The sequence below is a fragment of the Chiloscyllium punctatum genome, chromosome 45, assembly GCF_047496795.1.
Source record: "Chiloscyllium punctatum isolate Juve2018m chromosome 45, sChiPun1.3, whole genome shotgun sequence".
NCBI lineage: Eukaryota > Metazoa > Chordata > Chondrichthyes > Orectolobiformes > Hemiscylliidae > Chiloscyllium > Chiloscyllium punctatum.
The window spans coordinates 53,100,815-53,230,690 of NC_092783.1; the positions used below are offsets into that span (position 1 = coordinate 53,100,815).

The 129,876-nt window shown below is 42.9% G+C and overlaps 2 protein-coding genes across 2 annotated transcripts; both read left to right on the forward strand.

The window, feature by feature from the left end:
* The first annotated feature begins 13,271 nt into the window (after positions 1–13,271).
* On the forward strand, positions 13,272–62,875 carry LOC140467122 (polymeric immunoglobulin receptor-like). Its single transcript, XM_072563189.1, has 10 exons — positions 13,272–13,314; positions 15,226–15,540; positions 15,675–15,998; positions 33,037–33,102; positions 35,264–35,581; positions 35,716–36,039; positions 54,875–54,943; positions 57,109–57,429; positions 57,561–57,881; positions 62,691–62,875. Exons 1-10 carry the CDS (start codon positions 13,278–13,280, stop codon positions 62,873–62,875), a joined length of 2,280 nt encoding a protein of 759 aa, XP_072419290.1. The 5' UTR covers positions 13,272–13,277.
* A 10,181-nt stretch (positions 62,876–73,056) lies between these two features.
* LOC140467123 (polymeric immunoglobulin receptor-like) lies at positions 73,057–122,007 on the forward strand. The gene is given in 12 exon segments (XM_072563190.1): positions 73,057–73,096; positions 75,261–75,578; positions 75,713–76,036; positions 93,321–93,386; positions 95,547–95,729; positions 95,732–95,863; positions 95,998–96,241; positions 96,243–96,307; positions 114,023–114,088; positions 116,250–116,567; positions 116,702–117,025; positions 121,823–122,007. Coding segments are annotated over 12 exon segments (2,259 nt in total). The 5' UTR covers positions 73,057–73,062.
* The last annotated feature ends 7,869 nt before the right edge of the window (positions 122,008–129,876 follow it).

Below are 129,876 nucleotides of genomic sequence, written 5' to 3' on the forward strand. Positions count from 1 at the left end.
CCTTACACAGACGAGTGCATCCTTGACACCAATATTTTGTGTTTGATTGGTACCACCGTGCTTCGTAGTGACAAGATGTTGTGATCGCTCTTCCCAAAATTCCTGTTACGTGTTTCTCTGCCCATAAAGCATCTGAAACGGAGGAGACAATATTTCAGAAATTTAACTGGAAAAAACTCCTTAATACATTTTAATCAGCTACATTGCATCTAGCTCATGGTGAAGTTAATCCCTTATCAAAGCATCAGGCTGTTCCAAATTCCCAGGGAATGATTGAAACGGTCAGAATATATTCTTTCCCCACTGGTCGAGCTTTGGGACAATCTTGAAATTGGGTTTGTGCTGCCCGCTGTGGGCTCTAACTCCACCGTGTGTGACATCATCGAAATGTCCCCCTGGAGAGCAGCCTGAGTGACAGGCCTGGATTGGAGTCGGCTGAGGATCGGTGAAAGGAGGGCACAGGTGCTGAATGGTCCTTACTGTGAATGGAGGAGAAGGGGCTGTGTGTAGACATATGGTGGGCTCAGGGGCTACATTTCCAAAGCTCATGGGGCAGATACAACAGGTGACCCAGGATGATGATGGGAGACCTCAAATGGGAGAAGAATAGAATTGAAATTCAGCAAGGGATGGTTCACAATGGGAGAGAGACATCAATGTGCAGGATCTTGAGGGCAGTAAAGGCAGGATTGTTTGTAATCACACATTGTTGTCAGTGTGAGGAGAGAAAAATAACAGCATTATTTACTGACTTTTCCTGAGTGATGCTTAATGAGAAAATGTTTAAATTGCTGCCACATTGTGTCCCGGTGTGGAAGAGGAGCAGCCTGTTGATAACGGGGTATATTTACTTCAATAAATAACAGAATAACAGGCTTGTTGGGAGAACCGCCTTTGTGTGGGAAGAATTCTCAAGCAAAATGACAAAAATGGTTTTCAACCTCAGTGAAGAGTTGGAGAAGTGAGAAGAAAGGGAGGAAGATACATGAATGATGAAAGGTGATGAAAGCCAGGAAACAGAGACCTTATTGGATAAAGGAAGCTTTGAAAGAAAGAGAATTGTGAAACCAGAGCGATGCACACTTCAGGTTTCTATCTATGAAGTATTCCGCATGAAGTTGGTGGGTCAGAGCCACAACATGTTTCAGGAAGGTTTCATGGAACAGAATTCATTGCGTTGGAGCCGAGAGTCATGCAACATGGGAATTTTAATCTTGAGTGTTTCAAAATCATTAGTGGAGAGATTGCAATGAAGAACAATACTTTTATTGCAGTGTTACATTGTAACATGTAAACCAATGGGATTGAAAGATAGTAAACAGTCTGATTCAAGTTAGACAGAAAGGAAAAAAAAGCTTTGTAATGCAAAGAGAAGTGTAAAGCGTACATCTGCTTTTGTGACTGAGCCTCACAGATGAATACTTAATGAACTGCATTTCTAAACTAAAATAACAGAAATAAAAGCAAACTGTTTTGTTTGAGGGCTTATTTCCACCCCAGTTTTAGTGGCTACTGAACATTGAAAAATTTGGGCAAATTAAGATAATTATGATGCTTTATTTTTGAGTTGAAATCAAAATTATTTGTCCTTTTTATTTAATTGATAATTAATGCTGCTCTGAAGTATTTGGGAACTCTGCCACTTGGGATGATGGTACGTTCAGGATAGGCAGTACATTTTGTAATGTTGTACAGGTATGCATGGGGCAGGCAAAGCACATGCTGTGTCTGTTTTCTGCAGCTTATCACTTGCCTGAGTTGTTGCAATGTGAAGGGTGGCAACCTGCATTGAAGAACCATGACTTGCAATCTCAGCCAGTCCTGCTCCCTGCCCTGGGCACGTTGGAATGATTTGCAGGTTGATAATAAACCTGTTTGGCTTTGTGAGAATACACATTCCTTTGCAAAATGTGTTGAATGAGAATCAAACTCTCAGCATTTAACATGGCAATAACAATGTTACCCATTGTGTCATAAACTCTGCCTTTATCCCTTTATACATCTTCAGCAATTTAAACATTTCCACTGCAATATCCTCACACTGGACTTCAAGAAACATTGGATTAGTGGTGCTGGAAGAGCACAGCAGTTCAGGCAGCATCCAACGAGCAGCAAAATCGACGTTTCGGACAAAAGCCCTTCTCGTCGATTTCGCTGCTCGTTGGATGCTGCCTGAACTGCTGTGCTCTTCCAGCACCACTAATCCAGTATTGGGTTTTCAGCATCTGCAGTCATTGTTTTTACCTTAAAGAAACATTGGTTATCTGAATATACAACTCAGATGATAATCACCGGGAATGGAACAGATGAGGAGAATCAAAGTCCACATGATTTATTCACAAAGTTCATGAAGTCAGTCTCACAGCTCTGTTTCTCACTTTGAAATAAGTGTGGACTGCAATGTCTACATGAAGTTAAATGAGTAAGAGGATATCGGAAACCAGCTTCTGAGACCACAGTGAGCCAGAGGGTGGAATTTAACCCTAAAGACATTTTTCTTCGATCAGTTATATTCAATAGAAGAACTAACTTCATATTCATTGAAACAATGAAAATTCTGAAATCAAGACAGTTAATGCATTAGGTGCAAGGTAATGTTGACCCAAGCTTAGTATTTATAGTAAAATCTCAGGTGAATGATAACTAGCTTATTCTCTCATGTTCTCAAATTTCAACAATAATTTTTGGCAAATATAGATTTCTTTTCCAAAAATTAATCATGCAGCTAAAAAAAAAACTGTTTTGAACATTTTGTCTGTTTGCAGAATCTGCCTCCCTTTAGTGTTGCACAATTATTGTGTCAGGATCTGAACTCCGAGATATGCAGGAGAAGGACACCCTCTGTTCGATTTCCACTAGATCCAAGTAAACAAGATATGCGGCCGACTTCAGGCAGAGAAAGGAACTCAACAAGAGAGAAAAAATTCAGGGGGAAGTGAGCTGTGATTGAGTAACTGGGAGTGAGCTTCAATTCCAAGGTGAGGATCCCTCTGGTGAACCGATTAACATGGGGCTTTGTATTCAACAGGACATGGTTGATGCTGAGTGAGTCTGGTGAACCATGCTGGGTTTCACCTTTGAGAAGATCAAAGGGACTGACACCCTTCACCAACCGTGCTCATCCCCAGCCACAATGCTGAAGGCAGTGCCCCCACCTTAACCCTTAATATGGAAGGCGAATCACTGGAGTCATTACCCAGAGATTGAACCAACGAGGACCATCGCAATGCTCTGTCTGGGAAACAGAAACAATACGTTGGGTAAACTCCTGGAGAACACTTGGAAACATTTGGGGGTTAATACCCCAATGGGGATGAAACCCCTCTGCTGTCTGGTCACCAGTGTCTGAGTGTCAGAAACAGAGAGCAGAGATCCCCCAGCCCCTGAATGACATGGACACTGTAGAATCAGTTGGGAAAATAGGAGCAGATTGAAAAATTAGATTCTGTGATGAAACAGTGAAGGCAGCAGTTATTAACAAAGTGAAGAATATCTGATCTAATTGTCTGGGATCCTGTAAAGTGACTTGCTCAGTGTCAAAGCCATATCCTGGTAGACAGACACTCAGCAGTTTTTAAAAGACCGTTCTTCTGAGACAAACAATTGCAGGACCTGGAGCTGCCACAAATCCCCTCCCCCATTCGGATGGATGTCCCATTTGCTCTGGAATGGTGCAGTGACCTACCCACAACATGGACATGAGCCTGTCCCAGGATGTTTCCTTCCCAGAGATTGTGATCAAAGGGCTGGGTCTGAAAACTCTCAGTACAGCCTTGAATGACCCAGAGTGAGCCACCCACAATATCCTGTTTATTAACACTTATTCTCATTATACATCCATGGGTATCTATCACACTTTCCCCTTGATAATATTCGGATTTTTCTTATAGTGCCAAATGACAATGAACATCAAACAATGCAACAAGTGTGGAAACTTATTTTTTACACCTCAACTTCTCAAAATGGACAGCACAGTGTCTCAGTGGTTAACACTGCTGTCTCACAGCCCCAGTTCCCTGGGTTCGTTTCAAACCTTGGGTGACTGTCTGTGTATATTTTGCACATTTTTCATCTGTCTGTGTGGGTTTCCTCAAGTTGCTAAAGTTCTTTTCCCACTGTCTACCCATATGCAGGTTAGGTGGAATGGTCATGCTGAATTGCCCATTGTGTCTAGGGATGTGCAGTGTCAGTGGGTTAGCCATGGGAAATGTGTGGCTGTGGGAACAGAGTGGGGTTCTGGGTCTAGTGGGAAGTTCTTCAGATGGCTGGTGCAGACCAGATGGGCCAAATGGCCTCTTTCTGCATTGTAGGGAATCTAGAATTCTCAGTTACATTCCTCATTGACCAGGAACCTGTTTGAGGGTTTAATGGAATGAGCCCAAACTGAATGTGTGTTCATTTACAATGAGCCATTCACGTGCACCATGCTGCTGATAGAACCATTTTGAGAAATAAAGTAATTTTGGGGGAAAAATTATTTTACCAGATTTAAATTTTAATTTGATAAAATTTTCAAATTATTCAATTCCTTTGAAGTTAACTTGAATTGTAGGGTGTGGGATAGCAGTTCAAATTATTCCAGAATGATAGGTGGATTTGCAGCTTTCTAAATACAGTGAGCTGAGAAGCACATTCATTTCTTTCCAAACCTTGTCATTAGTGTGTTATTGAATATGGCAAGTTGGATTCATACAGCATCTTCAAAAATGTGAAACTGGAGGAGAGATATAGATGAGTGTAAGTTGGAAGATTCAAGGCCAGCTGGAATGATGTTGGAATGATTGAGCGTGAAGCTAACAACATCATGGATGAGTTGATGTGCTTATGGTTGTGAGGGAGACAGTGTGTACATATATAGAACACAGAATATAGAACGTTACAGCACACTAAGTGCTCTTCAGCCCTCGATTTTGTGCTGACCTGCGAAACTAATCTGATTCCCATCTAATCTACACTGTTCCATTATTATCAGTGTGCATGTCCAATGCCCGTTTAACTGCCCTCAATATGGACGAGTCTACTACTGTTATAGGCAGGCCGTTCCACATCCCTACTACTCTCTGACTGAAGAAACTACCCCTATATTTGTCGCGAATCTATCACCCCTCAATTTAAAGCTATGTCCCCTCGTGTTAGCCATCACCATCCAGGAAAAACGCTCTCACTGTCCACCCTATTTAAAGCTCTGATTATCGTATATGAGCACTAGTCGGGGTGTAGAATTCTGGCGGTGAGTCACTGTGATAGACATCTCCCTCCCAATGACAAAGTTCATGAACTTTTTGAAGGCTTTTGGAAGAGTTTGTTAATGTCCCCCGTTATAACACTTGATGATATATTCCTTGACTCATGAGTAATTTGTCACACAGTTCCAGGATTATCTGGAATGTTCCGTGCTGCAGGAACGTTAGCTCCAGTTTACAGCAGTTTAAATGATAACTCTTTTTTCTGGTCCTTTGCAATGTGCCCTGTAGATTAATTGACAAAGCATCTCTCAGTTTTTCAGTAAAAACAATGACTGCAGATGCTGGAAATTCTGGATTAGTGGTGCTGGAAGAGCACAGCAGTTCAGGCAGCATCCAAGTAGCTTTGAAATCGACGTTTCGGGCACAAAATGGCTTGTGCCCGAAACGTCGATTTCGAAGCTACTTGGATGATGCCTGAACTGCTGTGCTCTTCCAGCACCACTAATCCATTGTCTCAGTTTTTGCCTGTCCTAGGGAGAGGTATATACCACAGGGTAAGAGTTATAGCAGGGGGCAAGTCAATTACAATATGATTAGACAAGATTGAATATACATAGGATGGGGAAGGAAACTTCAAGGGATGGGCACAATTGAAATGCGGAGCTTATTCAAGGAACAACTACTGTGGATCCTTGATAAGTATGTACCTGTCAGGCAGGGAGGTAGTTGTTGAGCGCAGGAGCTGTGGTTTACTAAGAAAGTTGAATATCTTGTCAAAACGAAGATGAAGGCATATTTTTTGATGAGATGTGATGGCTCAGTTCGGGCGCTTGAGAGTGTCAGGGTAGTCAGGAAAGACCTAAAATCAGAGATAAGAAGAGCCAGGTGGAGACATGAGAGGTTGTTGGAGTATAGGATCAAGGAAAACCCTTAGGCTATCTACAGCTCTATCAGGAATAAAAGAACAACTGGAGCGAGATGAGGGTGAATCAAGGCTAGTGGGGGAATTGGTGCATGGAGTCAGTTGAGATAGGAAAAGCACTAAATGATTAATTTTCATCAGTATTCACAGTAGATAAAGACAATGTTGTTGAGGAGAATACTGAGATACAGACTGCTAGACTGGATGGGATTGAGGTTCACAAGGGTGGGGTGTTAGCAATTCTGGAAAGTGTAAGAATAGATGCGTCCTGGGCCAGATGGAATTTCTCTGTGGATTCTCTGGGAAGCTGGGGAGGAGATTGCTGACCCTTTGGCTTTGATCTTTATCTCATCGTTATCTCCAGGAACAGTACCTGAAGACTGGAGGATAGTAAATGCTGTTCCATTGTACACAAAGGGAGTAGAGACCACCCTGGTAATTATAGACCAGTGAGCCTTACTTCAGTTGTCAGTACAGTGTTGGAAAGGGTTAGAAGAGATAGGATCCATAATCATCTAGAAGTGAATAAGGTGATTAGGGACACTCAACAGCAACACAGTTTGTGAAGGGTAGGTCATGCCTCACAAACCTGATTGAGTTCTTTCAAGAGGTAACAAAACAGGTGGATGAGGGTAAAACCGTTGATGTGGTGTATATTGATTTCAGTAAGGCATTTGAGAAGGCTCCTCACGGTAAGACTTTGCACAAAATATAGAGGCATGGGATTGAGGGGGATTTAATGGTTTGGGTCAGAGATTGGCAAGCTGAAAGAAGACTGAGGATGGTGCTTGTTGGGAAATATCCATCCTGGAGTTCAGTTACCAGTGGTATACCACAAGGATCTGTTTTGTGTCCATTGGTGTTTGTCATCTTTATAAATGACTTGGATGAGGGCATAGAAGGATGGGTTAGTAAATTTGCAGATGACACTGAGTTTGGTGGCATTGTGGATAGTGACGAAGGATATTGTATGCTACAGAGGACATAGATAAGCTACAGAGCTGGGCTGAGAGGTGGCAAATGAAGTTTAATGTGGATAAGTGTGAGGTGATTCACTTTGGAAGGCGTAATAGGAATGCAGAGTACTGGACTAATGGATAGATTCTCATTAGTGTAGATGAGCAGAGAGATCTCAGTGTCCATGTACATAGCTCCTTGAAAGTTGTCACATTGGTCGATAGGATTGTTAAGAAGTCAGACGGTGTGTTAACTTTTATTGGTAGAGGGATTGAGTTTCAGAACCATGAGATCATGCTGCAGCTGTACAAAACTCTGGTGCAGCAGCACTTGGACTATTGCGCATAATTCTGGTCACCACGTTATAGGAAGGATGTGGAAGATTTCAGAGGAGATTTACCAGGATGTAGACTGGTATAGAGGGAGGATGTTATGAGGAAATGCTGAGGGACTTGACTTTGTTTTCATTCGAGAGAAGAAGGTTGAGAGGTGAGTTGATTGACACATATAAGATATTCAGAGGGTGAGATAGAGTGGACAGTGAGTGCCTTTTTCCTCAGTTAGTGGTTGCCAGCATGAGGGGACATAGCTTTAAATTGAGGGGTGATAGATATAGGACAGAGGTCAGTGGTAGTTTCTTTACTCAGAGTAGTAGGGACGTGGAATACATTGACTGCAACAGTAGATTCACCAACTTGAAGTGCATTCAAATAGTCATTGGATAGGCATATGGAAGAGAGTGAAATAGTGTAGGTTAGATGGGTATCAGATTGGTTTTACAGGTCAGCACAACATTGAGGGCTGAAGGGCCTGTACTGCGCTGTAATGTTCTATGTTCTATGTTCCTCTTTGAAATTTGTAAACAACATCACATTCAGACAGGACCCCTATAAATCTGTCCACTCTTTGTTCCATCCACATCAAACAATGTCCTTCAAATGGACCAGGACCCACAACATTAGCCTTCAGTAAGTCCTGTCCCAGGGCAGCTCTCTCTCCAATTTACAGACAAAAGTAACTAACACTGAATCACATTGGACATCCGTGGGTATCTATCACACATCCTCAAAAATATTATCACTTTTTTCTTTTAGTGTCAAAAGACAATGAACATCAAACCACGTAACAAGTATGAAAACGTGTTTTTTACACCTGACCTTCTCAAAAATGGAGAGCACAGTGTCTCAGTGGTTCGCACTGCTGCCTCACAGTCCCTGTGACCTGGGTTCAGTTCAAACCCCGGGTGACTGTCTGTGTGCAGTTTGTACGTTCTCTCTGAGTCAGTGTGGGTATTCTCCAGGTGCGACAGTTTTCTCCCAATGTCTAACAATGTTTAGGTTAGGCCATGCTACATTGCCCATAATGCCCAGTGATGTACAGGCTAGGTAGATTAGCCATGGGAAATGTGTTGCTATGGGAACAGAGTGGAGGCCTGAGACTGGGTCTGGTGGGATGTTCGTCAGATGGCTAGTGCAGACCAGATGGGCCAAATTGCCTCTTGATGCACTGTAGTGATTCTATAATTCTTAGTTACATTTCTCGTTGATCATGAACCTGTTTGATACACTGCCCCAATATATCTTAAGGCTTTATCAGTAAATGAAGAAATGACATCTCAGCTCAGACAATGTATTACAGGGATGAAGTTAGAGCATGTGTCCCAACCTGGAATCAGACTGGTTTTATTGTGTGGGTTGGAATTTAGGAAATGTCACATTGACTGACTACCTATAGATTGTGTGCTTTTTGAACAAAATAGAAAGTATCTGCAAATACAAATTTGATAATGGAGTTCACCCCATAGACGTCTATGTGTGTGTGTTTGTGTGTCGTAAGGGAGGTTGGGGGAGAGGGGGACAGAGACGATGTGTGTATCTGTGTGTGAGGGAGAGAGAGAGTGTGTGAATATTCAGGGGAAATGTTGTCCATGTCATAAGCCCATTCGGATGTCCGAAGTGTGCCATCTTCATCCAAATGTCATCGGCACAACCAAGCACCCTGCACATTGCAGTGTATCCCCTCACAGACTGACAATTCAGTGTATGACCATTGTAACTGAGAATTGCTGTCTTCCACTGATGGCATGCACTGCATTACAGAAATACCAAACCCAAGTGCAACTTCAAAATTATCTTGTCTGATTAAATTCGCCTCATTAACAAGACCCTGAGGGTGAACAATGTTGTTGGCAATAATTGCTTGAGGCCTGTAATGTTTATTTTTGGACAATGAGTGACCTGTTGTTGAAGTGTACTTTGATGCCAGTGATAGGACTGAATCAGTGGATGCATGGTGGATGCAATTACCCCGAATAGGTTTCAAACTCATAGAATTTTACTGCAGCTCCCCTTCCCCTCCCAATATATAAATTACTGACTCCACCCGCACACTGTAATTGTTTGTCTGTCATTTTACACAGTTATTGTGCAGTGACTGGGTCAGAATTGGTGAAGTGTCAACTGAGTGTCTTTGTGACAAAAACAGAAATTGCTGGAGAAACACAGCAGGTCTGGCAATGACTGTGTAGAGAAAGCAGATTTACTGTTTTGGGTCCATTGATTATTCTTCAGAACTATTAGTAGTTTCGATAAGGTGCTCCATATCCAGAAGACACCGGGAGTGGGGTGTTTCTGTGAATTAACAACAGACTCTACCTGTGGTGCAGAATGATCCTTCTTCCTCTCTTTATTGTTGCTGTCCCCGTGGATCCAATGACCTTTTGTCATCTCACCGTTTCTGTTCACTCTCTCTCTATAGCCATTATGTCCCTAATTTCCCATCAGAGCCATGTCTTTGAGAATTACAAAGCCCTTATTGGCCCTAACCCTCCCCATGTGAAGGACAAAGTGATAGTGACTTGGGATAACCCCACCTCCTGTTGTTCTCTGACGCCTCCGATGTTCTATGAGAGCCCCAGAAAGGGGGATTCAATGCTGTGTTTCCTCTTTCGATCAGACAAGACTCAGGTTTCTGTGTTTAAATGTTTATTAATGTCTGCATGGGAGCTGGACATACCAATAAATGCTGAACAGATCAATTCATTCGAGCAGCAACAAACGTATCTTAATATTTGAACAGATAACAAGGTTCAGTCCAAACAAACATTTACACACTAACTCACTTGTCTCTCTACCCAACAACATTTACATTGTCTTTGTTCCAGATTAGAACACATGACTATATTATCCAATGAGATTTAAACGAGGGCATGGACAGGGTGAACAGCCAAGGTCTTTTTCATCTCTAGGAGTGTCCAGACCTAGAGGGCAGAGGTTGAAGGTGAGAGGGAAATTATTTCAACATGACCTGAGGAGTAACGTTTTCATGCAGAGGGAGGTGCGTGTATGAAATGATCTGCCAGAGGAAGTGGTGGATGCTGGTACAGCATTTAACAGCATGAAGTCATCATGGAGAGATGAGGCAGAACCAGTGTAGGCCATTCAGCCCCTCAAGGCTCCCTCAGTATTCACCTGGATCAGAGCAGATCTTCTGCCTGAATACCATTTTTCTTGCACTAACCCCACGTCCCTGCCTACCTTTATTACCCAGAACATTATTGATCTCTGTTTTGAATATGCTCAAGGCTGGACCCTCCAGAGCTCTCTGGGGCAGAGAATTCCAACAAACCATCACCCTCTGAGTGAAGAAATTCCTGCTCATCTCAGTCACATATTCTGTGTTCTATATATGTACACACTGTCTCCCTCACACCCATAAGCACATCAACTCATCCATGATGTTGTTAGCTTCACGCTCAATCATTCCAACATCATTCCAGCTGGCCTTGAATCTTCCCAACTTACACTCATCTATATCTCTCCTCCAGTTTCACATTTTTGAAGATGCTGTATGAATCCAACTTGCCATATTTAATAACACACTAATGACAAGGTTTTGAAAGAAATGAATGTGCTTCTCAGCTCACTGTATTTAGAAAGCTGCAAATGCACCTATCATTCTGGAATAATTTGAACTTCTATCCCACACCTTACAATTCAAGTTAACTTCAAAGGAATTGAATAATTTTAAAATGTTATCAAATTAAAATTTAAATCTGGTAAAATAATTTTTCCCCCAAAATTACTTTATTTCTCAAAATGGTTCTATCAGCAGCATGGTGCACGTGAATGGCTCATTGTAAATGAACACACATTCAGTTTGGGCTCATTCCATTAAACCCTCAAACAGGTTCCTGGTCAATGAGGAATGTAACTGAGAATTCTAGAATCCCTACAGTGCAGAAAGAGGCCATTTGGCCCATCCGGTCTGCACCAGCCATCTGAAGAACTTCCCACTAGACCCAGAACCCCACTCTGTTCCCACAGCCACACATTTCCCATGGCTAACCCACTGACACTGCACATCCCTAGACACAATGGGCAATTCAGCATGACCATTACACCGAACCTGCATATGGGTAGACAGTGGGAAAAAAACTTTAGCAACTTGAGGAAACCCACACAGACAGATGGAAAATTTGCAAAATATACACAGACAGTCACCCAAGGTTTGAAATGAACCCAGGGAACTGGGGCTGTGAGACAGCAGTGTTAACCACTGAGACACTGTGCTGTCCATTTTGAGAAGTTGAGGTGTAAAAAAAAAGTTTCCACACTTGTTGCATAGTTTGATGTTCATTGTCGTTTGGCACTATAAGAAAAATGCGAATATTATCAAGGGGAATGTGTGATAGATACCCATGGATGTATAATGAGAATAAGTGTTAATAAACAGGAGATTGTGGGTGGCTCACTCTGGGTCATTCAAGGCTGTACTGAGAGTTTTCAGACCCAGCCCTTTGATCACAATCTCTGGGAAGGAAACATCCTGGGACAGGCTCATGTCCATGTTGTGGGTGGGTCACTGCACCATTCCAGAGCAATATGGGCATCTATCCAAATGGGGGAGGGGATTTGTGGCAGCTCCAGTTCCTGCAATTGTTTGTCTCAGAAGAACGGTCTTTTAAAAACTGCTGAGTGCCTGTCTACCAGGATACGGCTTTGACACTGAGCAAGTCACTTTACAGGATCCCAGACAATTAGATCAGATATTCTTCACTTTGTTAATAACTGCTGCCTTCACTGTTTCATCACAGAATCTAATTTTTCAATCTGATCCTATTTTTCCAACTGATTCTACAGTGTCCATGTCATTCTGGGTCTGGGGGATCTCTGCTCTCTGTTTCTGACACTCAGACACTGGTGACTTGACAGCAGAGGGGTTTCATTTTCATTGGGGTATGAACCCCCAAATGATTCCAAGTGTTCTCCAGGAGTTTACCCAACGTATTGTTTCTGTTTCCCAGACAGAGCATTGCGATGGTCCTCGTTGGTTCAGTCTCTGGGTAATGACTCCAGTGACTCTCCTTCCATATTAAGGGTTAAGGTGGGGGCACTGCCTTCAGCATTGGGGCTGGGGATGAGCACGGTTGGTGAAGAGTGTCAGTCCCTTTAATCTTCTCAAAGGTGAAACCCAGCATGGTTCACCAGACTCACTCATCATCAACCATGTCCTGGTGAATACAAAGCCCCATGTCAATCGGTTCACCAGAGGGATCCTCACCTTGGAATTGAAGCTCACTCCCAGTTACTCAATCACAGCTCACTTCCCCCTGAATTGTTTCTGTCTTGTTGAGTTCGTTTCTCTGCCTGAAGTCGGCCGCATGTCTTGTTTACTTGGATCTCGTGGAAATCGAACAGAGGGTGTCCTTCTCCTGCATATCTAGGAGTTCAGATCCTGACACAATAATTATTCAACACTAACAGGAGGCAGATTCTGCAAACAGACAAAATGTTCAAAACAGTTCTTTTTTAGCTGCATGATTAATTTTTGGAAAAGAAATCTATGTTTGCCAAAAATTATTGTTGAAATTTGAGAACATGAGAGAATAAGCTAGTTATCATTCACCTGAGATTTCACTATAAATACTAAGCTTGGGTCAACATTACCTTGCACCTAATGCATTAACTGTCTTGATTTCAGAAGTTTCTATTGTTTCAATGAATATGAAGTTAGTTCTTCTCTTGAATATAACTGATCGAAGAAAAATGTCTTTAGGGTTAAATTGCACCCTCTGGCTCACTGTGGTCTCAGAAGCTGGTTTCCGATATCCTCTTACTCATTTAACTTCTTGTAGACATTGCAGTCCACACTTATTTCAAAGTGAGAAACAGAGCTGAGAGACTGACATCATGAACTTTGTGAATACATCAATGTGGACTTTGATTCTCCTCATCTGTTCCATTCCCGGTGAGTGATCATCTGAGTTGTGATGTTTCTTGAAGTCCAGTGTGTGGATATTGCAGTGGAAATGTTTAAATTGCTGAAGATGTATAAAGGGATAAAGGCAGAGGTTGTGACACAATGGGTAATATTGTTATTGCCATGTCAAATGCTGAGAGTTTGATTCTCATTCAGCACATTTTGCAATGGAATGTGTATTCTCACTTAGCCAAACAGGTTTATTATCAACCTGCAAATCTTTCCAACATGCCCAGGGCAGGGAGCAGGACTGGGTGAGATTCCAAAACATGGTTCTTCAATGCAGGTTGCCACCCTTCACATTGCAACAACTCTGGCAAGTGATAAGCCCCATGCATACCTGTACAACATTACAAAATGTGCTTCCTCTACGGAACATATCATCATCCCAAGTGGCAGAGTTCCCAAATACTTCAGAGCAGCATTAATTATTAATTAAATAAAAAGGACAAATAATTTTGATTTTAACTCAAAAATAAAGCATCATAATTATCTTAATTTGCCCAAATTTTCAATGTTCAGTAACCACTAAAACTGGGGTGGAAATAAGCCCTCAAACAAAACAGTTTGCTTTTATTTCTGTTATTTTAGTTTAGAAATGCAGTTCATTAAGTATTCATCTGTGAGGCTCAGTCATAAAAGCAGATGGATGTTTTACACTTCTCTTTGCATTACAAAGCTTTTTTTCCTTTCTGTCTAACTTGAATCAGACTGTTTACGATCTTTCAATCCCATTGGTTTACATGTTACAATGTAACACTGCAATAAAAGTATTGTTCTTCATTGCAATCTCTCCACTAATGATTTTGAAACACTCAAGATTAAAATTCCCATGTTGCGTGACTCTAGGCTACAACACAATGAATTCTGTTCCATGAAACTTCCTGAAACATGTTGTGGCTCTGACCCACCAACTTCATGCAGAATACTTCACAGATAGAAACCTGAAGTGTGCATCCCTCTGGTTTCACAATTCTCTTTCTTTCAAAGCTTCCTTTATCCAATAAGGTCTCTGTTTCCTGGCTTTCATCACCTTTCATCATTCATGTATCTTCCTCCCTTTCTTCTCTCTTCTCCATCTCTTCACTGAGGTTGAAAACCCTTTTTGTCATTTTGCTTGAGAATTCTTCCCACACAAAGGACGGTTCTCCCAACAAGCCTGTTAGTCTGCTATTTATTGAAGTAAATTTACCCCGTCATCAACAGGCTGCTCCTCTTCCACACCGGGACACAATGTGGCAGCAATTTAAATATTTTCTCATTAAGCATCACTCAGGAAAAGTCTGTAAATAATTTTGTTATTTTTCTCTCCTCACACTGACAACAATGTGTGATTACAAACCATCCTGCCTTTACTGCCCTCAAGATCCTGCACATTGATGTCTCTCTCCCATTGTGAACCATCTCTTGCTGAATTTCAATTCTCTTCTTCTCCCACTTGAGGTCTCCCATCATCATCCTGGGTCACCTGTTGTATCTACCTCATGAGCTTTGGAAATGTAGCCCCTGAGTCCACCATAAGTCTACACACAGCCCCTTCTCCTCCAGTCACAGTAAGGACCCTTCAGCACCTGTGCCCTCCTTTCACCGATCCTCAGCCGACTCCAATCCAGGCCTGTCACTCAGGCTGCTCTCCAGGGGGACAACATTTCGATGATGTCACACACGGTGGAGTTAGAGCCCACAGCAGGCAGCACAAACCCAGTTTCAAGATTGTCCCAAAGCTCAACCAGAGGGGAAGGAAAATATTCTGACTGTTTCAATCATTCCCTGGGAATTTGGAACAGCCTGACGCTGTGATAAGGGATTAACTTCACCATGAGCTAGATGCAATGTAGCTGATTAAAATGTATTAAGGAATTTTTTACCAGTCAAATTTCTGAAATATTGTCTCCTCAGTTTCAGATGCTTTATGGACAGTGAAAAACGTAACGGGAATTTTGGGAAGAGCGATCACAATATCTTGTCACTACGAAGCACGGTGGTACCAAACAAACACAAAATATTGGTGTCAAGGATGTACTCGTCAGTGTAAGGTTATAGCAACGACAAATTGGCCAAATGGGAGAATATCAATCACTGATAACAAAACACAAGGAATATTTCTTGTCACAATCAAGAATCTTCAATGGGGAGATGCAGGATGGTACAGCTGTGGGATTGAGGCTCCTGGCCTTGATCCAATGTTTAATGTAGAGCTGCACATCTCTGACGGTAAATGTTTCAGTGATTTTTTAAAATTACTCTCAGCTGATATGTCTGATCAGTGTTTTCTCCAGGAAGAAAACTAGCCAAGTATTGAAGGATATTTGATCTTTGATCTCTCAATAATTGTTTCTTCCCCACAGAAGCTGTCTCTGTTCCTGGACTTCGATATTTATCCCCACTTACTGTCTCATGGTCTGGGGGCTCAGTGACAGTCTCCTGTGAGTCTGCCCGGGGATCCCTCCCCATTCACTACACATGGTCTGAGAAGACCCCATCTCAAGATTCAAAGATCTCTGACACCAATAAACTGGATCTACATTGTCAATCCTTCACACGGCAACATCATCAACATTACTGCACAGCCTCAAATACTCAGGGAACAAAACCCAGTGAAATTGTTCATGTGTCAGTCCACATTGTAACAGAGAAGAACTGCAGTTATAAAATAAAAGCCAATGGCATCGGTAAGTGTGATGTACATTTTTATTATCTCGTAGATAACCTTTGTCACTGTCAACAATAGCACCAATTTTGGTGCCATCCATGATCTTACTAACCATGTGATGGGGGGTGGGGTCATGGTCGAGGGGGCAGTAGGAAGAGGTGACCTCGAGTTGGCTTTTGGCTTCAGCGGTGTACGGGTCAGTGCGCCAGACTACCACTGCACCCCCTTTATCCGCTGGCTTGATGGTGTGGTTGGGATTGGAGCAGAGGGATTGGAGGGCTGCGCGTTGTGAGGGTGAGAGCTTGGAGTGGGGGAGGGGGGTAGACAGGTTGTGACGGTTAATGTCCCGGCGGCAGTTGGAAATGAAGAGGTCGAGGGCAGATAATAGACCAGTGCAGGGTGTCCAGGTGGATGCAGTGTGTTGGAGGTGGGCGAAGGGGTCCTTGGAAGATGGGCGGGAATCCTGATTGTGAAAGTAAGGTTGGAGGCGGAGGCGACGGAAGATGGGAGGCGGCCCCCCTACAACCCCCTCCCATCCTGGCTCTTTCCCCTGCCACCGCAGGAACTGTAAAACCTGTGCCCACACCTCCTCCCTCACCTCTGTCCAAGGCACGAAAGGAGCCTTCCACATCCATCAAAGTTTTACTTGCACATCCACTAATATCATTTATTGTATCCGTTGCTCCCGATGCAAATACACATACAAGTCTGTGGAGTGAATTTACATTGTATTTTGTTCAAACAGCATAAATCTGAAGGTTGTCAGTTAAGGTGACAGTTTATAAATTCCTACTTTCAAAAAAGACAGTCTGACTCCAGTTTGGGACACAGACTCTAACCTCATCCCTGTAATGTATTGTCTGAGCTGAGATGTCACTTTTTTATCTTTAACTGAAAAAACCTTAAGATATATTGGGACTGTGACTTAAGAGAAATTCTGGAATTTACATATTAATCAATGGAAACCTGCATTCCCATTCTACGTGATGACAGACTTATCAGCAATCTCGGTTTCTCTAATACATTGCATCCGCCATGTGATACTTTGATCTTTTACTTTTAAATCCTGTGCCCTACGTATCCTGCCTCACTGGCTTCCTGACAAAGGAGCAGTGCTCTGAAAGCTTGTATTTTCAAATAAACCTCTTGGACTATAACCTGGTGTTGTGTAGTTTCCAACTTTGTCCACCCCAGCCCAACAGCAGTCCCTCCACATCCTGAATTTTCTTGCCAGTGGCTCATATCCAGCAGACAGTGAGTGCTGAGCCTGAGTCTGAATGATAGTCGTTCACCTCTCCAAGGAGACAGCTAGACATACGGTTCGGGATTGATAGTGATGGTTGATGTCTCCATCCCCATTGAACCAGTTTAACGACTGATCAATTGAGTCAATGAGCTGAGGAGTGCCAGATGGAGTTAATTTTGTTCAATGTGAGGTATATCCTTTTAGTACAACACAACAGGATGGGACTTATACAATTAAAAGTAGGACCCTTTTAATTGAGTAGTGCTGTTGAACAGACAGACACTGGGATCTTTGAAATTTGCATCACAAGTAGAGAGGGTGGTTAAGAAGGTATTTAGAATGCTTACCATCATTGCTCAGACCATTGAGTGTAGGAGTTGGAACATCACGTTGAGCTTGTACAGAATGATGATGAGGCCACTTTTGGTTTTGTGTGTACAGTTCGAGACACCCTGCTTCAGGAAGGTTATTATTAAATTGAAGAGGTTTCAGAAAAGCTCTACTGAGATGTTGCTGTGACTTGAGGGGTTGAGTGAAAAGGATAGGCTGGGACTTTTTCCCCTGGAGCAGAGGAGGTTGGGAGGTGACTTTATCAAGGTTTATAATAACATGAGGGGTCTGGATAAGGTGTTTAGCAAAGGTTTCTTTTTCTAGGCTGGGAGAGTTCAAAGTGAGGGGTCATGTTTTCAAGGTGAGAGGAGGAAACTGTGAAAGGAACCTGAGGGGCAACGTGTTCACACAGAGAGTGGTCAGTTGCAACATTAAAAAGATTTGGATCAGGACATGAATAAGAAAGATATGGAGGGATATGAGCCAAATGCAGGCAAGTGGGACTGGTTTATTTTGAGAAACTTGTTCTGCAAGACATATTAAACCGAAGGGTCTATTTCTGTGGCATATGAGGCAATGACACTGAATTGGGATAGGGAAGGGCAAAGTCTTGGGGTTTTTGGCTTTTCAATTACAGTCCGTTTTCCAATAAATGTTTGTTTCCCAAAGACGCCGTCTCTGTTCCTGGACTTCAATTTTAGTCACAGCCAAATGTCTCATATTCTGGGTCTTCAGTGAGAGTTTGCTGTGAGTCTGCCTGGGGATCCCGTCCCATTCACTACACATGGTTTGAGAAGACCCCATTTCCCGATTCAATGATCTCTGACACCAACAAACTGGATCTAGATTGTCAATCCTTCACACAACAACATCATCTATATTACTGCACAGCCTCAAATACTCAGGGAACAAAACCCAGTGAAGTTGTTCATGTCTCAGTTCCCAGTGTAGCAGAGAGGGGCTGGAGTTACATGATATAAATCAGCAGCATCAGTAAGTTTTATACAAACATTGAGGCTGACACACCGATTCAATGTTTATTCAAACTGCTCATTGGTTAATGTTCTTCCATATTTACAAATAATTGCACTTCATCACATTACGACTCTTTGATATTTGAACAATTTTGGGCAAGGTGTTAATTTATTTTTGATAATGGGCAAAAGTGTAATAAAGCTCCAGAAAATGCAGAAATGCTGTGCTCCAACTTTGTGTTACATCTCACAGCTTTTGGAGATGCCGGTATTGGACTGGGGTGTACAGTTAAAAACCACACAACACCAGGTTCTCGTCCAACAGGTTTAATTGGAAGCACTAGCTTTCGGAGCACCGCTCCTTCATCAGGTGGTTAAGGAGGACACAATTGGAAAGCACAGAATTTATGGCAAAAGTTTACAGTGTAATGTAACTGAAATTATACATTGAAAAATACCTTGATTGTCTGTTGAGTCTTTCATCTGTTGAATACCATGATAGTTTCACTTCTTTCATGTGTAAATCACAAAACATTTTTTTAAAAGTTATATTCTCAGGTTAACTGTAACAATTGGTGTTAGTCAGATAATATGTTGAAGGTGTTAGACTGCTGTGATCCCTGTCTATGCCATAATGTTTAGACTGATTCTCATCTAAAATGTGAGTTTACAGAGTCTTACATGAATTCATGCAGTTTTTGAGCAAAGTACAATGTTACTCTTGTAAGTACAAATTCACCCCACAAAGGTAATGTATGTGTGTGTGTGTGTGTCTGGGGTGGAGGGGGGGGGCGAGTTGTGAATGTGAGAGAGAGTATATGTGTCTGTGTATGTGAGTGTAGCGTGTCTAAGTCTGTGAGGGGGTGCATGTGTAAGTGTGGGAGTGTGTTTGTCTGTAGGGGTGTGTGTGTGTCTGGGGTGAGGGGTTCTGAGTGTCTATCGGAGAGAGTGTATATGTGTGTATGTGAGTGTAAAGTGGTCTGTCTGTGAGAGGATGCATGTGGAAGTGTGTGTGTCTGTCGGGGTACGTGTGAGTGTCTGTGTATATGTGTGTCCGTGTGTTTGGAGTGCCTGTGTATGTGTATGTCTGTGTGTTTGGAGTGCCTGTGTATGTGTGTGTGTGTGTGTGTGTGTGTGTGTGTGTGTGTGTGTGTCTGTGTGCATCGGAGTATCTGTGTGTGTGTATAGCGCAATGGTGGTCACCTGTAATGTGACATGAATCCAAGGTCCCGGTTGAGGCCCTCACTTTGGGTATGGAACGTCGCTATCAGCTTCTGCTTGGCCAATTTTCACTGCTGCCTGTCCTAAAGTTCGTCTTGGAAGATGGTCACGCGAAGGTCCGAGGCCGAATGTCCTGGACCACTGAAGTGTTCTCCAACTGGGATTGTTGTGCGATGCCCATTCATCTGTTGCCATACCTTCTCAGCTCACAGCTTGTGTGTATCATGGCATGTGACCTGAGGGGATAATGGTATCAGACACCATCTTAGTCAGGGTCACATCAGGCATGACATGGTGATGGAAATGTGTCAGGGTTTGTAACTGATTACCTCAGTTTCAGCCCCGACCCTGACGTGTCTGTGGCTGTGAGATATGTTTAGGCCAGATGCTGTTATCAATGTCTTTTGATTTGTCAGTATTACAACATCCACACTTTGTTCTCATGTGACAGGAGCTGATGTAAAGACTACATCATTGGGTCTAATTACCATAGTGGAGGCAAAACTCCCAGTGGAAGCTCACCCAGCAATCACAGGATATTACAGGACAGAGCAGGGGCTGCTGGATCCCCCAGGAATACATTGTCCAGTGGGGGCAGTGACCAGCTCAGTGGCTGGAACTTTCTTTTATGTTTGACAATGAGGAGAAAGGAGATCTTAGTAATATAGTCCCATCCTACCTCAGGCTTTCAAATGCTTTAATACGATTGCAGGATCAAGAATGTCCAGGCAAGGAACAAAAACAAATTGTATGCAAACTAGATCATTACCATGTCTCTCCAGACAGGGAGAGTTATAGCAAAATGAATTCCACAAAATCCATTATTCACAACATGTCCTGAGGTCCCATTGATGAAGAGTGCTCTCTTGGTTGTCTGTAACTGAGACTCAGATGAAGCTGAATATCACCTTATGTCTCAATAGGAAGGGAATATACTTGTGACAAATCCTCAACAATATTACCAACAGCAACAGGAACATCGTCAGGACCCAAGTCTGTCGGGAAAAGGTAGAACAATTTCATTGTCGATATTTCCATCAGCATTGATTCCAAGTGAGAATAAGTGATTTCACTTAACGGCTTACAATAAGTTTCAATTTTTGACGATAATTTATCAGAATGTAAATGGGACCAGCATTCTGGCAGGCAGGTTTGCGACTGCAACACAGCTGCGTTTAAACTAAATCGCGGGGGAGGGGGAGGGGACAAACTGAAAGTTTAAGAAGGAAATTGAAGGGAAAGTTAGGACAAGGGAAGTCAAGAAAGAGAACTGTATCAATGAAGCAGAAAACTTAAAACGAATCATAAGGTTGAGTGAACTGGGGGTTAATAGGAAGGGTGAGGGCAGTAACAAATTAAAAATACTATACATGAATGCACGAGGCTTGAGGCTCTTTTGGAAATTGGCTACGATATTGTGGGGATAACTGAGACGTGGCTTCAAGTAGACAGGGCCTGGGAAATGAATATTCAAGGCTATACGTACTATCATAAGGACAGACTGATGGGCAGAGGGGGGTGGGGTGGCCATGTTGGTAAGGGATGATATTCAGACCCTTGCGCGGGGGGACCTAGAATCAGGGGATGTAGAGTCAGTGTGGATAGAGCTGAGAAATTCTAAGGGTAGAAGGACCCTCTTGGGAGTTATCTACAGGCACCCAAACAGTAATACGGATGTAGGGTGTAAGTTGAATCAGGAGCTGAAATTGGCCTGTCGCAAAGATGTTACTCCAGTTGTTATGGGGGATTTCAATATGCAGGTAGACTGGGAGAATCAGGATGGTATTGGACCTCAAGAAAGAGACTTTGTGGAGTGCCTCTGAGATGGATTCTTAGAACAGCTGGTGCTGGAGCCGACCAGGGAGAAGGCAATTCTGGATCTGGCATTGTGCGACGAACCAGAATTGATCAGGGACCTAGAAGTGAAGAAGCCATTAGGAGGTAGTGACCATAATACAATAAGCTTTGATCTGCAATTTGAAATGGAGAGGGTACAATCGGTAGTGACAATATTTCAGTTGAATAAAGGGAACTGTGGAAATATGAGGGAGGAGCTGGCCAATGTTCAATGGTGCAATACCTTAGCAGGGATGACAGTGGAGGAACAATGGCAGATATTTCTGGGTATAATGCAGAAGATGCAGGATGAGTTCATTCCAAAAAGGAAGAAAGATCCTATGAGGAGGCAGGGGTGGCCATGCCTGATGGGGGAAGTCAAGAAATATATAAAGTTAAAAGAGAAAAATATAACATAGTAAAGATAAGTGGGAAAATGGAGGACTGGGAAGCCTTTAAAGAACAACAGAGGATTGCGAAGAAGGAAATATGCAGAGAAAAAATGAGGTACGAAGGTAAACTGGCCAAAAATATTAAGGAGGATAGTAAAAGCTTTTTTAGGTATGTGAAAGGGAAAAAAATGGTTAAGACTAAAATTGGGCCCTTGATGACAGAAATAGGGGAATATGTTACAGGGAATAAAGAAATGGCAGAAGAGTTGAATTGGTACTTCAGATCTGTGTTCACTGGGGAAGACACAAGCAATCTTCCTGAGGTAACAGTGGTTGAAGGACCTGAACTGAAGGGAATTTATATTTGCCAGAAATTGTGATTGGAGAGACTGTCAGGTCTGAAGGTTGATAAGTCCCCGGGGCCTGATAGTCTACATCCCAGGATACTGAAGGAGGTGGCTCGAGAAATGATGGATGCGTTGGTGATTATTTTCCAGAGTTCGATAGATTCAGGATCAGTTCCTGCGAATTGGAGGGTGGCTAATGTTGTACCACTTTTTAAGAAAGGAGCGAGAGAGGAAGCAGGAAATTATAGACCAGTTAGTCTGACCTCAGTGGTGGGAAAGATGCTGGAGTCTATTATAAAGGATGAAATTACGACACGTCTGGAGAGCAGTAACAGGATAGGTCAGAGTCAGCATGGATTTATGAAGGGGAAATCATGCTTGACTAATCTTCTGGAAGTTTTTGAGAACGTAACTCTGAAGGTGGACAAGGGAGATCCAGTGGATGTAGTGTAACTGGACTCAGAAAGCCTTTGATAAAGTCCCACATAGGAGGTTAGCGAGCAAAATTAGGGCGCATGGTATTGGGGGCAAAATACTGACTTGGATTGAAAATTGGTTGGCTGATAGGAAACAAAGAGTCGTGATAAACGGCTCCCTATCAGAATGGCAGGCAGTGACCAGTGGGCTACCGTAGGGATCAGTGCTGGGACCGCAGCTTTTTACAATATATGTTAATGATATAGAAGATGGTATTAATAGTAACATGAGCAAACTTGCTGATGATACAAAGCTGGGTGGCAGGGTGAAATGTGAGGAGGATGTTAGGAGATTATGGGGTGACCTGGACAGGTTCGGTGAGTGGACAGATGCATGGCAGATGCAGTTTAATGTGGATAACTGTATGGTTATCTACTTTGATGGCAAGAATAAGAAGGCAGATTATTAGCTAAATTGGAGTCAAGTTAGGTAAAGGGGCAATACAAGGAGATCAGAGTGTTCTTGTACATCAGTCAATGAAGGTAAGCATGCAGGTACAGCAGGTAGTGAAGAAAGCTAATAGCATGCTGGCCTTCGTAACAAGAGGGATTGAGTATAGAAGCAAAGAGGTTCTTCTGCAGCTTTACAGGGCCCTGGTGAGACCGCACCTGGAATATTGTATGCAGTTCTGGTCTCCAAATTTGAGGAAAGACATTCTGGCTATTGAAGGAGTGCAGCGTAGGTTCACGAGGTCAATTCCTGAAATAGCGGGACTATCTTTTGTTGAAAGATTGGAGCGATTGGGCTTGTATACCTTTGAGTTAAGAAGACTGAGAGGGGATCTGATTGAGACATATAAGATTATTAAAGGATTGGACACTCTGGAGGCAGGAAACATGTTTCCACTGATGGATAAGTCCTGAACCAGAGGACACAACTTAAAAATAAGAGGTAGGCCATTTAGGACAGAGATGAGGAGAAAATTCTTCTCCCAGAGAGTGGTGGCTGTGTGGAATGCTCTGCCCCAGTAAGCAGTGGAGGCCCAGTCTCTCGATTTGTTTAAGAAAGAGTTGGATAGAGCTCTCGAGGATTGTGGAATCAAGGGTTATGGAGATAAGACAGGAAGAGGATACTGATTGAGGCGGATCAGCCGTGATCATAATGAATGGTGGTGCAGGCTCGAAGGGCAGAATGGCCTTCTCCTGCACCTATTGTCTGTTATCTATTGTCTATTGTCTCTGTTTTCTCATTTTAAACCATTATTCCCAAACTGAGAGGGTGGGAGGCTGTCTGGTTCCAGCTGGTTAAGCCTTGCCTGTTAGAAGGTGCAAGGAGCAGTGTGGGATGATGATATTCTGAGTTCCTCACTCACTGAAGAGACATCTCATCCACTGGAATATTACACCAGACTGCAGTGCTCCTGCAAATATCCATCCACATTGAATAATCCTCGTTTATAACAAGATGCTGTGCATTGCAGGACGTGCTACTGAAATATGTTTCATTTGGCCTTTATATATTGTTCAAGTCAATCATAAATTAAACTGTTATTTAGTTTTCCTATGTAACTCCCTGAGCTGCGCTGCATTACTTTGCAACAATTCACTGCAGTGTAAACATGGGATAAATGTTCAAAACATCAACCAGTCTTGTTTCCTTCAAATGATTTTATATTTCTTCTGTTTTACACAGTTACATTGTCTGGGATGTGATACGCTGGGTACTCTTCACTCTCCTGGTGATTTGTTCTGTTTCAGTCACAATGTTTACACGAAAACATTAGGTGAGCATCATGGCCTTTACACGAATGATTTTGAGCACTCTAAGTTCCCCATCAATGAGGTGGCCCTGGGTGGAGGGGTTTCGAAGCAGGAGACACAGTTTGAGAAGAATGGGTTGACCATTTGGGACCGAAATTAGCAAGACTTTTTCACTCAGAGGGTGACGGTTTGTTGGAATTCTCTGCCCCAGAGAGCTCTGGAGGGTCCAGCCTTGAGTATATTCAAAACAGAGATCAATAATGTTCTGGGTAATAAAGGTAGGGAGGGACGTGGGGTTAGTGCAAGAAAAATGGTATTCAGGCAGAAGATCTGCTCTGATCCAGGTGAATACTGAGGGAGACTTGAGGGGCTGAATGGCCTACACTGGTTCTGCCTCATCTCTCCATGTTGACCTCATGCTGTTAAATGTTGTACCAGCATCCACCACTTCCTCTGGCAGATCATTTCATACACGCACCTCCCTCTGCATGAAAACGTTACTCCTCAGGTCATGTTGAAATAATTTCCCTCTCACCTTCTACCTCTGCCCTCTAGGTCTGGACACTCCTAGAGATGAAAAAGACCTTGGCTGTTCACCCTGTACATGCCATCGTTTAAATCTCATTGGATAATATAGTCATGTGTTCTAATCTGGAACAAAGACAATGTAAATGTTGTTGGGTAGAGAGTCAAGTGAGTTAGTGTGGAAATGTTTGTTTGGACTAAACCTTGTTATCTGTTCAAATATTAAGATACGTTTATTTCTGCTCGAATGAATTGATTTGTTCAGCATTTATTGGTATGTCCAGCTCCCATGCAGACATTAATAAACATTTAAACACAGAAACCTGTGTCTTGTCTGATCTAAAGAGGAAACACAGCATTGAATCCCCCTTTCTGGGGCTCTCATAGAACATAGGAGGCGTCAGAGAACAACAGGAGGTGGGGTTATCCCAAGTCACTGTCACTTTGTCCTTCACATGGGGAGGGTTAGGGCCAAAAAGGGCTTTGTAATTCTCAAAGACATGGCTCTGATGGGAAATTAGGGACATAATGGCTCAAGAGAGAGAGTGAACTGAAACGGTGAGATTACAAAAGGTCATTGGATCCACGGGGACAGCAACAATAAAGAGAGGAAGAAGGATCATTCTGCACCACAGGTAGAGTCTGTTGTTAATTCACAGAAACACCCCACTCCCAGTGTCTTCTGGATATGGAGCACCTTATCAAAACTACTAATAGTTCTGAAGAATAATCAATGGACCCAAAACAGTAACTCTGCTTTCTCTCCACAGACATTGCCAGACCTGCTGTGTTTCTCCAGCAATTTCTGTTTTTGTCACAAAGACACTCAGTTGACACTTCACCAATCCTGTCCCAGTCACTGCACAATAACTGTGTAAAATGACAGACAAACAATTACAGTTAGCGTGTGGGGTCAGTAATTTATATATTGGGAGGGGAAGGGGAGCTGCAGTAAAATTCTATGAGTTTGAAACCTATTCGGGGCAATTGCATCCAACATGCATCCACTGATTCAGTCCTATCACTGGCATCAAACTACACTTCAACAACAGGTCACTCATTGTCCAAAAATAAACAGTTCAGGTGATGGCCGCAAGCAATTATTGCCAACAACATTGTTCACCCTCAGGGTCTTGTTAATGAGGCGAATTTAATCAGACAAGATAATTTTGAAGTTGCACTTGGGTTTGGTATTTCTGTAATGCAGTGCATGGCAAACAGTGGAAGACAGCAATTCTCAGTTACAATGGTCATACACTGAATTGTCAGTCTGTGAGGGGATACACTGCAATGTGCAGGGTGCTTGGTTGTGCCGATGACATTTGGATGAAGATGGCACACTTCGGACATCCGAATGGGCTTATGACATGGACAACATTTCCCCTGAATTTTCACACACTCTCTCTCTCTCCCTCACACACAGGTACACACATCTTCTCTGTCCTCCTCTCCCCCAAACTCCCTTACGACACACAAACACACACACATAGAAGTCTATGGGGTGAACTGTATTTGCAAATTTGTATTTGCAGATACTTTCTATTTTGTTCAAAAAGCACACAATCTATAGGTAGTCAGTCAATGTGACATTTCCTAAATTCCTACCCGCACAATAAAACCAGTCTGACTCCAGGTTGGGACACATGCTCTAACTTCATCCCTGTAATACATTGTCTGAGCTGAGATGTCATTTCTTCATTTACTGATAAAGCCTTAAGATATATTGGGGCAGTGTATCAAACAGGTTCATGATCAACGAGAAATGTAACTAAGAATTATAGAATCACTACAGTGCATCAAGAGGCAATTTGGCCCATTTGGTCTGCACTAGCCATCTGACGAACATCCCACCAGACCCAGTCTCAGGCCTCCACTCTGTTCCCATAGCAACACATTTCCCCTGGCTAATCCACCTAGCCTGTACATCACTGGGCATTATGGGCAATGTAGCATGGCCTAACCTAAACATTGTTAGACATTGGGAGAAAACTGTAGCACCTGGAGTAAACCCACACTGACTCAGAGAGAACGAACAAACTGCATACAGACAATCACCCGCGGTTTGTACTGAACCCAGGTCACAGGGACTGTGAGGCAGCAGTGCTAACCACTGAGACACTGTGCTGTCCATTTTTGAGAAGTAAACGTGTTAAAAACACGTTTTCATACTTGTTACGTGGTTTGATGTTCATTGTCTTTTGACACTAAAAGAAAAAAAGTGTTAATATTATCGAGGATGTGTGATAGATACCCACGGATGTCCAATGAGATTCAGTGTTAGTTACTTTTGTCTGTAAATTAGAGAGAGAGCTGCCCTGGGACAGGACTTACTGAAGGCTAATGTTGTGGGTCCTGGTCCATTTGAAGGACATTGTTTGATGTGGATGGAACAAAGAGTGGACAGATTTATAGGGGTCCTGTCTGAATGTGATGTAGTTTACAAATTTCAAAGAGGAACATAGAACATAGAACATTACAGCGCAGTACAGGCCCTTCAGTACTCGATGTTGTGCTGACCTGTGAAACCAATCTGATACCCATCTAACATACACTATTTCATTCTCTTCCATATGCCTATCCAATGACCATTTCAATGCACTTCAAGTTGGTGAATCTACTGTTGCAGTCAATGCATTCCACGTCCCTACTACTCTGAGTAAAGAAACTACCACTGACCTCTGTCCTATATCTATCACCCCTCAATTTAAAGCTATGTCCTCTCATGCTGGCAACCACTAACTGAGGAAAAAGGCACTCACTGTCCACTCTATCTCACCCTCTGAATATCTCATATGTCTCAATCAACTCACCTCTCAACCTTCTTCTCTCAAACAAAAACAAAGTCAAGTCCCTCAGCATTTCCTCATAACATCTTCCCTCTATACCAGTCAACATCCTAGTAAATCTCCTCTGAAATCTTCCACATCCTTCCTATAATGTGGTGACCAGAATTATGCGCAATAGTCCAAGTGCTGCCGCACCAGAGTTTTGTACAGCTGCAGCATGATCTCATGGTTCTGAAACTCAATCCCTCTACCAATAAAAGTTAACACGCCGTATGACTTCTTAACAATCCTATCGACCAATGTGGCAACTTTCAAGGAGCTATGTACGTGGACACTGAGATCTCTCTGCTCATCTACACTAATGAGAATCTATCCATTAGCCCAGTACTCTGCATTCCTATTACGCCTTCCAAAGTGAATCACCTCACACTTATCCACATTAAACTTCATTTGCCACCTCTCAGCCCAGCTCTGTAGCTTATCTATGTTCCTCTGTAGCATACAATATCCTTTGTCACTATCCACAACGCCACCAAATTCAGTGTCATCCGCAAATTTACTAACCCATCCTTCTATGCCCTCATCCAATCATTTATAAAGATGACAAACACCAGTGGACACAAAACAGATCCTTGTGGTACACCACTGGTAACTGAACTCCAGGATGGATATTTCCCAACAAGCACCATCCTCAGTCTTCTGTCAGCTTGCCAATTTCTTACCCAAACCATTAAATCCCCCTCAGTCCCATGCCTCTATATTTTGTGCAAAGGCTTACCGTGAGGAGCCTTCTCAAATGCCTTACTGAAATCCATATACACAACATCATCTGTGTTACCCTCATCCACCTGTTTTGTTACCTCTTGAAATAACTCAATCAGGTTTGTGAGGCATGACCTACCCTTCACAAACTGTGTTAGTGTTGACTATCCCTAATCACCTTATTCCCTTCTGGATGATTATGGATCCTATCTCTTATAACCCTTTCCAACACTGTACTGACAACTGAAGTAAGGCTCACTGGTCTATAATTACCAGGGTGGTCTCTCCTCTCTTTTTGTACAATGGAACAGCATTTACTATCCTCCAGTCTTCAGGTACTATTCCTGGAGATAATGATGACATAAAGATCAAAGCCAAAGGGTCAGCAATCTCCTCCCCAGCTTCCCAGAGAATCCACAGAGAAATTCCATCTGGCCCAGGACGCATCTATTCTTACACTTTCCAGAATTGCTAACACCCCACCCTTGCCAAACTCAATCCCATCCAGTCTAGCAGTCTGTATCTCAGTATTCTCCTCAACAACATTGTCTTTATCCATTGTGAATACTGATGAAAATTAATCATTTAGTGGTTTTCCTATCTCAAATGACTCCATGCACCAATTCCCCCACTAGCCTTGATTCACCCTCATCTCGCTCCAGTTGTTCTTTTATTCCTGATAGAGCTGTAGATAGCCTAAGGGTTTTCCTTGATCCTATACGCCAACAACTTCTCATGTCTCCACCTGGCTCTTCTTATCTCTGACTTTAGGTCTTCCCTGACTACCCTGACACTCTCAAGCGCCCTAACTGAGCCATCACATCTCATCCGAACATATGCCTTCATCTTCGTCTTGCTAAGATATTCAAATTTCTTAGTAAACCTCAGCTCCTGCACTCAACAACTTCCTCCCTGCCTGACAAGTACATACTTATCAAGGATCCACAGTAGTTGTTCCTTGAATAAGCTCCGCATTTCAATTGTGCCCATCCCTTGAAGTTTCCTTCCCCATCCTATGTATCTTCAATCTTGTCTAATCATATTTTAATTGACTTGCCCCCTGCTATAACTCTTACCCTGTGGTATATACCTCTCCCTAGGACAGGCAAAAACTGAGACAATGGATTAGTGGTGCTGGAAGAGCACAGCAGTTCAGGCAGCATCCAAGTAGCTTTGAAATCGATGTTTCGGGCACAGGCCTTTTTGTGCCCGAAACGTCGATTTCAAAGCTACTTGGATGCTGCCTGAACTGCTGTGCTCTTCCAGCACCACTAACCCGAATCTGGTTTCCAGCATCTGCAGTCATTGCTTTTACCGAAAAATTGAGAGAAGCTTTGTCAATTAATCTACAGGGCACATTGCAAAGGACCAGAAAAAAGAGTTATCATTTAAACTGCTGTAAACTGGAGCTAACGTACCTACAGCACGGAACATTCCAGATAGTCCTGGAACTGTGTGACAAATAACTCAAGAGTCAAGGAATATATCATCAAGTGTTATAACGGGGGACATTAACAAACTCTTCCAAAAGCCTTCAAAAAGTTCATGAACTTTGTCATTGGGAGGGAGATGTCTATCACAGTGACTCACCGCCAGAATTCTGCACCCCGACTAGTGCTCATATACGATAATCAGAGCTTTAAATAAGGTGGACATTGAGAGCCTTTTTCCTGGATGGTGATGGCTAACACGAGGGGACATAGTTTTAAATTGAGGGGTGATAGATTCGCGACAAATATAGGGGTAGTTTCTTCAGTCAGAGAGTAGTCGGGATGTGGAACGGCCTGCCTATAACAGTAGTGGACTCGTCCATATTGAGGGCAGTTAAACGGGCATTGGACATACACACTGATAATAATGGAACGGTGGAGATTAGATGGGAATCAGATTAGTTTCGCAGGTCAGCACAAAATCGAGGGCTGAAGAGCACTTAGTGTGCTGTAACGTTCTATATTCTGTGTTCTATATATGTACACACTCTCTCCCTCACACCCATAAGCACATCAACTCATCCGTGATGTTGTTAGCTTCACGCTCAATCATTCCAACATCATTCCAGCTGGCCTTGAATCTTCCAACTTACACTCATCTACACCTCTCCTCCAGTTTTACATTTTTGAAGATGCTGTATGAATCCAACTTGCCATATTCAATAACACACTAATGACAAGGTTTGGAAAGAAATGAATGTGCTTCTCAGCTCACTCTATTTAGAAAACTGCAAATCCACCTATCATTCTGGAATAATTTGAACTTCTATCCCACACCTTACAATTCAAGTTAACTTCAAAGGAATTGAATAATTTTAAAATGTTATCAAATTAAAATTTAAATCTGGTAAAATAATTTTTCCCCCAAAATTACTTTATTTCTAAAAATGGTTCTATCAGCAGCATGGTGCACGTGAATGGCTCATTGTAAATGAACACACATTCAGTTTGGGCTCATTCCATTAAACCCTCAAACAGGTTCCTGGTCAATGAGGAATGTAACTGAGAATTCTAGAATCCCTACAGTGCAGAAAGAGGCCATTTGGCCCATCTGGTCTGCACCAGCCATCTGAAGAACTTCCCACTAGACCCAGAACCCCACTCTGTTCCCATAGCCACACATTTCCCATGGCTAACCCACTGACACTGCACATCCCTAGACACAACGGGCAATTCAGCATGACCATTCCACCTAACCTGCATATGGGTAGACGGTGGGAAAAAAACTTTAGCAACTTGAGGAAACCCACACAGACAGATGGAAAATGTGCAAAATATACACAGACAGTCACCCAAGGTTTGAAACGAACCCAGGGAACTGGGGCTGTGAGACAGCAATGTTAACCACTGAGACACTGTGCTGTCCATTTCTGAGAAGTTGAGGTGTAAAAAAAAAGTTTCCACACTTGTTGCATAGTTTGATGTTCATTGTCGTTTGGCACTATGAGAAAAATGCGAATATTATCAAGGGGAATGTGTGATAGATACCCATGGATGTATAATGAGAATAAGTGTTAATAAACAGGAGATTGTGGGTGGCTCACTCTGGGTCATTCAAGGCTGTACTGAGAGTTTTCAGACCCAGCCCTTTGATCACAATCTCTGGGAAGGAAACATCCTGGGACAGGCTCATGTCCATGTTGTGGGTGGGTCACTGCACCATTCCAGAGCAAATGGGACATCCATCCGAATGGGGGAGGGGATTTGTGGCAGCTCCAGGTCCTGCAATTGTTTGTCTCAGAAGAACGGTCTTTTAAAAACTGCTGAGTGCCTGTCTACCAGGATATGGCTTTGACACTGAGCAAGTCACTTTACAGGATCCCAGACAATTAGATCAGATATTCTTCACTTTGTTAATAACTGCTGCCTTCACTGTTTCATCACAGAATCTAATTTTTCAATCTGGTCCTATTTTCCCAACTGATTCTACAGTGTCCATGTCATTCAGGGGCTGGGGGATCTCTGCTCTCTGTTTCTGACACTCAAACACTGGTGACCAGATAGCAGAGGGGTTTCATTTGCATTGGGGTATTAACCCCCAAATGATTCCAAGTGTTCTCCAGGAGTTTACCCAACGTATTGCTTCTGTTTCCCAGACAGAGCATTGCGATGGTCCTCGTTGGTTCAGTCTCTGGGTAATGACTCCAGTGATTCACCTTCCATATTAAGGGTTAAGGTGGGGGCACTGCCTTCAGCATTGTGGCTGGGGATGAGCACGGTTGGTGAAGGGTGTCAGTCCCTTTGATCTTCTCAAAGGTGAAACCCAGCATGGTTCACCAGACTCACTCATCATCAACCATGTCCTGGTGAATACAAAGCCCCATGTCAGTCGGTTCACCAGAGGGATCCTCACCTTGGAATTGAAGCTCACTCCCAGTTACTCAATCACAGCTCACTTCCCCCTGAATTGTTGCTCTCTTGTTGAGTTCCTTTCTCTGCCTGAAGTCGGCCGCATGTCTTGTTTACTTGGATCTAGTGGAAATCGAACAGAGGATGTCCTTCTCCGGCATATCTAGGAGTTCAGGTCCTGACACAATAATTATTCAACACTAACAGGAGGCAGATTCTGCAAACAGACAAAATGTTCAAAACAGTTCTTTTTTAGCTGCATGATTAGTTTTTGGAAAAGAAATCTATATTTGCCAAAAATTATTGTTGAAATTTGAGAACATAAGAGAATAAGCTAGTTATCATTCACCTGAGATTTCACGATAAATACTAAGCTTGGGTCAACATTACCTTGCACCTAATGCATTAACTGTCTTGATTTCAGAATTTTCTATTGTTTCAATGAATATGAAGTTAGTTCTTCTATTGAATATAACTGATCGAAGAAAAATGTCTTTAGGGTTAAATAACACCCTCTGGCTCACTGTGGTCTCAGAAGCTGGTTTCCGATATCCTCTTACTCATTTAACTTCATGTAGACATTGCAGTCCACACTTATTTCAAAGTGAGAAACAGAGCTGAGAGACTGACATCATGAACTTTGTGAATAAATCAATGTGGACATTGATTCTCCTCATCTGTTCCATTCCCGGTGAGTGATCATCTGAGTTGTATAATCAGATAACCAATGTTTCTTGAAGGTAAAAAGAATGACTGCAGATGCTGAAAACCAAATACTGGATTAGTGGTGCTGGAAGAGCACAGCAGTTCAGGGAGCATCCTACGAGCAGTGAAATCGACGTGAAGGGCTTTTGTCCAAAACGTCGATTTCGCTGCTCGGATTCTGCCTGAACTGCTGTGCTCTTCCAGCACCACTAATCCAATGTTTCTTGAAGTCCAGTGTGTGGATATTGCAGTGGAAATGTTTAAATTGCTGAAGATGTATGAAGGGATAAAGGCAGAGGTTGTGACACAATGGGTAACATTGTTATTGCCATGTCAAATGCTGAGAGTTTGATTCTCATTCAGCACGTTTTGCAAAGGCATGTGTATTCTCACAAAGCCAAACAGGTTTATTATCAACCTGCAAATCTTTCCAACATGCCCAGGGCAGGGAGCAGGACTGGCTGAGATTCCAAGTCATGGTTCTTCAATGCAGGTTGCCACCCTTCACATTGCAACAACTCAGGCAAGTGATAAGCTGCAGAAAACAGACACAGCATGTGCTTTGTCTGCCCCATGCATACCTGTACAACATTACAAAATGTACTGCCTCTCCTGAACATATCATCATCCCAAGTGGCAGAGTCCCCAAATACTTCAGAGCAGCATTAATTATCAATTAAATAAAAAGGACAAATAATGTTGATATCAAATCAAAAATAAAGCATCATAATTATCTTAATTTGCCCAAAATTTTCAATGTTCAGTAACCACTAAAACTGGGGTGGAAATAAGCCCTCAAACAAAACATCTTGAGTTGGCTTTTATTTCTGTTATTTTAGTTTAGAAATGCAGTTCATTAAGTTTTCATCTGTGAGCCTCAGTCACAAAAGCAGATGGACGTTTTACACTTCTCTTTGCATAACAAAGCTTTTTTTCCTTTCTGTCTAAGTTGAATCAGGCTGTTTACTATCTTTCAATCCCATTGGTTTCCATGTTACAATGTAACACTGCAATCAAAGTATTGTTCTTCACTGCAATCTCTCCACTAATGATTTTGAAACACTCAAGATTAAAATTCCCATGTTGCATGACTCTCGGCTACAACACAATGAATTCTGTTCCATGAAACCTTCCTGAAACATGTTGTGGCTCTGACCCACCAACTTCATGCAGAATACTTCACAGATAGAAACCTGAAGTGTGCATCCCTCTGGTTTCACAATTCTCTTTCTTTCAAAGCTTCCTTTATCCAATAAGGTCTCTGTTTCCTGGCTTTCATCACCTTTCATCATTCATGTATCTTCCTCCCTTTCTTCTCTCTTCTCCATCTCTTCACTGAGGTTGAAAACCCCTTTTGTCATTTTGTTTGAGAATTCTTCCCACACAAAGGACGGTTCTCCCAACAAGCCCGTTAGTCTACTATTTATTGAAGTAAATTTACCACGTCATCAACAGGCTGCTCCTCTTCCACACCGGGACACAATGTGTCAGCAATTTAAACATTTTCTCATTAAGCATCACTCAGGAAAAGTCAGTAAATAATTCTGTTATTTTTCTCTCCTCACACTGACAACAATGTGTGATTACAAACCATCCTGCCTTTACTGCCCTCAAGATCCTGCACATTGATGTCTCTCTCCCATTGTGAACCATCTCTTGCTGAACTTCAATTCTCTTCTTCTCCCATTTGAGGTCTCCCATCATCATCCTGGGTCACCTGTTGTATCTGCCCCATGAGCTTTGGAAATATAGCCCCTGAGCCCACCATAAGTCTACACACAGCCCCTTCTCCTCCAGTCACAGTAAGGACCATTCAGCACCTGTGCCCTCCTTTCACCGATCCTCAGCTGACTCCAATCCAGGCCTGTCACTCAGGCTGCTCTCCAGGGGGACAACATTTCGATGATGTCACACACGGTGGAGTTAGAGCCCACAGCAGGCAGCACAAACCCAATTTCAAGATTGTCCCAAAGCTCGACCAGTGGGGAAAGAAAATATTCTGACTGTTTCAATCATTCCGTGGGAATTTGGAACAGCCTGACGCTTTGATAAGGGATTAACTTCACCATGAGCTAGATGCAATGGAGCTGATTAAAATGTATTAAGGAGTTTTTACCAGTCAAATTTCTGAAATATTGTCTCCTCCGTTTCAGATGCTTTATGGGCAGAGAAACACGTAACGGGAATTTTGGGAAGAGCGATCACAATATCTTGTCACTACGAAGCACGGTGGTACCAATCAAACACAAAATATTGGTGTCAAGGATGGACTCGTCAGTGTAAGTTTATAGCAACGTCAAATTGGCCAAATGGGAGAATATCAATCACTGATAACAAAACACAAGGAATATTTCTTGTCACAATCAAGAATCTTCAATGGGGAGATGCAGGATGGTACAGCTGTGGGATTGAGGCTCCTGGCCTTGATCCAATGTTTAATGTAGAGCTGCACATCTCTGACGGTAAATGTTTCAGTGATTTTTTAAAATTACTCTCAGCTGATATGTCTGATCAGTGTTTTCTCCAGGAAGAAAACTAGCCAAGTATTGAAGGATATTTGATCTTTGATCTCTCAATAATTGTTTCTTCCCCACAGAAGCTGTCTCTGTTCCTGGACTTCGATATTTATCCCCATTTACTGTCTCATGTTCTGGGGGCTCAGTGACAGTCTCCTGTGATTCTGCCCGGGGATCTCTCCCCATTCACTACACATGGTCTGAGAAGACCCCATCTCAAGATTCAAAGATCTCTGATACCAATAAACTGGAGCTACATTGTCAATCCTTCTCACAGCAACATCATCAATATTACTGCACAGCCTCAAATACTCAGGGAACAAAACCAAGTGAAATTGTTCATGTGTCAATCAACAATGTAACAGAGAAGAACTGCAGTTATAAAATAAAAACCAATGGCATCGGTAAGTGTGATGCACATGTTTAATATCTCACTCTGCCAAACTGTAAGTTATAAAATGCACTCCACTTGTTTCATTGTCTGTTCTGATTTAAACCAATACTCTGTCCTGAAGTTGGAAAATAAACAGGTGCATAAAATACTATCCACAGCATGTTGATGCCAGCATGTTGGGGGTTCCAGTTCCCCTTCGGGGTTAAAATTCAGCTGGATCCCACTGCCTAGTAGGGAGAAGTAATGCTGTGCTGTGGCAGGTGAGACAGTGTCGATGAGGTGACAAACTGAGAACCTGTTCCCCCTTTAGGAATGGCATCATTTGTAAACTATTTACAGAATAGAGGTTCTCCTGGTGTCTGAGCAAGCATTCATTCCTCAATCAATGTTATTAAACACAACCAGATTTTTGAGAGAATTATTTCAATGTTTTTGCTTGCATGCAAATTAATTTCTAGATATTGCTGCATTCCAAGAACAGAGACAGCTTGTGTGGGAAAGAAACAATTATTGACAGATTAAAGATCAAATATCCTTCAACACTTGGTCAATTTTCTTCCTGTATAAGTCACTGATCAGATATACTTGTTTTACTTGCACATCCACAAATATCATTTATTGTATCCGTTTCTCCCGATGCGGTCTCCTCTACATTGGGGAGACTGGGCGCCTCCTAGCAGAGCGCTTTAGGGAACATCTCCGGGAGACCCGCACCAATCAACCACACCGCCCCTTGGCCCAATATTTCAACTCCCCCTCCCACTCTGCTGAGGACATGGAGGTCCTGGGCCTCCTTCACTGCCGATCCCTCACCACTGGACGCCTGGAGGAAGAACGCCTCATCTTCCGCCTCGGAACACTTCAACCCCAGGGCATCAATGTGGACTTCAACAGTTTCCTCATTTCTCCTCCCCCACCTCACCTTAGTTCCAAGCTTCCAGCTCAGCACTGTCCCCATGACTTGTCCGGACTCGTCCTACCTGCCTATCTTCTTTTCCACCTATCCACTCTACCCTCTCCTCCCTGACCTATCACCTTCATCCCCTCCCCCACTCACCCATTGTACTCTATGCTACTTTCTCCCCACCCTCACACTCCTCCAGCTGTTCTCTCCACGCTTCAGGCTCACTGCCTTTATTTCAGACGTTATAATGGAGTTATGACAGGGCCAACATTTCCCCTGAGTTTTCACACACTCTGTCTTGCGCCTCTCTCTCTCTTTCTCACTCACACACACACTGTCACACCTATGCACTCTGTCTCTCTTTCCCTCAAATACAGACACTCACAGCCTCCCTCTCCCTCTCTCCCTCATCCTCCCACACTACACACACACACACATGTGCACACATTCAAATACACATTCAAGTCTGTGGAGTGAATTTACATTCTATTTTGTTCAAACAGCATAAATCTGAAGGCAGTCAATTAAGGTGATAGTTTATAAATTCCTACTTTCCAAAAAGACAGTCTGACTCCAGTTTGGGACACAGACTCTAACCTCATCCCTGTAATGTATTGTCTGAGCTGAGATGTCACTTTTTTTTATTTACTGATAAAACCTTAAGATATATCGGGACTGTGACTTAAGAGAAATTCTGGGATTTACATATTAATCAATGGAAACCTGCCTTCCCATTCTAGGTGATTACAGACTTATCAGCAATCTCAGTTTCTCTAATACATTGCATCCGTCATGTGACACTTTGATCTTTTACTTTTAAATCCTGTGCCCTACGTATCCTGCCCCACTGGCTTCCTGACAAAGGAGCAGTGCTCTGTAAGCTTGTATTTTCAAATAAACCTCTTGGACTATAACCTGGTGTTGTGTGGTTTCCAATTTTGTCCACCCCAGCCCAACAGCAGTCCCTCCACATCCTGAATCTTCTTGCCAGTGGCTCATATCCAGCAGACACTGAGTGCTGAGCCTGAGTCTGAATGATAGTTGTTCCCCTCTCCAAGGAGACAGCTAGACATACGGCTCGGGATTGATAGTGATGGTTGATGTCTCCATCCCCATTGAACCAGTTTAACGACTGATCAATTGGATCAATGGGCTGAGGAGTGCCAGATGGAGTTCATTTTGTTCAATGTGAGGTATATCCTTTTAGTTCAACAAAACAGGATGGGACTTATACAATTAAAAGTAGGACCCTTTTAATTGAGTAGTGCTGTTGAACAGACAGACACTGGGATCTTTGACATTTGCATCACAAGTAGAGAGGGTGGTTAAGAAGGTATTTAGAATGCTGACCATCATTGCTCAGACCATTGAGTGTAGGAGTTGGAACATCACGTTGAGCTTGTACAGAATGATGGTGAGGCCACTTTTGGTTTTGTGTGTACAGTTCGAGTCACCCTGCTTCAGGAAGGTTTTATTAAATTGAAGAGGTTTCAGAAAAGATCTACTGAGATGTTGCTGTGACTTGAGGGGTTGAGTGAAAAGGATAGGCTGGGACTTTTTCCCCTGGAGCAGAGGAGGTTGGGAGGTGACTTTAGCGAGGTTTATAATATCATGAGGGGTATGGATAAGGTGTTTAGCAAAGATTTCTTTCTCTAGGCTGGGAGAGCTCAAAGTGAGGGGTCATGTTTTCAAGGTGAGAGGAGGAAACTGTGAAAGGAACCTGAGGGGCAACGTGTTCACACAGAGGGTGGTCAGTTGCAACATTAAAAAGATTTGGATCAGTACATGAATAAGAGAGATTTGGAGGGATATGAGCCAAATGCAGGCAAGTGGGACTGGTTTATTTTGAGAAACTTGTTCTGCACAGACATATTAAACCGAAGGGTCTATTTCTGTGGCATATGAAGGTATGACACTGAATTGGGACAGGGAAGGGCAAAGTCTTGGGGTTTTTGGCTTTTCAATTACAGTCCGTTTTCCAATAAATGTTTGTTTCCCAAAGACTGTTCCTGGACTTCAATTTTAGTCACAGCCAAATGTCTCATATTCTGGGGCTTCAGTGAGAGTTTGCTGTGAGTCTGCCTGGGGATCCCGTCCCATTCACCACACATGGTTTGAGAAGACCCCATTTCCCGATTCAATGATCTCTGACACCAACAAACTGGATCTACATTGTCAATCCTTCACACAACAACATCATCTATATTACTGCACAGCCTCAAATACTCAGGGAACAAAACCCAGTGAAATTGTTCATGTCTCAGTTCCCAGTGTAGCAGAGAGGGGCTGGAGTTACATGATATAAATCAGCAGCATCAGTAGGTTTTATACAAACATTGAGGCTGACACACCTATTCAATGTTTATTCAAACTGCTCATTGGTTAATGTTCTTCCATATTTACAAATAATTGCACTTCATCACATTACGACTCTTTGATATTTGAACAATTTTGGGCAAGGTGTTAATTTATTTTTGAAAATGGGCAAAATTGTAATAAAGCTCCAGAAAATGCAGAAATGCTGTGCTCCAACTTTGTGTTACATCTCACAGCTTTTGGAGATGCCGGTATTGGACTGGGGTGTACAGTTAAAAACCACACAACACCAGGTTCTCGTCCAACAGGTTTAATTGGAAGCACTAGCTTTCGGAGCACCGCTCCTTCATCAGGTGGTTAAGGAGGACACAATTGGAAGGCACAGAATTGATGGCAAAAGTTTACAGTGTAATGTAACTGAAATTATACATTGAAAAATACCTTGATTGTCTGTTGAGTCTTTTATCTGTTTGAATATCATGATAGTTTCACTTCTTTCATGTGTAAATCAAAAAACATTTTTTTAAAAGTTGTATTCTCAGGTTAACTGTAACAATTGGTGTTATCCAGGCAATATGTTGAAGGTGTTAGACTGCTTTGATCCCTGTCTATGCCATAATGTTTAGACTGATTCTAATCTAAAAAGTGAGTTTATAGAGTCTTACATGAATTCATGCAGTTTTTGAGCAATGTAACTCTGTCAGTACAAATTCACCCACATATATGTGCGTGTGTGTGTGTGTGTCTGGGGTGGAGGTGGGGGGGTGATGTGAGTGTGAGAGAGTGTATATGTGTCTGTGTATGTGAGTGTAGAGTGTCTAAGTCTGTGAGGGGGTGCATGTGTAAGTGTGGGAGTGTGTGTGTCAGTTGGAGTGTGTGTGTGTGTCTGGGGTGAGGGGTTCTGAGCGTCTATGAGAGAGAGTGTATATGTGTGTATGTGACTGTAAAGTGGTATAAGCCTGTGAGAGGATGCATGTGAAAGTGTGTGTGTCTGTAGGGGTACGTGTGAGTGTCTGTGTATATGTGTGTCCGTGTGTTTGGAGTGCCTGTGTGTGTGTGTGTCTGTGTGTGTGTGTGCATAGGAGTATCTGTGTGTGTGTATAGTGCAATGGTGGTCACCTGTAATGTGACATGAATCTAAGGTCCCGATTGAGGCCCTCCCTTTGGGTATGGAACTTAGCTATCAGCTTCTGCTTGGCCAATTCTCACTGCTGCCTGTCCGAAAGTCCGCCTTGGAAGATGGTCACCTGAACGTCGGAGGCTGAATGTCCTGGAGCACTGAAGTGTTCTCCAACTGGGATTGTTGTGCGCTGCCCATTCATCTTTTGCCATACCTTCTCAGCTCACAGCTTGTGTGTATCATGGCATGTGACCTGAGGGGATAATGGTATCAGACTCCATCTTAGTCAGGGTCACATCAGGCATGACATGGTGATGGAAATGTGTTAGGGTTTGTAACTGATTACCTCAGTTTCAGCCCAGACCCTGAAGTGTCTGTGGCTGTGAGATATGTTTAGGCCAGATGCTGTTATCAATGTCTTTTGATTTGTCAGTATGACAACATCCACATTTTGTTCTCATGTGACAGGAGCTGATGTAAAGACTACATCATTGGGTCTAAATACCATAGTGGAGGCAAAACTCCCAGTGGAAGCTCACCCAGCAATCACAGGATATTACAGGACAGAGCAGGGGCTGCTGGATCCCCCAGGAATACATTGTCCAGCGGGGGCAGTGACCAGCTCAGTGGCTGGAACTTTCTTTTACGTTTGACAATGAGGAGAAAGGAGATCTTAGTAATATAGTCCCATCCAACCTCAGGCTATCAAATGCTTGAATACGATTGCAGGAGCAAGAATGTCCAGGCAAGGAACAAATACAAATTGTATGCAAACTAGATCATTACCATGTCTCTCCAGACAGGGAGAGTTATAGCAAAATGAATTCAACAAAATCCATTATTCACAACACGTCCTGAGGTTACATTGATGAAGAGTGCTCTCTTGGTTGTCTGTAACTGAGACTCAGATGAAGCTGAATATTACCTTATGTCTCAACAGGAAGGGAATATACTTGTGACAAATCCTCAACAAAATCACCAACAACATCCACAACAAAATCACCAACAGCAACAGGAACATCGTCAGGACCCAAGTCTGTCAGGAAAAGGTAGAACAATTTCATTGTCAATGTTTCTATCAGCATTGATTCCAGTGAGAATAAGTGATTTCATTTAACGGCTTACAATAAGTTTCAATTTTTGACGATAATTTATCAGAATGTCAATGGTCACTCATTTCATACAATGTTATTATGTTCTCTTCCTTACTGGTGAGCTTTTCTGGGTGTTTTAATCTTAGTTTTAATGAGCAAAGGGGTTCAATTTCCATGCCATAACATTTACAATGTTTCTATTTATGTTATTGTATATTCGTAGCATGAAATACCAATTATCTGTCTGCCAAGTCCCAGGTGAAATGCTTCTTTATTCATCTAACCTTATGGTAATGTATGTTTCAAAGAAGTGACACATTTTGTTGAGCCAGGGTATCTGGTGTATCACTGCCAGTGACACTCCATTCTCTGTCACCTTCTCCTTCTTCTCCAAACCAGAAGAGAGCAGAAGAGAGCAGATGATTAGAAAGGCAGAGAGGAGACAGATGCAAGAGACCGCGGGGGAAGTACCTGTCAGGAACAAGTTGAATCTTTTGGAAACAGTAGAGACAGATGACACTGCCAGTCCACGAGGCGGCCAGGGCTGTCAATCAAAAGTTAGCATGGAGGCAGAGCCGAGGAATAACACATCGCACAGAGCCGCGGTGATCGGGGATTCCATAGTGAGAGGAACTGAACGGGGTTTCTGAGGCAACAGGCGGGATTTAAGGATGGTCTGTTGCCTTCCTGGTGCCAGGATTAAGGACATCGCAGACAGAGTGCAGGAAATCCACAAGGGGGAAGGTGAAGAACCAGAGATGGTGGTATATGTCGGCACAAGTGATGTGGGGAAGAAGAGGAGGAACATACTACAGCGGGACTTCAGAGAACTAGGAAGAAGGCTGAAAAGCAGGATATCCAGGGTGGTTATCTCTGGTTTGCTTCCAGTTCCTCGGGCTGGTGAGGCCAGAAACAGGGAGATAATGGACTTGAACATGTGGCTGGGGAACTGGTGCCGGAAGCAAGGATTTAAATTCTTGGATCACTGGGGTATATTTGTGGTAAGCATACATTATACAAAAGAGACAGTTTGCACCTTAACACGTTGGGGACCAGCATTCTGGCAGGCAGGTTTGCTACTGCAACACAGCTACGTTTAAACTAAATAGTGGGGGAGGGAGAGGGGACAAACTGGAAGTTTAAGAAGGAAATTGAAGGGAAAGTTAGGACAAGGGAAGTCAAGAAAGACAACGGTATCAATGAAGCAGAAAACTCAAAAAGGAATCATGCCGTAAGGTTGTGTGAAATGGGGGTTAATCGGAAGGGTGAGGACAGTAACAAATTAAAAATACTATACATGAATGCACGAAGCATTAGAAGTAAGATGGATGAGCTTGAGGCTCTTTTGGAAATTGGCTACGATATTGTGGGGATAACTGAGACGTGGCTTCAAGTAGACAGGGCCTGGGAAATGAATATTCAATGCTATACGTGCTATCATAAGGACAGACTGATGGGCAGAGGGGGGTGGGGTGGCAATGTTGGTAAGGGATGATATTCAGTCCCTTGCGCGGGGGGACCTAGAATCAGGGGATGTAGAGTCAGTGTGGATAGAGCTGAGAAATTCTAAGGGCAGAAGTATCCTGTTGGGCGTTATCTACAGGCACCCAAACAGTAGTACAGATGTAGGGTGTAAGTTGAATAAGGAGCTGAAATTGGCCTGTGGCAAAGAAGTTCCTACAATTGTTAGGGGGGATTTCAACATGCAGGTAGACTGGGAGAATCAGGATGGTATCGGACCTCAAGAAAGACACTTTGTGGAGTGCCTCCGAGATGGATTCTTAGAACAGCTGGTGCTGGAGCCAACCAGGGAGAAGACAATTCTGGATCTGGTATTCTGCAACGAACCAGAATTGACCAGGGACCTAGAAGTGAAGGAGCCATTAGGAGGTAGTGACCATAATACAATAAGCTTCAATCTGCAATTTGAAAGGGTGAGGGTACAATCGATAGTTACAATACTTCAGTTGAATAAAGGGAACTGTGGAAATATGAGGGAGGAGCTGGCCAACGTTCAATGGTGTAACACCTTAGCAGGGATGACAGTGGAGGAACAATGGCAGATATTTCTGGGTATAATGCAGAAGATGGAGGATCAGTTCATTCCAAAAAGGAAGAAAGACCCTCTGAGGAGGCAGGGGTGGCCATGGCTGATGAGGGAAGTTAAGAAATATATAAAGTTAAAAGAGAAAAAGTATAACATAGCAAAGATAAGTGGGAAAATGGAGGACTGGGAAGCTTTTAAAGAACAACAGAGGATTGCGAAGAAGGAAATATGCAGAGAAAAAATGAGGTACGAAGGTAAACAGGCCAAAAATATTAAGGAGGATAGTAAAAGCTTTTTTAGGTATGTGAAAGGGAAAAAAATGGTTAAGACTAAAATTGGGCTCTTGATGACAGAAATAGGGGAATATGTTACGGGGAATAAAGAAATGGCAGAAGAGTTGAATTGGTACTTCAGATCTGTGTTCACTGGGGAAGACACAAGCAATCTTCCTGAGGTAACAGTGGCTGAAGGACCTGAACTGAAGGGAATTTATATTTGCCAGGAATTGGTATTGGAGAGACTGTTAGGTTTGAAGGTTGATAAGTCCCCGGGGCCTGATGGTCGACATCCCAGGGTACTGAAGGAGGTGGCTCTAGAAATCATGGATGCGTTGGTGATTATTTTCCAGAGTTCGATAGATTCAGGATCAGTTCCTGCGGATTGGAGGGTGGCTAATGTTGTACCACTTTTTAAGAAAGGAGCGAGAGAGAAAGCAGGAAATTATAGACCAGTTAGTCTGACCTCAGTGGTGGGAAAGATGCTGGAGTCTATTATAAAGGATGAAATTACGACACATCTGGAGAGCAGTAACAGGATAGGTCAGAGTCAGCATGGATTTATGAAGGGGAAATCATGCTTGACTAATCTTCTGGAATTTTTTGAGAATGTAACTCTGAACATGGACAAGGGAGATCCAGTGGATTACTGTAACTGGACTTTCAGAAAGCCTTTGATACAGTCCCACATAGGAGGTTAGTGAGCAAAATTAGGGCACATGGTATTGGGGACAAAACACTGACATGGATTGAAAATTAGTTGGCTGACAGGAAACAGAGTCGTGATAAATGGCTCCCTATCGGAATGGCAGGCGGTGACCAGTGGGGTAACCACAGGGATCAGTGCTGGGACCGCAGCTTTTTACAATATATGTTAATGATATAGAAGATGGCATTAATAGTAACATGAGCAAACTTGCTGATGATACAAAGCTGGGTGGCAGGGTGAAATGTGAGGAGGATGTTAGGAGATTACGGGGTGACCTGGACAGGTTCGGTGAGTGGACAGATGCACGGCAGATGCAGTTTAATGTGGATAAATGTATGGTTATCTACTTTGGTGGCAAGAATAAGAAGGCAGATTATTACCTAAATTGGAGTCAAGTTAGGTAAAGGGGCAATACAAAGAGATCTGGGTATTCTTGTACATCAGTCAATGAAGGTAAGCATGCAGGTACAGCAGGTAGTGAAGAAAGCTAATTGCATGCCAGCCTTCATAACAAGAGGGATTGAGTATAGAAGCAAAGAGGTTCTTCTGCAGCTTTACAGGGCCCTGGTGAGAGCGCACCTGGAATATTGTATGCAGTTCTGGTCTCCAAATTTGAGGAAAGACATTCTGGCTATTGAAGGAGTGCAGTGTAGGTTCACGAGGTCAATTCCTGGAATAGCGGGACTATCTTGTGTTGAAAGATTGGAGCGATTGGGCTTGTATACCCTTGCGTTTAGAAGACGGAGAGGGGATCTAATTGAGACATATAAGATTATTAAAGGATTGGACACTCTGGAGGCAGGAAACATGTTTCCACTGATGGATGAGTCCCGAACCAGCGGACACAGCTTAAAAATAAGAGGTAGTCCATTTAGGACAGAGATGAGGAGAAACTTCTTCTCCCAGTGAGTGGTGGCTGTGTGGAATGCTCTGCCCCAGTAAGCAGTGGAGGCCCAGTCTCTGGATTCGTTTAAGAAAGAGTTGGATAGAGCTCTCAAGGATTGTGGAATCAAGGGTTATGGAGATAAGACAGGAACAGGATACTGATTGAGGATGATCAGCCGTGATCATATTGAATGGTGGTGCAGGCTCGAAGGGCAGAATGGCCTACTCCTGCACCTATTGTCTGTTATCTATTGTCTATTGTCTCTGTTTTCTCATTTTAAACCATTATTCCCAAACTGAGAGGGTGGGAGGCTGTCTGGTTCCAGCTGGTTAAGCCTTGCCTGTTAGAAGGTACAAGGAGCAGTGTGGGATGATGATATTCTGAGTTCCTCACTCACTGAAGAGACTGCTCATCCACTGGAATATTGCACCAGACTGCAGTGCTCCTGCAAATATCCATCCACATCTAATAATCCTCATTTATAACAAGATGCTGTGCATTGCAGGACGTGCGACTGAAATATGTTTCATTTGGCCTTTATATATTGTTCAAGTCAATCATAAATTAAACTATTATTTAGTTTTCCTACGTAACTCCCTGAGCTGTGCTGCGTTACTTTGCAACAATACCCTGCAGTGTAAACAGCGGATAAATGTTCAAAACATCAAGCAGTCTTGTTTCCTTCAAATGATTTTGTATTTCTTCTGTTTTACACAGTTACGTTGTCTGGGATGTGATACGCTGGGTACTCTTCACTCTCCTGGTGATTTGTTCTCTTTCAGTCACAATGTTTACACGAAAACATTAGGTGAGCATCATGGCCTTTACATGAATGATTTTGAGCACTCTAAGTTCCCCATCAATGAAGTGGCCCTGGGTGGAGGGGTTTCGAAGCAGGAGACACAGTTTGAGAAGAATGGGTTGACCATTTGGGACTGAGATGAGCAGGAATTTCTTCACTCAGAGGGTGATAGTTTGTTGGAATTCTCTGCCCCAGAGAGCTCTGGAGTATCCAGCCTTGAGTATATTCAAAACAGAGATCAATAATGTTCTGGCAAATAAAGGTAGGAAGGGACGTGGGGTTAGTGCAAGAAAAATGGTATTCAGGCAGAAGATCTGCTCTGATCCACGTGAATACTGAGGGAGCCTTAAGGGGCCGAATGGCCTACTCTGGTTCTGCCTCATCTCTCCATGATGACCTCATGCTGTTAAATACTGTCATTGTACCAGCATCCACCACTTCCTCTGGCAGAACCTTTCATACACACACCACCCTCTGCATGAAAACGTTACTCCTCAGGTCATGTTGAAATAATTTCCTTCTCATCTTCAACCTCTGCCCTCTCGGTCTGGACACTCCTAGAGATGAAAAAGACCTTGGCTGTTCACCCTGTCCATGCCCTCGTTTAAATCTCATTGGATAATATAGTCATGTGTTCTAATCTGGAACAAAAGACAATGTAAATGCTGTTGGGTAGAGAGACAAGTGAGTTAGTGTGTAAATGTTTGTTTGGACAAAACCTTGTTATCTGTTCAAATATTAAGAAATGTTTGTTGCTGCTCGAATGAATTGATCTGTTCATCATTTATTGGTATGTCCAGCTCCCATGCAGAAATTAATAAACATTTAAACACAGAAACCTGTGTCTTGTCTGATCTAAAGAGGAAACACAGCATTGAATCCCCCTTTCTGGGGCTCTCATAGAACAGAGGAGGCGTCAGAGAACAACAGGAGGTGGGGTTATCCCAAGTCACTGTCACTTTGTCCTTCACATGGGGAGGGTTAGGGCCAATAAGGGCTTTGTAATTCTCAAAGACATGGCTCTGATGGGAAATTAGGGACATAATGGCTATAGAGGGAGAGTGAACAGAAACGGTGAGATGACAAAAGGTCATTGGATCCACGGGGACAGCAACAATAAAGAGAGGAAGAAGGATCATTCTGCACCACAGGTAGAGTCTGTTGTTAATTCACAGAAACACCCCACTCCCGGTGTCTTCTGGATATGGAGCACCTTATCAAAACTACTAATAGTTCTGAAGAATAATCAATGGACCCAAAACAGTAACTCTGCTTTCTCTCCACAGACATTGCCAGACCTGTTGTGATTCCCCAGCAGTTTCTGTTTTTGTCACAAAGACACTCAGTCAACACTTCACCAATCCTGACCCAGTCACTGCACAATAACTGTGTAAAATGACAGACAAACAATTACAGTGTGCGTGTGGAGTCAGTAATTTATATATAGGAAGGGGGAGGGGAGCTGCAGTAAAATTCTATGAGTTTGAAACCTATTCGGGGCAATTGCATCCACCATGCATCCACTGATTCAGTCCTATCACTGGCATCAAACTACACTTCAACAACAGGTCACTCATTGTCCAAAAATAAACTTTACAGGTGATGGCCTCAAGCAATTATTGCCAACAACATTGTTCACCCTCAGGGTCTTGTTAACGAGGCGAATTTAATCAGACAAGATAATTTTGAAGTGGCACTTGGGTTTGGTATTTCTGTAATGCAGTGCATGGCAAACAGTGGAAGACAGCAATTCTCAGTTACAATGGTCATCCACTGAATTGTCAGTCTGTGAGGGGATACACTGCAATGTGCAGGGTGCTTGGTTGTGCCGATGATATTTGGATGAAGATGGCACACTTTGGACATCCGAATGGGCTTATTACATGGACAACATTTCCCCTGAATTTTCACACACTCTCTCTCTCTCCCTCACACACAGATACACACATCTTCTCTGTCGCCCACTCCCCCAACCTCCCTTACGACACACAAACACACATACATAGAAGTCTATGGAGTGAACTCCATTTGCAAATTTGTATTTGCAGATACTTTCTATTTTGTTCAAAAAGCACACAATCGAGAGGTAGTCAGTCAATGTGACATTTCCTAAATTCCTACCCACACAATAAAACCAGTCTGACTCCAGGTTGGGAAACATGCTCGAACTTCATCCCTGTAATACATTGTCTGAGCTGAGATGTCATTTCTTCATTTACTGATAAATTCTTAAGATATATTGGGGCAGTGTATCAAACAGGTTCATGATCAACGAGAAATGTAACTGAGAATTATAGAATCCCTACAGTGCATCAAGAGGCAATTTGGCCCATCTGGTCTGCACTAGCCATCTGACGAACATCCCACCAGACCCAGTCTCAGGCCTCCACTCTGTTCCCATAGCAACACATTTCCCATGGCTAATCCACCTAGCCTGTACATCACTGGGCATTATGGACAACGTAGCATGGCCTAACCTAAACATTGTTAGACATTGGGAGAAAACTGTAGCACCTGGAGAATACCCACAATGACTCAGAGAGAACGTACAAACTGCACACAGACAGTCACCCGGGGTTTGAACTGAACCCAGGTCACAGGGACTGTGAGGCAGCAGTGCTAACCACTGAGACACTGTGCTCTCCATTTTTGAGAAGGTCAGGTGTAAAAAACACGTTTTCATACTTGTTACGTGGTTTGATTTTCATTGTCTTTTGACACTAAAAGAAAAAAGTGTTAATATTATCGAGGATGTGTGATAGATACCCACGGATGTCCAATGAGATTCAGTGTTAGTTTCTTTTGTCTGTAAATTGGAGAGAGAGCTGCCCTGGGACAGGACTTACTGAAGGCTAATGTTGTGGGTCCTGGTCCATTTGAAGGACATTGTTTGATGTGGATGGAACAAAGAGTGGACAGATTTATAGGGGTCCTGTCTGAATGTGATGTAGTTTACAAATTTCAAAGAGGAACATAGAACATAGAACATTACAGCACAGTACAGGCCCTTCAGCCCTCAATGTTGTGCTGACCTGTGAAACCAATCTGATACCCATCTAACCTACACTATTTCATTCTCTTCCATATGCCTATCCAATGACTATTTGAATGCACTTCAAGTTGGTGAATCTACTGTTACAGTCAATGCATTCCACGTCCCTACCACTCTGAGTAAAGAAACTACCACTGACCTCTGTCCTATATCTATCACCCCTCAATTTAAAGCTATGTCCCCTCATGCTGGCAACCACGAACTGAGGAAAAAGGCACTCACTGTCCACTCTATCTCACCCTCTGAATATCTTATATGTCTCAATCAACTCACCTCTCAATCTTCTTCTCTCGAACGAAAACAAAGTCAAGTCCCTCAGCATTTCCTCCTAACATCCTCCCTCTATACCAGTCAACTTCCTGGTAAATCTCCTCTGAAATCTTCCACATCCTTCCTATAATGTGGTGACCAGAATTATGTGCAATAGTCCAAGTGCTGCCGCACCAGAGTTTTGTACAGCTGCAGCATGATCTCATGGTTCTGAAACTCAATCCCTCTACCAATAAAAGTTAACACACCGTATGACTTCTTCACAATCCTATCGACCAATGTGGCAACTTTCAAGGAGCTATGTACATGGACACTGAGATCTCTCTGCTCATCGACACTAATGAGAATCTATCCATTAGCCCAGTACTCTGCATTCCTATTACGCCTTCCAAAGTGAATCACCTCACACTTATCCACATTAAACTTCATTTGCCACCTCTCAGCCCAGCTCTGTAGCTTATCTATGTCCCTCTGTAGCATACAATATCCTTCGTCACTATCCACAACGCCAGCAAACTCAGTGTCATCCGCAAATTTACTAACCCATCCTTCTATGCCCTCATCCAAGTCATTTGTAAAGATGACAAACACCAGTGGACACAAAACAGATCCTTGTGGTATACCACTGGTAACTGAACTCCAGGATGGATATTTCCCAACAAGCACCATCCTCAGTCTTCTTTCAGCTTGCCAATTTCTGACCCAAACCATTAAATCCCCCTCAATCCCATGCCTCTATATTTTGTGCAAAGGCTTACCGTGAGGAGCCTTCTCAAATGCCTTACTGAAATCCATATACACCACATCAACTGTTTTACCCTCATCCACCTGTTTTGTTACCTCTTGAAAGAACTCAATCAGGTTTGTGAGGCATGACCTACCCTTCACAAACTGTGTTGGTGTTGAGTGTCCCTAATCACCTCATTCACTTCTAGATGATTATGGATCCTATCTCTTATAACCTTTTCCAACACTGTACTGACAACTGAAGTAAGACTCACTGGTCTATAATTACCAGGGTGGTCTCTACTCCCTTTGTGTACAATGGAACAGCATTTACTATCCTCCAGTCTTCAGGTACTATTCCTGGAGATAATGATGACATAAAGATCAAAGCCAAAGGGTCAGCAATCTCCTCCCCAGCTTCCCAGAGAATCCACAGAGAAATTCCATCTGGCCCAGGACGCATCTATTCTTACACTTTCCAGAATTGCTAATGCCCCACCCTTGTGAACCTCAATCCCATTCAGTCTAGCAGTCTGTATCTCAGTATTCTCCTCAACAACATTGTCTTTATCTACTGTGAATACTGATGAAAAGTAATCATTTAGTGCTTTTCCTATCTCAACTGACTCCATGCACCAATTCCCCCACGAGCCTTGATTCACCCTCATCTCGCTCCAGTTGTTCTTTTATTCCTGATAGAGCTGTAGATAGCCTAAGGGTTTTCCTTGATCCTATACGCCAACAACTTCTCATGTCTCCACCTGGCTCTTCTTATCTCTGACTTTAGGTCTTTCCTGACTACCCTGACACTCTCAAGCGCCCTAACTGAGCCATCACATCTCATCCTAACATATGCCTTCATCTTCGTCTTGACAGGATATTCAACTTTCTTAGTAAACCTCAGCTCCTGCGCTCAACAACTTCCTCCCTGCCTGACAAGTACAGACTTATCAGGGATCCACAGTAGTTGTTCCTTGAATAAGCTCCACATTTCAATTGTGCCCATCCCTTGAAGTTTCCTTCCCCATCCTATGTAACTTCAATCTTGTCTAATCATATTGTAATTGACTTGCCCCCTGCTATAACTCTTACCCTGTGGTATATACCTCTCCCGAGGACAGGCAAAAACTGAGACAATGGATTAGTGGTGCTGGAAGAGCACAGCAATTCAGGCAGCATCCAAGTAGCTTCGAAATCGACGTTTCGGGCACAAGCCATTTTGTGCCCGAAACGTCGATTTCAAAGCTACTTGGATGCTGCCTGAACTGCTGTGCTCTTCCAGCACCACTAATCCAGAATCTGGTTTCCATCATTTGCAGTCATTGTTTTTACCGAAAAAGTAAGAGAAGCTTTGTCAATTAATCTACAGGGCACATTGCAAAGGACCAGAAGAAAGAGTTATCATTTAAACTGCTGTAAAATGGAGCTAACGTTCCTATAGCATGGAACATTCCAGATAGTCCTGGAACTGTGTGACAAATAACTCAAGAATCAAGGAATATATCATCAAGTGTTATAACGGGGGTAATAACAATCTCTTCCAAAAGCCTTCAAAAAGTTCATGAACTTTGTCATTGGGAGGGAGATGTCTATCACAGTGACTCAATGCCAGAATTCTACACCCCGACTAGTGCTCATATATGATAATCAGAGCTTTAAATAGGGTGGACAGTGAGAGCCTTTTTCCTGGATGCAGATGGCTAACACGAGGGGACATAGCTTTAAATTGAGGGGTGATAGATTCGCGACAAATATAGGGGTAGTTTCTTCAGTCAGAGAGTAGTAGGGATGTGGAACGGCCTGCCTATAACAGTAGTAGACTCGTCCATATTGAGGGCAGTTAAACGGGCATTGGACATACACACTGATAATAATGGAACGGTGGAGATTAGATGGGAATCAGATTAGTTTCGCAGGTCAGCACAAAATCGAGGGCTGAAGAGCACTTAGTGTGCTGTAACGTTCTATATTCTGTGTTCTATATATGTACACACTCTCTCCCTCACACCCATAAGCACATCAACTCATCCATGATGTTGTTAGCTTCACGCTCAATCATTCCAACATCATTCCAGCTGGCCTTGAATCTTCCAACTTACACTCATCTATATCTCTCCTCCAGTTTCACATTTTTGAAGATGCTGTATGAATCCAACTTGCCATATTCACTAACACACTAATGACAAGGTTTTGAAAGAAATGAATGTGCTTCTCAGCTCACTGTATTTAGAAAGCTGCAAATCCACCTATCATTCTGGAATAATTTGAACTTCTATCCCACACCTTACAATTCAAGTTAACTTCAAAGGAATTGAATAATTTTAAAATGTTATCAAATTAAAATTTAAATCTGGTAAAATAATTTTTCCCCATAATTACTTTATTTCTAAAAATGGTTCTGTCAGCAGCATGGTGCACGTGAATGGCTCATTGTAAATGAACACACATTCAGTTTGGGCTCTTTCCATTATACTCAAACAGGTTCTTGGTTAATGAGGAATGTAACTGAGAATTCTAGAATCCCTACAGTGCAGAAAGAGGCCATTTGGCCCATCTGGTCTGCACCAGCCATCTGAAGAACTTCCCACTAGACCCAAAACCCCACTCTGTTCCCATAGCCACACATTTCCCATGGCTAACCCACTGACACTGCACATCCCTGGACACAATGGGCAATTCAGCATGACCATTCCACCTAACCTGCATATGGGTAGACAGTGGGAAAAGAACTTTAGCAACTTGAGGAAACCCACACAGACAGATGAAAAATGTGCAAAATATACACAGACAGTCACCCAAGGTTTGAATCGAACCCAGGGAACTGGGGCTGTGAGACAGCAGTGTTAACCACTGAGACACTGTGCTGTCCATTTTGAGAAGTTGAGGTGTAAAAAATAAGTTTCCACACTTGTTGCATAGTTTGATGTTCATTGTCGTCCGAGATTGATAGATTCTTGTTGTCTCGAGGAATTAAGGGCTACGGGGAGAACGCTGGTAAGTGGAGCTGAAATGCGCATCAGCCATGATTGAATGGTGGAATGGACTCGATGGGCCGAATGGCCTTACTTCCACTCCTATGTCTAATGGTCTTATGGTCTTATGGTCGTTCGGCAGTATAAGAAAAATGCGAATATTATGAAGGGGAATGTGTGATAGATCCCCATGGATGTATAATGAGAATAAGTGTTAATAAACAGGAGATTGTGGGTGGCTCACTCTGGGTCATTCAAGGCTGTCCTGAGAGTTTTCAGACCCAGCCCTTTGATCACAATCTCTGGGAAGGAAACATCCTGGGACAGGCTCATGTCCATGTTGTGGGTAGGTCACTGCACCATTCCAGAGCAAATGGAACATCCATCCGAATTGGGGGAGGGGCTTTGTGGCAGCTCCAGGTCCTGCAATTGTTTGTCTCAGAAGAACGGTCTTTTAAAAACTGCTGAGTGCCTGTCTACAAGGATACGGCTTTGACACTGAGCAAGTCACTTTACAGGATCCCAGACAATTAGATCAGATATTCTTCACTTTGTTAATAACTGCTGCCTTCACTGTTTCATCACAGAATCTAATTTTTCAATCTGGTCCTATTTTCCCAACTGATTCTACAGTGTCCATGTCATTCAGGAGCTGGGGGATCTCTGCTCTCTGTTTCTGACACTCAGACAATGGTGACCTGACAGCAGAGGGGTTTCATCCCCATTGGGGTATTAACCCCCAAATGATTCCAAGTGTTCTCTAGGAGTTTACCCAATATATTGTTTCTGTTTCCCAGACAGAGCATTGCGATGGTCCTCGTTGGTTCAGTCTCTGGGTAATGACTCCAGTGATTCTCCTTTCATATTAAGCGTTAAGATGGGGGCACTGCCTTCAGCATTGTGGCTGGGGATGAGCACGGTTGGTGAAGGGTGACAGTTTCTTTGATCTTCTCAAAGGTGAAACCCAGCATGGTTCACCAGACTCACTCATCATCAACCATGTCCTGGTGAATACAAAGCCCCATGTTAATCGGTTCACCAGAGGGATCCTCACCTTGGAATTGAAGCTCACTCCCAGTTACTCAATCACAGCTCACTTCCCCCTGAATTTCTTCTCTCTTGTTGAGTTCCTTTCTCTGCCTGAAGTCGGCCGCATGTCTTGTTTACTTGGATCTCGTGGAAATCAAACAGAGGGTGTCCTTCTCCTGCATATCGAGGAGTACAGATCCTGACACAATAATTATTCAACACTAACAGGAGGCAGATTCTGCAAACAGACAAAATGTTCAAAACAGTTCTTTTTTAGCTGCATGATTAATTTTTGGAAAAGAAATCTATGTTTGCCAAAAATTATTGTTGAAATTTGAGAACATGAGAGAATAAGCTAGTTATCATTCACCTGAGATTTCACTATAAATACTAAGCTTGGGTCAACATTACCTTGCACCTAATGCATTAACTGTCTTGATTTCAGAATTTTCTATTGTTTCAATGAATATGAAGTTAGTTCTTCTATTGAATATAACTGATCGAAGAAAAATGTCTTTAGGGTTAAATTCCACCCTCTGGCTCACTGTGGTCTCAGAAGCTGGTTTCCGATATCCTCTTACTCATTTAACTTCATGTAGACATTGCAGTCCACACTTATTTCAAAGTGAGAAACAGAGCTGAGAGACTGACATCATGAACTTTGTGAATAAATCAATGTGGACATTGATTCTCCTCATCTGTTCCATTCCCGGTGAGTGATCATCTGAGTTGTATATTCAGATAACCAATGTTTCTTGAAGGTAAAAACAATGACTGCCGATGCTGAAACCCAAATACTGGATTATTGGTGCTGGAAGAGCACAGCAGTTCAGGCAGCATCCAACGAGCAGCGAAATCGACGTGAAGGGCTTTTGTCTGAAACGTCGATTTCACTGCTCGTTGGATGCTGCCTGAACTGCTGTGCTCTTCCAGCACCACTAATCCAATGTTTCTTGAAGTCCGGTGTGAGGATATTGCAGTGGAAATGTTTAAATTGCTGAAGATGTATAAAGGGATAAAGGCAGAGGTTGTGACACAATGGGTAACATTGTTATTGCCATGTCAAATGCTGAGAGTTTGATTCTCATTCAGCACAGTTTGCAAAGGAATGTGTATTCTCACAAAGTCAAACAGGTTTATTATCAACCTGCAAATCTTTCCAACATGCCCAGGGCAGGGAGCAGGACTGGCTGAGATTCCAAGTCATGGTTCTTCAATGCAGGTTGCCACCCTTCACATTGCAACAACTCAGGCAAGTGATAAGCTGCAGAAAACAGACACAGCATGTGCTTTGTCTGCCCCATGCATACCTGTACAACATTACAAAATGTACTGCCTCTCCTGAACATATCATCATCCCAAGTGGCAGAGTTCCCAAATACTTCAGAGCAGCATTAATTATCAATTAAATAAAAAGGACAAATAATGTTGATTTTAAATCAAAAATAAAGCATCATAATTATCTTAATTTGCCCAAAATTTTCAATGTTCTGTAGCCACTAAAACTGGGGTGGAAATAAGCCCTCAAACAAAACATCTTGAGTTGGCTTTTATTTCTGTTATTTTAGTTTAGAAATGCAGTTCATTAAGTTTTCATCTGTGAGGCTCAGTCACAAAAGCAGATGGACGTTGTACACTTCTCTTTGCATAACAAAGCTTTTTTTCCTTTCTGTCTAACTTGAATCAGGCTGTTTACGATCTTTCAATCCCATTGGTTTACATGTTACAATGTAACACTGCAATAAAAGTATTGTTCTTCATTGCAATCTCTCCACTAATGATTTTGAAACACTCAAGATTAAAATTCCCATGTTGCATGACTCTAGGCTACAATGCAATGAATTCTGATACATGAAACCTTCCTGAAACATGTTGTGGCTCTGACCCACCAACTTCATGCAGAATACTTCACAGATAGAAACCTGAAGTGTGCATCCCTCTGGTTTCACAATTCTCTTTCTTTCAAAGCTTCCTTTATCCAATAAGGTCTCTGTTTCCTGGCTTTCATCACCTTTCATCATTCATGTATCTTCCTCCCTTTCTTCTCTCTTCTCCATCTCTTCACTGAGGTTGAAAACCATTTTTGTCATTTTGTTTGAGAATTCTTCCCACACAAAGGACGGTTCTCCCAACAAGCCTGTTAGTCTACTATTTATTGAAGTAAATTTACCACGTCATCAACAGGCTGCTCCTCTTCCACACCGGGACACAATGTGTCAGCAATTTAAACATTTTCTCATTAAGCATCACTCAGGAAAAGTCAGTAAATAATTCTGTTATTTTTCTCTCCTCACACTGACAACAATGTGTGATTACAAACCATCCTGCCTTTACTGCCCTCAAGATCCTGCACATTGATGTCTCTCTCCCATTGTGAACCATCTCTTGCTGAACTTCAATTCTCTTCTTCTCCCATTTGAGGTCTCCCATCATCATCCTGGGTCACCTGTTGTATCTGTCCCATGAGCTTTGGAAATGTAGCCCCTGAGCCCACCATAAGTCTACACACAGCCCCTTCTCCTCCAGTCACAGTAAGGACCATTCAGCACCTGTGCCCTCCTTTCACCGATCCTCAGCCGACTCCAATCCAGGCCTGTCACTCAGGCTGCTCTCCAGGGGGACAACATTTTGATGATGTCACACACGGTGGAGTTAGAGCCCACAGCGGGCAGCACAAACCCAGTTTCAAGATTTTCCCAAAGCTCGACCAGTGGGGAAAGAAAATATTCTGACTGTTTCAATCATTCCCTGGGAATTTGGAACAGCCTGACGCTTTGATAAGGGATTAACTTCACCATGAGCTAGATGCAATGTAGCTGATTAAAATGTATTAAGGAGTTTTTTTCCAGTCAAATTTCTGAAATATTGTCTCCTCAGTTTCAGATGCTTTATGGGCAGAGAAACACGTAACGGGAATTTTGGGAAGAGCGATCACAATATCTTGTCACTACGAAGCACGGTGGTACCAAACAAACACAAAATATTGGTGTCAAGGATGGACTCGTCAGTGTAAGTTTATAGCAACGACAAATTGGCCAAATGGGAGAATATCAATCGCTGATAACAAAACACAAGGAATATTTCTTGTCACAATCAAGAATCTTCAATGGGGAGATGCAGGATGGTACAGCTGTGGGATTGAGGCTCCTGGCCTTGACCTAATGTTTAATGTAGAGCTGTACATCTCTGACGGTAAATGTTTCAGTGATTTTTTAAAATTACTCTCAGCTGATATGTCTGATCAGTGTTTTCTCCAGGAAGAAAACTAGCCAAGTATTGAAGCATATTTGATCTTTGATCTCTCAATAATTGTTTCTTCCCCACATAAGCTGTCTCTGTTCCTGGACTTCGATATTTATCCCAATTTACTGTCTCATGTTCTGGGGGCTCAGTGACAGTCTCCTGTGATTCTGCCCGGGGATCTCTCCCCATTCACTACACATGGTCTGAGAAGACCCCATCTCAAGATTCAAAGATCTCTGACACCAATAAACTGGAGCTACATTGTCAATCCTTCTCACAGCAACATCATCAATATTACTGCACAGCCTCAAATACTCAGGGAACAAAACCAAGTGAAATTGTTCATGTGTCAATCAACAATGTAACAGAGAAGAACTGCAGTTATAAAATAAAAACCAATGGCATCGGTAAGTGTGATGCACATATTTAATATCTCACTCTGCCAAACTGTAAGTTATAAAATGCACTCCACTTGTTTCATTGTCTGTTCTGATTTAAACCAATACTCTGTCCTGCAGTTGGAAAATAAACAGGTGCATAAAATACTATCCACAGCATGTTGATGCCAGCATGTTGGGGGTTCCAGTTCCCCTTCGGGGTTAAAATTCAGCTGGATCCCACTGCCTAGTAGGGAGAAGTAATGCTGTGCTGTGGCAGGTGAGACAGTGTCGATGAGGTGACAAACTGAGAACCTGTTCCCCCTTTAGGAATGGCATCATTTGTAAACTATTTACAGAATAGAGGTTCTCCTGGTGTCTGAGCAAGCATTCATTCCTCAATCAATGTTATTAAACACAACCAGATTTTTGAGAGAATTATTTCAATGTTTTTGCTTGCATGCAAATTAATTTCTAGATATTGCTGCATTCCAAGAACAGAGACAGCTTGTGTGGGAAAGAAACAATTATTGACAGATTAAAGATCAAATATCCTTCAACACTTGGTCAATTTTCTTCCTGTATAAGTCACTGATCAGATATACTTGTTTTACTTGCACATCCACAAATATCATTTATTGTATCCGTTTCTCCCGATGCGGTCTCCTCTACATTGGGGAGACTGGGCGCCTCCTAGCAGAGCGCTTTAGGGAACATCTCCGGGAGACCCGCACCAATCAACCACACCGCCCCTTGGCCCAATATTTCAACTCCCCCTCCCACTCTGCTGAGGACATGGAGGTCCTGGGCCTCCTTCACTGCCGATCCCTCACCACTGGACGCCTGGAGGAAGAACGCCTCATCTTCCGCCTCGGAACACTTCAACCCCAGGGCATCAATGTGGACTTCAACAGTTTCCTCATTTCTCCTCCCCCACCTCACCTTCGTTCCAAACTTCCAGCTCAGCACTGTCCCCTTGACTTGTCCGGACTTGTCCTACCTGCCTATCTTCTTTTCCACCTATCCACTCTACCCTCTCCTCCCTGACCTATCACCTTCATCCCCTCCCCCACTCACCCATTGTACTCTATGCTACTTTCTCCCCACCCCCACACTCCTCCAGCTGTTCTCTCCACGCTTCAGGCTCACTGCCTTTATTTCAGACGTTATAATGGAGTTATGACAGGGCCAACATTTCCCCTGAGTTTTCACACACTCTGTCTTGCGCCTCTCTCTCTCACCCACACACACACTGTCACACATATGCACTCTGTCTCGCTTTCCCTCAAATACAGACACTCACAGCCTCCCTCTCCCTCTCTCCCTCATCCTCCCACACTACACACACACATGTGCACACATTCAAATACACATTCAAGTCTGTGGAGTGAATTTACATTCTATTTTGTTCAAACAGCATAAATCTGAAGGCAGTCAATTAAGGTGACAGTTTATAAATTCCTACTTTCAAAAAAGACAGTCTGACTCCAGTTTGGGACACAGACTCTAACCTCATCCCTGTAATGTATTGTCTGAGCTGAGATGTCACTTTTTTTTATTTACTGATAAAACCTTAAGATATATCGGGACTGTGATTTAAGAGAAATTCTGGGATTTACATATTAATCAATGGAAACCTGCCTTCCCATTCTACGTGATTACAGACTTATCAGCAATCTCAGTTTCTCTAATACATTGCATCCGTCATGTGACACTTTGATCTTTTACTTTTAAATCCTGTGCCCTACGTATCCTGCCCCACTGGCTTCCTGACAAAGGAGCAGTGCTCTGTAAGCTTGTATTTTCAAATAAACCTCTTGGACTATAACCTGGTGTTGTGTGGTTTCCAATTTTGTCCACCCCAGCCCAACAGCAGTCCCTCCACATCCTGAATCTTCTTGCCAGTGGCTCATATCCAGCAGACACTGAGTGCTGAGCCTGAGTCTGAATGATAGTTGTTCCCCTCTCCAAGGAGACAGCTAGACATACGGCTCGGGATTGATAGTGATGGTTGATGTCTCCATCCCCATTGAACCAGTTTAACGACTGATCAATTGGGTCAATGGGCTGAGGAGTGCCAGATGGAGTTCATTTTGTTCAATGTGAGGTATATCCTTTTAGTTCAACAAAACAGGATGGGACTTATACAATTAAAAGTAGGACCCTTTTAATTGAGTAGTGCTGTTGAACAGACAGACACTGGGATCTTTGAAATTTGCATCACAAGTAGAGAGGGTGGTTAAGAAGGTATTTAGAATGCTTACCATCATTGCTCAGACCATTGAGTGTAGGAGTTGGAACATCACGTTGAGCTTGTACAGAATGATGGTGAGGCCACTTTTGGTTTTGTGTGTACAGTTCGAGTCACCCTGCTTCAGGAAGGTTTTATTAAATTGAAGAGGTTTCAGAAAAGATCTACTAAGATGTTGCTGTGACTGGAGGGGTTGAGTGAAAAGGATAGGCTGGGACTTTTTCCCCTGGAGCAGAGGAGGTTGGGAGGTGACTTTATCAAGGTTTATAATATCATGAGGGGTCTGGATAAGGTGTTTAGCAAAGGTTTCTTTCTCTAGGCTGGGAGAGCTCAAAGTGAGGGGTCATGTTTTCAAGGTGAGAGGAGGAAACTGTGAAAGGAACCTGAGGGGCAACGTGTTCACACAGAGGGTGGTCAGTTGCAACATTAAAAAGATTTGGATCAGTACATGAATAAGAAAGATTTGGAGGGATATGAGCCAAATGCAGGCAAGTGGGATTGCTTTATTTTGAGAAACTTGTTCAGCACAGACATATTAAACCGAAGGGTCTATTTCTGTGGCATATGAGCCTATGACACTGAATTGGGATAGGGAAGGGCAAAGTCTTGGGGTTTTTGGCTTTTCAATTACAGTCCATTTTCCAATAAATGTTTGTTTCCCAAAGACGCCGTCTCTGTTCCTGGACTTCAATTTTAGTCACAGCCAAATGTCTCATATTCTGGGGCTTCAGTGAGAGTTTGCTGTGAGTCTGCCTGGGGATCCCGTCCCATTCACTACACATGGTTTGAGAAGACCCCATTTGAAGATTCAATGATCTCTGACACCAACAAACTGGATCTACATTGTCAATCCTTCACGCAACAACATCATCTATATTACTGCACAGCCTCAAATACTCAGGGAACAAAACCCAGTGAAATTGTTCATGTCTCAGTTCCCAGTGTAGCAGAGAGTGGCTGGAGTTACATGATATAAATCAGCAGCATCAGTAAGTTTTATACAAACATTGAGGCTGACACACCTATTCAATGTTTATTCAAACTGCTCATTGGTTAATGTTCTTCCATATTTACAAATAATTGCACTTCATCACATTACGACTCTTTGATATTTGAACAATTTTGGGCAAGGTGTTAATTTATTTTTGATAATGGGCAAAAGTGTAATAAAGCTCCAGAAAATGCAGAAATGCTGTGCTCCAACTTTGTGTTACATCTCACAGCTTTTGGAGATGCCGGTATTGGACTGGGGTGTACAGTTAAAAACCACACAACACCAGGTTCTCGTCCAACAGGTTTAATTTGAAGCACTAGCTTTCGGAGCACCACTCCTTCATCAGGTGGTTAAGGAGGACACAATTGGAAGGCACAGAATTTATGGCAAAAGTTTACAGTGTAATGTAACTGAAATTATACATTGAAAAATACCTTAATTGTCTGTTGAGTCTTTTATCTGTTGAATACCATGATAGTTTCACTTCTTTCATGTGTAAATCACAAAACATTTTTTTTAAAGTTATCTTCTCAGGTTTACTGTAACAATTGGTGTTAGCCAGATAATATGTTGAAGGTGTTAGACTGCTGTGATCCCTTTCTATGCCATAATGTTTAGACTGATTCTCATCTAAAAAGTGAGTTTACAGAGTCTTACATGAATTCATGCAGTTTTTGAGCAAAGTACAATGTTACTCTTGTAAGTACAAATTCACCCCACAAAGGTATATGTATGTGTGTGTGTGTGTGTCTGGGGTGGAGGGGGGGCGAGTTGTGAATGTGAGAGAGAGTATATGTGTCTGTGTATGTGAGTGGAGAGTGTCTAAGTCTGTGAGGGGGTGCATGTGTAAGTGTGGGAGTGTGTGTGTCTGTAGGGGTGTGTGTGTGTCTGGGGTGAGGGGTTCTGAGTGTCTATCGGAGAGAGTGTATATGTGTGTATGTGAGTGTAAAGTGGTCTGTCTGTGAGAGGATGCATGTGGAAGTGTGTGTGTCTGTCGGGGTACGTGTGAGTGTCTGTGTATATGTGAGTCCGTGTGTTTGGAGTGCCTGTGTATGTGTGTGTGTGTGTCTGTGTGTGTGTGTGCATTGGAGTATCTGTGTGTGTGTATAGTGCAATGGTGGTCACCTGTAATGTGACATGAATCTAAGGTCCCGGCTGAGGCCCTCCCTTTGGGTATGGAACTTCGCTATCAGCTTCTGCTTGGCCAATTTTCACTGCTGCCTGTCCTAAAGTTCGTCTTGGAAGATGGTCACCCGAAGGTCCGAGGCCGAATGTCCTGGACCACTGAAGTGTTCTCCAACTGGGATTGTTGTGTGGTGCCCATTTATCTGTTGCCATACCTTCTCAGCTCACAGCTTGTGTGTATCATGGCATGTGACCTGAGGGGATAATGGTATCAGTCTCCATCTTAGTCAGGGTCACATCAGGCATGACATGGTGATGGAAATGTGTCAGGGTTTGTAACTGATTACCTCAGTTTCAGCCCAGACCCTGAAGTGTCTGTGGCTGTGAGATATGTTTAGGCCAGATGCTGTTATCAATGTCTTTTGATTTGTCAGTATTACAACATCCACACTTTGTTCTCATGTGACAGGAGCTGACGTAAAGACTACATCATTGGGTCTAAATACCATAGTGGAGGCAAAACTCCCAGTGGAAGCTCACCCAGCAATCACAGGATATTACAGGACAGAGCAGGGGCTGCTGGATCCCCCAAGAATACATTGTCCAGTGGGGGCAGTGACCAGCTCAGTGGCTGGAACTTTCTTTTATGTTTGACAATGAGGAGAAAGGAGATCTTAGTAATATAGTCCCATCCAACCTCAGGCTTTCAAATGCTTTAATACGATTGCAGGAGCAAGAATGTCCAGGCAAGGAACAAAAACAAATTGTATTCAAACTAGATCATTGCCATGTCTCTCCAGACAGGGAGAGTTATAGCAAAACGAATTCAACAAAATCCATTATTCACAACACGTCCTGAGGTTCCATTGATGAAGAGTGCTCTCTTGGTTGTCTGTAACTGAGACTCAGATGAAGCTGAATATTACCTTATGTCTCAATAGGAAGGGAATATACTTGTGACAAATCCTCAACAAAATCACCAACAGCAACAGGAACATCGTCAGGACCCAAGTCTGTCGGGAAAAGGTAGAACAATTTCATTGTCGATATTTCCATCAGCATTGATTCCAAGTGAGAATAAGTGATTTCACTTAACGGCTTACAATAAGTTTCAATTTTTGACGATAATTTATCAGAATGTAAATGGGACCAGTATTCTGGCAGGCAGATTTGCGACTGCAACACAGCTGCATTTAAACTAAATCGCGGGGGAGGGGGAGGGGACAAACTGGAAGTTTAAGAAGGAAATTGAATGGAAAGTTAAGACAAGGGAGGTCAAGAAAGACAACGGTATCAATGAAGCAGAAAACTCAAAAAGGAATCATAAGGTTGAGTGAAATGGGGGTTAATAGGAAGGGTGAGGGCAGTAACAAATTAAAAATACTATACATGAATGCACGAAGTATTAGAAATAAGATGGATGAGCTTGAGGCTCTTTTGGAAATTGGCTACGATATTGTGGGGATAACTGAGACGTGGCTTCAAGTAGACAGGGCCTGGGAAATGAATATTCAAGGCTATACGTGCTATCATAAGGACAGACTGATGGGCAGAGGGGGGGTGGAGTGGCAATGTTGGTAAGTGATGATATTCAGTCCCTTGCGCGGGGGGACCTAGAATCAGGGGATGTAGAGTCAGTGTGGATAGAGCTGAGAAATTCTAAGGGTAGAAGGACCCTCTTGGGAGTTCTCTCCAGGCACCCAAACATTATTATGGATGTAGGGTGTAAGTTGAATAAGGAGCTGAAATTGGCCTGTCGCACTGAAGTTCCTACAATTGTTACGGGGGATTACAACATGCAGGTAGACTGGGAGAACCAGGATGGTATTGGACCTAAAGAAAGAGACTTTGTGGAGTGCCTCTGAGATGGATTCTAGAACAGCTGGTGCTGGAGCCTACCTGGAAGAAGGCAATTCTGGATCTGGTATTGTGCAACGAACCAGAATTGATCAGGGACCTAGAAGTGAAGAAGCCATTAGGAGGCAGTGACCATAATACAATAAGCTTTGATCTGCAATTTGAAAGGGAAAGGGTACAATCGATAGTTACAATACTTCAGTTGAATAAAGGGAACTGTGGAAATATGAGGGAGGAGCTGGCCAACGTTCAATGGTGCAATACCTTAGCAGGGATGACAGTGGAGGAACAATGGCAGATATTTCTGGGTATAATGCAGAAGATGCAGGATCAGTTCATTCCAAAAAGGAAGAAAGATCCTCTGAGGAGGCAGGGGTGGCCATGGCTGATGAGGGAAGTTAAGAAATATATTAAGTTAAAAGAGAAAAAGTATAACATAGCAAAGATAAGTGGGAAAATGGAGGACTGGGAAGCTTTGAAAGAACAACAGAGGATTGCGAAGAAGGAAATATGCAGAGAAAAAATGAGGTACGAAGGTAAACTGGCCAAAAATATTAAGGAGGATAGTAAAAGCTTTTTTAGATATGTGAAAGGGAAAAAAATGGTTAAGACTAAAATTGGGCCCTTGAAGACAGAAATAGGGGAATATGTTACAGGGAATAAAGAAATGGCAGAAGAGTTGAATTGGTACTTCAGATCTGTGTTCACTGGGGAAGACACAAGCAAACCTCCTGAGGTAACAGTGGCTGAAGGACCTGAACTGAAGGGAACTTATATTTGCCAGGAATTGGTATTGGAGAGACTGTCAGGTCTGAAGGTTGATAAGTCCCCGGGGCCTGATGGTCTACATCCCAGGGTACTGAAGGAGGTGGCTCGGGAAATCGTGGATACGTTGGTGATTATTTTCCAGAGTTCGATAGATTCAGGATCAGTTCCTGCGGATTGGAGGGTAGCTAATGTTGGACCACTTTTTAAGAAAGGAGCGAGAGAGAAAGCAGGAAATTATAGATCAGTTAGTCTGACCTCAGTGGTGAGAAAGATGCTGGAGTCTATGATAAAGGATGAAATTACGACACATCTGGAGAGCAGTAACAGGATAGGTCAGAGTCAGCATGGATTCATGAAGTGGAAATCGTGCTTGACTAATCTGGAATTTTTTGTGAATGTAACTCTGAAGATGGACAAGGGAGATCCAGTGGATGTAGTGTACCTGGACTTTCAGAAAGCCTTTGATAAAGTCCCACATAGGAGGTTAGGGAACAAAATTAGGGCGCATGGTATTGGGGGCAAAGTCTTAACTTGGATTGAAAATTAGTTGGCTGACAGGAAACAAAGAGTCGTGATAAACGGCACCCTATCGGAATGGCAGGCAGTGACCAGTGGGGTACCGTAGGGATCAGTGCTGGGACCGCAGCTTTTTACAATATATGTTAATGATATAGAAGATGGTATTAATAGTAACATGAATAAACTTGCTGATGATACAATGCTGGGTGGCAGGATGAAATGTGAGGAGGATGTTAGGAGATTACGGGGTGACCTGGACAGGTTCTGTGAGTGGACAGATGCATGGCAGATGCAGTTTAATGTGGATAAATGTATGGTTATCTACTTTGGTGGCAAGAATAAGAAGGCAGATTATTACCTAAATGGAGTCAAATCAGGTAAAGGGGCAATACAAAGAGATCTGGGTGTTCTTATACACCAGTCAATGAAGGTAAGCATGCAGGTACAGCAGGTAGTGAAGAAAGCTAATAGCATGCTAGCCTTCATAACAAGAGGGATTGAGTATAGAAGCAAAGAGGTTCTTCTGCAGCTTTACAGGGCCCTGGTGAGACCACACCTGGAATATTGTATGCAGTTCTGGTCTCCAAATTTGAGGAAAGACATTCTGGCTATTGAAGGAGTGCAGCGTAGGTTCACGAGGTCAATTCCTGGAATAGCGGGACTATCTTGTGTTGAAAGATTGGAGCGATTGGGCTTGTATACTCTTGAGTTTAGAAGACTGAGAGGGGATCCGATTGAGACGTAGAAGATTATTAAAGGATTGGACACTTTAGAGGCAGGAAACATGTTTCCACTGATGGATGAGTCCCGAACCAGAGGACACAGCTTAAAAATAAGGGGTAGGCCATTTAGGACAGAGATGAGGAGAAACTTCTTCTCCCAGAGAGTGGTGGCTGTGTGGAATGCACTGCCCCAGTAAGCAGTGGAGGCCCAGTCTCTCGATTCATTTAAGAAAGAGCTGGATAGAGCTCTCAAGGATTGTGGAATCAAGGGTTATGGAGATAAGACAGGAACAGGATACTGATTGAGGCTGATCAGCCGTGATCATAATGAATGGTGGTGCAGTCTTGAAGGGCAGAATGGCCTACTCCTGCACCTATTGTCTGTTATCTATTGTCTATTGTCTCTGTTTTCTCATTTTAAAACATTATTCCCAAACTGAGAGGGTGGGAGGCTGTCTGGTTCCAGCTGGTTAAACCTTGCCTGTTAGAAGGTGCAAGGAGCTGTGTGGGATGATGATATTCTGAGTTCCTCACTCACTGAAGAGACATCTCATCCACTGGAATATTACACCAGACTGCAGTGCTCCTGCAAATATCCATCCACATCGAATAATCCTCATTTATAACAAGATGCTGTGCATTGCAGGACGTGCGACTGAAATATGTTTCATTTGGCCTTTATATATTGTTCAAGTCAATCTTAAATTAAACTGTTATTTAGTTTTCCTACGTAACTCCCTGAGCTGTACTGCATTACTTTGCAACAATACACTGCAGTGTAAACATGGGATAAATGTTCAAAACATCAAGCAGTCTTGTTTCCTTCAAATGATTTTGTATTTCTTCTGTTTTACACAGTTACATTGTCTGGGATGTGATACGCTGGGTACTCTTCACTCTCCTGGTGATTTGTTCTCTTTCAGTCACAATGTTTACACGAAAACATTAGGTGAGCATCATGGCCTTTACACGAATGATTTTGAGCACTCTAAGTTCCCCATCAATGAGGTGGCCCTGGGTGGAGGGGTTTCGAATCAGGAGACAAAGTTTGAGAAGAATGGGTTGATCATTTGGGACTGAGATGAGCAGGAATTTCTTCACTCAGAGGGTGATGGTTTGTTGGAATTCTCTGCCCCAGAGAGCTCTGGAGGCACAAGCCTTGAGTATATTCAAAACAGAGATGAATAATGTTCTGGGTAATAAAGGTAGGCAGGGACGTGGGGTTAGTGCAAGAAAAATGGTATTCAGGCAGAAGATCTGCTCTGATCCAGGTGACTAATGAGGGAGCATTGAGGGGCCGGATGGCCTACACTGGTTCTGCCTCATCTCTCCATGATGACCTCATGCTGTTAGATGCTGTACCAGCATCCACCACTTCCTCTGGCAGATCATTTCATACACCCACCACCCTCTGCATGAAAACATTACTCCTCAGGTCATGTTGAAATAATTTCCCTCTCACCTTCAACCTCTGCCCTCTAGGTCTGGACACTCCTAGAGATGAAAAAGACCTTGGCTGTTCACCCTGTCCATGCCCTCGTTTAAATATCATTGGATAATATAGTCATGTGTTCTAATCTGGAACAAAGACAATGTAAATGTTGTTGGGTAGAGAGACAAGTGAGTTAGTGTGTAAATGTGTGTTTGGACAAAACCTTGTTATCTGTTCAAATATTAAGATACGTTTGTTGCTGCTCGAATGAATTGATCTGTTCAGCATTTATTGGTATGTACAGCTCCCATGCAGATATTAATAAACATTTAAACACAGAAACCTGAGTCTTGTCTGATCTAAAGAGGAAACACAGCATTGAATCCCCCTTTCTGGGACTCTCATAGAACATTGGAGGCATCAGAGAACAACAGGAGGTGGGGTTATCCCAAGTCACTGTCACTTTGTCCTTCACATGGGGAGGGTTAGGGCCAAAAAGGGCTTTGTAATTCTCAAAGACATGGCTCTGATGGGAAATTAGGGACATAATGGCTCAAGAGAGAGAGTGAACAGAAACGATGAGATGACAAAAAGTCATTGGATCCACGGGGACAGCAACAATAAAGAGAGGAAGAAGGATCATTCTGCACCACAGGTAGAGTCTGTTGTTAATTCACAGAAACACCCCACTCCCGGTGTCTTCTGGATATGGAGCACCTTATCGAAACTACTAATAGTTCTGAAGAATAATCAATGGACCCAAAACAGTAACTCTGCTCTCTCTACACAGGCATTGCCAGACCTGCTGTGTTTCTCCAGCAATTTCTGTTTTTGTCACAAAGACACTCAGTTGACACTTCACCTATCCTGACCCAGTCACTGCACAATAACTGTGTAAAATGACAGACAATCAATTACAGTGTGCGTGTGGAGTCAGTAATTTATATATTGGGAGGGGAAGGGAAGCTGCAGTAAAATTCTCTCAATTTGAAACCTATTCAGGGCAATTTCATCCACCATGCATCCACTGATTCAGTCCTATCACTGGCATCAAATTACACTTCAACAGCAGGTCACTCATTGTCCAAAAATAAACATTACAGGTGATGACCTCAAGCAATTATTGCCAACAACATTGTTCACCCTCAGGGTCTTGTTAACAAGGCGAATTTAATCAGACAAGATAATTTTGAAGTGGCACTTGGGTTTGGTATTTCTGTAATGCAGTGCATGTCAAACAGTGGAAGACAGCAATTCTCAGTTACAATGGTCATACACTGAATTGTCAGTCTGTGAGGGGATACACTGCAATGTGCAGGGTGCTTGGTTGTGCCGATGACATTTGGATGAAGATGGCACACTTCGGACATCCGAATGGGCTTATGACATGGACAACATTTCCCCTGAATTTTCACACACTCTCTCTCTCTCCCTCACACACAGATACACACATCTTCTCTGTCCCCCTCTCCCCCAACCTCCCTTACGACACACAAACACACACACATAGAAGTCTATGGGGTGAACTCCATTTGCAAATTTGTAATCGCAGATACTTTCTATTTTGTTCAAAAAGCACACAATCGAGAGGTAGTCAGTCAATGTGACATTTCTTAAATTCCTACCCACACAGTAAAACCAGTCTGACTCCAGGTTGGGACACATGCTCTAACTTCATCCCTGTAATACATTGTCTGAGCTGAGATGTCATTTCTTCATTTACTGATAAATCCTCAAGATATATTGGGGCAGTGTATCAAACAGGTTCATGATCAACGAGAAATGTAACTAAGAATTATAGAATCCCTACAGTGCATCAAGAGGCAATTTGGCCCATCTGGTCTGCACTAGCCATCTGACAAACATCCCACCAGACCCAGTCTCAGGCCTCCACTCTGTTCCCATAGCAACACATTTCCCATGGCTAATCCACCTAACCACAGCTCCTGCGCTCAACAACTTCCTCCCTGCCTGACAGGTACAGACTTATCAGGGATCCACAGTAGTTGTTCCTTGAATAAGCTCCGCATTTCAATTGTGCCCATTCCTTGAAGTTTCCTTCCCCATCCTATGTATCTTCAATCTTGTCTAATCATATTTTAATTGAATTGCTCCCTGCTATAATTCTTACCCTGTGATATATACCTCTTCCTAGTACAGACAAAAACTGAGACAATGGATTAGTGGTGCTGGAAGAGCACAGCAGTTCAGGCAGCATCCAAGTAGCTTCAAAATCGACGTTTCAGGCACAAGCCCTTTTGTTCCCGAAACGTCGATTTCAAAGCTACTTGGATGCTGCCTGAACTGCTGTGCTCTTCCAGCACCACTAATCCAGAATCTGGGTTCCAGCATTTGCAGTCATTGTTTTTACCGAAACACTGAGAGAAGCTTTGTCAATTAATCTACAGGGCACATCGCAAAGGACCAGAAATAACAGTTATCATTTAAACTGCTGTAAACTGGCGCTAACGTTCCTACAGCACGGAACATTCCAGATAGTCCTGGAACTGTGTGACAAATAACTCAAGAGTCAAGGAATATATCATCAAGTGTTATAACGGGGGACATTAACAAACTCTTCCAAAAGCCTTCAAAAAGTTCATGAACTTTGTCATTGGGAGGGAGATGTCTATCACAGTGACTCACCGCCAGATTTCTACACCCCGACTAGTGCTCATATACGATAATCAGAGCTTTAAATAAGGTGGACAGTGAGAGCCTTTTTCCTGGATGGTGATGGCTAACACGAGGGGACATAGCTTTAAATTGAGGGGTGATAGATTCGCGACAAATATAGGGGTAGTTTCTTCAGTCAGAGAGTAGTAGGGATGTGGAACGGCCTGCCTATAACAGTAGTGGACTCGTCCATATGAGGGCAGTTAAACGGGCATTGGACATAAACACTGATAATAATGGAACAGTGGAGATTAGATGGGAATCAGATTAGTTTCGCAGGTCAGCACAAAATCGAGGGCTGAAGAGCACTTAGTGTGCTGTAACGTTCTATATTCTGTGTTCTATATATGTACACACTGTCTCCCTCACACCCATAAGCACATCAACTCATCCGTGATGTTGTTAGCTTCACGCTCAATCATTCCAACATCATTCCAGCTGGCCTTGAATCTTCCAACTTACACTCATCTATATCTCTCCTCCAGTTTTACATTTTTGAAGATGCTGTATGAATCCAACTTGCCATATTCAATAACACACTAATGACAAGGTTTGGAAAGAAATGAATGTGCTTCTCAGCTCACTGTATTTAGAAAGCTGCCAATTCACCCGTCATTCTGGAATAATTTGAACTTCTATCCCACACCTTACAATTCAAGTTAACTTCAAAGGAATTGAATAATTTTAAAATGGTATCAAATTAAAATTTAAATCTGGTAAAATAATTTTTCCCCAAAATTACTTTATTTCTGAAAATGGTTCTATCAGCAGCATGGTGCACGTGAATGGCTCATTGTAAATGAACACACATTCAGTTTGGGCCCATTCCATTAAACCCTCAAACAGGTTCCTGGTCAATGAGGAATGTAACTGAAAATTCTAGAATCCCTACAGTGCAGAAAGAGGCCATTTGGCCCATCTGGTCTGCACCAGCCATCTGAAGAACTTCCCACTAGACCCAGAACCCCACTCTGTTCCCATAGCCACACATTTCCCATGGCTAACCCACTGACACTGCACATCCTTAGACACAATGGACAATTCAGCATGACCATTCCACCTAACCTGCATATGGGTAGACAGTGGGAAAAGAACTTTAGCAACTTGAGGAAACCCACACAGACAGATGAAAAATGTGCAAAATATACACAGACAGTCACCCAAGGTTTGAAACGAACCCAGGGAACTGGGGCTGAGACAGCAGTGTTAACCAATGAGACACTGTGCTGTCCATTTCTGAGAAGTTGAGGTGTAAAAAATAAGTTTCCACACTTGTTGCATAGTTTGATGTTCATTGTCGTTTGGCATTATAAGAAAAATGCGAATATTATCAAGGGGAATGTGTGATAGATACCCATGGATGTATAATGAGAATAAGTGTTAATAAACAGGATATTGTGGGTGGCTCACTCTGGGTCATTCAAGGCTGTACTGAGAGTTTTCAGACCCAGCCCTTTGATCACAATCTCTGAGAAGGAAACCTCCTGGGACAGGCTCATGTTCATGTTGTGGGTGGATCACTGCACCATTCCAGAGCAAATGGGACATCCATCCGAATGGGGGAGGGGATTTGTGGCAGCTCCAGGTCCTGCAATTGTTTGTCTCAGAAGAACGGTCTTTTAAAAACTGCTGAGTGCCTGTCTACCAGGATATGGCTTTGACACTGAGCAAGTCACTTTACAGGATCCCAGACAATTAGATCAGATATTCTTCACTTTGTTAATAACTGCTGCCTTCACTGTTTCATCACAGAATCTAATTTTTCAATCTGGTCTATTTTTCCAACTGATTCTACAGTGCACATGTCATTCTGGGGCTGGGGAATCCCTGCTCTCTGTTTCTGACACTCAGACACTGGTGACCAGACAGCAGAGGGGTTTCATCCCATTGGGGTATTAACCTCCAAATGTTTCCAAGTGTTCTCCAGGAGTTTACCCAACGTATTGTTTCTGTTTCCCAGACAGAGCATTGCGATGGTCCTCGTTGGTTCAGTCTCTGGGTAATGACTCCAGTGATTCGCCTTCCATATTAAGGGTTAAGGTGGGGGAACTGCCTTCAGCATTGTGGCTGGGGATGAGCACGGTTGGTGAAGGGTGTCAGTCCCTTTGATCTTCTCAAAGGTGAAACCCAGCATGGTTCACCAGACTCACTCATCATCAACCATGTCCTGGTGAATACAAAGCCCCATGTTAATCGGTTCACCAGAGGGATCCTCACCTTGGAATTGAAGCTCACTCCCAGTTATTCAATCACAGCTCACTTCCCCCTGAATTGTTTCTCTCTTGTTGAGTTCCTTTCTCTGCCTGAAGTCGGCCGCATGTCTTGTTTACTTGGATCTAGTGGAAATCAAACAGAGGGTATCCTTCTCCGGCATATCTAGGAGTTCAGATCCTGACACAATAATTATTCAACACTAACAGGAGGCAGATTCTGCAAACAGACAAAATGTTCAAAACAGTTCTTTTTTAGCTGCATGATTAATTTTTGGAAAAGAAATCTATATTTGCCAAAAATTATTGTTGAAATTTGAGAACATGAGAGAATAAGCTAGTTATCATTCACCTGAGATTTCACGATAAATACTAAGCTTGGGTCAACATTACCTTGCACCTAATGCATTAACTGTCTTGATTTCAGAATTTTCTATTGTTTCAATGAATATGAAGTTAGTTCTTCTATTGAATATAACTGATCGAAGAAAAATGTCTTTAGGGTTAAATAACACCCTCTGGCTCACTGTGGTCTCAGAAGCTGGTTTCCGATATCCTCTTACTCATTTAACTTCATGTAGACATTGCAGTCCACACTTACTTCAAAGTGAGAAACAGAGCTGAGAGACTGACATCATGAACTTTGTGAATAAATCAATGTGGACTTTGATTCTCCTCATCTGTTCCATTCCCGGTGAGTGATCATCTGAGTTGTATAATCAGATAACCAATGTTTCTTGAAGGTAAAAACAATGACTGCAGATGCAGAAAACCAAATACTGGATTAGTGGTGCTGGAAGAGCACAGCAGTTCAGGCAGCATCCAACGAGCAGCGAAATCGACGTGAAGGGCTTTTGTCCAAAACGTCGATTTCGCTGCTCGTTGGATGCTGCCTGAACTGCTGTGCTCTTCCAACACCACTAATCCAATGTTTCTTGAAGTCCGGTGTGTGGATATTGCAGTGGAAATGTTTAAATTGCTGAAGATGTATAAAGGGATAAAGGCAGAGGTTGTGACACAATGGGTAACATTGTTATTGCCATGTCAAATGCTGAGAGTTTGATTCTCATTCAGCACGTTTTGCAAAGGCATGTGTATTCTCACAAAGCCAAACAGGTTTATTATCAACCTGCAAATCTTTCCAACATGCCCAGGGCAGGGAGCAGGACTGGCTGAGATTCCAAGTCATGGTTCTTCAATGCAGGTTGCCACCCTTCACATTGCAACAACTCAGGCAAGTGATAAGCTGCAGAAAACAGACACAGCATGTGCTTTGTCTGCCCCATGCATACCTGTACAACATTACAAAATGTACTGCCTCTCCTGAACATATCATCATCCCAAGTGGCAGAGTCCCCAAATACTTCAGAGCAGCATTAATTATCAATTAAATAAAAAGGACAAATAATGTTGATATCAAATCAAAAATAAAGCATCATAATTATCTTAATTTGCCCAAAATTTTCAATGTTCAATAACCACTAAAACTGGGGTGGAAATAAGCCCTCAAACAAAACATCTTGAGTTGGCTTTTATTTCTGTTATTTTAGTTTAGAAATGCAGTTCATTAAGTTTTCATCTGTGAGGCTCAGTCACAAAAGCAGATGGACGTTTTACACTTCTCTTTGCATAACAAAGCTTTTTTTCCTTTCTGTCTAAGTTGAATCAGGCTGTTTACTATCTTTCAATCCCATTGGTTTCCATGTTACAATGTAACACTGCAATCAAAGTATTGTTCTTCACTGCAATCTCTCCACTAATGATTTTGAAACACTCAAGATTAAAATTCCCATGTTGTATGACTCTCGGCTACAACACAATGAATTCTGTTCCATGAAACCTTCCTGAAACATGTTGTGGCTCTGACCCACCAACTTCATGCAGAATACTTCACAGATAGAAACCTGAAGTGTGCATCCCTCTGGTTTCACAATTCTCTTTCTTTCAAAGCTTCCTTTATCCAATAAGGTCTCTGTTTCCTGGCTTTCATCACCTTTCATCATTCATGTATCTTCCTCCCTTTCTTCTCTCTTCTCCATCTCTTCACTGAGGTTGAAAACCATTTTTGTCATTTTGTTTGAGAATTCTTCCCACACAAAGGACGGTTCTCCCAACAAGCCCGTTAGTCTGCTATTTATTGAAGTAAATTTACCACGTCATCAACAGGCTGCTCCTCTTCCACACCGGGACACAATGTGTCAGCAATTTAAACATTTTCTCATTAAGCATCACTCAGGAAAAGTCAGTAAATAATTCTGTTATTTTTCTCTCCTCACACTGACAACAATGTGTGATTACAAACCATCCTGCCTTTACTGCCCTCAAGATCCTGCACATTAATGTCTCTCTCCCATTGTGAACCATCCCTTGCTGAACTTCAATTCTCTTCTTCTCCCATTTGAGGTCTCCCATCATCATCCTGGGTCACCTGTTGTATCTACCCCATGAGCTTTGGAAATGTAGCCCCTGAGCCCACCATAAGTCTACACACAGCCCCTTCTCCTCCATTCACAGAAAGGACCATTCAGCACCTGTGCCCTCCTTTAACCGATCCCCAGCCGACTCCAATCCAGGCCTGTCACTCAGGCTGCTCTCCGGGGGACAACATTTCGATGATGTCACACACGGTTGAGATAGAGCCCACAGCAGGCAGCACAAACCCAGTTTCAAGATTGTCCCAAAGCTCGACCAGTGGGGAAAGAAAATATTCTGACTGTTTCAATCATACCGTGGGAATTTGGAACAGCCTGATGCTTTGATAAGGGATTAACTTCACCATGAGCTAGATGCAATGGAGCTGATTAAAATGTATTAAGGAGTTTTTTTCCAGTCAAATTTCTGAAATATTGTCTGCTCCGTTTCAGATGCTTTATGGGCAGAGAAACACGTAACGGGAATTTTGGGAAGAGCGATCACAATATCTTGTCACTACGAAGCACGGTGGTACCAATCAAACACAAAATATTGGTGTCAAGGATGGACTCGTCAGTGTAAGTTTATAGCAACGACAAATTGGCCAAATGGGAGAATATCAATCACTGATAACAAAACACAAGGAATATTTCTTGTCACAATCAAGAATCTTCAATGGGGAGATGCAGGATGGTACAGCTGTGGGATTGAGGCTCCTGGCCTTGACCTAATGTTTAATGTAGAGCTGCACATCTCTGACGGTAAATGTTTCAGTGATTTTTTAAAATTACTCTCAGCTGATATGTCTGATCAGTGTTTTCTCCAGGAAGAAAACTAGCCAAGTATTGAAGGATATTTGATCTTTGATCTCTCAATAATTGTTTCTTCCCCACAGAAGCTGTCTCTGTTCCTGGACTTCGATATTTATCCCCATTTACTGTCTCATGTTCTGGGGGCTCAGTGACAGTCTCCTGTGATTCTGCCCGGGGATCTCTCCCCATTCACTACACATGGTCTGAGAAGACCCCATCTCAAGATTCAAAGATCTCTGACACCAATAAACTGGAGCTACATTGTCAATCCTTCTCACAGCAACATCATCAATATTACTGCACAGCCTCAAATACTCAGGGAACAAAACCAAGTGAAATTGTTCATGTGTCAATCAACAATGTAACAGAGAAGAACTGCAGTTATAAAATAAAAACCAATGGCATCGGTAAGTGTGATGCACATGTTTAATATCTCACTCTGCCAAACTGTAAGTTATAAAATGCACTCCACTTGTTTCATTGTCTGTTCTGATTTAAACCAATACTCTGTCCTGAAGTTGGAAAATAAACAGGTGCATAAAATACTATCCACAGCATGTTGATGCCAGCATGTTGGGGGTTCCAGTTCCCCTTCGGGGTTAAAATTCAGCTGGATCCCACTGCCTAGTAGGGAGAAGTAATGCTGTGCTGTAGCAGGTGAGACAGTGTCGATGAGGTGACAAACTGAGAACCTGTTCCCCCTTTAGGAATGGCATCATTTGTAAACTATTTACAGAATAGAGGTTCTCCTGGTGTCTGAGCAAGCATTCATTCCTCAATCAATGTTATTAAACACAACCAGATTTTTGAGAGAATTATTTCAATGTTTTTGCTTGCATGCAAATTAATTTCTAGATATTGCTGCATTCCAAGAACAGAGACAGCTTGTGTGGGAAAGAAACAATTATTGACAGATTAAAGATCAAATATCCTTCAACACTTGGTCAATTTTCTTCCTGTATAAGTCACTGATCAGATATACTTGTTTTACTTGCACATCCACAAATATCATTTATTGTATCCGTTTCTCCCGATGCGGTCTCCTCTACATTGGGGAGACTGGGCGCCTCCTAGCAGAGCGCTTTAGGGAACATCTCCGGGAGACCCGCACCAATCAACCACACTGCCCCTTGGCCCAATATTTCAACTCCCCCTCCCACTCTGCTGAGGACATGGAGGTCCTGGGCCTCCTTCACTGCCGATCCCTCACCACTGGACGCTTGGAGGAAGAACGCCTCATCTTCCGCCTCGGAACACTTCAACCCCAGGGCATCAATGTGGACTTCAACAGTTTCCTCATTTCTCCTCCCCCACCTCACCTTAGTTCCAAACTTCCAGCTCAGCACTGTCCCCATGACTTGTCCAGACTTGTCCTACCTGCCTATCTTCTTTTCCACCGATCCACTCTACCCTCTCCTCCCTGACCTATCACCTTCATCCCCTCCCCCACTCACCCATTGTACTCTATGCTACTTTCTCCCCACCCCCACACTCCTCCAGCTGTTCTCTCCACGCTTCAGGCTCACTGCCTTTATTTCAGACGTTATAATGGAGTTATGACAGGGCCAACATTTCCCCTGAGTTTTCACACACTCTGTCTTGCGCCTCTCTCTCTCACCCACACACACACTGTCACACTTATGCACTCTGTCTCTCTTTCCCTCAAATACAGACACTCACAGCCTCCCTCTCCCTCTCTCCCTCATCCTCCCACACTACACACACACATGTGCACACATTCAAATACACATTCAAGTCTGTGGAGTGAATTTACATTCTATTTTGTTCAAACGGCATAAATCTGAAGGCAGTCAATTAAGGTGACAGTTTATAAATTCCTACTTTCAAAAAAGACAGTCTGACTCCAGTTTGGGACTCATCCCTGTAATGTATTGTCTGAGCTGAGATGTCACTTTTTTTTATTAACTGATAAAACCTTAAGATATATTGGGACTGTGACTTAAGAGAAATTCTGGGATTTACATATTAATCAATGGAAACCTGCCTTCCCATTCTAGGTGATTACAGACTTATCAGCAATCTCAGTTTCTCTAATACATTGCATCCGTCATGTGACACTTTGATCTTTTACTTTTAAATCCTGTGCCCTACGTATCCTGCCCCACTGGCTTCCTGACAAAGGAGCAGTGCTCTGAAAGCTTGTATTTTCAAATAAACCTCTTGGACTATAACCTGGTGTTATGTAGTTTCCAACTTTGTCCACCCCAGCCCAACAGCAGCACCTCCACATCCTGAACCTTCTTGCCAGTGGCTCATATCCAGCAGACAGTGAGTGCTGAGCCTGAGTCTGAATGACAGTTGCTCATCTCTCCAAGGAGACAGCTAGACACACGGCTCGGGATTGATAGTGATGGTTGATGTCTCCATCCCCACTGATCCAGTTTAACGACTGATCAATTGGGTCAATGGGCTGAGGAGTGCCAGATGGAGTTCATTTTGTTCAATGTGAGATATATCCTTTTAGTACAACACAACAGGATAGGACTTATACAATTAAAAGTAGGACCCTTTTAATTGAGTAGTGCTGTTGAACAGACAGACACTGGGATCTTTGAAATTTGCATCACAAGTAGAGAGGGTGGTTAAGAAGGTATTTAGTATGCTTACCATCATTGCTCAGACGATTGAGTGTAGGAGTTGGAACATCACGTTGAGCTTGTACAGAATGATGGTGAGGCCACTTTTGGTTTTGTGTGTACAGTTCGAGTCACCCTGCTTCAGGAAGGTTTTATTAAATTGAAGAGGTTTCAGAAAAGCTCTACTGAGATGTTGCTGTGACTTGAGGGGTTGAGTGATAAGGATAGGCTGGGACTTTTTCCCCTGGAGCAGAGGAGGTTGGGAGGTGACTTTATCAAGGTTTATAATAACATGAGGGGTCTGGATAAGGTGTTTAGCAAAGGTTTCTTTCTCTAGGCTGGGAGAGTTCAAAGTGAGGGGTCATGTTTTCAAGGTGAGAGGAGGAAACTGAAAGGAATCTGAGGGGCAATGTGTTCACACAGAGGGTGGTCAGTTGCAACATTAAAAAGATTTGGATCAGTACATGAATAAGAAAGATTTGGAGGGATATGAGCCAAATGCAGGCAAGTGGGATTGCTTTATTTTGAGAAACTTGTTCAGCACAGACATATTAAACCGAAGGGTCTATTTCTGTGGCATATGAAGGTATGACACTGAATTGGGATAGGGAAGGGCAAAGTCTTGGGGTTTTTGGCTTTTCAATTACAGTCCATTTTCCAATAAATGTTTGTTTCCCAAAGACGCCGTCTGTGTTCCTGGACTTCAATTTTAGTCACAGCCAAATGTCTCACATTCTGGGGCTTCAGTGAGAGTTTGCTGTGAGTCTGCCTGGGGATCCCGTCCCATTCACCACACATGGTTTGAGAAGACCCCATTTGAAGATTCAATGATCTCTGACACCAACAAACTGGATCTTCATTGTCAATCCTTCACACAACAACATCATCTATATTACTGCACAGCCTCAAATACTCAGGGAACAAAACCCAGTGAAATTGTTCATGTCTCAGTTCCCAGTGTAGCAGAGAAGGGTGGAGTTACATGATATAAATCAGCAGCATCAGTAAGTTTTATACAAACATTGAGGCTGACACACCGATTCAATGTTTATTCAAACTGCTCATTGGTTAATGTTCTTCCATATTTACAAATAATTGCACTTCATCACATTACGACTCTTTGATATTTGAACAATTTTGGGCAAGATGTTAATTTATTTTTGATAATGGGCAAAAGTGTAATAAAGCTCCAGAAAATGCAGAAATGCTGTGCTCCAACTTTGTGTTACATCTCACAGCTTTTGGAGATGCCGGTATTGGACTGGGGTGTACAGTTAAAAACCACACAACACCAGGTTCTCGTCCAACAGGTTTAATTGGAAGCACTAGCTTTCGGAGCACCACTCCTTCATCAGGTGGTTAAGGAGGACACAATTGTAAGGCACAGAATTTATGGCAAAAGTTTACAGTGTAATGTAACTGAAATTATACATTGAAAAATACCTTGATTGTCTGTTGAGTCTTTTATCTGTTGAATACCATGATAGTTTCACTTCTTTCATGTGTAAATCACAAAACATTTTTTTAAAAGTTATCTTCTCAGGTTTACTGTAACAATTGGTGTTAGCCAGATAATATGTTGAAGGTGTTAGACTGCTGTGATCCCTGTCATGCCATAATGTTTAGACTGATTCTCATCTAAAAAGTGAGTTTACAGTCTTACATGAATTCATGCAGTTTTTGAGCAAAGTACAATGTTACTCTTGTAAGTACAAATTCACCCCACAAAGGTATATGTATGTGTGTGTATTTATGTCTGGGGTGGAGGGGGGGCGAGTTGTGAATGTGAGAGAGAGTATATGTGTCTGTGTATGTGAGTGTAGAGTGTCTAAGTCTGTGAGGGGGTGCATGTGTAAGTGTGGGAGTGTATGTGTCTGTAGGGGTGTGTGTGTGTCTGGGGTGAGGGGTTCTGAGTGTCTATCGGAGAGAGTGTATATGTGTGTATGTGAGTGTAAAGTGGTCTGTCTGTGAGAGGATGCATGTGGAAGTGTGTGTGTCTGTAGGGGTACGTGTGAGTGTCTGTGTATATGTGTGTCCGTGTGTTTGGAGTGCCTGTGTGTGTGTGTATGTGTGTGTGTGTCTGTGTGTGTGTGTGCATTGGAGTATCTGTGTGTGTGTATAGCGCAATGGTGGTCACCTGTAACGTGACATGAATCCAAGGTCCCGGCTGAGGCCCTCCCTTTGGGTATGGAACGTCGCTATCAGCTTCTGCTTGGCCAATTTTCACTGCTGCCTGTCCTAAAGTTCGTCTTGGAAGATGGTCACCCGAAGGTCCGAAGCCGAATGTCCTGGACCACTGAAGTGTTCTCCAACTGGGATTGTTGTGTGGTGCCCATTCATCTGTTGCCATACCTTCTCAGCTCACAGCTTGTGTGTATCATGGCATGTGACCTGAGGGGATAATGGTATCAGACTCCATCTTAGTCAGGGTCACATCAGGCATGACATGGTGATGGAAATGTGTCAGGGTTTGGAACTGATTACCTCAGTTTCAGCCCAGACCCTGAAGTGTCCAGGCAAGGAACAAAAACAAATTGTATGCAAACTAGATCATTACCATGTCTCTCCAGACAGGGAGAGTTATAGCAAAATGAATTCAACAAAATCCATTATTCACAACATGTCCTGAGGTTCCATTGATGAAGAGTGCTCTCTTGGTTGTCTGTAACTGAGACTCAGATGAAGCTGAATATTACCTTATGTCTCAACAGGAAGGGAATATACTTGTGACAAATCCTCAACAAAATCACCAACAGCAACAGGAACATCGTCAGGACCCAAGTCTGTCGGGAAAAGGTAAACAATTTCATTGTCGATATTTCCATCAGCATTGATTCCAAGTGAGAATAAGTGATTTCACTTAACGGCTTACAATAAGTTTCAATTTTTGACGATAATTTATCAGAATGTAAATGGGACCAGCATTCTGTCAGGAAGGTTTGCTACTGCAACACAGCTGCGTTTAAACTACATTGCGGGGGAGGGGGAGGGGACAAACTGAAAGTTTAAGAAGGAAATTGAAGGGAAAGTTAAGACAAGGGAAGTCAAGAAAGACAACGGTCTCAATGAAGCAGAAAACTCAAAAAGGAATCATAAGGTTGAGTGAAATGGGGGTTAATAGGAAGGGTGAGGGCAGTAACAAATTAAAAATACTATACATGAATGCACGAAGTATTAGAAATAAGATGGATGAGCTTGAGGCTCTTTTGGAAATTGGCTACGATATTGTGGGGATAACTGAGACGTGGCTTCAAGTAGATAGGGCCTGGGAAATGAATATTCAAGGCTATACATCCTATCATAAGGACAGACTGATGGGCAGAGGGGGGTGGGGTGGCAATGTTGGTAAGGGATGATATTCAGTCCCTTGCGCGGGGGGACCTAGAATCAGGGGATGTAGAGTCAGTGTGGATAGAGCTGAGAAATTCTAAGGGTATAAGGACCCTCTTGGGAGTTATCTACAGGCACCCAAACATTATTAAAAATGTAGGGTGTAAGTTTAATAAGGAGCTGAAATTGGCCTGTCGCAATGAAGTTCCTACAATTGTTACGGGGGATCACAACATGCAGGTAGACTGGGAGAACCAGGATGGTATTGGACCTAAAGAAAGAGACTTTGTGGAGTGCCTCTGAGATGGATTCTAGAACAGCTGGTGCTGGAGCCTACCTGGAAGAAGGCAATTCTGGATCTAGTATTCTGCCACGAACCAGAATTGATCAGGGACCTAGAAGTGAAGAAGCCATTAGGAGGCAGTGACCATAATACAATAAGCTTCAATCTGCAATTTGAAAGGGAAAGGGTACAATCGATAGTTACAATACTTCAGTTGAATAAAGGGAACTGTGGAAATATGAGGGAGGAGCTGGCCAACGTTCAATGGTGCAATACCTTAGCAGGGATGACAGTGGAGGAACGATGGCAGATATTTCTGGGTATAATGCAGAAGATGCAGGATCAGTTCATTCCAAAAAGGAAGAAAGATCCTATGAGGAGGCAGGGGTGGCAATGGCTGATGAGGGAAGTCAAGAAATATATAAAGTTAAAAGAGAAAAAGTATAACATAGCAAAGATAAGTGGGAAAATGGAGGACTGGGAAGCTTTTAAAGAACAACAGAGGATTGCGAAGAAGGAAATATGCAGAGAAAAAATGAGGTACGAAGGTAAACTGGCCAAAAATATTAAGGAGGATAGTAAAAGCTTTTTTAGGTATGTGAAAGGGAAAAAAATGGTTAAGACTAAAATTGGGCCCTTGAAGACAGAAATAGGGGAATATGTTACAGGGAATAAAGAAATGGCAGAAGAGTTGAATTGGTACTTCAGATCTGTGTTCACTGGGGAAGACACAAGCAAACTTCCTGAGGTAACAGTGGCTGAAGGACCTGAACTGAAGGGAACTTATATTTGCCAGGAATTGGTATTGGAGAGACTGTTAGGTCTGAAGGTTGATAAGTCCCCGGGGCCTGATGGTCTACATCCCAGGGTACTGAAGGAGGTGGCTCGGGAAGTCGTGGATACGTTGGTGATTATTTTCCAGAGTTCGATAGATTCAGGATCAGTTCCTGCGGATTGGAGGGTAGCTAATGCTGCACCACTTTTTAAGAAAGGAGCGAGAGAGAAAGCAGGAAATTATAGATCAGTTAGTCTGACCTCAGTGGTGAGAAAGATGCTGGAGTCTATTATAAAGGATGAAATTACGACACATGTGGAGAGCAGTAACAGGATAGGTCAGAGTCAGCATGGATTCATGAAATGGAAATCGTGCTTGACTAATCTTCTGGAATTTTTTGAGAATGTAACTCTGAAGATGGACAAGGGAGATCCAGTGGATGTAGTGCACCTGGACTTTCAGAAAGCCTTTGATAAAGTCCCACATAGGAGGTTAGGGAACAAAATTAGGGCGCATGGTATTGGGGGCAAAGTCTTAACTTGGATTGAAAATTAGTTGGCTGACAGGAAACAAAGAGTAGTGATAAACGGCTCCCTATCGGAATGGCAGGCGGTGACCAGTGGGGTACAGTTGGGATCAGTGCTGGGACCGCAGCTTTTTACAATATATGTTAATGATATAGAAGATGGTATTAATAGTAACATGAACAAACTTGCTGATGATACAAAGCTGGGTGGCAGGGTGAAATGTGAGGAGGATGTTAGGAGATTACGGGGTGACCTGGACAGGTTCTGTGAGTGGACAGATGCATGGCAGATGCAGTTTAATGTGGATAAATGTATGGTTATCTACTTTGGTGGCAAGAATAAGAAGGCAGATTATTACCTAAATTGGAGTCAAGTTAGGTAAAGGGGCAATACAAAGAGATCTGGGTGTTCTTATACACCAGTCAATGAAGGTAAGCATGCAGGTACAGCAGGTAGTGAAGAAAGCTAATAGCATGCTAGCCTTCATAACAAGAGGGATTGAGTATAGAAGCAAAGAGGTTCTTCTGCAGCTTTACAGGGCCCTGGTGAGACCGCACCTGGAATATTGTATGCAGTTCTGGTCTCCAAATTTGAGGAAAGACATTCTGGCTATTGAAGGAGTGCAGCGTAGGTTCACGAGGTCAATTCCTGGAATAGCGGGACTACCTTATTTTGAAAGATTGGAGCGATTGGGCTTGTATACTCTTGAGTTTAGAAGACTGAGAGGGGATCCGATTGAGACGTAGAAGATTACTAAAGGATTGGACACTTTAGAGGCAGGAAACATGTTTCCACTGATGGATGAGTCCCGAACCAGAGGACACAGCTTAAAAATAAGGGGTAGGCCATTTAGGACAGAGATGAGGAGAAACTTCTTCTCCCAGAGAGTGATGGCTGTGTGGAATGCTCTGCCCCAGTAAGCAGTGGAGGCCCAGTCTCTTGATTCGTTTAAGAAAGAGTTGGATAGAGCTCTCAAGGATTGTGGAATCAAGGGTTATGGAGATAAGACAGGAACAGGATACTGATTGAGGCTGATCAGCCGTGATCATAATGAATGGTGGTGCAGTCTCGAAGGGCAGAATGGCCTACTCCTGCACCTATTGTCTGTTATCTATTATCTATTGTCTCTGTTTCCTCATTTTAAACCATTATTCCCAAACTGAGAGGGTGGGAGGCTGTCTGGTTCCAGCTGGTTAAGCCTTGCCTGTTAGAAGGTGCAAGGAGCAGTGTGGGATGATGATATTCTGAGTTCCTCACTCACTGAAGAGACATCTCATCCACTGGAATATTACACCAGACTGCAGTGCTCCTGCAAATATCCATCCACATCGAATAATCCTCATTTATAACAAGATGCTGTGCATTGCAGGACGTGCTACTGAAATATGTTTCATTTGGCCTTTATATATTGTTCAAGTCAATCTTAAATTAAACTGTTATTTAGTTTTCCTACGTAACTCCCTGAGCTGTACTGCATTACTTTGCAACAATACACTGCAGTGTAAACATGGGATAAATGTTCAAAACATCAAGCAGTCTTGTTTCCTTCAAATGATTTTGTATTTCTTCTGTTTTACACAGTTACGTTGTCTGGGATGTGATACGCTGGGTACTCTTCACTCTCCTGGTGATTTGTTCTGTTTCAGTCACAATGTTTACACGAAAACATTAGGTGAGCATCATGGCCTTTACACGAATGATTTTGAGCACTCTAAGTTCCCCATCAATGAGGTGGCCCTGGGTGGAGGGGTTTTGAATCAGGAGACACAGTTTGAGAAGAATGGCTTGATCATTTGGGACTGAGATGAGCAGGAATTTCTTCACTCAGAGGGTGATGGTTTGTTGGAATTCTCTGCCCCAGAGAGCTCTGGAGGCACAAGCCTTGAGTATATTCAAAACAGAGATGAATAATGTTCTGGGTAATAAAGGTAGGCAGGGACGTGGGGTTAGTGCAAGAAAAATGGTATTCAGGCAGAAGATCTGCTCTGATCCAGGTGACTAATGAGGGAGGATTGAGGGGCTGGATGGCCTACACTGGTTCTGCCTCATCTCTCCATGATGACCTCATGCTGTTAGATGCTGTACCAGCATCCACCACTTCCTCTGGCAGATCATTTCATACACCCACCACCCTCTGCATGAAAACATTACTCCTCAGGTCATGTTGAAATAATTTCCCTCTCACCTTCAACCTCTGCCCTCTAGGTCTGGACACTCCTAGAGATGAAAAAGACCTTGGCTGTTCACCCTGTCCATGCCCTCGTTTAAATATCATTGGATAATATAGTCATGTGTTCTAATCTGGAACAAAGACAATGTAAATGTTGTTGGGTAGAGAGACAAGTGAGTTAGTGTGTAAATGTTTGTTTGGACAAAACCTTGTTATCTGTTCAAATATTAAGATACGTTTGTTGCTGCTCGAATGAATTGATCTGTTCAGCATTTATTGGTATGTACAGCTCCCATGCAGATATTAATAAACATTTAAACACAGAAACCTGAGTCTTGTCTGATCTAAAGAGGAAACACAGCATTGAATCCCCCTTTCTGGGGCTCTCATAGAACATAGGAGGCGTCAGAGAACAACAGGAGGTGGGGTTATCCCAAGTCACTGTCACTTTGTCCTTCACATGGGGAGGGTTAGGGCCAAAAAGGGCTTTGTAATTCTCAAAGACATGGCTCTGATGGGAAATTAGGGACATAATGGCTCAAGAGAGAGAGTGAACAGAAACGGTGAGATGACAAAAGGTCATTGGATCCACGGGGACAGCAACAATAAAGAGAGGAAGAAGGATCATTCTGCACCACAGGTAGAGTCTGTTGTTAATTCACAGAAACACCCCACTCCCGGTGTCTTCTGGATATGGAGCACCTTATCGAAACTACTAATAGTTCTGAAGAATAATCAATGGACCAAAAACAGTAACTCTGCTCTCTCTACACAGACATTGCCAGACCTGCTGTGTTTCTCCAGCAATTTCTGTTTTTGTCACAAAGAAACTCAGTTGACACTTCACCTATCCTGACCCAGTCACTGCACAATAACTGTGTAAAATGACAGACAATCAATTACAGTGTGCGTGTGGAGTCAGTAATTTATATATTGGGAGGGGGAGGGAAGCTGCAGTAAAATTCTATCAATTTGAAACCTATTCGGGGCAATTGCATCCACCATGCATCCACTGATTCAGTCCTATCACTGGCATCAAATTACACTTCAACAACAGGTCACTCATTGTCCAAAAATAAACATTACAGGTGATGGCCTCAAGCAATTATTGCCAACAACATTGTTCACCCTCAGGGTCTTGTTAACAAGGCGAATTTAATCAGACAAGATAATTTTGAAGTGGCACTTGGGTTTGGTATTTCTGTAATGCAGTGCATGGCAAACAGTGGAAGACAGCAATTCTCAGTTACAATGGTCATACACTGAATTGTCAGTCTGTGAGGGGATACACTGCAATGTGCAGGGTGCTTGGTTGTGCCGATGACATTTGGATGAAGATGGCACACTTTGGACATCCGAATGGGCTTATGACATGGACAACATTTCCCCTGAATTTTCACACACTCTCTCTCTCCCTCACACACAGATACACACGTCTTCTCTGTTCCCCTCTCCCCCAACCTCCCTTAAGACACACAAACACACACACATAGAAGTCTATGGGGTGAACTCCATTTGCAAATTTGTATTTGCAGATACTTTCTATTGTGTTCAAAAAACACACAATCTATAGGTAGTCAGTCAATGTGACATTTCCTAAATTCCAACCCAAACAATAAAAGCAGTCCGACTCCAGGTTGGGACACATGCTCTAACTTCATCCCTGTAATACATTGTCTGAGCTGAGATGTCATTTCTTCATTTACTGATAAAGCCTTAAGATATATTGGGGCAGTGTATCAAACAGGTTCATGATCAACGAGAAATGTAACTAAGAATTATAGAATCCCTACAGTGCATCAAGAGGCAATTTGGCCCATTTGGTCTGCACTAGCCATCTGATGAACATCCCACCAGACCCAGTCTCAGGCCTCCACTCTGTTCCCATAGCAACACATTTCCCATGGTTTATCCACCTAGCCTGTACATCACTGGGCATTATGGGCAATGTAGCATGGCCTAACCTAAACATTGTTAGACATTGGGAGAAAACTGTAGCACCTGGAGTAAACCCACACTGACTCAGAGAGAACGAACAAACTGCACACAGACCGTCACCCGGGGTTTGAACTCAACCCAGGTCACAGGGACTGTGAGGCAGCAGTGCTAACCACTGAGACATTGTGCTCTCCATTTTTGAGAAGGTCAGGTGTAAAAAACACGTTTTCATACTTGTTACGTGGTTTGATGTTCATTGTCTTTTGACACTAAAAGAAAAAAGTGTTAATATTATCGAGGATGTGTGATAGATACCCACGGATGTCCAATGAGATTCAGTGTTAGTTACTTTTGTTGTTAAATTAGAGAGAGAGCTGCCCTGGGACAGGAGTTACTGAAGGCTAATGTTGTGTGTCCTGGTCCATTTGAAGGACATTGTTTGATGTGGATGGAACAAAGAGTGGACAGATTTATAGGGGTCCTGTCTGAATGTGATGTAGTTTACAAATTTTAAAGAGGAACATAGAACATAGAACATTACAGCGCAGTACAGGCCCTTCAGTACTCGATGTTGTGCTGACCAGTGAAACCAATCTGATACCCATCTAACCTACACTATTTCACTCTCTTCCATATGCCTATCCAATGACTATTTGAATGCACTTCAAGTTGGTGAATCTACTGTTGCAGTCAATGCATTCCACGTCCCTACTACTCTGAGTATAGAAACTACCACTGACCTCTGTCCTATATCTATCACCCCTCAATTTAAAGCTATGTCCCCTCATGCTGGCAACCACTAACTGAGGAAAAAGGCACTCACTGTCCACTCTATCTCACCCTCGGAATATATCATATGTCTCAATCAACTCACCTCTCAACCTTCTTCTCTCAAACAAAAACAAAGTCAAGTCCCTCAGCATTTCCTCATAACATCTTCCCTCTATACCAGTCAACATCCTAGTAAATCTCCTCTGAAATCTTCCACATACTTCCTATAATGTGGTGACCAGAATTATGCGCAATAGTCAAAGTGCTGCCGCACCAGAGTTTTGTATAGCTGCAGCATGACCTCATGGTTCTGAAACTCAATCCCTCTACCAATAAAAGTTAACACGCCGTATGACTTCTTAACAATCCTATCGACCAATGTGGCAACTTTCAAGGAGCTATGTACATGGACACTGAGATCTCTCTGCTCATCGACACTAATGAGAATCTATCCATTAGCCCAGTACTCTGCATTCCTATTACGCCTTCCAAAGTGAATCACCTCACACTTATCCACATTAAACTTCATTTGCCACCTCTCAGCCCAGCTCTGTAGCTTATCTATGTCCCTCTGTAGCATACAATATCCTTCGTCACTATCCACAACGCCAGCAAACTCAGTGTCATCCGCAAATTTACTAACCCATCCTTCTATGCCCTCATCCTAGTCATTTATAAAGATGACAAACACCAGTGGACATAAAACAGATCCTTGTGGTACACCACTGGTAACTGAACTCCAGGATGGATATTTCCCAACAAGCACCATCCTCAGTCTTCTTTCAGCTTGCCAATTTCTTACCAAAACCATTAAGTCCCCATCAATCCCACGTCTCCATATTTTGTGCAAAGGCTGACCGTGAGGAGTCTTCTCAAATGCCTTCCTGAAATCCATAGACACCACATCAACGGCTTTACCCTCATCCACCTGTTTTGTTACCTCTTGAAAGAACTCAATCAGGTTTGTGAGGCATGACCTACCCTTCACAAACTGTGTTGGTGTTGAGTGTCCCTAATCACCTTATTCACTTCTGGATGATTATGGATCCTATCTCTTATAACCCTTTCCAACACTGTACCGATAACCAAAGTAAGGCTCACTGGTCTATAATTACCAGGGTGGTCTCTACTCCCTTTTTGTACAATGGAACAGCATTTACTATCCTCCAGTCTTCAGGTACTATTCCTGGAGATAATGATGACATAAAGATCAAAGCCAAAGGGTCAGCAATCTCCTCCCCAGCTTCCCAGAGAATCCACAGAGAAATTCCATCTGGCCCAGGACGCACCTATTCTTACACTTTCCAGAATTGCTAACACCCCACCCTTGTCAACCTCAATCCCATTCAGTCTAGCAGTCTGTATCTCAGTATTCTCCTCAACAACATTGTCTTTATCTACTGTGAATGCTGATGAAAAGTAATCATTTCGTGCTTTACCTATTTCAACTGACTCCATGCACCAATTCCCCCACTAGCCTTGATTCACCCTCATCTCGCTCCAGTTGTTCTTTTATTCCTGATAGAGCTGTAGATAGCCTAAGGGTTTTCCTTGATCCTATACTCCAACAACTTCTCATGTCTCCACCTGGCTCTTCTTATCTCTGACTTTAGGTCTTTCCTGACTACCCTGACACTCTCAAGCGCCCTAACTGAGCCATCACATCTCATCCTAACATATGCCTTCATCTTCGTCTTGACAGGATATTCAACTTTCTTAGTAAACCTCAGCTCCTGCGCTCAACAACTTCCTCCCTGCCTGATAGGTACATACTTATCAAGGATCCACAGTAGTTGTTCCTTGAATAAGCTCCACATTTCAATTGTGCCCATTCCTTGAAGTTTCCTTCCCCATCCTATGTATCTTCAATCTTGTCTAATCATATTTTAATTGACTTGCTCCCTGCTATATTTCTTACCCTGTGATATATACCTCTTCCTAGTACAGACAAAAACTGAGACAATGGATTAGTGGTGCTGGAAGAGCACAGCAGTTCAGGCAGCATCCAAGTAGCTTCAAAATCGACGTTTCAGGCACAAGCCCTTTTGTGCCCGAAACGTCGATTTCAAAGCTACTTGGAAGCTGCCTGAACTGCTGTGCTCTTCCAGCACCACTAATCCAGAATCTGGTTTCCAGCATTTGCAGTCATTGTTTTTACCGAAACACTGAGAGAAGCTTTGTCAATTAATCTGCAGGGCACATCGCAAAGGACCAGAAAAAACAGTTATCATTTAAACTGCTGTAAACTGGAGCTAACGTTCCTACAGCACGGAACATTCCAGATAGTCCTGGAACTGTGTGACAAATAACTCAAGAGTCAATGAATATATCATCAAGTGTTATAACGGGGGACATTAACATACTCTTCCAAAAGCCTTCAAAAAGTTCATGAACTTTGTCATTGGGAGGGAGATGTCTATCACAGTGACTCACCGCCAGATTTCTACACCCCGACTAGTGCTCATATACGATAATCAGAGCTTTAAATAAGGTGGAAAGTGAGAGCCTTTTTCCTGGATGGTGATGGCTAACACGAGGGGACATAGCTTTAAATTGAGGGGTGATAGATTCGCGACAAATATAGGGGTAGTTTCTTCAGTCAGAGAGTAGTAGGGATGTGGAACGGCCTGCCTATAACAGTAGTAGATTCGTCCATATGAGGGCAGTTAAACGGGCATTGGACATACACACTGATAATAATGGAACGGTGGAGATTAGATGTGAATCAGATTAGTTTCGCAGGTCAGCACAAAATCGAGGGCTGAAGAGCACTTAGTGTGCTGTAACGTTCTATATTCTGTGTTCTATATATGTACACACTCTCTCCCTCACACCCATAAGCACATCAACTCATCCGTGATGTTGTTAGCTTCACGCTCAATCATTCCAACATCATTCCAGCTGGCCTTGAATCTTCCCAACTTACACTCATCTACATCTCTCCTCCAGTTTTACATTTTTGAAGATGCTGTATGAATCCAACTTGCCATATTCAATAACACACTAATGACAAGGTTTGGAAAGAAATGAATGTGCTTCTCAGCTCACTGTATTTAGAAAGCTGCCAATCCACCCGTCATTCTGGAATAATTTGAACTTCTATCCCACACCTTACAATTCAAGTTAACTTCAAAGGAATTGAGTAATTTTAAAATGGTATCAAATTAAAATTTAAATCTGGTAAAATAATTTTTCCCCAAAATTACTTTATTTCTCAAAATGGTTCTATCAGCAGCATGGTGCACGTGAATGGCTCATTGTAAATGAACACACATTCAGTTTGGGCTCATTCCATTAAACCCTCAAACAGGTTCTTGGTTAATGAGGAATGTAACTGAAAATTCTAGAATCCCTACAGTGCAGAAAGAGGCCATTTGGCCCATCTGGTCTGCACCAGCCATCTGAAGAACTTCCCACTAGACCCAGAACCCCACTCTGTTCCCATAGCCACACATTTCCCATGGCTAACCCACTGACACTGCACATCCTTAGACACAATGGACAATTCAGCATGACCATTCCACCTAACCTGCATATGGGTAGACAGTGGGAAAAGAACTTTAGCAACTTGAGGAAACCCACACAGACAGATGAAAAATGTGCAAAATATACACAGACAGTCACCCAAGGTTTGAAACGAACCCAGGGAACTGGGGCTGTGAGACAGCAGTGTTAACCACTGAGACACTGTGCTGTCCATTTCTGAGAAGTTGAGGTGTAAAAAATAAGTTTCCACACTTGTTGCATAGTTTGATGTTCATTGTCGTTTGGCATTATAAGAAAAATGCGAATATTATCAAGGGGAATGTGTGATAGATCCCCATGGATGTATAATGAGAATAAGTGTTAATAAACAGGATATTGTGGGTGGCTCACTCTGGGTCATTCAAGGCTGTACTGAGAGTTTTCAGACCCAGCCCTTTGATCACAATCTCTGGGAAGGAAACCTCCTGGGACAGGCTCATGTCCATGTTGTGGGTGGGTCACTGCACCATTCCAGAGCAAATGGGACATCCATCCGAATGGGGGAGGGGATTTGTGGCAGCTCCAGGTCCTGCAATTGTTTGTCTCAGAAGAACGGTCTTTTAAAAACTGCTGAGTGTCTGTCTACCAGGATATGGCTTTGACACTGAGCAAGTCACTTTACAGGATCCCAGACAATTAGATCAGATATTCTTCACTTTGTTAATAACTGCTGTCTTCATTGTTTCATCACAGAATCTAATTTTTCAATCTGGTCTATTTTTCCAACTGATTCTACAGTGCACATGTCATTCTGGGGCTGGGGGATCCCTGCTCTCTGTTTCTGACACTCAGACACTGGTGACCAGATAGCAGAGGGGTTTCATCCCATTGGGGTATTAACCTCCAAATGTTTCCAAGTGTTCTCCAGGAGTTTACCCAACATGTTGTTTCTGTTTCCCAGACAGAGCATTGCGATGGTCCTCGTTGGTTCAGTCTCTGGGTAATGACTCCAGTGATTCGCCATTCATATTAAGGGTTAAGGTGGGGGAACTGCCTTCAGCATTGTGGCTGGGGATGAGCACGGTTGGTGAAGGGTGTCAGTCCCTTTGATCTTCTCAAAGGTGAAACCCACATGGTTCACCAGACTCACTCATCATCAACCATGTCCTGGTGAATACAAAGCCCCATGTTAATCGGTTCACCAGAGGGATCCTCACCTTGGAATTGAAGCTCACTCCCAGTTATTCAATCACAGCTCACTTCCCCCTGAATTGTTTCTCTCTTGTTGAGTTCCTTTCTCTGCCTGAAGTCGGCCGCATGTCTTGTTTACTTGGATCTAGTGGAAATCGAACAGAGGGTGTCTTTCTCCGGCATATCTAGGAGTTCAGATCCTGACACAATAATTATTCAACACTAACAGGAGGCAGATTCTGCAAACAGACAAAATGTTCAAAACAGTTCTTTTTTAGCTGCATGATTAATTTTTGGAAAAGAAATCTATATTTGCCAAAAATTATTGTTGAAATTTGAGAACATGAGAGAATAAGCTAGTTATCATTCACCTGAGATTTCACGATAAATACTAAGCTTGGGTCAACATTACCTTGCACCTAATGCATTAACTGTCTTGATGTCAGAATTTTCTATTGTTTCAATGAATATGAAGTTAGTTCTTCTATTGAATATAACTGATCAAAGAAAAATGTCTTTCGGGTTAAATTGCACCCTCTGGCTCACTGTGGTCTCAGAAGCTGGTTTCCGATATCCTCTTACTCATTTAACTTCATGTAGACATTGCAGTCCACACTTATTTCAAAGTGAGAAACAGAGCTGAGAGACTGACATCATGAACTTTGTGAATAAATCAATGTGGACATTGATTCTCCTCATCTGTTCCATTCCCGGTGAGTGATCATCTGAGTTGTATAATCAGATAACCAATGTTTCTTGAAGGTAAAAACAATGACTGCAGATGCTGAAAACCAAATACTGGATTAGTGGTGCTGGAAGAGCACAGCAGTTCATGCAGCATCCAACGAGCAGCGAAATCGACGTGAAGGGCTTTTGTCCAAAACGTCAATTTCGCTGCTCGTTGGATGCTGCCTGAACTGCTGTGCTCTTCCAGCACCACTAATCCAATGTTTCTTGAAGTCCGGTGTGTGGATATTGCAGTGGAAATGTTTAAATTGCTGAAGATGTATAAAGGGATAAAGGCAGAGGTTGTGACACAATGGGTAACATTGTTATTGCCATGTCAAATGCTGAGAGTTTGATTCTCATTCAGCACGTTTTGCAAAGGAATGTGTATTCTCACAAAGCCAAACAGGTTTATTATCAACCTGCAAATCTTTCCAACATGCCCAGGGCAGGGAGCAGGACTGGCTGAGATTCCAAGTCATGGTTCTTCAATGCAGGTTGCCACCCTTCACATTGCAACAACTCAGGCAAGTGATAAGCTGCAGAAAACAGACACAGCATGTGCTTTGTCTGCCCCATGCATACCTGTACAACATTACAAAATGTACTGCCTCTCCTGAACGTACCATCATCCCAAGTGGCAGAGTCCCCAAATACTTCAGAGCAGCATTAATTATCAATTAAATAAAAAGGACAAATAATGTTGATATCAAATCAAAAATAAAGCATCATAATTATCTTAATTTGCCCAAAATTTTCAATGTTCAGTAACCACTAAAACTGGGGTGGAAATAAGCCCTCAAACAAAACATCTTGAGTTGGCTTTTATTTCTGTTATTTTAGTTTAGAAATACAGTTCATTAAGTTTTCATCTGTGAGGCTCAGTCACAAAAGCAGATGGACGTTTTACACTTCTCTTTGCATAACAAAGCTTTTTTTCCTTTCTGTCTAAGTTGAATCAGGCTGTTTACTATCTTTCAATCCCATTGGTTTCCATCTTACAATGTAACACTGCAATCAAAGTATTGTTCTTCACTGCAATCTCTCCACTAATGATTTTGAAACACTCAAGATTAAAATTCCCATGTTGCATGACTCTCGGCTACAACACAATGAATTCTGTTCCATGAAACCTTCCTGAAACATGGCTCTGACCCACCAACTTCATGCAGAATACTTCACAGATAGAAACCTGAAGTGTGCATCCCTCTGGTTTCACAATTCTCTTTCTTTCAAAGCTTCCTTTATCCAATAAGGTCTCTGTTTCCTGGCTTTCATCACCTTTCATCATTCATGTATCTTCCTCCCTTTCTTCTCTCTTCTCCATCTCTTCACTGAGGTTGAAAACCCCTTTTGTCATTTTGTTTGAGAATTCTTCCCACACAAAGGACGGTTCTCCCAACAAGCCCGTTAGTGTACAATTTATTGAAGTAAATTTACCACGTCATCAACAGGCTGCTCCTCTTCCACACCGGGACACAATGTGTCAGCATTTTAAGCATTTTCTCATTAAGCATCACTCAGGAAAAGTCAGTAAATAATTCTGTTATTTTTCTCTCCTCACACTGACAACAATGTGTGATTACAAACCATCCTGCCTTTACTGCCCTCAAGATCCTGCACATTGATGTCTCTCTCCCATTGTGAACCATCTCTTGCTGAACTTCAATTCTCTTCTTCTCCCATTTGAGATCTCCCATCTTCATCCTGGGTCACCTGTTGTATCTGCCCCATGAGCTTTGGAAATGTAGCCCCTGAGCCCACCATAAGTTTACACACAGCCCCTTCTCCTCCAGTCACAGTAAGGACCATTCAGCACCTGTGCCCTCCTTTCACCGATCCTCAGCCGACTCCAATCCAGGCCTGTCACTCAGGCTGCTCTCCAGGGGGACAACATTTCGATGATGTCACACACGGTGGAGTTAGAGCCCACAGCGGGCAGCACAAACCCAATTTCAAGATTGTCCCAAAGCTCGACCAGTGGGGAAAGAAAATATTCTGACTGTTTCAATCATTCCCTGGGAATTTGGAACAGCCTGACGCTTTGATAAGGGATTAACTTCACCATGAGCTAGATGCAATGGAGCTGATTAAAATGTATTAAGGAGTTTTTTTCCAGTCAAATTTCTGAAATATTGTCTGCTCCGTTTCAGATGCTTTATGGGCAGAGAAACACGTAACGGGAATTTTGGGAAGAGCGATCACAATATCTTGTCACTACGAGGCACAGTGGTACCAATCAAACACAAAATATTGGTGTCAAGGATGGACTCGTCAGTGTAAGTTTATAGCAACGACAAATTGGCCAAATGGGAGAATATCAATCACTGAAATAAAACACAAGGAATATTTCTTGTCACAATCAAGAATCTTCAATGGGGAGATGCAGGATGGTACAGCTGTGGGATTGAGGCTCCTGGCCTTGACCCAATGTTCAATGTAGAGCTGCACATCTCTGACGGTAAATGTTTCCGTGATTTTTTAAAATTACTCTCAGCTGATATGTCTGATCAGTGTTTTCTCCAGGAAGAAAACTAGACAAGTATTGAAGGATATTTGATCTTTGATCTCTCAATAATTGTTTCTTCCCCACAGAAGCTGTCTCTGTTCCTGGACTTCGATATTTATCCCCATTTACTGTCTCATGTTCTGGGGGCTCAGTGACAGTCTCCTGTGATTCTGCCCGGGGATCTCTCCCCATTCACTACACATGGTCTGAGAAGACCCCATCTCAAGATTCAAAGATCTCTGACACCAATAAACTGGAGCTACATTGTCAATCCTTCTCACAGCAACATCATCAATATTACTGCACAGCCTCAAATACTCAGGGAACAAAACCATGTGTCAATCAACAATGTAACAGAGAAGAACTGCAGTTATAAAATAAAAACCAATGGCATCGGTAAGTGTGATGCACATGTTTAATATCTCACTCTGCCAAACTGTAAGTTATAAAATGCACTCCACTTGTTTCATTGTCTGTTCTGATATAAACCAATACTCTGTCCTGCAGTTGGAAAATAAACAGGTGCATAAAATACTATCCACAGCATGTTGATGCCAGCATGTTGGGGGTTCCAGTTCCCCTTTGGGGTTAAAATTCAGCTGGATCCCACTGCCCAGCAGAGAGAAGTAATGCTGTGCTGTGGCAGGTGAGACAGTGTCGATGAGGTGACAAACTGAGAACCTGTTCCCCCTTTAGGAATGGCATCATTTGTAAACTATTTACAGAATAGAGGTTCTCCTGGTGTCTGAGCAAGCATTCATTCCTCAATCAATGTTATTAAACACAACCAGATTTTTGAGAGAATTATTTCAATGTTTTTGCTTGCATGCAAATTAATTTCTAGATATTGTTGCATTCCAAGAACAGAGACAGCTTCTGTGGGAAAGAAACAATTATTGACAGATTAAAGATCAAATATCCTTCAACACTTGGTCAATTTTGTTCCTGTATAAGTCACTGATCTGATATACATGTTTTACTTGCACATCCACAAATATCATTTATTGTATCCGTTTCTCCCGATGCGGTCTCCTCTACATTGGGGAGACTGGGCGCCTCCTAGCAGAGCGCTTTAGGGAACATCTCCGGGAGACCCGCACCAATCAACGACACCGCCCCTTGGCCCAATATTTCAACTCCCCCTCCCACTCTGATGAGGACATGGAGGTCCTGGGCCTCCTTCACTGCCGATCCCTCACCACCGGACGCCTGGAGGAAGATCGCCTCATCTTCCACCTCGGAACACTTCAACCCCAGGGCATCAATGTGGACTTCAACAGTTTCCTCATTTCCCCTCCCCCACCTCACCTTAGTTCCAAACTTCCAGCTCAGCACTGTCCCCATGACTTGTCCGGACTTGTCCTACCTGCCTATCTTCTTTTCCACCTATCCACTCTACCCTCTCCTCCCTGACCTATCACCTTCATCCCCTCCCCCACTCACCCATTGTACTCTATGCTACTTTCTCCCCACCCCCACCCTCCTTTAGCTTATCTCTCCACGCTTCAGGCTCACTGCCTTTATTTCAGACGTTATAATGGAGTTATGACAGGGCCAACATTTCCCCTGAGTTTTCACACACTCTCTCTTGCTCTCTCTCTCTCTCTCTCTCTCTCTCTCACCCACACACACACTGTCACACCTATGCACTCTGTCTCTCTTTCCCTCAAATACAGACACTCACAGCCTCCCTCTCCCTCTCTCCCTCTCCCTCCCACACTACACACACACAGACACACATGTGCACACATTCAAATACACATTCAAGTCTGTGGAGTGAATTTACATTCTATTTTGTTCAAACAGCATAAATCTGAAGGCAGTCAATTAAGGTGACAGTTTATAAATTCCTACTTTCAAAAAAGACAGTCTGACTCCAGTTTGGGACACAGACTCTAACCTCATCCCTGTAATGTATTGTCTGAGCTGAGATGTCACTTTTTTTTATTTACTGATAAAACCTTAAGATATATCGGGACTGTGATTTAAGAGAAATTCTGGGATTTACATATTAATCAATGGAAACCTGCCTTCCCATTCTAGGTGATTACAGACTTATCAGCAATCTCAGTTTCTCTAATACATTGCATCCGTCATGTGACACTTTGATCTTTTACTTTTAAATCCTGTGCCCTACGTATCCTGCCCCACTGGCTTCCTGACAAAGGAGCAGTGCTCTGTAAGCTTGTATTTTCAAATAAACCTCTTGGACTATAACCTGGTGTTGTGTGGTTTCCAATTTTGTCCACCCCAGCCCAACAGCAGTCCCTCCACATCCTGAATCTTCTTGCCAGTGTCTCATATCCAGCAGACAGTGAGTGCTGAGCCTGAGTCTGAATGATAGTTGTTCCCCTCTCCAAGGAGACAGCTAGACATACGGCTCGGGATTGATAGTGATGGTTGATGTCTCCATCCCCATTGAACCAGTTTAACGACTGATCAATTGGGTCAATGGGCTGAGGAGTGCCAGATGGAGTTCATTTTGTTCAATGTGAGGTATATCCTTTTAGTTCAACACAACAGGATGGGACTTATACAATTAAAAGTAGGACCCTTTTAATTGAGTAGTGCTGTTGAACAGACAGACACTGGGATCTTTGAAATTTGCATCACAAGTAGAGAGGGTGGTTAAGAAGGTATTTAGAATGCTGACCATCATTGCTCAGACCATTGAGTGTAGGAGTTGGAACATCACGTTGAGCTTGTATAGAATGATGATGAGGCCACTTTTGGTTTTGTGTGTACAGTTCGAGTCACCCTGCTTCAGGAAGGTTTTATTAAATTGAAGAGGTTTCAGAAAAGCTCTACTGAGATGTTGCTGTGACTTGAGGGGTTGAGTGAAAAGGATAGGCTGGGACTTTTTCCCCTGGAGCAGAGGAGGTTGGAAGGTGACTTTATCGAGGTTTATAATATCATGAGGGGTATGGATAAGGTGTTTAGCAAAGGTTTCTTTCTCTAGGCTGGGAGAGCTCAAAGTGAGGGGTCATGTTTTCAAGGTGAGAGGAGAAAACTGTGAAAGGAACCTGAGGGGCAATGTGTTCACACAGAGAGTGGTCAGTTGCAACATTAAAAAGATTTGGATCAGTACATGAATAAGAAAGATTTGGAGGGATATGAGCCAAATGCAGGCAAGTGGGATTGCTTTATTTTGAGAAACTTGTTCAGCACAGACATATTAAACCGAAGGGTCTATTTCTGTGGCATATGAGCCTATGACACTGAATTGGGATAGGGAAGGGCAAAGTCTTGGGGTTTTTGGCTTTTCAATTACAGTCCATTTTCCAATAAATGTTTGTTTCCCAAAGACGCCGTCTGTGTTCCTGGACTTCAATTTTAGTCACAGCCAAATGTCTCACATTCTGGGGCTTCAGTGAGAGTTTGCTGTGAGTCTGCCTGGGGATCCCGTCCCATTCACTACACATGGTTTGAGAAGACCCCATTTGAAGATTCAATGATCTCTGACACCAACAAACTGGATCTACATTGTCAATCCTTCACACAACAACATCATCGATATTACTGCACAGCCTCAAATACTCAGGGAACAAAACCCAGTGAAATTGTTCATGTCTCAGTTCCCAGTGTAGCAGAGAGGGGCTGGAGTTACATGATATAAATCAGCAGCATCAGTAAGTTTTATACAAACATTGAGGCTGACACACCGATTCAATGTTTATTCAAACTGCTCATTGGTTAATGTTCTTCCATATTTACAAATAATTGCACTTCATCACATTACGACTCTTTGATATTTGAACAATTTTGGGCAAGGTGTTAATTTATTTTTGATAATGGGCAAAAGTGTAATAAAGCTCCAGAAAATGCAGAAATGCTGTGCTCCAACTTTGTGTTACATCTCACAGCTTTTGGAGATGCCGGTATTGGACTGGGGTGTACAGTTAAAAACCACACAACACCAGGTTCTCGTCCAACAGGTTTAATTGGAAGCACTAGCTTTCGGAGCACCGCTCCTTCATCAGGTGGTTAAGGAGGACACAATTGGAAAGCACAGAATTTATGGCAAAAGTTTACAGTGTAATGTAACTGAAATTATACATTGAAAAATACCTTGATTGTCTGTTGAGTCTTTCATCTGTTGAATACCATGATAGTTTCACTTCTTTCATGTGTAAATCACAAAACATTTTTTTAAAAGTTATATTCTCAGGTTAACTGTAACAATTGGTGTTAGTCAGATAATATGTTGAAGGTGTTAGACTGCTGTGATCCCTGTCTATGCCATAATGTTTAGACTGATTCTCATCTAAAATGTGAGTTTACAGAGTCTTACATGAATTCATGCAGTTTTTGAGCAAAGTACAATGTTACTCTTGTAAGTACAAATTCACCCCACAAAGGTAATGTATGTGTGTGTGTGTGTGTCTGGGGTGGAGGGGGGGGGCGAGTTGTGAATGTGAGAGAGAGTATATGTGTCTGTGTATGTGAGTGTAGCGTGTCTAAGTCTGTGAGGGGGTGCATGTGTAAGTGTGGGAGTGTGTTTGTCTGTAGGGGTGTGTGTGTGTCTGGGGTGAGGGGTTCTGAGTGTCTATCGGAGAGAGTGTATATGTGTGTATGTGAGTGTAAAGTGGTCTGTCTGTGAGAGGATGCATGTGGAAGTGTGTGTGTCTGTCGGGGTACGTGTGAGTGTCTGTGTATATGTGTGTCCGTGTGTTTGGAGTGCCTGTGTATGTGTATGTCTGTGTGTTTGGAGTGCCTGTGTATGTGTGTGTGTGTGTGTGTGTGTGTGTGTGTGTGTGTCTGTGTGCATCGGAGTATCTGTGTGTGTGTATAGCGCAATGGTGGTCACCTGTAATGTGACATGAATCCAAGGTCCCGGTTGAGGCCCTCACTTTGGGTATGGAACGTCGCTATCAGCTTCTGCTTGGCCAATTTTCACTGCTGCCTGTCCTAAAGTTCGTCTTGGAAGATGGTCACGCGAAGGTCCGAGGCCGAATGTCCTGGACCACTGAAGTGTTCTCCAACTGGGATTGTTGTGCGATGCCCATTCATCTGTTGCCATACCTTCTCAGCTCACAGCTTGTGTGTATCATGGCATGTGACCTGAGGGGATAATGGTATCAGACACCATCTTAGTCAGGGTCACATCAGGCATGACATGGTGATGGAAATGTGTCAGGGTTTGTAACTGATTACCTCAGTTTCAGCCCCGACCCTGACGTGTCTGTGGCTGTGAGATATGTTTAGGCCAGATGCTGTTATCAATGTCTTTTGATTTGTCAGTATTACAACATCCACACTTTGTTCTCATGTGACAGGAGCTGATGTAAAGACTACATCATTGGGTCTAATTACCATAGTGGAGGCAAAACTCCCAGTGGAAGCTCACCCAGCAATCACAGGATATTACAGGACAGAGCAGGGGCTGCTGGATCCCCCAGGAATACATTGTCCAGTGGGGGCAGTGACCAGCTCAGTGGCTGGAACTTTCTTTTATGTTTGACAATGAGGAGAAAGGAGATCTTAGTAATATAGTCCCATCCTACCTCAGGCTTTCAAATGCTTTAATACGATTGCAGGATCAAGAATGTCCAGGCAAGGAACAAAAACAAATTGTATGCAAACTAGATCATTACCATGTCTCTCCAGACAGGGAGAGTTATAGCAAAATGAATTCCACAAAATCCATTATTCACAACATGTCCTGAGGTCCCATTGATGAAGAGTGCTCTCTTGGTTGTCTGTAACTGAGACTCAGATGAAGCTGAATATCACCTTATGTCTCAATAGGAAGGGAATATACTTGTGACAAATCCTCAACAATATTACCAACAGCAACAGGAACATCGTCAGGACCCAAGTCTGTCGGGAAAAGGTAGAACAATTTCATTGTCGATATTTCCATCAGCATTGATTCCAAGTGAGAATAAGTGATTTCACTTAACGGCTTACAATAAGTTTCAATTTTTGACGATAATTTATCAGAATGTAAATGGGACCAGCATTCTGGCAGGCAGGTTTGCGACTGCAACACAGCTGCGTTTAAACTAAATCGCGGGGGAGGGGGAGGGGACAAACTGAAAGTTTAAGAAGGAAATTGAAGGGAAAGTTAGGACAAGGGAAGTCAAGAAAGAGAACTGTATCAATGAAGCAGAAAACTTAAAACGAATCATAAGGTTGAGTGAACTGGGGGTTAATAGGAAGGGTGAGGGCAGTAACAAATTAAAAATACTATACATGAATGCACGAGGCTTGAGGCTCTTTTGGAAATTGGCTACGATATTGTGGTGATAACTGAGACGTGGCTTCAAGTAGACAGGGCCTGGGAAATGAATATTCAAGGCTATACGTACTATCATAAGGACAGACTGATGGGCAGAGGGGGGTGGGGTGGCCATGTTGGTAAGGGATGATATTCAGACCCTTGCGCGGGGGGACCTAGAATCAGGGGATGTAGAGTCAGTGTGGATAGAGCTGAGAAATTCTAAGGGTAGAAGGACCCTCTTGGGAGTTATCTACAGGCACCCAAACAGTAATACGGATGTAGGGTGTAAGTTGAATCAGGAGCTGAAATTGGCCTGTCGCAAAGATGTTACTCCAGTTGTTATGGGGGATTTCAATATGCAGGTAGACTGGGAGAATCAGGATGGTATTGGACCTCAAGAAAGAGACTTTGTGGAGTGCCTCTGAGATGGATTCTTAGAACAGCTGGTGCTGGAGCCGACCAGGGAGAAGGCAATTCTGGATCTGGCATTGTGCGACGAACCAGAATTGATCAGGGACCTAGAAGTGAAGAAGCCATTAGGAGGTAGTGACCATAATACAATAAGCTTTGATCTGCAATTTGAAATGGAGAGGGTACAATCGGTAGTGACAATATTTCAGTTGAATAAAGGGAACTGTGGAAATATGAGGGAGGAGCTGGCCAATGTTCAATGGTGCAATACCTTAGCAGGGATGACAGTGGAGGAACAATGGCAGATATTTCTGGGTATAATGCAGAAGATGCAGGATGAGTTCATTCCAAAAAGGAAGAAAGATCCTATGAGGAGGCAGGGGTGGCCATGCCTGATGGGGGAAGTCAAGAAATATATAAAGTTAAAAGAGAAAAATATAACATAGTAAAGATAAGTGGGAAAATGGAGGACTGGGAAGCCTTTAAAGAACAACAGAGGATTGCGAAGAAGGAAATATGCAGAGAAAAAATGAGGTACGAAGGTAAACTGGCCAAAAATATTAAGGAGGATAGTAAAAGCTTTTTTAGGTATGTGAAAGGGAAAAAAATGGTTAAGACTAAAATTGGGCCCTTGATGACAGAAATAGGGGAATATGTTACAGGGAATAAAGAAATGGCAGAAGAGTTGAATTGGTACTTCAGATCTGTGTTCACTGGGGAAGACACAAGCAATCTTCCTGAGGTAACAGTGGTTGAAGGACCTGAACTGAAGGGAATTTATATTTGCCAGAAATTGTGATTGGAGAGACTGTCAGGTCTGAAGGTTGATAAGTCCCCGGGGCCTGATAGTCTACATCCCAGGATACTGAAGGAGGTGGCTCGAGAAATGATGGATGCGTTGGTGATTATTTTCCAGAGTTCGATAGATTCAGGATCAGTTCCTGCGAATTGGAGGGTGGCTAATGTTGTACCACTTTTTAAGAAAGGAGCGAGAGAGGAAGCAGGAAATTATAGACCAGTTAGTCTGACCTCAGTGGTGGGAAAGATGCTGGAGTCTATTATAAAGGATGAAATTACGACACGTCTGGAGAGCAGTAACAGGATAGGTCAGAGTCAGCATGGATTTATGAAGGGGAAATCATGCTTGACTAATCTTCTGGAAGTTTTTGAGAACGTAACTCTGAAGGTGGACAAGGGAGATCCAGTGGATGTAGTGTAACTGGACTCAGAAAGCCTTTGATAAAGTCCCACATAGGAGGTTAGCGAGCAAAATTAGGGCGCATGGTATTGGGGGCAAAATACTGACTTGGATTGAAAATTGGTTGGCTGATAGGAAACAAAGAGTCGTGATAAACGGCTCCCTATCAGAATGGCAGGCAGTGACCAGTGGGCTACCGTAGGGATCAGTGCTGGGACCGCAGCTTTTTACAATATATGTTAATGATATAGAAGATGGTATTAATAGTAACATGAGCAAACTTGCTGATGATACAAAGCTGGGTGGCAGGGTGAAATGTGAGGAGGATGTTAGGAGATTATGGGGTGACCTGGACAGGTTCGGTGAGTGGACAGATGCATGGCAGATGCAGTTTAATGTGGATAACTGTATGGTTATCTACTTTAATGGCAAGAATAAGAAGGCAGATTATTAGCTAAATTGGAGTCAAGTTAGGTAAAGGGGCAATACAAGGAGATCAGAGTGTTCTTGTACATCAGTCAATGAAGGTAAGCATGCAGGTACAGCAGGTAGTGAAGAAAGCTAATAGCATGCTGGCCTTCGTAACAAGAGGGATTGAGTATAGAAGCAAAGAGGTTCTTCTGCACCTTTACAGGGCCCTGGTGAGACCGCACCTGGAATATTGTATGCAGTTCTGGTCTCCAAATTTGAGGAAAGACATTCTGGCTATTGAAGGAGTGCAGCGTAGGTTCACGAGGTCAATTCCTGAAATAGCGGGACTATCTTTTGTTGAAAGATTGGAGCGATTGGGCTTGTATACCTTTGAGTTAAGAAGACTGAGAGGGGATCTGATTGAGACATATAAGATTATTAAAGGATTGGACACTCTGGAGGCAGGAAACATGTTTCCACTGATGGATAAGTCCTGAACCAGAGGACACAACTTAAAAATAAGAGGTAGGCCATTTAGGACAGAGATGAGGAGAAAATTCTTCTCCCAGAGAGTGGTGGCTGTGTGGAATGCTCTGCCCCAGTAAGCAGTGGAGGCCCAGTCTCTCGATTTGTTTAAGAAAGAGTTGGATAGAGCTCTCGAGGATTGTGGAATCAAGGGTTATGGAGATAAGACAGGAAGAGGATACTGATTGAGGCGGATCAGCCGTGATCATAATGAATGGTGGTGCAGGCTCGAAGGGCAGAATGGCCTTCTCCTGCACCTATTGTCTGTTATCTATTGTCTATTGTCTCTGTTTTCTCATTTTAAACCATTATTCCCAAACTGAGAGGGTGGGAGGCTGTCTGGTTCCAGCTGGTTAAGCCTTGCCTGTTAGAAGGTGCAAGGAGCAGTGTGGGATGATGATATTCTGAGTTCCTCACTCACTGAAGAGACATCTCATCCACTGGAATATTACACCAGACTGCAGTGCTCCTGCAAATATCCATCCACATTGAATAATCCTCGTTTATAACAAGATGCTGTGCATTGCAGGACGTGCTACTGAAATATGTTTCATTTGGCCTTTATATATTGTTCAAGTCAATCATAAATTAAACTGTTATTTAGTTTTCCTATGTAACTCCCTGAGCTGCGCTGCATTACTTTGCAACAATTCACTGCAGTGTAAACATGGGATAAATGTTCAAAACATCAACCAGTCTTGTTTCCTTCAAATGATTTTATATTTCTTCTGTTTTACACAGTTACGTTGTCTGGGATGTGATACGCTGGGTACTCTTCACTCTCCTGGTGATTTGTTCTGTTTCAGTCACAATGTTTACACGAAAACATTAGGTGAGCATCATGGCCTTTACACGAATGATTTTGAGCACTCTAAGTTCCCCATCAATGAGGTGGCCCTGGGTGGAGGGGTTTCGAAGCAGGAGACACAGTTTGAGAAGAATGGGTTGACCATTTGGGACCGAAATTAGCAAGACTTTTTCACTCAGAGGGTGACGGTTTGTTGGAATTCTCTGCCCCAGAGAGCTCTGGAGGGTCCAGCCTTGAGTATATTCAAAACAGAGATCAATAATGTTCTGGGTAATAAAGGTAGGGAGGGACGTGGGGTTAGTGCAAGAAAAATGGTATTCAGGCAGAAGATCTGCTCTGATCCAGGTGAATACTGAGGGAGACTTGAGGGGCTGAATGGCCTACACTGGTTCTGCCTCATCTCTCCATGTTGACCTCATGCTGTTAAATGTTGTACCAGCATCCACCACTTCCTCTGGCAGATCATTTCATACACGCACCTCCCTCTGCATGAAAACGTTACTCCTCAGGTCATGTTGAAATAATTTCCCTCTCACCTTCTACCTCTGCCCTCTAGGTCTGGACACTCCTAGAGATGAAAAAGACCTTGGCTGTTCACCCTGTACATGCCATCGTTTAAATCTCATTGGATAATATAGTCATGTGTTCTAATCTGGAACAAAGACAATGTAAATGTTGTTGGGTAGAGAGTCAAGTGAGTTAGTGTGGAAATGTTTGTTTGGACTAAACCTTGTTATCTGTTCAAATATTAAGATACGTTTATTTCTGCTCGAATGAATTGATTTGTTCAGCATTTATTGGTATGTCCAGCTCCCATGCAGACATTAATAAACATTTAAACACAGAAACCTGTGTCTTGTCTGATCTAAAGAGGAAACACAGCATTGAATCCCCCTTTCTGGGGCTCTCATAGAACATAGGAGGCGTCAGAGAACAACAGGAGGTGGGGTTATCCCAAGTCACTGTCACTTTGTCCTTCACATGGGGAGGGTTAGGGCCAAAAAGGGCTTTGTAATTCTCAAAGACATGGCTCTGATGGGAAATTAGGGACATAATGGCTCAAGAGAGAGAGTGAACTGAAACGGTGAGATTACAAAAGGTCATTGGATCCACGGGGACAGCAACAATAAAGAGAGGAAGAAGGATCATTCTGCACCACAGGTAGAGTCTGTTGTTAATTCACAGAAACACCCCACTCCCAGTGTCTTCTGGATATGGAGCACCTTATCAAAACTACTAATAGTTCTGAAGAATAATCAATGGACCCAAAACAGTAACTCTGCTTTCTCTCCACAGACATTGCCAGACCTGCTGTGTTTCTCCAGCAATTTCTGTTTTTGTCACAAAGACACTCAGTTGACACTTCACCAATCCTGTCCCAGTCACTGCACAATAACTGTGTAAAATGACAGACAAACAATTACAGTTAGCGTGTGGGGTCAGTAATTTATATATTGGGAGGGGAAGGGGAGCTGCAGTAAAATTCTATGAGTTTGAAACCTATTCGGGGCAATTGCATCCAACATGCATCCACTGATTCAGTCCTATCACTGGCATCAAACTACACTTCAACAACAGGTCACTCATTGTCCAAAAATAAACAGTTCAGGTGATGGCCGCAAGCAATTATTGCCAACAACATTGTTCACCCTCAGGGTCTTGTTAATGAGGCGAATTTAATCAGACAAGATAATTTTGAAGTTGCACTTGGGTTTGGTATTTCTGTAATGCAGTGCATGGCAAACAGTGGAAGACAGCAATTCTCAGTTACAATGGTCATACACTGAATTGTCAGTCTGTGAGGGGATACACTGCAATGTGCAGGGTGCTTGGTTGTGCCGATGACATTTGGATGAAGATGGCACACTTCGGACATCCGAATGGGCTTATGACATGGACAACATTTCCCCTGAATTTTCACACACTCTCTCTCTCTCCCTCACACACAGGTACACACATCTTCTCTGTCCTCCTCTCCCCCAAACTCCCTTACGACACACAAACACACACACATAGAAGTCTATGGGGTGAACTGTATTTGCAAATTTGTATTTGCAGATACTTTCTATTTTGTTCAAAAAGCACACAATCTATAGGTAGTCAGTCAATGTGACATTTCCTAAATTCCTACCCGCACAATAAAACCAGTCTGACTCCAGGTTGGGACACATGCTCTAACTTCATCCCTGTAATACATTGTCTGAGCTGAGATGTCATTTCTTCATTTACTGATAAAGCCTTAAGATATATTGGGGCAGTGTATCAAACAGGTTCATGATCAACGAGAAATGTAACTAAGAATTATAGAATCACTACAGTGCATCAAGAGGCAATTTGGCCCATTTGGTCTGCACTAGCCATCTGACGAACATCCCACCAGACCCAGTCTCAGGCCTCCACTCTGTTCCCATAGCAACACATTTCCCCTGGCTAATCCACCTAGCCTGTACATCACTGGGCATTATGGGCAATGTAGCATGGCCTAACCTAAACATTGTTAGACATTGGGAGAAAACTGTAGCACCTGGAGTAAACCCACACTGACTCAGAGAGAACGAACAAACTGCATACAGACAATCACCCGCGGTTTGTACTGAACCCAGGTCACAGGGACTGTGAGGCAGCAGTGCTAACCACTGAGACACTGTGCTGTCCATTTTTGAGAAGTAAACGTGTTAAAAACACGTTTTCATACTTGTTACGTGGTTTGATGTTCATTGTCTTTTGACACTAAAAGAAAAAAAGTGTTAATATTATCGAGGATGTGTGATAGATACCCACGGATGTCCAATGAGATTCAGTGTTAGTTACTTTTGTCTGTAAATTAGAGAGAGAGCTGCCCTGGGACAGGACTTACTGAAGGCTAATGTTGTGGGTCCTGGTCCATTTGAAGGACATTGTTTGATGTGGATGGAACAAAGAGTGGACAGATTTATAGGGGTCCTGTCTGAATGTGATGTAGTTTACAAATTTCAAAGAGGAACATAGAACATAGAACATTACAGCGCAGTACAGGCCCTTCAGTACTCGATGTTGTGCTGACCTGTGAAACCAATCTGATACCCATCTAACATACACTATTTCATTCTCTTCCATATGCCTATCCAATGACCATTTCAATGCACTTCAAGTTGGTGAATCTACTGTTGCAGTCAATGCATTCCACGTCCCTACTACTCTGAGTAAAGAAACTACCACTGACCTCTGTCCTATATCTATCACCCCTCAATTTAAAGCTATGTCCTCTCATGCTGGCAACCACTAACTGAGGAAAAAGGCACTCACTGTCCACTCTATCTCACCCTCTGAATATCTCATATGTCTCAATCAACTCACCTCTCAACCTTCTTCTCTCAAACAAAAACAAAGTCAAGTCCCTCAGCATTTCCTCATAACATCTTCCCTCTATACCAGTCAACATCCTAGTAAATCTCCTCTGAAATCTTCCACATCCTTCCTATAATGTGGTGACCAGAATTATGCGCAATAGTCCAAGTGCTGCCGCACCAGAGTTTTGTACAGCTGCAGCATGATCTCATGGTTCTGAAACTCAATCCCTCTACCAATAAAAGTTAACACGCCGTATGACTTCTTAACAATCCTATCGACCAATGTGGCAACTTTCAAGGAGCTATGTACGTGGACACTGAGATCTCTCTGCTCATCTACACTAATGAGAATCTATCCATTAGCCCAGTACTCTGCATTCCTATTACGCCTTCCAAAGTGAATCACCTCACACTTATCCACATTAAACTTCATTTGCCACCTCTCAGCCCAGCTCTGTAGCTTATCTATGTTCCTCTGTAGCATACAATATCCTTTGTCACTATCCACAACGCCACCAAATTCAGTGTCATCCGCAAATTTACTAACCCATCCTTCTATGCCCTCATCCAATCATTTATAAAGATGACAAACACCAGTGGACACAAAACAGATCCTTGTGGTACACCACTGGTAACTGAACTCCAGGATGGATATTTCCCAACAAGCACCATCCTCAGTCTTCTGTCAGCTTGCCAATTTCTTACCCAAACCATTAAATCCCCCTCAGTCCCATGCCTCTATATTTTGTGCAAAGGCTTACCGTGAGGAGCCTTCTCAAATGCCTTACTGAAATCCATATACACAACATCATCTGTGTTACCCTCATCCACCTGTTTTGTTACCTCTTGAAATAACTCAATCAGGTTTGTGAGGCATGACCTACCCTTCACAAACTGTGTTAGTGTTGACTATCCCTAATCACCTTATTCCCTTCTGGATGATTATGGATCCTATCTCTTATAACCCTTTCCAACACTGTACTGACAACTGAAGTAAGGCTCACTGGTCTATAATTACCAGGGTGGTCTCTCCTCTCTTTTTGTACAATGGAACAGCATTTACTATCCTCCAGTCTTCAGGTACTATTCCTGGAGATAATGATGACATAAAGATCAAAGCCAAAGGGTCAGCAATCTCCTCCCCAGCTTCCCAGAGAATCCACAGAGAAATTCCATCTGGCCCAGGACGCATCTATTCTTACACTTTCCAGAATTGCTAACACCCCACCCTTGCCAAACTCAATCCCATCCAGTCTAGCAGTCTGTATCTCAGTATTCTCCTCAACAACATTGTCTTTATCCATTGTGAATACTGATGAAAATTAATCATTTAGTGGTTTTCCTATCTCAAATGACTCCATGCACCAATTCCCCCACTAGCCTTGATTCACCCTCATCTCGCTCCAGTTGTTCTTTTATTCCTGATAGAGCTGTAGATAGCCTAAGGGTTTTCCTTGATCCTATACGCCAACAACTTCTCATGTCTCCACCTGGCTCTTCTTATCTCTGACTTTAGGTCTTCCCTGACTACCCTGACACTCTCAAGCGCCCTAACTGAGCCATCACATCTCATCCGAACATATGCCTTCATCTTCGTCTTGCTAAGATATTCAAATTTCTTAGTAAACCTCAGCTCCTGCACTCAACAACTTCCTCCCTGCCTGACAAGTACATACTTATCAAGGATCCACAGTAGTTGTTCCTTGAATAAGCTCCGCATTTCAATTGTGCCCATCCCTTGAAGTTTCCTTCCCCATCCTATGTATCTTCAATCTTGTCTAATCATATTTTAATTGACTTGCCCCCTGCTATATTTCTTACCCTGTGGTATATACCTCTCCCTAGGACAGGCAAAAACTGAGACAATGGATTAGTGGTGCTGGAAGAGCACAGCAGTTCAGGCAGCATCCAAGTAGCTTTGAAATCGATGTTTCGGGCACAGGCCTTTTTGTGCCCGAAACGTCGATTTCAAAGCTACTTGGATGCTGCCTGAACTGCTGTGCTCTTCCAGCACCACTAACCCGAATCTGGTTTCCAGCATCTGCAGTCATTGCTTTTACCGAAAAATTGAGAGAAGCTTTGTCAATTAATCTACAGGGCACATTGCAAAGGACCAGAAAAAAGAGTTATCATTTAAACTGCTGTAAACTGGAGCTAACGTACCTACAGCACGGAACATTCCAGATAGTCCTGGAACTGTGTGACAAATAACTCAAGAGTCAAGGAATATATCATCAAGTGTTATAACGGGGGACATTAACAAACTCTTCCAAAAGCCTTCAAAAAGTTCATGAACTTTGTCATTGGGAGGGAGATGTCTATCACAGTGACTCACCGCCAGAATTCTGCACCCCGACTAGTGCTCATATACGATAATCAGAGCTTTAAATAAGGTGGACATTGAGAGCCTTTTTCCTGGATGGTGATGGCTAACACGAGGGGACATAGTTTTAAATTGAGGGGTGATAGATTCGCGACAAATATAGGGGTAGTTTCTTCAGTCAGAGAGTAGTCGGGATGTGGAACGGCCTGCCTATAACAGTAGTGGACTCGTCCATATTGAGGGCAGTTAAACGGGCATTGGACATACACACTGATAATAATGGAACGGTGGAGATTAGATGGGAATCAGATTAGTTTCGCAGGTCAGCACAAAATCGAGGGCTGAAGAGCACTTAGTGTGCTGTAACGTTCTATATTCTGTGTTCTATATATGTACACACTCTCTCCCTCACACCCATAAGCACATCAACTCATCCGTGATGTTGTTAGCTTCACGCTCAATCATTCCAACATCATTCCAGCTGGCCTTGAATCTTCCAACTTACACTCATCTACACCTCTCCTCCAGTTTTACATTTTTGAAGATGCTGTATGAATCCAACTTGCCATATTCAATAACACACTAATGACAAGGTTTGGAAAGAAATGAATGTGCTTCTCAGCTCACTCTATTTAGAAAACTGCAAATCCACCTATCATTCTGGAATAATTTGAACTTCTATCCCACACCTTACAATTCAAGTTAACTTCAAAGGAATTGAATAATTTTAAAATGTTATCAAATTAAAATTTAAATCTGGTAAAATAATTTTTCCCCCAAAATTACTTTATTTCTAAAAATGGTTCTATCAGCAGCATGGTGCACGTGAATGGCTCATTGTAAATGAACACACATTCAGTTTGGGCTCATTCCATTAAACCCTCAAACAGGTTCCTGGTCAATGAGGAATGTAACTGAGAATTCTAGAATCCCTACAGTGCAGAAAGAGGCCATTTGGCCCATCTGGTCTGCACCAGCCATCTGAAGAACTTCCCACTAGACCCAGAACCCCACTCTGTTCCCATAGCCACACATTTCCCATGGCTAACCCACTGACACTGCACATCCCTAGACACAACGGGCAATTCAGCATGACCATTCCACCTAACCTGCATATGGGTAGACGGTGGGAAAAAAACTTTAGCAACTTGAGGAAACCCACACAGACAGATGGAAAATGTGCAAAATATACACAGACAGTCACCCAAGGTTTGAAACGAACCCAGGGAACTGGGGCTGTGAGACAGCAATGTTAACCACTGAGACACTGTGCTGTCCATTTCTGAGAAGTTGAGGTGTAAAAAAAAAGTTTCCACACTTGTTGCATAGTTGGATGTTCATTGTCGTTTGGCACTATGAGAAAAATGCGAATATTATCAAGGGGAATGTGTGATAGATACCCATGGATGTATAATGAGAATAAGTGTTAATAAACAGGAGATTGTGGGTGGCTCACTCTGGGTCATTCAAGGCTGTACTGAGAGTTTTCAGACCCAGCCCTTTGATCACAATCTCTGGGAAGGAAACATCCTGGGACAGGCTCATGTCCATGTTGTGGGTGGGTCACTGCACCATTCCAGAGCAAATGGGACATCCATCCGAATGGGGGAGGGGATTTGTGGCAGCTCCAGGTCCTGCAATTGTTTGTCTCAGAAGAACGGTCTTTTAAAAACTGCTGAGTGTCTGTCTACCAGGATATGGCTTTGACACTGAGCAAGTCACTTTACAGGATCCCAGACAATTAGATCAGATATTCTTCACTTTGTTAATAACTGCTGCCTTCACTGTTTCATCACAGAATCTAATTTTTCAATCTGGTCCTATTTTCCCAACTGATTCTACAGTGTCCATGTCATTCAGGGGCTGGGGGATCTCTGCTCTCTGTTTCTGACACTCAAACACTGGTGACCAGATAGCAGAGGGGTTTCATTTGCATTGGGGTATTAACCCCCAAATGATTCCAAGTGTTCTCCAGGAGTTTACCCAACATGTTGTTTCTGTTTCCCAGACAGAGCATTGCGATGGTCCTCGTTGGTTCAGTCTCTGGGTAATGACTCCAGTGATTCACCTTCCATATTAAGGGTTAAGGTGGGGGCACTGCCTTCAGCATTGTGGCTGGGGATGAGCACGGTTGGTGAAGGGTGTCAGTCCCTTTGATCTTCTCAAAGGTGAAACCCAGCATGGTTCACCAGACTCACTCATCATCAACCATGTCCTGGTGAATACAAAGCCCCATGTCAGTCGGTTCACCAGAGGGATCCTCACCTTGGAATTGAAGCTCACTCCCAGTTACTCAATCACAGCTCACTTCCCCCTGAATTGTTGCTCTCTTGTTGAGTTCCTTTCTCTGCCTGAAGTCGGCCGCATGTCTTGTTTACTTGGATCTAGTGGAAATCGAACAGAGGATGTCCTTCTCCGGCATATCTAGGAGTTCAGGTCCTGACACAATAATTATTCAACACTAACAGGAGGCAGATTCTGCAAACAGACAAAATGTTCAAAACAGTTCTTTTTTAGCTGCATGATTAGTTTTTGGAAAAGAAATCTATATTTGCCAAAAATTATTGTTGAAATTTGAGAACATAAGAGAATAAGCTAGTTATCATTCACCTGAGATTTCACGATAAATACTAAGCTTGGGTCAACATTACCTTGCACCTAATGCATTAACTGTCTTGATTTCAGAATTTTCTATTGTTTCAATGAATATGAAGTTAGTTCTTCTATTGAATATAACTGATCGAAGAAAAATGTCTTTAGGGTTAAATAACACCCTCTGGCTCACCGTGGTCTCAGAAGCTGGTTTCCGATATCCTCTTACTCATTTAACTTCATGTAGACATTGCAGTCCACACTTATTTCAAAGTGAGAAACAGAGCTGAGAGACTGACATCATGAACTTTGTGAATAAATCAATGTGGACATTGATTCTCCTCATCTGTTCCATTCCCGGTGAGTGATCATCTGAGTTGTATAATCAGATAACCAATGTTTCTTGAAGGTAAAAAGAATGACTGCAGATGCTGAAAACCAAATACTGGATTAGTGGTGCTGGAAGAGCACAGCAGTTCAGGGAGCATCCTACGAGCAGTGAAATCGACGTGAAGGGCTTTTGTCCAAAACGTCGATTTCGCTGCTCGGATTCTGCCTGAACTGCTGTGCTCTTCCAGCACCACTAATCCAATGTTTCTTGAAGTCCAGTGTGTGGATATTGCAGTGGAAATGTTTAAATTGCTGAAGATGTATGAAGGGATAAAGGCAGAGGTTGTGACACAATGGGTAACATTGTTATTGCCATGTCAAATGCTGAGAGTTTGATTCTCATTCAGCACATTTTGCAAAGGCATGTGTATTCTCACAAACCCAAACAGGTTTATTATCAACCTGCAAATCTTTCCAACATGCCCAGGGCAGGGAGCAGGACTGGCTGAGATTCCAAGTCATGGTTCTTCAATGCAGGTTGCCACCCTTCACATTGCAACAACTCAGGCAAGTGATAAGCTGCAGAAAACAGACACAGCATGTGCTTTGTCTGCCCCATGCATACCTGTACAACATTACAAAATGTACTGCCTCTCCTGAACATATCATCATCCCAAGTGGCAGAGTCCCCAAATACTTCAGAGCAGCATTAATTATCAATTAAATAAAAAGGACAAATAATGTTGATATCAAATCAAAAATAAAGCATCATAATTATCTTAATTTGCCCAAAATTTTCAATGTTCAGTAACCACTAAAACTGGGGTGGAAATAAGCCCTCAAACAAAACATCTTGAGTTGGCTTTTATTTCTGTTATTTTAGTTTAGAAATGCAGTTCATTAAGTTTTCATCTGTGAGCCTCAGTCACAAAAGCAGATGGACGTTTTACACTTCTCTTTGCATAACAAAGCTTTTTTTCCTTTCTGTCTAAGTTGAATCAGGCTGTTTACTATCTTTCAATCCCATTGGTTTCCATGTTACAATGTAACACTGCAATCAAAGTATTGTTCTTCACTGCAATCTCTCCACTAATGATTTTGAAACACTCAAGATTAAAATTCCCATGTTGCATGACTCTCGGCTACAACACAATGAATTCTGTTCCATGAAACCTTCCTGAAACATGTTGTGGCTCTGACCCACCAACTTCATGCAGAATACTTCACAGATAGAAACCTGAAGTGTGCATCCCTCTGGTTTCACAATTCTCTTTCTTTCAAAGCTTCCTTTATCCAATAAGGTCTCTGTTTCCTGGCTTTCATCACCTTTCATCATTCATGTATCTTCCTCCCTTTCTTCTCTCTTCTCCATCTCTTCACTGAGGTTGAAAACCCCTTTTGTCATTTTGTTTGAGAATTCTTCCCACACAAAGGACGGTTCTCCCAACAAGCCCGTTAGTCTACTATTTATTGAAGTAAATTTACCACGTCATCAACAGGCTGCTCCTCTTCCACACCGGGACACAATGTGTCAGCAATTTAAACATTTTCTCATTAAGCATCACTCAGGAAAAGTCAGTAAATAATTCTGTTATTTTTCTCTCCTCACACTGACAACAATGTGTGATTACAAACCATCCTGCCTTTACTGCCCTCAAGATCCTGCACATTGATGTCTCTCTCCCATTGTGAACCATCTCTTGCTGAACTTCAATTCTCTTCTTCTCCCATTTGAGGTCTCCCATCATCATCCTGGGTCACCTGTTGTATCTGCCCCATGAGCTTTGGAAATATAGCCCCTGAGCCCACCATAAGTCTACACACAGCCCCTTCTCCTCCAGTCACAGTAAGGACCATTCAGCACCTGTGCCCTCCTTTCACCGATCCTCAGCTGACTCCAATCCAGGCCTGTCACTCAGGCTGCTCTCCAGGGGGACAACATTTCGATGATGTCACACACGGTGGAGTTAGAGCCCACAGCAGGCAGCACAAACCCAATTTCAAGATTGTCCCAAAGCTCGACCAGTGGGGAAAGAAAATATTCTGACTGTTTCAATCATTCCGTGGGAATTTGGAACAGCCTGACGCTTTGATAAGGGATTAACTTCACCATGAGCTAGATGCAATGGAGCTGATTAAAATGTATTAAGGAGTTTTTACCAGTCAAATTTCTGAAATATTGTCTCCTCCGTTTCAGATGCTTTATGGGCAGAGAAACACGTAACGGGAATTTTGGGAAGAGCGATCACAATATCTTGTCACTACGAAGCACGGTGGTACCAATCAAACACAAAATATTGGTGTCAAGGATGGACTCGTCAGTGTAAGTTTATAGCAACGTCAAATTGGCCAAATGGGAGAATATCAATCACTGATAACAAAACACAAGGAATATTTCTTGTCACAATCAAGAATCTTCAATGGGGAGATGCAGGATGGTACAGCTGTGGGATTGAGGCTCCTGGCCTTGATCCAATGTTTAATGTAGAGCTGCACATCTCTGACGGTAAATGTTTCAGTGATTTTTTAAAATTACTCTCAGCTGATATGTCTGATCAGTGTTTTCTCCAGGAAGAAAACTAGCCAAGTATTGAAGGATATTTGATCTTTGATCTCTCAATAATTGTTTCTTCCCCACAGAAGCTGTCTCTGTTCCTGGACTTCGATATTTATCCCCATTTACTGTCTCATGTTCTGGGGGCTCAGTGACAGTCTCCTGTGATTCTGCCCGGGGATCTCTCCCCATTCACTACACATGGTCTGAGAAGACCCCATCTCAAGATTCAAAGATCTCTGATACCAATAAACTGGAGCTACATTGTCAATCCTTCTCACAGCAACATCATCAATATTACTGCACAGCCTCAAATACTCAGGGAACAAAACCAAGTGAAATTGTTCATGTGTCAATCAACAATGTAACAGAGAAGAACTGCAGTTATAAAATAAAAACCAATGGCATCGGTAAGTGTGATGCACATGTTTAATATCTCACTCTGCCAAACTGTAAGTTATAAAATGCACTCCACTTGTTTCATTGTCTGTTCTGATTTAAACCAATACTCTGTCCTGCAGTTGGAAAATAAACAGGTGCATAAAATACTATCCACAGCATGTTGATGCCAGCATGTTGGGGGTTCCAGTTCCCCTTCGGGGTTAAAATTCAGCTGGATCCCACTGCCTAGTAGGGAGAAGTAATGCTGTGCTGTGGCAGGTGAGACAGTGTCGATGAGGTGACAAACTGAGAACCTGTTCCCCCTTTAGGAATGGCATCATTTGTAAACTATTTACAGAATAGAGGTTCTCCTGGTGTCTGAGCAAGCATTCATTCCTCAATCAATGTTATTAAACACAACCAGATTTTTGAGAGAATTATTTCAATGTTTTTGCTTGCATGCAAATTAATTTCTAGATATTGCTGCATTCCAAGAACAGAGACAGCTTCTGTGGGAAAGAAACAATTATTGACAGATTAAAGATCAAATATCCTTCAACACTTGGTCAATTTTCTTCCTGTATAAGTCACTGATCAGATATACTTGTTTTACTTGCACATCCACAAATATCATTTATTGTATCCGTTTCTCCCGATGCGGTCTCCTCTACATTGGGGAGACTGGGCGCCTCCTAGCAGAGCGCTTTAGGGAACATCTCCGGGAGACCCGCACCAATCAACCACACCGCCCCTTGGCCCAATATTTCAACTCCCCCTCCCACTCTGCTGAGGACATGGAGGTCCTGGGCCTCCTTCACTGCCGATCCCTCACCACTGGACGCCTGGAGGAAGAACGCCTCATCTTCCGCCTCGGAACACTTCAACCCCAGGGCATCAATGTGGACTTCAACAGTTTCCTCATTTCTCCTCCCCCACCTCACCTTAGTTCCAAACTTCCAGCTCAGCACTGTCCCCATGACTTGTCCGGACTCGTCCTACCTGCCTATCTTCTTTTCCACCTATCCACTCTACCCTCTCCTCCCTGACCTATCACCTTCATCCCCTCCCCCACTCACCCATTGTACTCTATGCTACTTTCTCCCCACCCTCACACTCCTCCAGCTGTTCTCTCCACGCTTCAGGCTCACTGCCTTTATTTCAGACGTTATAATGGAGTTATGACAGGGCCAACATTTCCCCTGAGTTTTCACACACTCTGTCTTGCGCCTCTCTCTCTCTTTCTCACTCACACACACACTGTCACACCTATGCACTCTGTCTCTCTTTCCCTCAAATACAGACACTCACAGCCTCCCTCTCCCTCTCTCCCTCATCCTCCCACACTACACACACACACACATGTGCACACATTCAAATACACATTCAAGTCTGTGGAGTGAATTTACATTCTATTTTGTTCAAACAGCATAAATCTGAAGGCAGTCAATTAAGGTGATAGTTTATAAATTCCTACTTTCCAAAAAGACAGTCTGACTCCAGTTTGGGACACAGACTCTAACCTCATCCCTGTAATGTATTGTCTGAGCTGAGATGTCACTTTTTTTTATTTACTGATAAAACCTTAAGATATATCGGGACTGTGACTTAAGAGAAATTCTGGGATTTACATATTAATCAATGGAAACCTGCCTTCCCATTCTAGGTGATTACAGACTTATCAGCAATCTCAGTTTCTCTAATACATTGCATCCGTCATGTGACACTTTGATCTTTTACTTTTAAATCCTGTGCCCTACGTATCCTGCCCCACTGGCTTCCTGACAAAGGAGCAGTGCTCTGTAAGCTTGTATTTTCAAATAAACCTCTTGGACTATAACCTGGTGTTGTGTGGTTTCCAATTTTGTCCACCCCAGCCCAACAGCAGTCCCTCCACATCCTGAATCTTCTTGCCAGTGGCTCATATCCAGCAGACACTGAGTGCTGAGCCTGAGTCTGAATGATAGTTGTTCCCCTCTCCAAGGAGACAGCTAGACATACGGCTCGGGATTGATAGTGATGGTTGATGTCTCCATCCCCATTGAACCAGTTTAACGACTGATCAATTGGATCAATGGGCTGAGGAGTGCCAGATGGAGTTCATTTTGTTCAATGTGAGGTATATCCTTTTAGTTCAACAAAACAGGATGGGACTTATACAATTAAAAGTAGGACCCTTTTAATTGAGTAGTGCTGTTGAACAGACAGACACTGGGATCTTTGACATTTGCATCACAAGTAGAGAGGGTGGTTAAGAAGGTATTTAGAATGCTGACCATCATTGCTCAGACCATTGAGTGTAGGAGTTGGAACATCACGTTGAGCTTGTACAGAATGATGGTGAGGCCACTTTTGGTTTTGTGTGTACAGTTCGAGTCACCCTGCTTCAGGAAGGTTTTATTAAATTGAAGAGGTTTCAGAAAAGATCTACTGAGATGTTGCTGTGACTTGAGGGGTTGAGTGAAAAGGATAGGCTGGGACTTTTTCCCCTGGAGCAGAGGAGGTTGGGAGGTGACTTTAGCGAGGTTTATAATATCATGAGGGGTATGGATAAGGTGTTTAGCAAAGATTTCTTTCTCTAGGCTGGGAGAGCTCAAAGTGAGGGGTCATGTTTTCAAGGTGAGAGGAGGAAACTGTGAAAGGAACCTGAGGGGCAACGTGTTCACACAGAGGGTGGTCAGTTGCAACATTAAAAAGATTTGGATCAGTACATGAATAAGAGAGATTTGGAGGGATATGAGCCAAATGCAGGCAAGTGGGACTGGTTTATTTTGAGAAACTTGTTCTGCACAGACATATTAAACCGAAGGGTCTATTTCTGTGGCATATGAAGGTATGACACTGAATTGGGACAGGGAAGGGCAAAGTCTTGGGGTTTTTGGCTTTTCAATTACAGTCCGTTTTCCAATAAATGTTTGTTTCCCAAAGACTGTTCCTGGACTTCAATTTTAGTCACAGCCAAATGTCTCATATTCTGGGGCTTCAGTGAGAGTTTGCTGTGAGTCTGCCTGGGGATCCCGTCCCATTCACCACACATGGTTTGAGAAGACCCCATTTCCCGATTCAATGATCTCTGACACCAACAAACTGGATCTACATTGTCAATCCTTCACACAACAACATCATCTATATTACTGCACAGCCTCAAATACTCAGGGAACAAAACCCAGTGAAATTGTTCATGTCTCAGTTCCCAGTGTAGCAGAGAGGGGCTGGAGTTACATGATATAAATCAGCAGCATCAGTAGGTTTTATACAAACATTGAGGCTGACACACCTATTCAATGTTTATTCAAACTGCTCATTGGTTAATGTTCTTCCATATTTACAAATAATTGCACTTCATCACATTACGACTCTTTGATATTTGAACAATTTTGGGCAAGGTGTTAATTTATTTTTGAAAATGGGCAAAATTGTAATAAAGCTCCAGAAAATGCAGAAATGCTGTGCTCCAACTTTGTGTTACATCTCACAGCTTTTGGAGATGCCGGTATTGGACTGGGGTGTACAGTTAAAAACCACACAACACCAGGTTCTCGTCCAACAGGTTTAATTGGAAGCACTAGCTTTCGGAGCACCGCTCCTTCATCAGGTGGTTAAGGAGGACACAATTGGAAGGCACAGAATTGATGGCAAAAGTTTACAGTGTAATGTAACTGAAATTATACATTGAAAAATACCTTGATTGTCTGTTGAGTCTTTTATCTGTTTGAATATCATGATAGTTTCACTTCTTTCATGTGTAAATCAAAAAACATTTTTTTAAAAGTTGTATTCTCAGGTTAACTGTAACAATTGGTGTTATCCAGGCAATATGTTGAAGGTGTTAGACTGCTTTGATCCCTGTCTATGCCATAATGTTTAGACTGATTCTAATCTAAAAAGTGAGTTTATAGAGTCTTACATGAATTCATGCAGTTTTTGAGCAATGTAACTCTGTCAGTACAAATTCACCCACATATATGTGCGTGTGTGTGTGTGTGTCTGGGGTGGAGGTGGGGGGGTGATGTGAGTGTGAGAGAGTGTATATGTGTCTGTGTATGTGAGTGTAGAGTGTCTAAGTCTGTGAGGGGGTGCATGTGTAAGTGTGGGAGTGTGTGTGTCAGTTGGAGTGTGTGTGTGTGTCTGGGGTGAGGGGTTCTGAGCGTCTATGAGAGAGAGTGTATATGTGTGTATGTGACTGTAAAGTGGTATAAGCCTGTGAGAGGATGCATGTGAAAGTGTGTGTGTCTGTAGGGGTACGTGTGAGTGTCTGTGTATATGTGTGTCCGTGTGTTTGGAGTGCCTGTGTGTGTGTGTGTCTGTGTGTGTGTGTGCATAGGAGTATCTGTGTGTGTGTATAGTGCAATGGTGGTCACCTGTAATGTGACATGAATCTAAGGTCCCGATTGAGGCCCTCCCTTTGGGTATGGAACTTAGCTATCAGCTTCTGCTTGCCAATTCTCACTGCTGCCTGTCCGAAAGTCCGCCTTGGAAGATGGTCACCTGAACGTCGGAGGCTGAATGTCCTGGAGCACTGAAGTGTTCTCCAACTGGGATTGTTGTGCGCTGCCCATTCATCTTTTGCCATACCTTCTCAGCTCACAGCTTGTGTGTATCATGGCATGTGACCTGAGGGGATAATGGTATCAGACTCCATCTTAGTCAGGGTCACATCAGGCATGACATGGTGATGGAAATGTGTTAGGGTTTGTAACTGATTACCTCAGTTTCAGCCCAGACCCTGAAGTGTCTGTGGCTGTGAGATATGTTTAGGCCAGATGCTGTTATCAATGTCTTTTGATTTGTCAGTATGACAACATCCACATTTTGTTCTCATGTGACAGGAGCTGATGTAAAGACTACATCATTGGGTCTAAATACCATAGTGGAGGCAAAACTCCCAGTGGAAGCTCACCCAGCAATCACAGGATATTACAGGACAGAGCAGGGGCTGCTGGATCCCCCAGGAATACATTGTCCAGCGGGGGCAGTGACCAGCTCAGTGGCTGGAACTTTCTTTTACGTTTGACAATGAGGAGAAAGGAGATCTTAGTAATATAGTCCCATCCAACCTCAGGCTATCAAATGCTTGAATACGATTGCAGGAGCAAGAATGTCCAGGCAAGGAACAAATACAAATTGTATGCAAACTAGATCATTACCATGTCTCTCCAGACAGGGAGAGTTATAGCAAAATGAATTCAACAAAATCCATTATTCACAACACGTCCTGAGGTTACATTGATGAAGAGTGCTCTCTTGGTTGTCTGTAACTGAGACTCAGATGAAGCTGAATATTACCTTATGTCTCAACAGGAAGGGAATATACTTGTGACAAATCCTCAACAAAATCACCAACAACATCCACAACAAAATCACCAACAGCAACAGGAACATCGTCAGGACCCAAGTCTGTCAGGAAAAGGTAGAACAATTTCATTGTCAATGTTTCTATCAGCATTGATTCCAGTGAGAATAAGTGATTTCATTTAACGGCTTACAATAAGTTTCAATTTTTGACGATAATTTATCAGAATGTCAATGGTCACTCATTTCATACAATGTTATTATGTTCTCTTCCTTACTGGTGAGCTTTTCTGGGTGTTTTAATCTTAGTTTTAATGAGCAAAGGGGTTCAATTTCCATGCCATAACATTTACAATGTTTCTATTTATGTTATTGTATATTCGTAGCATGAAATACCAATTATCTGTCTGCCAAGTCCCAGGTGAAATGCTTCTTTATTCATCTAACCTTATGGTAATGTATGTTTCAAAGAAGTGACACATTTTGTTGAGCCAGGGTATCTGGTGTATCACTGCCAGTGACACTCCATTCTCTGTCACCTTCTCCTTCTTCTCCAAACCAGAAGAGAGCAGAAGAGAGCAGATGATTAGAAAGGCAGAGAGGAGACAGGTGCAAGAGACCGCGGGGGAAGTACCTGTCAGGAACAAGTTGAATCTTTTGGAAACAGTAGAGACAGATGACACTGCCAGTCCACGAGGCGGCCAGGGCTGTCAATCAAAAGTTAGCATGGAGGCAGAGCCGAGGAATAACACATCGCACAGAGCCGCGGTGATCGGGGATTCCATAGTGAGAGGAACTGAACGGGGTTTCTGAGGCAACAGGCGGGATTTAAGGATGGTCTGTTGCCTTCCTGGTGCCAGGATTAAGGACATCGCAGACAGAGTGCAGGAAATCCACAAGGGGGAAGGTGAAGAACCAGAGATGGTGGTATATGTCGGCACAAGTGATGTGGGGAAGAAGAGGAGGAACATACTACAGCGGGACTTCAGAGAACTAGGAAGAAGGCTGAAAAGCAGGATATCCAGGGTGGTTATCTCTGGTTTGCTTCCAGTTCCTCGGGCTGGTGAGGCCAGAAACAGGGAGATAATGGACTTGAACATGTGGCTGGGGAACTGGTGCCGGAAGCAAGGATTTAAATTCTTGGATCACTGGGGTATATTTGTGGTAAGCATACATTATACAAAAGAGACAGTTTGCACCTTAACACGTTGGGGACCAGCATTCTGGCAGGCAGGTTTGCTACTGCAACACAGCTACGTTTAAACTAAATAGTGGGGGAGGGAGAGGGGACAAACTGGAAGTTTAAGAAGGAAATTGAAGGGAAAGTTAGGACAAGGGAAGTCAAGAAAGACAACGGTATCAATGAAGCAGAAAACTCAAAAAGGAATCATGCCGTAAGGTTGTGTGAAATGGGGGTTAATCGGAAGGGTGAGGACAGTAACAAATTAAAAATACTATACATGAATGCACGAAGCATTAGAAGTAAGATGGATGAGCTTGAGGCTCTTTTGGAAATTGGCTACGATATTGTGGGGATAACTGAGACGTGGCTTCAAGTAGACAGGGCCTGGGAAATGAATATTCAATGCTATACGTGCTATCATAAGGACAGACTGATGGGCAGAGGGGGGTGGGGTGGCAATGTTGGTAAGGGATGATATTCAGTCCCTTGCGCGGGGGGACCTAGAATCAGGGGATGTAGAGTCAGTGTGGATAGAGCTGAGAAATTCTAAGGGCAGAAGTATCCTGTTGGGCGTTATCTACAGGCACCCAAACAGTAGTACGGATGTAGGGTGTAAGTTGAATAAGGAGCTGAAATTGGCCTGTGGCAAAGAAGTTCCTACAATTGTTAGGGGGGATTTCAACATGCAGGGAGACTGGGAGAATCAGGATGGTATCGGACCTCAAGAAAGACACTTTGTGGAGTGCCTCCGAGATGGATTCTTAGAACAGCTGGTGCTGGAGCCAACCAGGGAGAAGACAATTCTGGATCTGGTATTCTGCAACGAACCAGAATTGACCAGGGACCTAGAAGTGAAGGAGCCATTAGGAGGTAGTGACCATAATACAATAAGCTTCAATCTGCAATTTGAAAGGGTGAGGGTACAATCGATAGTTACAATACTTCAGTTGAATAAAGGGAACTGTGGAAATATGAGGGAGGAGCTGGCCAACGTTCAATGGTGTAACACCTTAGCAGGGATGACAGTGGAGGAACAATGGCAGATATTTCTGGGTATAATGCAGAAGATGGAGGATCAGTTCATTCCAAAAAGGAAGAAAGACCCTCTGAGGAGGCAGGGGTGGCCATGGCTGATGAGGGAAGTTAAGAAATATATAAAGTTAAAAGAGAAAAAGTATAACATAGCAAAGATAAGTGGGAAAATGGAGGACTGGGAAGCTTTTAAAGAACAACAGAGGATTGCGAAGAAGGAAATATGCAGAGAAAAAATGAGGTACGAAGGTAAACAGGCCAAAAATATTAAGGAGGATAGTAAAAGCTTTTTTAGGTATGTGAAAGGGAAAAAAATGGTTAAGACTAAAATTGGGCTCTTGATGACAGAAATAGGGGAATATGTTACGGGGAATAAAGAAATGGCAGAAGAGTTGAATTGGTACTTCAGATCTGTGTTCACTGGGGAAGACACAAGCAATCTTCCTGAGGTAACAGTGGCTGAAGGACCTGAACTGAAGGGAATTTATATTTGCCAGGAATTGGTATTGGAGAGACTGTTAGGTTTGAAGGTTGATAAGTCCCCGGGGCCTGATGGTCGACATCCCAGGGTACTGAAGGAGGTGGCTCTAGAAATCATGGATGCGTTGGTGATTATTTTCCAGAGTTCGATAGATTCAGGATCAGTTCCTGCGGATTGGAGGGTGGCTAATGTTGTACCACTTTTTAAGAAAGGAGCGAGAGAGAAAGCAGGAAATTATAGACCAGTTAGTCTGACCTCAGTGGTGGGAAAGATGCTGGAGTCTATTATAAAGGATGAAATTACGACACATCTGGAGAGCAGTAACAGGATAGGTCAGAGTCAGCATGGATTTATGAAGGGGAAATCATGCTTGACTAATCTTCTGGAATTTTTTGAGAATGTAACTCTGAACATGGACAAGGGAGATCCAGTGGATTACTGTAACTGGACTTTCAGAAAGCCTTTGATACAGTCCCACATAGGAGGTTAGTGAGCAAAATTAGGGCACATGGTATTGGGGACAAAACACTGACATGGATTGAAAATTAGTTGGCTGACAGGAAACAGAGTCGTGATAAATGGCTCCCTATCGGAATGGCAGGCGGTGACCAGTGGGGTAACCACAGGGATCAGTGCTGGGACCGCAGCTTTTTACAATATATGTTAATGATATAGAAGATGGCATTAATAGTAACATGAGCAAACTTGCTGATGATACAAAGCTGGGTGGCAGGGTGAAATGTGAGGAGGATGTTAGGAGATTACGGGGTGACCTGGACAGGTTCGGTGAGTGGACAGATGCATGGCAGATGCAGTTTAATGTGGATAAATGTATGGTTATCTACTTTGGTGGCAAGAATAAGAAGGCAGATTATTACCTAAATTGGAGTCAAGTTAGGTAAAGGGGCAATACAAAGAGATCTGGGTATTCTTGTACATCAGTCAATGAAGGTAAGCATGCAGGTACAGCAGGTAGTGAAGAAAGCTAATTGCATGCCAGCCTTCATAACAAGAGGGATTGAGTATAGAAGCAAAGAGGTTCTTCTGCAGCTTTACAGGGCCCTGGTGAGAGCGCACCTGGAATATTGTATGCAGTTCTGGTCTCCAAATTTGAGGAAAGACATTCTGGCTATTGAAGGAGTGCAGTGTAGGTTCACGAGGTCAATTCCTGGAATAGCGGGACTATCTTGTGTTGAAAGATTGGAGCGATTGGGCTTGTATACCCTTGCGTTTAGAAGACGGAGAGGGGATCTAATTGAGACATATAAGATTATTAAAGGATTGGACACTCTGGAGGCAGGAAACATGTTTCCACTGATGGATGAGTCCCGAACCAGAGGACACAGCTTAAAAATAAGAGGTAGTCCATTTAGGACAGAGATGAGGAGAAACTTCTTCTCCCAGTGAGTGGTGGCTGTGTGGAATGCTCTGCCCCAGTAAGCAGTGGAGGCCCAGTCTCTGGATTCGTTTAAGAAAGAGTTGGATAGAGCTCTCAAGGATTGTGGAATCAAGGGTTATGGAGATAAGACAGGAACAGGATACTGATTGAGGATGATCAGCCGTGATCATATTGAATGGTGGTGCAGGCTCGAAGGGCAGAATGGCCTACTCCTGCACCTATTGTCTGTTATCTATTGTCTATTGTCTCTGTTTTCTCATTTTAAACCATTATTCCCAAACTGAGAGGGTGGGAGGCTGTCTGGTTCCAGCTGGTTAAGCCTTGCCTGTTAGAAGGTACAAGGAGCAGTGTGGGATGATGATATTCTGAGTTCCTCACTCACTTATGAGACTGCTCATCCACTGGAATATTGCACCAGACTGCAGTGCTCCTGCAAATATCCATCCACATCTAATAATCCTCATTTATAACAAGATGCTGTGTATTGCAGGACGTGCGACTGAAATATGTTTCATTTGGCCTTTATATATTGTTCAAGTCAATCATAAATTAAACTATTATTTAGTTTTCCTACGTAACTCCCTGAGCTGTGCTGCGTTACTTTGCAACAATACCCTGCAGTGTAAACAGCGGATAAATGTTCAAAACATCAAGCAGTCTTGTTTCCTTCAAATGATTTTGTATTTCTTCTGTTTTACACAGTTACGTTGTCTGGGATGTGATACGCTGGGTACTCTTCACTCTCCTGGTGATTTGTTCTCTTTCAGTCACAATGTTTACACGAAAACATTAGGTGAGCATCATGGCCTTTACATGAATGATTTTGAGCACTCTAAGTTCCCCATCAATGAAGTGGCCCTGGGTGGAGGGGTTTCGAAGCAGGAGACACAGTTTGAGAAGAATGGGTTGACCATTTGGGACTGAGATGAGCAGGAATTTCTTCACTCAGAGGGTGATAGTTTGTTGGAATTCTCTGCCCCAGAGAGCTCTGGAGTATCCAGCCTTGAGTATATTCAAAACAGAGATCAATAATGTTCTGGCAAATAAAGGTAGGAAGGGACGTGGTGTTAGTGCAAGAAAAATGGTATTCAGGCAGAAGATCTGCTCTGATCCACGTGAATACTGAGGGAGCCTTAAGGGGCCGAATGGCCTACTCTGGTTCTGCCTCATCTCTCCATGATGACCTCATGCTGTTAAATACTGTCATTGTACCAGCATCCACCACTTCCTCTGGCAGAACCTTTCATACACACACCACCCTCTGCATGAAAACGTTACTCCTCAGGTCATGTTGAAATAATTTCCTTCTCATCTTCAACCTCTGCCCTCTCGGTCTGGACACTCCTAGAGATGAAAAAGACCTTGGCTGTTCACCCTGTCCATGCCCTCGTTTAAATCTCATTGGATAATATAGTCATGTGTTCTAATCTGGAACAAAAGACAATGTAAATGCTGTTGGGTAGAGAGACAAGTGAGTTAGTGTGTAAATGTTTGTTTGGACAAAACCTTGTTATCTGTTCAAATATTAAGAAATGTTTGTTGCTGCTCGAATGAATTGATCTGTTCATCATTTATTGGTATGTCCAGCTCCCATGCAGAAATTAATAAACATTTAAACACAGAAACCTGTGTCTTGTCTGATCTAAAGAGGAAACACAGCATTGAATCCCCCTTTCTGGGGCTCTCATAGAACAGAGGAGGCGTCAGAGAACAACAGGAGGTGGGGTTATCCCAAGTCACTGTCACTTTGTCCTTCACATGGGGAGGGTTAGGGCCAATAAGGGCTTTGTAATTCTCAAAGACATGGCTCTGATGGGAAATTAGGGACATAATGGCTATAGAGGGAGAGTGAACAGAAACGGTGAGATGACAAAAGGTCATTGGATCCACGGGGACAGCAACAATAAAGAGAGGAAGAAGGATCATTCTGCACCACAGGTAGAGTCTGTTGTTAATTCACAGAAACACCCCACTCCCGGTGTCTTCTGGATATGGAGCACCTTATCGAAACTACTAATAGTTCTGAAGAATAATCAATGGACCCAAAACAGTAACTCTGCTTTCTCTCCACAGACATTGCCAGACCTGTTGTGATTCCCCAGCAATTTCTGTTTTTGTCACAAAGACACTCAGTCAACACTTCACCAATCCTGACCCAGTCACTGCACAATAACTGTGTAAAATGACAGACAAACAATTACAGTGTGCGTGTGGAGTCAGTAATTTATATATAGGAAGGGGGAGGGGAGCTGCAGTAAAATTCTATGAGTTTGAAACCTATTCGGGGCAATTGCATCCACCATGCATCCACTGATTCAGTCCTATCACTGGCATCAAACTACACTTCAACAACAGGTCACTCATTGTCCAAAAATAAACTTTACAGGTGATGGCCTCAAGCAATTATTGCCAACAACATTGTTCACCCTCAGGGTCTTGTTAACGAGGCGAATTTAATCAGACAAGATAATTTTGAAGTGGCACTTGGGTTTGGTATTTCTGTAATGCAGTGCATGGCAAACAGTGGAAGACAGCAATTCTCAGTTACAATGGTCATCCACTGAATTGTCAGTCTGTGAGGGGATACACTGCAATGTGCAGGGTGCTTGGTTGTGCCGATGATATTTGGATGAAGATGGCACACTTTGGACATCCGAATGGGCTTATTACATGGACAACATTTCCCCTGAATTTTCACACACTCTCTCTCTCTCCCTCACACACAGATACACACATCTTCTCTGTCGCCCACTCCCCCAACCTCCCTTACGACACACAAACACACATACATAGAAGTCTATGGAGTGAACTCCATTTGCAAATTTGTATTTGCAGATACTTTCTATTTTGTTCAAAAAGCACACAATCGAGAGGTAGTCAGTCAATGTGACATTTCCTAAATTCCTACCCACACAATAAAACCAGTCTGACTCCAGGTTGGGAAACATGCTCGAACTTCATCCCTGTAATACATTGTCTGAGCTGAGATGTCATTTCTTCATTTACTGATAAAGCCTTAAGATATATTGGGGCAGTGTATCAAACAGGTTCATGATCAACGAGAAATGTAACTGAGAATTATAGAATCCCTACAGTGCATCAAGAGGCAATTTGGCCCATCTGGTCTGCACTAGCCATCTGACGAACATCCCACCAGACCCAGTCTCAGGCCTCCACTCTGTTCCCATAGCAACACATTTCCCATGGCTAATCTACCTAGCCTGTACATCACTGGGCATTATGGACAACGTAGCATGGCCTAACCTAAACATTGTTAGACATTGGGAGAAAACTGTAGCACCTGGAGAATACCCACAATGACTCAGAGAGAACGTACAAACTGCACACAGACAGTCACCCGGGGTTTGAACTGAACCCAGGTCACAGGGACTGTGAGGCAGCAGTGCTAACCACTGAGACACTGTGCTCTCCATTTTTGAGAAGGTCAGGTGTAAAAAACACGTTTTCATACTTGTTACGTGGTTTGATTTTCATT

Bases quoted from the DNA above. Each gene is read 5' to 3' on its own strand.
- LOC140467122 (XM_072563189.1), top strand. From the start codon at position 13,278: ATGTGGACTTTGATTCTCCTCATCTGTTCCATTCCCG. The intron at 36,040-54,874 runs GTAAGTGTGATG...AACAGAGCTGAG, and splicing joins AATAAAAACCAATGGCATCG to AGACTGACATCATGAACTTT. The intron at 57,882-62,690 runs GTAAGTGTGATG...CTCATGTGACAG, and splicing joins AATAAAAACCAATGGCATCG to GAGCTGACGTAAAGACTACA.